This window comes from Manis javanica, chromosome 17, assembly GCF_040802235.1.
Source record: "Manis javanica isolate MJ-LG chromosome 17, MJ_LKY, whole genome shotgun sequence".
Classification (NCBI taxonomy): domain Eukaryota; kingdom Metazoa; phylum Chordata; class Mammalia; order Pholidota; family Manidae; genus Manis; species Manis javanica.
In genome coordinates, this window is record NC_133172.1 from 17,824,705 (window position 1) to 17,926,162 (window position 101,458).

The 101,458-nt window shown below is 53.0% G+C and overlaps 10 protein-coding genes and 1 pseudogene across 27 annotated transcripts; 5 read left to right on the forward strand and 6 right to left on the reverse strand.

The window, feature by feature from the left end:
• Nucleotides 1-242: 242 nt before the first annotated feature.
• Nucleotides 243-11,523, forward strand: PRODH2 (proline dehydrogenase 2). 4 transcript variants are annotated; one of them, XM_073225495.1, is made up of 11 exons: nt 243-504; nt 581-777; nt 868-1,006; nt 1,092-1,178; nt 4,857-4,937; nt 5,018-5,173; nt 5,250-5,416; nt 7,914-8,024; nt 8,437-8,522; nt 8,617-8,720; nt 9,492-11,523. In XM_073225495.1, the coding sequence occupies exons 1-11, from the start codon at nt 331-333 to the stop codon at nt 9,546-9,548; spliced, it is 1,359 nt and encodes a 452-aa protein (XP_073081596.1). In that variant the 5' UTR covers nt 243-330; the 3' UTR covers nt 9,549-11,523. The 4 variants fall into 4 exon arrangements, with proteins under 4 accessions (XP_073081596.1, XP_017522990.3, XP_036877500.2 ...); XM_017667501.3 differs by lacking the exon at nt 8,617-8,720; XM_037021605.2 differs by lacking the exon at nt 8,437-8,522 and having other exon boundaries at nt 8,554-8,720.
• LOC118973000 (inactive serine/threonine-protein kinase TEX14-like) lies at nt 11,516-17,498 on the forward strand (annotated as a pseudogene).
• Nucleotides 17,499-17,507: 9 nt separating this feature from the next.
• Nucleotides 17,508-31,047, reverse strand: ARHGAP33 (Rho GTPase activating protein 33). 2 transcript variants are annotated; one of them, XM_037021604.2, is made up of 22 exons: nt 30,893-31,047; nt 28,811-28,908; nt 28,647-28,731; nt 28,194-28,274; nt 27,953-28,090; nt 27,452-27,544; nt 26,753-26,875; nt 26,588-26,665; nt 26,436-26,502; nt 26,287-26,346; nt 26,044-26,196; nt 25,857-25,959; nt 24,543-24,687; nt 24,381-24,463; nt 24,186-24,293; nt 22,685-22,830; nt 21,894-22,047; nt 21,665-21,810; nt 21,512-21,586; nt 19,799-20,476; nt 19,322-19,710; nt 17,508-18,185 (listed from the first exon to the last, which is right to left on the reverse strand). In XM_037021604.2, the coding sequence occupies exons 1-22, from the start codon at nt 30,896-30,898 to the stop codon at nt 18,012-18,014; spliced, it is 3,183 nt and encodes a 1,060-aa protein (XP_036877499.2). In that variant the 5' UTR covers nt 30,899-31,047; the 3' UTR covers nt 17,508-18,011. The 2 variants fall into 2 exon arrangements, with proteins under 2 accessions (XP_036877499.2, XP_036877498.2); XM_037021603.2 differs by having other exon boundaries at nt 18,054-19,710.
• A 3,338-nt stretch (nt 31,048-34,385) lies between these two features.
• On the reverse strand, nt 34,386-42,494 carry PROSER3 (proline and serine rich 3). The gene is made up of 11 exons (XM_073225935.1): nt 42,296-42,494; nt 41,327-41,507; nt 40,926-41,128; nt 39,992-40,119; nt 39,785-39,894; nt 39,016-39,098; nt 38,775-38,914; nt 35,925-36,118; nt 34,911-35,814; nt 34,740-34,821; nt 34,386-34,582 (listed from the first exon to the last, which is right to left on the reverse strand). The coding sequence occupies exons 2-11, from the start codon at nt 41,330-41,332 to the stop codon at nt 34,504-34,506; spliced, it is 1,929 nt and encodes a 642-aa protein (XP_073082036.1). The 5' UTR covers nt 41,333-41,507; nt 42,296-42,494; the 3' UTR covers nt 34,386-34,503.
• A 1,053-nt stretch (nt 42,495-43,547) lies between these two features.
• HSPB6 (heat shock protein family B (small) member 6) lies at nt 43,548-46,015 on the forward strand. The gene is made up of 3 exons (XM_017667480.3): nt 43,548-43,810; nt 44,703-44,825; nt 44,917-46,015. Exons 1-3 carry the CDS (start codon nt 43,613-43,615, stop codon nt 45,079-45,081), a joined length of 486 nt encoding a protein of 161 aa, XP_017522969.1. The 5' UTR covers nt 43,548-43,612; the 3' UTR covers nt 45,082-46,015.
• A 53-nt stretch (nt 46,016-46,068) lies between these two features.
• LIN37 (lin-37 DREAM MuvB core complex component) lies at nt 46,069-51,175 on the reverse strand. Of its 2 annotated transcripts, none has more exons than XM_017667494.3 (9): nt 50,771-51,175; nt 48,186-48,261; nt 47,943-47,993; nt 47,596-47,625; nt 47,429-47,514; nt 47,178-47,344; nt 46,441-46,581; nt 46,279-46,352; nt 46,069-46,195 (listed from the first exon to the last, which is right to left on the reverse strand). In XM_017667494.3, exons 1-9 carry the CDS (start codon nt 51,021-51,023, stop codon nt 46,114-46,116), a joined length of 960 nt encoding a protein of 319 aa, XP_017522983.2. In that variant the 5' UTR covers nt 51,024-51,175; the 3' UTR covers nt 46,069-46,113. The 2 variants fall into 2 exon arrangements, with proteins under 2 accessions (XP_017522983.2, XP_017522986.1); XM_017667497.3 differs by lacking the exon at nt 50,771-51,175 and adding an exon at nt 50,548-50,695.
• Nucleotides 51,176-52,088: 913 nt separating this feature from the next.
• On the reverse strand, nt 52,089-53,550 carry PSENEN (presenilin enhancer, gamma-secretase subunit). Of its 2 annotated transcripts, none has more exons than XM_017667499.3 (4): nt 53,412-53,550; nt 53,118-53,274; nt 52,563-52,667; nt 52,089-52,373 (listed from the first exon to the last, which is right to left on the reverse strand). In XM_017667499.3, the coding sequence occupies exons 2-4, from the start codon at nt 53,176-53,178 to the stop codon at nt 52,234-52,236; spliced, it is 306 nt and encodes a 101-aa protein (XP_017522988.1). In that variant the 5' UTR covers nt 53,179-53,274; nt 53,412-53,550; the 3' UTR covers nt 52,089-52,233. The 2 variants fall into 2 exon arrangements, with proteins under 2 accessions (XP_017522988.1, XP_017522989.1); XM_017667500.3 differs by having other exon boundaries at nt 53,118-53,236; nt 53,412-53,531.
• On the forward strand, nt 53,372-55,908 carry U2AF1L4 (U2 small nuclear RNA auxiliary factor 1 like 4). Of its 3 annotated transcripts, XM_073225937.1 has the most exons (9): nt 53,518-53,557; nt 53,935-53,997; nt 54,139-54,176; nt 54,381-54,447; nt 54,530-54,579; nt 54,654-54,752; nt 54,932-55,065; nt 55,172-55,267; nt 55,635-55,908. In XM_073225937.1, the coding sequence occupies exons 1-9, from the start codon at nt 53,533-53,535 to the stop codon at nt 55,717-55,719; spliced, it is 657 nt and encodes a 218-aa protein (XP_073082038.1). In that variant the 5' UTR covers nt 53,518-53,532; the 3' UTR covers nt 55,720-55,908. The 3 variants fall into 3 exon arrangements, with proteins under 3 accessions (XP_073082037.1, XP_073082038.1, XP_036877494.1); XM_073225936.1 differs by lacking the exon at nt 54,139-54,176 and having other exon boundaries at nt 53,372-53,557; XM_037021599.2 differs by lacking the exons at nt 53,518-53,557; nt 54,139-54,176 and adding an exon at nt 53,628-53,765 and having other exon boundaries at nt 53,910-53,997.
• Nucleotides 55,909-56,415: 507 nt separating this feature from the next.
• On the forward strand, nt 56,416-59,108 carry IGFLR1 (IGF like family receptor 1). The gene is given in 6 exon segments (XM_037021433.2): nt 56,416-56,431; nt 56,547-56,798; nt 56,801-56,845; nt 58,179-58,245; nt 58,328-58,413; nt 58,416-59,108. Coding segments are annotated over 6 exon segments (750 nt in total). The 3' UTR covers nt 58,700-59,108.
• KMT2B (lysine methyltransferase 2B) lies at nt 59,027-78,426 on the reverse strand. Of its 5 annotated transcripts, none has more exons than XM_037021594.2 (37): nt 78,049-78,426; nt 76,848-76,920; nt 74,618-76,602; nt 74,394-74,507; nt 74,150-74,300; nt 73,610-73,889; nt 73,394-73,449; nt 72,883-73,158; nt 72,495-72,589; nt 72,110-72,208; nt 71,861-71,974; nt 71,589-71,735; nt 71,392-71,487; nt 70,829-70,946; nt 70,196-70,309; nt 69,839-70,023; nt 69,674-69,763; nt 69,481-69,582; nt 69,275-69,348; nt 68,574-68,689; nt 68,384-68,475; nt 68,167-68,304; nt 67,270-67,428; nt 66,921-67,041; nt 66,765-66,843; nt 66,504-66,664; nt 65,242-65,469; nt 63,864-65,160; nt 63,687-63,776; nt 63,500-63,609; nt 60,961-61,098; nt 60,804-60,878; nt 60,525-60,702; nt 60,113-60,220; nt 59,943-60,026; nt 59,692-59,821; nt 59,027-59,599 (listed from the first exon to the last, which is right to left on the reverse strand). In XM_037021594.2, the coding sequence occupies exons 1-37, from the start codon at nt 78,409-78,411 to the stop codon at nt 59,324-59,326; spliced, it is 8,112 nt and encodes a 2,703-aa protein (XP_036877489.1). In that variant the 5' UTR covers nt 78,412-78,426; the 3' UTR covers nt 59,027-59,323. The 5 variants fall into 5 exon arrangements, with proteins under 5 accessions (XP_036877489.1, XP_017522982.2, XP_073082033.1 ...); XM_017667493.3 differs by having other exon boundaries at nt 66,921-67,068; XM_073225932.1 differs by lacking the exon at nt 76,848-76,920 and having other exon boundaries at nt 66,921-67,068; nt 78,049-78,198.
• Nucleotides 78,427-78,914: 488 nt separating this feature from the next.
• On the reverse strand, nt 78,915-88,774 carry ZBTB32 (zinc finger and BTB domain containing 32). Of its 6 annotated transcripts, XM_037021720.2 has the most exons (7): nt 88,505-88,774; nt 86,925-87,030; nt 80,978-81,962; nt 80,645-80,718; nt 80,471-80,539; nt 80,183-80,347; nt 78,919-79,990 (listed from the first exon to the last, which is right to left on the reverse strand). In XM_037021720.2, the coding sequence occupies exons 2-7, from the start codon at nt 86,980-86,982 to the stop codon at nt 79,713-79,715; spliced, it is 1,629 nt and encodes a 542-aa protein (XP_036877615.2). In that variant the 5' UTR covers nt 86,983-87,030; nt 88,505-88,774; the 3' UTR covers nt 78,919-79,712. The 6 variants fall into 6 exon arrangements, with proteins under 6 accessions (XP_017523010.3, XP_036877615.2, XP_036877616.2 ...); XM_037021721.2 differs by lacking the exons at nt 86,925-87,030; nt 88,505-88,774 and adding an exon at nt 82,970-86,909; XM_017667521.3 differs by lacking the exons at nt 86,925-87,030; nt 88,505-88,774 and having other exon boundaries at nt 78,915-79,990; nt 80,471-80,525; nt 80,978-81,033.
• Nucleotides 88,775-101,458: the final 12,684 nt, after the last annotated feature.

Consider the following 101,458-nt stretch of genomic DNA (forward strand, 5'->3'; position numbering starts at 1 on the left):
AAACTACATTGAACCCAGAGCTCCTTGCTCCAGAACTTGAGCTTGCACTTAGCACCCACTGGCACATGGTGAGCATGTAATAATTGAGAGCTCTTTTACTGAGGGCTGTTGGGGGATGTTCTTGGGGGTTTTCTTTCTTGTCTCCGTTATTTTGAACTCTGGTCCCATCCATTAATGATTAACTGCCCCCCAAGGAGCCTGTGATCCTAAAGATCCCTGGTTGCTGTCTGGTTAATCAGTCACTGCCCCTGGCCAGGCAAGGGACACTTGGTAGATCTGCTGCCCCCAAAGCCCCTTTGCTGGGTACAGAAGTGGCAAACGGGGTTCACGATGCTCCAGACTTGTCGTGTGCTCTGTTCCCAAGCCAGATCCTCTGCTGGTGGTTGGAAGCCCCTGAGCTTTGATGGTGGTGCCTTTCATCTCAAGGGCACAGGAGAACTGACACGGGCTTTGCTGGTGCTACGGCTGTGTGCCTGGCCCCCTTTGGTCACACATGGCCTGGCGGTGAGCAGTGACCCCAGGGACTGGCCTAGGGGATTCCCAGGACTGGGCACTGAGCCCTCACTCCCTTTCACCACAGCTCCAGGCCTGGTCTCAGCGACTCCTGGGCTCCCGGCTCTCAGGTGCGCTTCTCCGAGCATCTGTCTATGGGCAGTTTGTGGCTGGTGAGACGGCAGAGGAGGTGAGGGGCTGTGTCCAACAGCTCCAGACCCTAGGCCTCCAGCCCTTGCTGGCAGTGCCTACTGAGGAGGAGCCAGACTCGGCTGTCAGGACTGGGTGAGTAGGGGGTCAGGGCCCAAGGCAGCTGGGAGGATGGCAGGACTGGCGTGAGTGGGCTCCAGGACCTAATACCTGCTGGCTGCGCAGTGAGGCCTGGTATGAGGGGAACCTCAGCGCTATGCTGCAGTGTGTGAACTTGTCACGAAGCCTCACGGAGACCCCCGTCCCGACTGGGAACATTCTCATGCAGCTGAAGGTGACAGCGTTGGTCAGCACCTGGCTCTGTGTAAGGGACTGGTAAGGTGGGGGGTGGGGGAGGGGGTGGCTGCCCACCAGGTGCCCTCACCACTCTACCCATTACTCCACTGCAGAAGGAGCTAACCTCATGGGTCAGAAGGCCAGAGGCTCCCTTGGAGCTGAGCCCTGAGAGACTGGCAGAAGCCATGGACTCAGGGCAGGTAAGGACCTAGGGCTGGGGGAGATGAATGGTGGGTGGGGAATGTGGAGGGAGCAGAGTTCTCTGGACTTGGGTGTAGGAGGCACCTGCAAGCGGGATGTTTAAACGGTTTCCTGCTACTTCCCAGGCTTAGGAAAATCAGAATAAATGAGGCTACATCCCTGGGGCATGGTTGGGATGGACGGAACCTGGGTCATTCTGAGGGTCTAGGGGAGAGGACTCCAGGCTGCAGGCTCTCACAGGACTGAGTGGGATAGTAGTTCTATGCTAACTAGAAGAAAGTACTCAGTATTTTCTCAACCAACTCAGCTGTGCTCGTGTTGCTGGCTGGCTGGAAGTTCCAATTAGACCAATGGGATTTTTACTCTTTCACTCCTTCACTCCTTCATTCTTTCATTCCTTCATTTCTTTTTACTTCCATATACTATTTCTACCCTCCCTGTCACTGGCAACCACTCCATCCTGTAAAACTTGTATCTGTCTTTGTTATTGTGATTTTGTTTTGTGGTGCTACATGGCATGTTTTTCCATTTCATTATGAAAAATTTCAAACATACAGAGAAGTTGGAAGAATTTTACAGTGAACTTCCACATACCTGCCACTGTTAACATTTACTTACTTGCTTTTAAATCACATAATATCCGTTTCTCTATCTGTCCATCAGTCCATTTCTTTTTTATGCATTTTCAAAGTTGCAGACGTCCCCCCAAATGCTTCAGGATGCATATCATTAATTAGAGCTCTTTAGCTATTACAGTATTTTATTTCTTTTGAGGTAAAATTTCCATACGATGAAATGTATAAATTGTAAATGTATCTATTGATATGAATTTTGACAAATACACACACCTGAGCAGTCAAATCAAGATATTGAACATTATTATTGCAGAAAGTACCCTTCTTTATCAATCTGGGGGTGTCTTTTTAAATGTACACAAATAGCATCATTATCTTTCTAATTCTGTGTCTTATTTTTGTGCTGAGTACTGATTTTAGGGTGCATCCAGGTTTCTTTGTGTACCTCTAATCCATTGCTGCTAATTGCTGCCTCTAGCCTGATGATTTACCTCACCTGGGATGGACACCAGAGGCCTCTGAGTCACCCCAAACAATGCTGCAGGAGACATGCTGGTGTTTATTTTTTTAATTTTAATTTTTTTCTGAATTTCTAATTTAAAAACTTACAGAACATACAGAAGCAGGATTTAATGTTTCAGAGGATTGGCCTGGGAGGATAATAAGTTTCACATCTTTATGAGCTTTAGCTTTCTCATGTGGGGAACAGTGATAGCAACATCCTCCCAGGGCAGGTCCCTGCTGGGCTGTCATTTGACATCGAGGCGGACAGAGGGCCCTTCCTCTTTCTTATGGCTCATGCTTCCTTTGGCATCCCCAACACCGCCACATCTGGTTTTGGTTTTCCATCTTCTCACTCTCATCTTTGTTAGGCTCTTCTCTGCTTGTTTCTTAAATATGGAGGTTCTCCCTATTTATGGTCCTGGCTTGCTCCCCCTCACTCCTTACTTCCCCGGAAGAGGCCTACTTGCCTACCCTGTAGACTCTGTTTCCCCACTCAGTACTAGGAAGGCCCAGTTTCTGTCTCTAGCCCCAGCTTTTCCCTGAGCCTCTGGACATCCCCCAGTCCTCTCACACCCACTGGCTCCCACACTGGCCGCAGTGTCTTCTCAAACCTTCCCCTCCTTCCTGTCCCCATCTCAGAGGCAGCACTACCATCTTTGTCTCAGATTTGAGCCCCCACCCATCTTTGATCTCCACAGCACAATTCATAAATGTTCTGTTCATTGCCATATCGCCAGCCCCTAGGACCTACACAAGATATGATCAATCTTATATTAAATGGTGAATGAATGAAGCAAGTGATTTTTAAACAGTAAGTTAATAGTGGAGAACTTACTGATCACTTACAACACGCGTTGTCCTAAGTGGTTCACATATGGTTGCCAGGAACATTTACTTTTTGCCTGTGAGTGGGTGTGTAGAGTGACGGATAAGAACTCAGGGTTTGTAGAAGCTGAGGTTCAAATCCCAGGTCAAGCTGTGTGACTTTGGACAAGTGACTTTACCTCTCTGTACCTCAGTTTCCCTCTCTGTAAAATGGGGATGATAACAGTTCCTGCCTCAGAGGATGGTGAAGATTAAATGGGTTGAATATTTAGTACCTGAAATAGCACCTGGCACTGAGTAGGCCCTCTATGAAGGTGGCCGTCATGTATGGGGGCTCCACCAGCTGCTAACACCCTAGAACTCCCCAGAGACTATGCCCCAAGCTGGGGTAAAGGTAACAGAGCAGGTGCCCCCAGCTCTGCCCCTTCTTGGAGAGAGCTTTTCCACCAAGAGTGGAGGGATGGGGCTTGCCGGTTCAGACCAACCTGCCTCCAGGGGCAGGTCCGTTAGCAGGTCTAGGCCTGCCTTGTCCATATCAACCCTGTTAGATGTCATGGAACTAAGTCCTACTCATTCCTCTTTCTTGAACTCACTGGATTACTTGATCACCAGCAGCTCATATTCACCTTTGAATCCCCATAACAGACTGTGAGTCAGGAGAGTTTATTATTTCCTTATTACAAACATATTAATTCCTTAAATGTCTACTGACCACCTACAGTGCATTAGGGGTGGAGGAGAGACAAGGACCGAGACAGACCAACTCCCTGCCCTCGAAGCACTTCCTTGCTGGTTCCGTAGGAATAAGCCTCATAGGGAAACATAAGGCTGGTGAAAGGGAAGGGAAAGGCCCAGACAGAAAGTTGCAAACTGAAACCAGGGAAAAGCTCATTGAGGTGACATTGGAGGAAAGACCCAGAGGAAAGGCAGGAGTGAGGTAAGTGAACATCTGGGGAAGAGCATTCCAGGCAGAAGGAACAGCCAGAGCAAAGCCCGGGTGGGGAAAGTGGCTGGCATGTTGACAAAATAGAGAGGCCAGTGTGGCTGTAAGGCAGTGAGTGAGGCTGAGAGTGGCCCCGAGGAGGCGAGAGCAGGGAGGCAAGACAGACAGAGCTACGTGGGCTGCAGTAAGGGCCCTGGCATTTCATGAGAAATTGAGGTGCTAAGACACTAAAGTGAGGTGACATCTATAGTGATTAGCATGAGCTAGCTACTGATCTAAGCACTCTTTGCATGTTAATTCCTAGTCCCTTCACTCACTGAGGTTCAGTCTTCTCACTGGAACATGGAGTTTGGAATAACTCCTGCCAACGAGGATCATTGTGAAGATTAAATAAATAAGAGAGTATGTGCAGTCTCCTATTATTATAATAATGACAACATGTATTGAGTGCTTACAATGTGCTGGCACTGTCCTGTCCTTACTATGTCCAGGCATATTTCACATTTGACCCAATTTTATCCACACAGCAACTCCATTAAGTAGATACTATTATCACCTAGTAGTTGAAAAATTAGAGAAACTTGAGACCCAAAGAGATTGGTTATATGACTTGTTTAAGGCCACACAGAAAGTGGTGAAGTCAGGATTTGAAGCCAGATTCTGGGGTCTTAACTACGGCATTATACCTCAATAAAGAGTGTGATATAGCTAATTTTCGTATTTCTAATACTTCCTAAACTTACTTTCCCTGGTGGTCGGGGAGAGGAGACGTAGCCCTGGAATGATCCAGTAGCATTGAGTTATTCTTGCCTCCCCTGCTACACCCCTAGGACCTCCAGATCTCCTGCCTCAGTGCTGAGCAAAACCGGCATCTCCAGGCCTCTCTGAGCCGCTTGCACCAGGTGGTACAGGTAATAAACACCTTCTGCCACGGTCTGGTTCCTCTGCGTGTGCTGGGCACCCTGGAGACTGACCAAGTCTCTCACCTCAGCATGCCCGGGCCCGGTACGTGAGGCTCCTGGTGGATGCTGAGTACACCTCGCTGAATCCTGCTCTCTCTCTGCTGGTGGATGCCCTGGCCATGCGCTGGAACAGCCCTCAGGAAGGCGGGCCCTGGGTGTGGAACACTTACCAAGCCTATCTGAAGGTGTGTGGTGCGCCCTGGGACACTGTGCCCTGGTATCCCAGTGCCCTGACCCAAAGCTGCCTGTGTGCTCTGCCAGGACACGCATGAGCGGCTGAAGCGGGATGCTGAGGCTGCAGACAGGGCTGGCCTGGCCTTTGGAGTGAAGCTGGTACGGGGGGCATATCTGGACAAGGAGAGAGAGGTGGCCCGTGTTCGAGGGACTGAAGATCCCACTCAGCCTGACTATGAGGCTACTAGCTGGAGGTAAGACTGCACCAGGCCAGCCTTTGAGATGAATACAGTAACATCCAACCTTTAATTAGAGTTCACTACCCATGGTTTTGAGCATCCTATGTGTGTCTACATATTACTCTCTCTCCCTGGTCCTGGACACCATCACTTCCCAACTTAACAGCAGCTTCCTCGGACTCTCTGTTCCCGCCTCTGTCCCCACTGCCCAGTCTGTCCCCAGCATGCAGCCAGAGGGAGCCTGCTAATACCTAAGTCAAATGGTGCCCCTACACAGTTCAAAATTGGTCCATCACTCTCATTGCACCTCCACGAAACCCCCATTCCTTACAGCAGCCCAGAGACCCGACATGATCTATTCCTGTAGCCCTTCTATGCTCTCCCCTTCCTGCACTCCAGGCACACTGGCCTCCTTGATAATCCCCAGTGCCTTTGAACTTCCTGTCCCCACTGCCAAGAATGTTCTTCTTCCAGACAGCTGCATGGCTCAATCCCTCACTTCCTTAGGTCTTTATTTACTGGTACCTTCTCAGGGGACCTTCCCTGCCCTCCCTATCAAAAACTAGAACACCCACACCCACTCTTCCTGGGTTTATCTTTCTCTTTAGCTCTTAGGGCATCTGCAGTTCGGTACAGCTTTGTATTCAACTGTGCACTGTGTATCTCCTTAGTTACTAGCGTGTGGGCCCAGGAGGGCCGGGCTTCTGATTTGTTCAGGGCCGAACCCCCAGTGCTTAAAATGGTTTCTGCCACAAGGCAGGTGCTCAGTGAAGATCTGTTGAATGAATGAATAAATATCCAAACTGGCAGATACTATTATTATCATCCCCATTTCACAGAGGAAGAAACCCAGGCACAGAGAAGTGGAATCACTTACCCAAGGTCACATAGCTAGTAAGTAGCAGGGCCAAGATTTGAGCCCCAGCACACAGGCTCTAGAACCCCCATTCTTACCCACCTCAAATTACCCATTCTGGGGGAAAAGTATGGGTGAGCCCCTTGAAGTCCCATTCCATGGCTCTGGAAAGAAGGAATCAATTCCTTCACCAGATCCCTTCTGACCACCTGATTCAGATCAGACCCTGGTCCCAGGAGCAGCCAAGGCAGACCCTAGGCCCTCTCCTCAAGGAGCTTGCAAAGGCCACCTCCATTTCACGGTGGGCCAAGGAGAGGTTTGCAGAGGTGCAAGGACTTACCTAAGCTTGCAGGCAGGGCAAGTGGCCAAGCCATTGTTAGAATCCGGGCTTGCATCCAAGACCCATGCAGGCTCCTAGGCATGTTGGTGTTCTATTGCTTAATCACTGGAACCATTAATTTTTTTTTAATTTTTTTACTGAGATATAATTCACATACCATAAAATTCACATTTTAAATTGTACAACTCATGAGTTTAGTGTGGTCACAAAGTTGTGCAGCCATCACCACTGATTCCAGAACATTTTCATCACCTCAGAAAGAAACCCCACATCCATTAACAGTCCCACCCGCTTCCCCGACTCAGTCCCTGACAGCCACTCACCTACTCTCTTATCTATGTGGCCTGGGAACGAGAGACTGAGCTCTTGCAGCATCGGTCTTTCCCTCTGTAAAATGGGGAGAGCCAGACCATGCAACTCACAGAGCTGATCTGAGAATTAGATGAGTGAATGTATGTGTGTCAGGCAGGGTCCCAGATGAAAGAGAATTCCATGCAAAGGGGTTTGACCAAAGTAAATCTAGTGAAGTGTACTCCATTTATAGAGTGTGGGCAAGGTTAGGGGAAGCCACAAGGGACGTGGAGGCCCCCAGGAACCCACAGCAGCAGGAAGCTGTTATGACCCTGCACTGCAGCTGAGGAGGATGGGGAGGAGGTGTGGCCACACACAGGAGTCAGGGTAGGCCCGGGAGGGGGCTGAGGGGCAAAATACCCTGAGCTGTCTCTTCATCTTTCTGAGGGACCAAGAAGGGCAGAGAACAGATCTAGGGGGCGATGGAGAAGAGCCAGTGTGGCTTGTGAAATCAATAGGGTGACACCCGGCCTATTGCAAGCGGGGAAAGCACTGGCCAGTCCGTCTGCCTGTTGGCGTCAGCACCCAGAGAGCGTCCTCTGTTCATTTCTCAGCGGCACGGCACCCCCCTGCATGCCACCGCCCACTTAGGTAGTCCCCACTGCTGGGCATTTGGGTTGTTGCTGATCGTGCTCTGTAGGCAGAGCTGCATTGAATGATCTTGGGTAGACGTCTGTGCACGTCATGTGGCCCTTGGCTGGAAGACTACCATTATGCCAAAGGTTCCATGTACACTGTCGTCTCTCTCCCTCCCCAAAAGCACTGTTAGGTGAACTTGCATTGTTACAAGAGAGGAAAAAGGCTCCGAGAAGGGCTATCCCTTGAACCTGTGCAGATGGAATGGGGGTACTTTTTGACTCCAGAGTAGTTGCCTTCAGGAGCCCCCTAGGGATAGGAATCCCCTGTCCCCTGGCCTGACCCTCACTCACCAGGTGCCATAAGGAGAACGGAACCTTTCCCTTCAGTTACAGTCGCTGTCTGGAGCTGATGCTGACCCATGTGTCCCACAGTGGCACCAGGTGCCATCTCATGGTGGCTTCTCATAATGAGGAATCTATTCGCCAGGCAACTAAGCGGTATGAGGTGGGGGAATGGGAGGCAGGTGCCCACAGGAAGACCCCCTCTTTTCCTCTCCATTGCTTACATGCCAGAGATGGGCAGAGGGTGGTGGAGGAACAATGTGGGGCCAGTAGTTTCAGAGGGTTCTATGGAAGATATCCAAAATATTTAACCCCTGCTACATCTATAGGTCCTGTAGGCCCCAGCTGAACAAGGCATAGCTGAGGTATGAGGAGGTCCGAGGACTCTAGGGAAAGAGCTGAGACTCACTGGGGAGCTTTTCGGGGGCTGAAAGCACAGGTTATTTATTATTGAGTTTGGAAGTACTTCAATATTTGAGTAACTGGAACAGCTATATGGATGTGTAATGGCTGACCTTCAGCTGTGGATCCAGCCACTTTTAGAGTGATGATGCGGCCTTTTCTGCAGCATGTGGGAGCTGGGCATTCCTCTGGATGGGCCAGTCTGTTTTGGACAGCTTCTGGGGATGTGTGACCACGTCTCCTTGGCACTGGGTATGTGAATGGCCCCTTCTCCCATCTCCAGGCCCCGTGCAGGTCCCACCCAGCCCCAGGACTCCCTCCCTCCTAGCCAGAGCCTTTCTCCTAGTCCCAGCCAATGCCTGGCCAGGCTCCCACCCAGAGCCTGCAGCTGGCGTAGCTGCAGTACCCTTCCGGATGGATCCGCTGTTCCCGGATCTGAAGGCCCTGCAGGTCTGTGTCTCTGGGCCTGTTGCCTGTTGTTTTTTGCTGCTTCTTGATCATGGTGTCTTGTTTTATGTGAGCTTTGTTACCTTATTGCGTTGCTTCTCAGGGTCTGAAACCAGAAGATTTATGTTTTATTCTGCCAGGTGCTAAGGGGTACAGAGCCACTTTACCCTAAATTTACAGCGTGCAGTTTCTTGAGCTATGCCAGTGTGCAGATTTGGGCTACACTATGTGAGGGCGTGAACCCATGGCCTCAAACTCTCAGAGACAGATTTCTGTTTTCTTCCCTGATCTCCTTATCATCAAGGCCATTCCTCGTGCACGGGGGAAGGTGGGAGGGTAGACTTCTTGTTAATTCTTACTCCAAGGATACGGATTTTTGGGTTCCAGCTTAACTTGGCAGAAGTTCTCCTTTACAACTCTCACTCCTCCAGACTTTGGGCCTTGATTTCCATATCCCCTTAACTCTCTGAAGTCATCAAAGAGCAGCTCAATTTTGCCTTCAAGGCAGAAGTGCTTCCTTTGCATCCCTTCCCTCTTTGGGTTCTCACTGTCTCTTAGTTCTTGGATAAGTACATGCCTTATTCTCTATAGCATTTTAATAACTTTAAGATTTTAAAAATGCTTACTGCAGGAGTTTTAGTTTTTTTAAGTGGGAAATTTTGTCCCACTCACCTAGTCTGCCATGTTTTAGAAATGGAAGCCTCTGATCCAGCTGGAGTCCTGGGGGAGTCTGTCCCAAACATGAGCCACACCCTGCCAACACTCTCCCCACAGGGCAGGCCGGCTATGCCGTGTATAAGTCCATCCCCTACGGCTCCCTGGAGGAGGTGATCCCCTACCTGATCCGGAGGGCCCAGGAGAACCGGAGCGTGCTGCAGGGTTCCCGCAGGGAACAAGAGCTGCTCAGGCAAGAACTTCGGAGGAGGCTGCTGGGACGGGGCCTGAGGGCACCCCATTAGCACCCGCAGGGGTCATGTGGTCAATAAAGATCCTGAACCTCTGCTCTGGCTGCTGCCCTGCCCACACTGAAGCCACTCCCTTTGGGAAGGGCTAATCTCAACCTCAGCCCGCCTAAGTTAGGGGCCTCTGCAGCTCAAGAGAGACCTTTAGATGACCGCAGAGCATATAGCAAGGACATTGATCAAAGACTAACGAGGCCTCCCTTCAACTCTGAGGCAGTCTATACCACAATAGCCCTGGGGTCACCTCTACTCAGCCAGTCAGTGGCTGACTCGGGAACTTTACTTCAGTGGATGCCCAGATGAAGAGCAGACACTGAGGCACCGAGGACAAGAGGTGCGCTAAGGCCGCACATGGGGAGAGGGGCAAAAGGGGCACACAGTCTCTCATTTAATAAGAATTGACAGAGGCCACCTTCTGAGATAGGAGCCAAGCTGGGAACCCAGGGAAGCAGGGCAGGAGATCCCGCCAGGCCCCTGGAGCAAGGTGCTGCTACAGTGAAGGGTGTTGGTGGAAAGGACAGTCAGGAGGCTGAGTGGACGGACGATGGGGCTGGTAGGCTGGATGGGAGGGGGACATTTAGGAGAAGCCCAGGGCTCTGGCTGGAAGAGGACAGTGGGGCCAACCCTGAGATGGGGATCTGGGAGGAAATATGGTTTGGGGGAGATACTGAAGTCAGTATGGGAGCCTACGGGTATAAAGGTCCCAGGGGACATCCAGGGGGAGGTGTACAGGACACTGGGGGTGCCCAGGTCTGGGGCAAAGAGGAGACAATGGGGTAGAAACAGTCCTTGGCATTGGAAGAAAAGCATGGGGAGATAGCCAAGGACAGGGATCAGGGTCTTGCCACCTCAAACAAGTCCTGGGATTGGGGGTAAAAAAGGGGTGACAAGTAGGGCACAGTCGACAGCTCTGTGGCGGACTTCTGGGTCTCTCCTCTCCAGTCATGTCAGGGACTGACTGACTCTCAAGAAGAGAGGCTACTGCATAAGTGCAAATCTGGCAGGACACCACTGATGCGCATGTGCCTAGGATTCCTGCCCAGACCTGTGGGGCTAGTCACGCCTCAGCCACACAGTCCTCACTGTGCAAGCCCAGTGGTAGGTGCGAAACTTCCCAGACTGTTGTCTGGGACCGAGAACCTTCCTGGAGCTTACTGGGCCCAAAGCTGGCTCCCAGAACCCACCCTCAGACCTGCCCCTCCCTCATATTCCCTTCGCACCCCTCCTCCCCCTCAGCCCCCACCCTGTTATCAGCCGCTCACTCAGTCCCACAGACCCTTGCCGCAGCCCACAGATCCAGTGCCCGAAGCCTTTCAGTCTCCCTAGCCTAGCTCACATACGCTCCCTGTTCCTTAGTCCGCACCCTGACCCTCAGACACGATTACAGCCTGGAGACCCGAAGTCCTCCCTTTCCCTAGACCGCAGACCCTGCCCCCAGGCTGTCCTCCTCTCTTGGACCCCCTTGCACACCCTGGAACCCCCACCCCCTCTCAGGTCCTAACCCTGCAGCCCCTGTAACTCCAGCCCATAGGTACTCTTCAGCCCCTCCTCCTGCAGACTCCGTTCCCGGGCCCAGATCCTATCCCTGTAGCCACAACACCCACTCCCACAGACAGAATGCCCAGCCCTCAGATCTCCTTAGATTCCTGGTCTTACAGTATGTCAAACTATCAGAGTCCACCCTTTTGCTCATTTACCCACTTTCCGACAAATTAGACCCCTCTTGAATCCGTCCTTTCTCAGACTGCACCTGGAACTTCCAGCCAGCTCTGTTTTTATTGCCTCTAGAGGTCCCATATTTCATTTTCTCCTGCCATCATGAGACCTCCTAGCTGATCCCTGCCCAGAAGCTGCCTAAATCCGGACCCACAGGTGCCCTCACTGTGCTCCCACTTCCTGCTGGAGCTGGATTCTGTGGGGGGTTCAGAAGCCCAGGTGTGCCGTCTGCATTGCCTTGCTGCAGCTGGGGGCCCACACGGAGGCCTCACCTGGCTCCTGCGGAGAGGTGAGAGTCTGGCGGCTGGAACTGCCTATGAGGGCAAGATCAGGGGCTAGTATGGTGTGACTATGAAGGTGTGACTTCACTTGGCCAGTCAACAGTTGTGTGCCAGGCACCTAGTGTGTGCCAGGCTCTGTTGTCTGTGATGGGGATTCAGGGGTGAACATGACTGAGCCATTGTGAATGAAATCTATTATGGGAATTCGAGAGAGTGATGAAGAGGAAGTAGGCCTACTGAAAACGATGGCCTTTTGGATGGGTTGATATTTGAGCCCCACAGGATAAGAGCCAATCATGCAAAAACCTTTGGGAAGAGCACTTCAGAAAGATGGAACAGCCAGTGCAGAGACCCTGAGGTCAAAATAAACTGCGTATGTGTAAGTAGCAAGGAGACTCAGGGAAAGGACCGAAGCTGAAGAGGCAGCAGGTGCAGACAAGAAAGGGACTCAAAAGGAGTGTGAGCTTGTTGGATTTTGTTCTGTGTGTGATGGGGAACTATTGGAGGTGTAAGTAGAGAGTCAACATCCAATTTACAATGTCCATTTTTCATTGATTTTGGTAAGTTGATTGTGTTTTTGGCCACTTTCTGAACTTAATATAATTGTTGATTCTTTACATGTTTTGTTATTTGCATGTGGTGACAATTGGGTCTCAGCCCTTTCATCTTTATACTCTAACTTCTTTTTCTTGTTGTAAGATGTTGGCAGGAACTCTCAGCCTTGTTGATGGACATCTCTTTCCTTGCTGATATTAAGGGGAATGAGTGTGTGTTTCTGCCTTAAGCATCATGTATGCTTTTGTGTTTTGGTCTATAATTTTTATCAAGTAAGGAAGTTCCCACTAATTCTTAGTTTTCTGAGGTTTTCCTTTTTTCCCTAATCATAAGTGTTGAATTTTATCAGATACTTTTTCTGTATCTACTGAGTTAAATGTGATTTTTGTCCTTTGATCCATGAATGCATTTTACTACAGTGATAGATTTTCTTATGTTGAATCATCTTTTCTTTCTGGGAATAAGTCGACTGGGTTATCCCTTTTGCTTCTTTAGAGGTTTTTGCATATATGATCATAAATGCAATTGATAATTTCATTTCTGATTCTGGAAACTCTTGTCTGGTTTTGGAATTAAGGTCATACTAGCCTCATAAAATCAGCCTTACAATTTTTTTCTGTTTTTGGAACAATTTGTGTAAGATTGTCTATACATGAAATGAAATGGTTATGATTATAATGAATACCTATATCATGCAATGATTTAAATTGAAGAAGATCCTCTGCAGGGAAATACAAGTGCAGAAAACCAGGTAGGTTGCCCTTGCAAAAGAGAGTGGGTCACTGAGTAAAAGAGAATGCAATAAATGTATGTTCAGAGGTTCCTAAAGGACCACATTTGGAAGGATTTTGTGGCAGAGACCAAACTGGGTTGGACCAAGTGTGTGATTAGCCCTGTGTGCCAAGGACATAGGAGTGCAAAGACAAGACTCCATGCGTTTGCCCTCCTTAGTGATATGGGCTGGGTTCTGGAGGAGGAGGACACTGGGGATGCTGGGTGCAGAGATGAGGGGTTGGGAAGCAGTATCTGAGTAGGAGGACTGTGGGCAGGAGATTGGGGTGGACATGGAGGTGGAGGTGAAGAGGAAGTTGCTGCTTGGATTCGGCTCCTAGTGCAGTGTTCAAAAATGACTTGAGAAATTTCCTGATAAAATCCCAAATCTGCTTTTCTTGAAGAATTGGATGATGGCCAGGTGGGACCTGTATACATACACTGAATTAGAGCTGGGTGGAGGCTGCCTGCCTTGGACAGTGCATGAGGCACTGTTCTCATGAAATCCACTTTCCCCTGGCCCCTGCGTGCCTTTCTGTGATCCTGACACCTCTGGGATGGGGGATGGATGTTGGCATGGCAGGTAGATGTCACCCCTTGTTCCAGCTATGGATTTACTGGTGAGCACTGCTTTGAGGCAGATTTTGAGGCAGAGTTCCCAGAAGCTTGTTGTCAGGGGTGGTGTTCTAGGACAGAGAGATAGAACCTGGAATCAAGAATCACTCAGTCAAGGAGGGATTATAGGTGCAGGGAATTGGCAACGGTGTTGCCCGGAAGCCCCCAAGAACTCTGGGACAGCCCTAAGCCTTGCTGCCCTTCAGTTATCCAGGTAGATGGTGAGCACTCTGCTGGGCAGACAGGGCTCTTCCTCTTGGTGCTGTTGGGCCACAGCTCTGCTGCGAAGTTCCTGCTGGCCTCTGGTGCCAATCCCAACCAGTGAGTGGACGGGTGGTGAAGCCCCCACATTCCCAGGGCCCCGAGTCTGAGCCCCAGAGAACCTGAGAGCCAGGGCTCTCTTCGAAGGGGCCTTTCCGCTTCCTTCACCAGGGACCCCTCCCCTTGTCCTCTCAGTGAACCTTTTGTCCTCCAGTGACTATTCCTGTTCTGCTGGGGCCTCCCATGCTCACAGTGATCCTCGCACCTCTCAAGGACCCCATTGTGACCCCTCCCATCCTGAGATCCACCTCCCATGTACCCAGTGACCCCTTTCATCCCTTAAGCTCTCATCCTGCCATCTCTTGTCCCTGAAGTGTCCCCTTTGCCATCCATTCCTGTCATTGTCCTGCTGGCGCCCATGGCAGTGCACCTGTGCACGCAGGTACGTTTTTGGGCCATGGCCTGTGGATGTTGCAGCTGCCGCAGGCAGGGGTGACCTGCATCTGCATGACCAGCAGGAGCCCATGCTTCAGGGCTCACGGAGCAGGGTGATGCCAGGCAGAGCTGGGAGGTGAGCGCTGGCCCGAGGTAGGGTGGGGACATCAGAGCCAGCACCCCCTCTGGGCCTCACCCAAACATCCCCCATCCAGGTGCTGGAGCTGTTACAGCACTGTCGTGCCCACGCATCAGCACTAGTGCATGGCAGTGTTAGTGCCCACTGTGTCCCTGGGCCAGTTGCAGGCAAGCTGTGGACACAGCGTGGTTCCCTGTCCATGCTCCAGCTGGCTCAGGTGGACAGGTAACTATCCACACCGTGAAGCCCACCCACCCACCACTCCCAGCTACCCCAGACTTACCTTCAGACTGCCCTTTGCCCCAGGACATGGAAGCCAGAGCATCAGAAGACCCCCACAAATCCCAGCCTTGGGGTTCTGCCAGGTAAGCAGAAGGTGGGGGAGTAGGGACACCCTTGTCCTCTTTGTGCCTCAAAGTCCCACTCCCCACCCCCAGCTAAGCAGCCTGTGGCCACTGGGTCTGGTAACAGGCATACCCCTCATGGACCCCCAGGAGCTGTTGCTGGCCCAGCGCGAGCCTGACCGCACCTGGGAGAGCAGCTCCCACATCCTCTTGGCCAAGTGAGAGAGAGTTCCCGCCCATGCCTCTGGGGAGGATCCAGCTCTCCTGCTGCCCTTACAGGGAAAACCTCCTTGTCTCAGGCCTGCACTGCTTCATAGTCCCTCTTGCTGTTCTCCAGCCTCCTGTGGAGGGGCTACCCCATGACTGTGCGGCAGTGGAAGGCCCCTGGAAAGCGGCCTGATGTGCTGTTGGCTGCCCTTGAGCACTGCAGGTATGCCACCCAGCCACCTCCCCAGGCAGCCCAGTCCCACGGACTGATCTGCCACTCTTCTGCCTTAGGCGCTTCATGAGGGTGCAGCAGTGGCCACGGTTAAAGTCTTCACTTCCAGGCCACACCTGGCATGGAGCCCTCCTACTGGAGTGATGCCCCTCCTTCCCCATCCACCCCCTCCACCCCCAGACTAACTGGTAACTGGGTCCCAGTGCTGTGTCTTATAGGCCCCAGAGAGGAGGGTACAGGATACCATGGATGGGGTGTGAACTGGGCTCTATCACTGCCTGGTTCTGTGACCCGGGTCTCAGTTTCTCCTCTGTCCAGTGACTGGTGCAGCTCACTGGCACATGCTGATCTGTGTCCAGGAACAGACCCCACTGTAGACTTGGAACTCCTTGTGAGTTGCCCATTCTTCTGCCCAGTGCCCTGCACCACCCCAGCCTGTTGCTGCTGATGGCACTGAGCCCCTTGGCCAACCTATTGGGGCTGTGCCTTCTCCTCGAATCCACGTGGCTGGGCTCCCTGTGCGTAGTGCTGCACCCACAGAGACTGAGGGAGGGCCCTGTACCACGCCAGGCCTGCTGCCCAACCATCTGCTGCTGCAGGTGCTGGAGGCCCTGCCATTCCTGCCGGCCCGCTGGCGTGTTTGCATGGCCTCAGCTCTCATGCTGGGCAGATGGTGCGGCCAAGCCTGGCCAAGGGGGGCAGCCTGGAGCATGGGCACTTCCTGCACCACTGCTGGCTGAGGCCCAAGTGAGTCCCTGCTTCACCTACCTGCCCCTGTGTCCTGTCCAGTAGTCACTGGCTCACCAGGCCCCTTGGCCTCCACAGGGCTCCTCCTGGGGAGGCCCAGGCTCAGGGCTGCCCCTGCCACCTCAGACCTCTACAGCTTCTGCATCCTGGTCCAAGTCTTCACTGCTCAGTGCGTGACCCCATACCCTACTCCACTGAGGCACCCCTCTCGTTTGGGTCTCTCAGTCATGCTTCCTCACAGGAGAGCTGCCCTGGGATGAGATGAAAGCTAAACTGGAGGCAGGTGAGAGCCCAGCCCTCAGCCTACAGGTGTCAGCCCCCTACCAGGCCCTGGTTTGAGCTGGGGTAGGCCTAGGGCCCACTGACCATTGGGGCAGCCTGCAAGGTACTTGATATCTGCTGCGGGAGGCCATGGCCCAGGTGCAGGATGGGTTAGCGGGGGTGGGTGGTAGCTGCGGAACCTTAGAAAAGGCCCATGTCCCACACTCAGCCCCCTTTCTGCAGGACTCGGCTCCTGAGGTGAGCTCCCTGACAGATTGGACCACACTGTGCCCTGTACTCCAGGGGTCTTCACCAGGTCAGAGAACAAGGAGGGGTGGTGGCAGGTGCTGGGCACAGCTCATCTGTGCCCCTCCCTTTACTCCAGCCAACTGGTCTGTCTCCCCAGATACTGTACTATGAGGTGATTCCCAGAGCCAAGACTACACCCAGGATGGTGCCCCCTGTGATGTCCCTAGACTCCCCCCAATCCCAGGTAGGAGCCAGGGTAGGGATGTGAAGAACTAATGGAGCTGTGGGGCACCTGGGCAACCCATGCCAGCTCTCTGCCATCACTTTCTGCAGGCCCTGGAGACTCCCAAGGTCACAGGCCCCAGCAGAGTCCAGAGGGGCACAGTCTGGGACTCAGGCAGCAGCCTGAATCTCAGCCCTGCCCTCTGCACAGGCCCCAGCCCCACAGCCAGGGTCAGCCTGCACTACTGCCTGGAGCCCAGGTCAACAGTATGGTTACTCCCAGAGCCCTGTGCAGCCATCCAGTCACTAACCTGTGACCTCTCACCACAGCTGTCACCAATCCGTTTCCCTGGCTGCCTCTCTTCTGACCAGGGACACCCCTCCCCACTTCCCGGGACTCCAGCTGTCTCTTCACTCGTGACCTGTGACCAACCCTACTTTCCCCAGGGCCCTGCCCTGCACTCTAGCCTTCAGGACTCAGCCTCCTTGCTGGGGAGCCAGGGCTCTGTGGAGCAGTTTGAAAGGAAGTTCTCAGCCAAGATCCAAACCCTGCAGGAGAATGTGGTGGCACACACACAGGGCTGCCCTGCTGGACCCCCAGCCCTGTGAGCCCAACCCCTGCCTGCTGACCCACAGGGAGGCTTTCCCCACTCCGGGGGCTCTTGGCAGAGAAGGCCATGTAGGCGGGTGAAGCAGAGGACCCTGAACCCCTCCACTGCCCCATCCCACCCTCCCAGGCCTATCCTGGGCCCCATGGCTACAGAGAGGCAGCTCCAGCCTTTGTCTCCAGCAGGCACCCAGCCCTGAGCTAATCAGAGGCCTCTCCTCTGGCCTGCGGAAGTGAGAAGTGGGCCCTGGCGGGAGTCCTCTGGGCACCTTCCTCCTTGCTGAGGTAAGTCTGTGTCCACTTCTACCCTACTGCTTCCCAGGATGATCTGCTAGAGGAGATCTTAGCAGAGCTGCAGGGTGGATGCCAACGCAGACAGACCCAGCCTCGACCCCACTCCTAACACATCAGATTCTTAGGGTGCCCATGGCCCCTCTCTGCAGATATTACCCCTTAGAGTGACTCTCCACTCAGCACCTGCTGAATGATAAAATGAAATAAGATGATAAAGCAACCCATCTGGATCCACTTCTTCATTCACCGAGCCTGGTCCCAGCATGACACTAGCGGCCACATTTTCACGATTTTTTTTTTTGAGGGCATCTCTCATATTTATTGATCATATGGTTGTTAACAACAATAAAGTTCTGTACAGGGGAGTCAATGCACAATCATTAATCAACCCCAAGCCTAATTCTCAACAGTCTCCAATCTTCTGAAGCATAACGAACAAGTTTTTACATGGACATTTTCACCATTTTTATTCATTAATTTTGCCAGATGGTTTAGTCGGGTGTGTAGGGCAAGATGGGCAGCAGCTGTCCCCCCACCCCCTGTGCACAGGTCAGGACATGCTGGGGGCTCCTGGAAGGAGAGGGAGGACAGGGTGTCAGCCTAGCCCTCACATTTGTGCGAGAGCCCCCAGGATGGAGGATGGTGGGAGGATGGGTGTGCCCTTCACCCCGGGGTAGGGAAGCTATGATAACAGCTTAGGGACCCACATCAGAAGCAAGTTACAAAGTTAGAAACCTGGGGTAGGGGTCAGGAGTTCAAGAAAATACAAAACAAGGGATTGGGTTGGGCCACAATCAGTAAGGGTGAGGAACGGGGTGAAAGTTTCTCGCAGCTCTGGCTCAACAGTAGCTTTGAGTCTGACCCTCAGAGTGGAGGGACCAGCTGGGAGTGGGGTAGGGAGGAGGGGGACCAGCCCCCTCTCTTCCTTGCCCCCCATTCCTGTACAAGGACCCTCGGGGGTGCTCACCCCCCCTCCTGTAAGCTGGCGGGGCTGCCCTGTAGAGCAGGAGAGGCTCAGGAGGGCCCCAGGGCCCAGGCACCCTGTGAGGGGTGTGGGGACCCCAGGGAGCCCGCTGTTTCTGAGGGAGGTGGGGGGCTGGGGGGCCAGGATCTGACCGGCTACGGGGATGGGCAGGAGGAGAGGAGGAGCTGGAAGAAGCAGGTGAGGGACCTCTGGGCCCTAGGGCTAGATTGACATACAGGGGCTCAGGCCGGCTGGGGTGTCGGGCAGGGTGCTGGGGGACAGAATAGCCAAGGTGGTCATGGGGAAAGCACGAGGAAGGTGGTGGGTAGCTGAGCAGGAAATCAGGGGACCTGTGGAGTGGTGGCGATTGGCCAAGCATGCCATATGAGGCATTGAGCCTATCTGGGGGCATGGAGCGAAAGGGACTCCAGGACTGAGTGGGACCTGAGTAGGGGGACCCCTCCCCAGCCTCGATCTCATAGTACAGGTTCTCTCCCCTGTCAAGTGGTGCAGGGGGACCGAGGGGGCTCCTCCAGATTGGGGCTGGGGAGCTGGGCTGGAAGGATGGGGAACCCAGCGGGTATAAGCCTGGTTTGGGGACCCCAAGGAAGGGTGGCAGACATTCCCGGGGGGCTGAGGAGAAGCCAGGGGTATGAGTCTGTGGGGGGACAGAACGCAGTAACTGGGCTCCTGTTTCTGATGCATCCCTGCACCCTACACCTGTCCTGAGCTGGGCACTGACCTGGGCAGGGCCTCTGAGTCCCCTCCTTGAAGTCCCCATGGGCCGCTGGCTTCTCACCAGGCTCCCATCATTTTGTTGCCTTAGTAGAGAGGGTGGGGGTCCTGAAACCCAGGCACTGGGATGGGCTAGGGGGTGGGGAGGTGGCCCACTCCCTGGGGTACCTGGCGGATCACCGCCCACCTCCAGTGACAGGGAGCGGTGGAAAGGGGAGTGGGGAGCAGATGGGGTGGCCCCTTGCCCCTGTTGGCTCTGTCTCTGGGCCACCTGCTGAGCCCGCTCAGCCAGCGCCAGGGCCATGAGGCGTGCTGGGTTCTTGGGGGGTGGGGGTGGGGCTCCCCCAGGGCGCAGGAGGGACAGGGGTGGGGGAAGCGGTGAATCCATACCAGGACCTACATAGAGAAGAATGGGAAGGGGAGTCAGCTGGGTCTTGTGTGCAGCCTCGGGCTGTGAGACTGGGGTAGGCTGAGCGGGACTCACCAGGCTGGCCTTGGGCTCCCTGGGGACCAGGCAGTGCCAGCTTGTTGCAGATCTCCTGTTGGCAGGTGTCACTCAGCTGGGCCTCAGCTCCACACAGCAGCAGGGGGATGAGATGGGGGCGTAGCCCTGGGGTAGGGCTGAGGGCTGGTGTTGGGGTAACTGAGGCAGGTGTTCCCCCAGCCCCCAGCAGCTCCAGAACTGCAGGTGGCACTGATACGGCCAAGGGCTCTGAGATGTCCAGGGCGGAGGGTGAGGCAGGGCTGGTGGGCCCATGGGGTGAGAGGGCCTGGGGGGTCATCCTGGGTGGGAAGGCTGAGGCGGGGGCTGGGGGTGCTGGGCTGGCTGGAGGTGCAGGGTCCCCAGGGGTAGGGCTGCTGCAGCGAAAGGTAAGGGGGTCAAAGTCGAGCCCCCGGAGCCCCTCCAGGCAGCGAGGTGGGCTGAAGTCCAGCTCATCACCATCATCTAGCCAGGCTGAGGTTCGGTGCGAGGGGGAACCGGAGAGTGCTGCCAGCCCAGCTGCAGAGGAGGAGGAGGAGGAGGAGGAGGAAGAGGAGGAGGAGGAGGAGGAGGAGGAGGAGGAGGAGGACAGGCTCTCGCAGGAGCCAGCGGGTGCCGGGCCCACAGGGAAAGCATCACTGCTGGAGTGGGGTCGCCGTAGCCTGTGTAGCCTCTGGAGGCCTAGAAGGGCGGTGGAGGGGTGGGCAGTTAGGGATCAGGGGTCAAAACTTCCCACATGCAAACATCAGTGAACTAGGGCACACAAACCAGAGGGCTGGGGGGACAACATGAAGAGGTGCTTCCCTAGATAAGGTGACAATGGCTGTGAATCCAGGGGGAGCCGTTCAGGCTCATGGGGGTGATGAAGGAAACGAAAGTCCCTGAAGAGGAAGAACTATTCTAGACCCAAAGGCAAGAATGAAGTCTGATACCCCACAGGCTGTGAGCATGAGGCCCCCAGGATCTGAGGCATGGCTGCTGGGAGTGCAGACTGGGGTGGCCACTTTTGGGCCTTGCCCAGATGAACATGAGCATGCCCCATAGTATGCACCTCCACTCCCGGGTACAGGTAGAGCTCACCAAGGAGTTTGGGTACAGCAGGGGCTGCTCATCAGAACCCCCAAAACCCATCGGGAGTAGGATGGACAACAACTTGCAATGGGCTATCCACACACAGATACCAGAGGGCAATGGAGAGGAATGAGCCTGAGCCATGTGCAGCCATGCAGATGGCATTGCACATAGTACAATACACCCTTAGGATCTCCTTTAATTAAAGTTTCAAAACAACTAGAACTGTGCAATCTGTTATTTACACAGATGCCTGTGCATGACCAAAGGATGGTGAAGTGAGGGAATGACCACCGAATCTGGAGGATGCCTCTGGTGGGGAGGCAGCAGCTGGGAGGGGGGTGCGGTCTGCAGGTCAGTTAGTGGACTCTTTCGGCTCTGCCCTGTGGGTTTGTGGGTGTTCATTATATTATTAATTTTTTTTTCAAAAGGAATGAATAAAAGACTGTTTGAAAGGACCCTGCATGGACCAATGCTCACAGTGCGTCATGAACGGAGGATGATGCTTTATGCAACACATTGCACCTAACGTCCAGACGAAAAACAAAAAAATCCATGACCCCCAAATTTGAAGTACAACATTTAGGAGCCAGCTCAGGGCCGCAGCCCTTCCCAGCTTCCCATGGGCACAGGCATGGTGCTCACCAGCCCCGCTGGTCTGCGATGACAGGGACTCTTCGCTCTTGGCAGATCTCAGTGTGACTGTGTCAGGCCGGTTGCCTGCCAGGAGAGGCAGAAGGGTCACGGGGCACTCCGGAGTGCCTCCCCCACCGCCATGCCCACTGCCTGGCCTCTGACCTGAAGGCTGTGTTGGAGAGCGGGTGCCCCCCAGCCAGGGCAGAGGCTTCTTTCGGGGGATGCTGGGGCCTCGACCCAGTGCAAAAAAGGTCTTCCAGCTGCTACCCCCAGGCTTTCGCTGCTTCTCACCTCTCCCCCCTTTCCTCCTGGGGTTTGGGTGAGACACAGGAGGCAGTTTGAGGAAAAGAGCCTTCAGGCGGGTCCTGGGCTACCCTGGCATCCCACTCACCTTCCCACAGGTGAAGCTGGGGCCTTGGGAGCTGTGGGCTCAGTGGGTGTACCCAGCCGGCCCTGGGTGCGAGCCTGGGCTTCCTCCAGCGTCAGCAGGCGAGTGGAGGGGCCGCTGCCCGCAAGGGACTTGGGCCTGGGGAGGAGGCAGCGGCCTGGGAAGTTGGGAAAGGGGGCAGCTGTCAGCTCCGGGGTCATTCAAGGCCAAAGGCAAAGCCAAGCGCTACAGCCCAAGCCGCAGCCCCGCAGCATGCCCACCCGGGCTGGCAAGGGAGGGGGCCAGGGCGGGAGGGTCAGGCAGGATGGGCAGGCGGCAGGCAAGTGAGGAGGAGGAGTGAGGCAGAACGAGCTGATGGGGAGGTAGCTCCCAGCAGCCAGCGAGGCCAGCGGCTCTGGCTTCAGTTACCTCGGGCCGAGGGCCCTCCGACGTGCTGGATCCTGATTGGGCTGGGGTCCGGGGCAGGGCGGGGAGTCTGGGTGGGGTCGGGGTGGGATCAAATCTGGGGACCTCCCACCTCCTCCCAGTTGGACCCATGGCCCCAAGCGCCCCTAGGAGCTACAAGGGGTGAAGGAAGAACGATGTCCGGGCCAAGAAGTGGGGATCCTGAGCGTAGGAGCTGAAATGAGAAGGGGGGGGAGGGGAGGGAGAGGCCGGGGCGGGGTCCTCAAGGAGCCAGGAGGGAGGTCCAGCTTCAGTCCGGCAGGGATAGGGTGTGAGCCCACTGCCCTCCCACAGCAGCCCTGACAATGAGGGGGTGATAGCCAGGACATCAGGCCATGGGATGGGCATACCTGCAGGGTCAAGGCCAGCAGAGGTGAAGGTGTCACTGAACAGGACATCCACGTGGGTGAGCAGGAATTCCACCACCACTGACTGCACCCGAACTTCTCGGAAGGCTGCTGCCCCACCCAGCCCCACTGACTCCAGCTCCATGGACCTGGATGGAGCGGGAGGAGGGAGGCCAGGTGCCATGAGCCCCGCTATTGGAGTCTGTCTAGGCCAGATGGGGAGCCAATGGAAGCAATGACTGTCATTCAACACCTCTAACTTGATCAAACTGATCGCATGTAGAGCTGGGTTCTCAACCTTTTCCCAAACCTGCTTCCTCTCCACCTTCCCCATCTCAGCTAATGCAGTTCTTCTAGTGGCTCAGGCCAAACCACCACCTTCGGGTGGTCCTGACCCCTTTTTCCCCCTCACACTCACGTCTAATCGCTCAGTGATCCCTGTCAGTTCTTCCTAAAAAAAATCTATCCCAAATCCAAACTCTCTACCCCCACCCTGGCCAGGCTCCTCAAGGACATCACAGGTCACTCTGTCTCCCTGTACCGTCCCACCCTCTACAGTCTGCTCCCCAGCCACAGCCAGTGGGAGCCTGCAGACCCCAGGGTCAGGTCAGGGCCCCCCTGGCTCAGAGCCCTCCCCTGGATGCATCTCACTCCTGGTAAAAGCAAAGTCCTCACCATGACCCATGACTCATAAATCACTCCTCTATGTGGTCCCTTTCACCTCTCTGACCTCATCTCCTCTCCATCAAGCCTTCATTCATTTGTTCACTCAGCTCCAGCCACACTGGCCTCCCTGTTTCTTTAATACACTAGGCACTGACTCAGCCCAGGGACCTTGGCACTTGCTGTTCCCTCTGCCTGGTTTGCTCCTCTCCAGATTGCCACATGGGTCCCTCCCTCACCTTCCGCAGGTCTTGACTCAAATGTTACCTTCTCAATGGAGTCTTCCCCCACCTAATTTAAAACTGTAAACCTCCTTCTCCAGGTCTTTGTTTCTTTTCCCTCATAGTTCTTATACTACCATCTGATGTACAACCTACGTTATTTAGAACAGAGACCTTGTTTGTCTTGATCACTATCAGATCCTCTGGGGCTTACTGTGCTGCTGGCCATAGAAGACTTCTTACTGAAGCCTTCCCTGCCACTTTATCTAAAAGTTTCAAAATGCCCCTGATCCTATGCATCTCCCTTCCCTGCCTGCTCATCCTTCTCCTTGGCACTCATCACCATCAGACCGTGCTCTGTGTTTTTCCTGTTAATGGTCATTGTCCATCTCCCCCGTGAGATTGTGAGCCAGGGGCCCAGGATCTTGCTCTTTGCTGTGTCCCCAGTGCTGAGAAAAGGAGCTGGCACACACGGTTACTTGTGTGATGCACTGAATGAAAAGAACAAAAGAGCAAAAGCTGGGTGGGTTACTGCGGGGGTGGGTAGTGGTTGGGGGAGACTTGAGGCCCAGTCCCTGGAGGACAGCTGAGGGAGGCAGCCTGGTGAGCAGCCAGCTTACCGCAGCAGGTTGGGTGCCCAGACGATGGCCAGGTTGCGGGCATGCATGCTGGTGTTGGCACTGTGTCTTGCCATGCGGGCCAAGTGTCTCAACAGGTACTCCAGGGTCCTGGGAGTGCAGTGGAGGGGGACATACTGCTCACTTACTGAAGCATTGGGACCCCACCACAGGCCTTCCCATCCCCGACTGGTTTACCTGTAGTGTGGTGGAGGCAGTTGCTGGATGACATCATGGACACGCACCAGGCGTTCCTCCTCCCCAGGCACGGACATGGCTTCCTGAGATTGTGCACAAGCATGAGGGGGCTAGGCCCGATGCTTCCCAGGAGCCTCCAACCTCGCCAGCTCCCTTACTCACGCTGAACTTCCCGTACAGCTGGTATGTGAGCAAGGGGTTCGGCAGCTCTCGGAAGTAGAGCTTGCAGAGGGAGGACACACTGTGGATGTCCTGCAGGAAGGCCGGGCCAGATAGTTCAGGAATCCTCTCACTGTCAAACTCATGCCTGAGGCCACAAGTGGAGGAGGAGGAAGAGACCCTCAGAGCTGGCTCACCCAGCCTCGTCCTGCCCCACCTCCCAAGGTGTCCACAGACGGGTGCCTCTTCAGAAGCAGAGCCTTACTGAACCCCCAACAGCCATGTGAGCCAAATACGAGCATGCCCAATTGTTCAGAGGAAGACGCTGGGTTTGGGGAAAGATGACCTTGCATGTAGCTACCCAAGGTTCAAGGCTGTCTGACTCCAGAGCATGACCATGCTCCTTCCAGGAAGCTGTGCCAGTCTCCTGGCTTCAAGAGGCCACTGGAAAATGCAGCTGAAATCCCAGAAGCCCCTGCTCACAACTCTCTGGGGCAGTCCCACGGCTCTTGTGTAAAAGCTCTCCATGTGACCTCATGCTGTGTCTCTCACTGCCTCCAGGCTCAGCGCTCTCACCTCATGGCCTCCTGGTAGCCTTGCTCTGCCTCACTGCTGTCCCCCTCTTAGACTGTTATGCATGCTGTCCCTCCGTGGCTCAGAACCCTCCTGTGGTGGACCCCTCACTCTGAGTAAAAGCCAAAATTCAAACAGTCGTCAAAGAGGCCTTGCATGCTCTGCCCCGATGACTTCTGCCACAGCACCTCTGCCGCTTTGCCCTGCACTGGCTGCCCCTCTACCTGAATGCTCTTCCCAGGATATTCACAGCTCACCCCCTTACCTCCTCCAGAGCGTGCCCTCCCCAGAAGGCTTCTCTGCCCACCCTATTTAAAGCTGCAGTACCACTCCCTGACTTGTTATTAGGGTCCTTCTCACCCCAATCTACTGTTCTCCACAGCACTTGTCACCTACCAGTAAGTGCTCTCATTTCCTTGTTTGTCACCCTCTAGCATGTGAGCCCCATAAGGGTAGGAGGCTCTGGTTGTTGTACATACTGTGTGTCCCCTGTGCCTAGTGCTTGGCATGTGGCAGGTGCATAGTGAAGGGGAGTCTCTCCACTTGCCATGCTCATTCTGCTCTGCCTTTCAGGCCTCAGCTGGAGTGTCACTTCCTCAAAGAAGCCCTCCTTGCGCCCAGTCCTGCTCTAAGACCTCCTAACTCCCAATAACTCTGTGTCCCCAACACATGGCACAGAGCCTGGAATAGAGACAATGCTCAGTAAGTGTTTAAAGAAGGAAGGGATTGGTGGAGGGCCCTCACCGTAGCCTCTGGATATTGGATGATACGCCTGAGAGCCGGTAGATTCCATCCACCACCCCGTAGGCCTCAATAAACTCAGAGCAGCAGCGAAGCACCTGGGGCACTAGGAGAAGGCAGTGGAGTCAGGGTTGGGTAGACTGCATCCTGGGTGGGAGGAGTGGGCTGGGCAGGTAGGTTGACGCCTCACCATCCTGGCCAGAGTTGCTCAGGTGTTCTCCAAGGTCACAGCCAAACACCCTCTGCCGCAGGATGCCCCGCTGCCGCAGCCGCTGCCGAGAAGGGCGGGAACGCATGAAGGTGCGGAGGAGGCCAGCCAGCTTCCCACGTGGCCGAGGCACAGCTGTGGGGGTAAAGGCAGGCCAGACAGGGTCAGTGCAGCCACTGGTCTGGTGGGGCAGGAGGCAGGGGCCTGGGCCCTTGTTTCCATTACCTGAGGTCAGAGAGGAGATACCCTGGGGAGTTGGGACACCACATGGGGGACTGTCGGCATCTGTGGGATGAACAATGGGTGGAAAGGATGGATGGCAGGCAAAGGATCCAGAAAGCTCCCCCACCCCCCACTTTGCCCCTGGCACTTACCCCCCTTTAGTCCTGGACCAGGCCGCTCTGTGAACAGTTCCACACACTCACTGGGGAAGAAACCGACCTAGGGAGGGGTCAAGGTCAGTGCCTGGGCCACCCTAGCTGGCACAGTGCTCTGGCACCACCTGTCCACCCCAAGCCAGGCTCACCTGGAAACCTCGCTTGCCCCGCCACCAGCTCCGATCCTCTGTGGGTGGCATGTCAATTACTGAGACAATGTCTCCCACCTGGAAGCAGCAGGTAAGAACAGGGAGGCTCAGAAGGAGCAGGGAAAGTGGGGAGCCCAGTTGGAATCTGTGTCCCCACAGCCTCACCTCAAAGGACAGCTCATCTGGTGCCTGGGCCGTGTACCGTTTTATCACGTGGGCAGCGGCCACAGCAGGGATATTGAGTGAGGCCTCCTCACTGAGAAGCAGTCGCCGGCCATGGTTGTCCAGCTGAGATGGAGGGAGGATGTGGCAGGGAGAGGCCAGAAGAAGGCAGAAATAAAGGCAGAGGTTCCTCTTTTCCCAGTGGCCACCACCTGCTCCCCATCTAAGAGCCCCTGTCACTCAGAGCTCGTGGTCAAACAGCTAAATTCTTGCCCTTCCAAAACAAAGCCCCTTCCTTCTCCTCACATGTTCCAGGACTCCCCTGCGCCAAAGTCCTCCTGATACTCAGCTCCTGCACCTTCATCCCCCACAGCAGATGCTGCACATTTTCTACCTAAAAATCCACTGGTTTAAGCCACTGTTAGCCCGGCGTTCTGTGAGATACAGCCAGACCTCTTTCTAATATGCCCTGAAATCCTCACATCCCTACAGCCCAATGCCTGCTCACTCTCTTGCTTGCTCTCTCTCTCTCTTTCTAATACACATGGTCTCTTTCTCAGGCATGTGCCCACACATACACTGAAACACCAGCATCCCCTCCACCCTGGCTCGTTTCCTTCCCATGCCCACACACAGGCTGGTTCTCGCTCCTCAGACGCCCTTCGCTCACTCCCGACTCCAAGACCCCCTGCCAGGGCCCACCTCCATCCAGGTGAGCACAGGCCCACAGTTGAGGTTACTGTCCACCAGTCCTGACAGAGTCTCCAGGTACTGCAGCAGCAGGGGTACCAGCATCTGGGGGCAGAGTGTCAGGGTGGCTTTTGTGAGGAGACCCTGAGAGAGCCCACTGCCCTCTGCACAGGGCTGAAATTCAGCCTGAATGCACAGGCCACTCTTTGTTAAGTACTGAAATATTGTCATATCAGTTGGTAAACAGGTTATACTGAGGTCCTGTGTGTCCCATTGGTTTGGCCATGTTGACTTCCATGGAACCCATGGAACCCCTGGAACTCCCACGAGCCTAAAACTAAAGCAAGCCTGCAGAACCCTGCTGCATTTCAGAGCCTCTCCGTTCTGACTGGTTGGGACTCTGGCCATACCAGTGTTCAAATATTTATCTATCCACCTGCCTTGAAGGTTTCACACATCACTGACGAGGACATACCATGGCTGAGGCAGGGCCTGGGACAACAAGCAGTTTACCTGGGCAGCCCTGGCACCCTCTGGGGGTGGGGGAAGCTCTGGGAGGCAGGAAAACCTCCGGTCAAATATGCAGCGGTGGAGGTGGGCATCCAGGGAACGGAAGTCATCGTAACTGCGGAGAACTGGCCAGGTACGGCCCTAGGGGAGCAAGAGACAGAAGGGAGCAGTAGTCCCATTACACTGAGCTGAGGGCCATTGTGACCAGTTCATAAGGCTAGATGAGAGGCAGGGGTGGCCTCACCTGACAGGTCACCTGTACCCCAAACACCAGCTCATTCTCTCCAGAGAAACTGGGGCCTTCACGGTCTGGAGACAGCAGGAGCTGTAGAGGGAAACAAAGGCCCAGGTGAGGGCCTCACTTTTGTCCCAGTCCTGATCTCTCCAGGCTGGCACTGTCTAGGGATGGGTCTGTGTCTCCTTCTTGGACCTCCCCAAGGGCAGAGCCTGGTGATGTCTCAGGGTACAGGGTCCTGGCACAAAGTATACACCTAACAAAAAGTTGTTGCTGAATGATAAAAGAACAAATGAATGAATAAATGAACAGCTGTCCCCTTCTACGCTGTAACTCCTTCTATAACTGCTCAGGTAGGTGGAACAGCCAGTCCCAGGGAGAGGTCTCAGGGGCAAGGTGGTTGAGAATGCTTCAGGGATGGGTGGGATCTCACCCTCCCACGTGGTTGCAAAGCTCCCCTACCTGAATGTGGCCAAAGTCAACATTCTCGTAGTGGAAATGGGCACAGTCGGCCAGCCGAGGGAAGGGACCTCGAGGAGCTGAGAGCCTAGGGGACAGGTCATACATCACTAGAAGCTCCTGTGCTTGGTCTCCCTCCTAAACTTGGTCTCTTCCTCACCCCTCACCTCTTTCCTGGCTTCCCCTTCACATTGGGCCCCCCAGTAGAGGGCAGGGGCTGCACTGAGCCCTCCCCTGGGCCATCCAGGCTGTCAGTGCTGCGAGCCTGTAGAGCAGAAAGAAGAATCAGAGGCTCCCAGGGATGGGAGCGGAGAGACAACGGGAGCATTGTTATCTGCCAGCCTGGGCCTTGAGGCCCAAATTGCTCCACACACTGCCCTGAGCATGGAGTAGAAGGGTAGGTCAGGGGGAAGTGAAGGCTGGGCTAGGCCTGCTTCTTTGTGTGGGGTCTGGGGTGGGGGCTGGAAGAGCAGGGGCCAAGGGTGAGGCAGGGAGTGTACATGCTGGTACCACCTCTCCCTGTTTGAAACTCTCCTGCAGTCCCTGCAGAGTAAAGCCATCTTCCCTATGTGCCTCTTCACACCTTTCATTAATGTCTGGACAATCACAGCTCCCATTTTATCAGTCCTCCTGCTTCTAACCTCTCCCTTTCTGCCAGCTTCTTCACAGTAAGCACCAGTATAATTTTCACACCACACAGATCTGCCTCTGTCTCTCCATAGATCACGAACCTTCAATAGCTAGCTCCCTGTTATCTTCAAGATAAAATCTGCATTCTTGGGTCTCTGCTAACCTTCCCAGTCCCATCTTTTCCCATTAACTCCACCCTCAGAGTCTTGAACTTCAAGGAGTCCAGCAAAAGCACCATCTTCTCATTTCCTTCTAGGCCTCTGCAATCGCTGTTCCCTCTGCATGAAACACTCCTCCCAGGCCTTTCACTAGGGCTACTCCTCACCCCTCAGGTCTCAACTCTCATGTTTCCTCCTCTCAGAAGTTCTTCCTGACCCTTCAGACTGTTTTAGGCACCTCTTCTGGACTCTTCCATTCCTGAGATTCCCCCATCCAGGCTTGACAACTCTGCCTGAGCTTCCTCATGGCCCTGAGTACTCAGATGTCACTGTCTGATGACAAGTCCATCTCCTCCACTGGACTGTGATCTCCCCAGGATCAGGGCCTGCGGCTGAGTTCCCGGCCCCTCAGCATTGCCCAGCACAAAGCTGGTGCAGAATTGGTGCTCCTCACATGTAGGTTGTACCTGATTCCCCCCTGGGTCCCCATACCCAGTGCCAGCCCAGTCAGAGAGCCAGGTAAAATCTGATGAGTAAATTTACCAGCTGCCAGATGGGGATTCCTAGACTGGGTTCTACTCTCTTCCTCCTTTATATCCCTGCAAACTGGAGTTCATACTTGGGTCTCACCCCCCAGGTCTGGCCCCACCCAGCCCATGAAGCTCCCCAAGGTAGGATGGGATCCGACTCTCTCTATACCTGGAACATGGGGTCTGCACAGAGGCCTCAGTGCATGTCTGTTAAGTGAGCAGATGAAAGAATGAGTGGATGAATGAGCAGGAGCAGCATGGTGGGAGAGGAGACGGTGGGGGAAGGAGGGTGAGGACAAGAAGATGGAGAGGACCCAAGAGCTAGGTACCATGCTGGCTTGGGGCTGGGGAGGAGCGAGTAGGAGGGGAGCAGCTGGAAAGGCTGAAGTAAAGGTTCAGGCTGATGTGCCTTAGGGGAGGGTTGGCTGAAAGGGTCGGGATGAGAACGATGAGAAGAAAAGGGTCAGGCCGAGGATGGAGCCGGGTGGGGGTGGGGCTCAAGAACGGGAAAGGGGCCGGTGGTCGGAGGAGGAGGATGCCAGGCCAGGGAGGGGTGGAGGCTGGGAATGGGGACGTGAAGACGGCGCTGGGACGGGGACTGGGTAAGGATCCAGGGAGCTTCCGCAGGCTCCTGCAGGGACCACTTGGGGGATGCGGGTCTTCCCTAGGCAGGCCCCTCCTTCTCCCAAGCCTGGGTCCTCGGCCACGATGACCCCAACCCAGGGTGTGGAAGGGGATGCGCGCTGAGGGGGCGGGGCCGGGGTCCGGGCTCGGCCGGAGACCTGAAGGGGGAACCAGCGGGACCTCAACAAGGGGTGAGGGGCGGCGCAGGCCGCGGGCTCGGGCGGGGCCGGGGGCGGAGCGCGCGGGGCGGGGCCGCGCGCGGACAGACTGACGCCCGGACCGATTGACGGCCGCGTGGACCCCTCACCACCATGGTCGCGTAGCCTCCTCAGGCGCCGGCCGCGCTCGACACCCTGTTCGTCGTCCTCGTCGCCGCTGCCGCCGCCATGGCGACACAAAGGGGTGGGCGCGGGCCGCGCGCGAGCGGCTGCAGGCCCCGCCCCTAACGGCTGCCCCTGGTTCTGGCGCGCGCCCCGCAAGGGCGGGGCAGTGGGGACCCGGCGCCGCTTCTCATTGGCTCCGCCTTTGGCCTGGGACAGCACCCCACCCACCTAGCAGCTTTTCATTGGCTTCGGCTTGGGTCCCATCCTCGGTCTCTTCGGTCCCGCCCCACCAAGTTTGACAGCACCACGCCCACGACTGCTTTTCATTGGCTGTTATTGCCCTCCTGAGACACACCCCCAGGTTCTTTTTGCTTTGCTTCCAACACTTCTAAAGCTAAGCAATGGGTCCTCCCCTTGGTCCACTCTCAGTCACCGCTCCTCTGACACTCTTACTTGGATTCTTCCGTGGCCTCAGGGCTTTTCTGTGTCCCCAAAAAGCTTTCCAAAGTCTCAAACGTCTAGTCCCACCTTGTCAGTCCTGACCCTGACCTCACCCACAGAATACTGAGAGAACATTCGCCCATGGTTTTCAGTAGCTCAGATGCCCTGCCTGGGACATAACCCTAAGCACTCTGCGACGTGGCCTTACCCTACCCACTGGATATTTTCCTTGCCTCCTCCTCCTTACTACAGGTCGGCCTCCAGCCTTAACTTCCTTTTCCTAGGGTGGGCTGAGTCCAAAATGCCCGAACAAGACCACACCTCCCACAAAGCCAATCCCAATCATTCCCACCACTGATTGAGCAAGGCCCAGAAAACGCTCTGTAACAATCCCCTTCCCAAGAAGACTCTCTCATTGGTTATGCTTTCAACAGGGGCCTCCCCTCCGAAGGTACAGCCTTGATCCATTCACTTATTCACTCAGAAACTCTGATCACTTAATTTGTAGATACATCACTAGCCAAAACGGAAATATATACCCTATCCAGATGGAGCTCAAAAGTTGTTGGAAGAAGACAATGAAGAAAATATTTAAAAATACAGAAAATTAGAAAGTGTTAAATTCTATAAATAAAAAAAGGTAAGCAGAGATTGGGGAAAGGGAGTACTGAGACAGGGGTCAATTTATAATTACTTATTTCAACTTACTGAACTTGCTGACCTCACTCACATTGCCCAGATTCTCCCCACTCTCATCAGCCTCAGTGGAAGGTATGACACCTGACTGCAAATTCTTTGAAACTCCTCTCATGAAAAGGTGGAGTCTACGTCCCCACCCTGTCAGATCTGGGCAGGACTGTGACAACTTCAACCAACAGAAAATAGTGGAATTGACACTCTGTCATATCCAAGGCTAGGTGGTAAAAAGCAATGCAGCTTCTTCACAGCCTTGAGGTGTCATGTGAAAAGCGTGAGTAGGCTGAGGAGCCATGCTTTGAGGAAGCCCAAGCCACATGGAGAGACCATGTGTAGGCACTAGAGTCCACAGTTCCAGGGGAGCCGTCCCGGAGTCAAATGAGCCCTGGTGCCGGACTTGTGAGTGAAGAAAGCTCCAGAGATTCTACCCCTGGCTATCAAGACACCTTTGAGTCTTCCCAGTTTAAACTCTACAGACATCATGGAGCAGAGACAAACTGTCCCAACTGTGCCCTGTCCAAATTTCTGACTCAGAATCCAATAGCATCATAGAATGATTGTTTTATGACACTGTTTTGTGGGTTGTTTGTAACCCAGTAATTGAATTAGGATGGCCCTTTGCCAACTAGTTAATTGCTACCTGTCTCAGCTTAAATGTAATTTCCTTAGGAATCCTTCTAGGCCCCAGTAAGCCCCCACCCTACCCCCAACTGGATCAGGTGCTGCTACTATAAACATCTTCTATTCCTCTTTATATCTTAACAGCTATTTCCTTCTTGTTGACTTCATTTAAATGTATGGTTTGTTCAAAAAGGTTGAAAACAAATGTTCACCATGTCTGTAACCTACAGAAGCTACCTTTAACAGAAATTCTCCTCCTCTTAAAATAAAGGTATCAAAATAATCCCGATCATATATTCTCCAACATATTATCAGTTTCTAACACACAACAAAGTGAACAATTTTACAGTAGACACCCATATGCCCACCACTTAGATCGTATCACTAACATTTTGCTACATTTGCTTTACCTCACATCTATCTGTTACTGTATTCATCTGTTAATTTTTGGATGCACTTCAAAATAAATTAAACATTGGTATACTGTCCCCTAAATATTTGAGCATGTGTATCTTTCACTAGAGTTCAGTGTTTATTTTTCTTTTGAGGTAAAGCTATATACAATGAAATAAAGAAATTTCACTGAATTTTGACAAATGCATAAACCTGTGTAACCCAAATTCCTACCCAGCTTAGCAACTGGATTCCAAAGTAAGAAAGAGAGGAAAACAAGTGGAAATTGTATAATCTTTCCTAACCTAGTTTAGAAAGTTAAAGTAGTTATCACTTCCTCTGCATTCTATTTGTTGAGGCAGTCACAAAGTTCTACCCAGTTCAAGAAGGGGCATAGACTACTTTTTGATGGTAAGTGTGTCAAAGAATTTGCCGACAAAACAATAAGTTTTCCAATAGACCAGACAGGTGATGATGGCCTAGACTGGAGTGAGGGCAATGGAAGGGGGAGAAGGGATTAAATTCTGGAGGGATTTTAAAGGACTTGCTAGTCAACTGTGGGGGTGAGGAAAAGAGAGGAGTTAAGAACAACTCCGAGGCTTGGCCTGAGCAACTAGAAAGATGGAGCTGAGGGAAGCTGGAGAAGAACAGGTTTAGGAGGAAAATGGGGAGTTCAGTTTAGGACCTGTGAGGTTTGAGACACCTCTTAGACCTTTGAGTGGAAATGGCGAGTGGGTAGCAAGATATGGAAGCCTGAGGCTCAGTGGCCGGGTAGATAGCAAGTTGGGGACTATCAGAATAGAGATGGGCTTTGGAGCCATGAAGCTGGATGAGAGCACCTGGGGATGAGTATAGAGAAGTCAAGGCCAATACCTTAGGACACACCAGGATGACAGGTTGGGTCAGTAAAGGCACAGCCAGAGAGGTGAAGAGAGGTGTGGGGTTTTGGAAACCAGGCAAGGAAGCACTTCAAGGAGGGAGGGAGCACATCAAATGCTGCTGCTGGCTTGAGCAGGATGTGGACCCAAGACTAACCACTGTCCAACACTCTGATGACACCATTAGCTTCATGCCCAGAAGTCAGTTACTTCAATCTCATCTGAGATAGGGAGAGACCCACTCCTGAGCTCAGAATCAGGTAAGGTGAATCCTAGTCTTAGCTGAAATCTTGCCTGGAATCCCTTTCCTGTCCTGATGTTGGAGAGGATGAAACCAGAAGATATTTTCCACCAATGGTCAGGAACTAGAGTAGGGGTATGGCAGGGCACAACCACAGTGGGGAGGGGAGCCACTTCCCTTAAACATGATCTTTGGTCTTTCCAGAATAACCCTTTTCTCAGTGACAGCCAGTAACCTGGAAAAAAATATTTTATTGGGAAAAATGGGATTTATACAATTCACAGTTGTCTAGCCTTAAGATAGGCTCCTTCCCTCCGCAGCTGCCTCACTGGGGACCTGGAGGAAACCAAGACCCTGGGTCTTCAGTGTGGTCCAGCAGATGGGATAATTGGGCATCCACTTGCCTGGAAAAAAGCCAGGGGAGCAGAGGCTGTGGTATGTGCTCAGATTGGAGTCTGGGGCTCTGGATGGTTCCAGGAAAAGAGTTCAGGAGGGGTGAGCACCCAGTGGGGATCTCAGGGGATTCAGGGGCCCAGCGTTGTAGATCCTGGTGATGGTCACCTTTTCTGCTGCCGCAGCTCTGCCCGTTGAACCCTTAGCACCTGCAGTACAGGGTCATCCTGGAACTCGCTGCCATCAGAGTCTGATGGAAAAAGAGCAAGCTACAGGGAACAGGAGTCATAGGGTGCTGTACCACCACGCAGCTCCGGGCAGCCCCACGCATCACCTCACCTTCGGCAGTCTGCAGAAGCCAAATGGCCTGGGACAGCAGGTCCCCTGAGGGGGCAGGATCAGTGGAGGATGAAGGCTTGGCCAAGGCCTCAAGAGACCCTGCCTTGAGTGAAGATGGCGGGGCCTTGACCCAAGTGGCCACCTCCTCAGCTGGAGGGGGCGGGACCCTGGGCTGCAGATACCCAGCTTCAGCTGAGGGAGGGTCTTTTTTTTTGTCCTTCCTAGGCACTGAGGGCACTAGGGGAGGTGCGGCCTTGACATTTCGAGGCTGTGTAGTAGACAGACCTGGAGGGGTCTCTGCCCATGGAAACCGTGATTCAGACGGAGGGGGCATTACTTCTGAGGGGCAGGACATAACCTTGGCATGGTGGTGTGTGGCCTTGACTTTCAGAGATTCAGTCTCCAGTGGAGGTGGACCCTCAAGGCGAGGGGGCGTGTCCTCCAAGCGGTCTGGGAACAGCCGAGCCTTTACTACCTGGCCCAGCGCACCTCTGAGCTGCGGGCCAGGCCCCTGCTCAGCGGCCGTGACTCTCCCAGCAGACTCCTGGCGGGGACCTCTGCTCTTGCGGGGCTTCGGGCCCTTCCTCTCGGACTGGGCGGGGCTGCTTGGCACAGGGGTGGGCGGGCCCTGGGGGGCAAGAGTGGAGGCCGGAGGCACCTGGGCAGATGCTGAGGGCGTGGGAGGAATGGCCCCAAGAGATACCCAGGGACCGGACTGTGGGGCCCAGAAGAACCCATGGGGATTGGGACCCCAAAAGATGTGTGGAGAGAATCCTGTGAGAATAGGAGCCCTTTCCACATGGAAGGTCCCCTGGGGAGCAGGCCAGGGCACATTGCCCCAAAGAGGAAGACAGGTAGGCTGAGTTCCCAGGGAACCAACTGTCTCTGCAGGAGCCGGAGAGCTCTGTAGACAGATAGGGACAGGAAACTGAGAGGGAGAGAAAGGGCAGAGGTTCTTCAGTCCCCCTTAGCCCTTCCCCTTCCAACTTCCCTTAGGATCCCTCCTCATCTCACTGCAGTGGTGAGGGCAGGGGTCTGGGGCAACATCCAGGTTCCATCGCCCTGGCCTCCTGGAGCCTGTTCAAGCTTCCGAGCCTGTTCAAGCTTCCGACGCTGCCGCCAGTGGTACAGAATGTCATCCTCTGGCCGCAGGGGTGCCCGGGAGGAGACAGGGGCTGAAGCAGGGATAGGGGTGGGTGCTGGGGTTCCTGTGGGAGTAAATCAGGGTAAGGCAGGGCTGGGGTGATGAGCAAACCAGTGACAGCCTGTGCACACACTCTTCAACCACACCAGCAGCTCATTCATACAGGCTCTCAGATGATATCCCAACTTCTCTCCAGAATGGAAAGTGGGAAAGGGGCAGTCAGAGTCATGGACTTCTTTCTTGACCTCTTATCATTCAATTCTTCATTCATCAATGAATACTTATTGAGCTCTTACTGTGTACCAGGCACTGTTCTGGACATTGGGATTAAAGCAGTGAACAAGAGATCCCCCAGAATCTTCTCACTTCTACCCCCTCTACTGCACTCACCTGGGGCCAACCCCTTAACAGCCTCCTCCATGGTTTCCCAATTCACCTGTCCTCCCAGCCTGTTCCAAATGCAGACAGAAGGAGCCTGTGAACACCTAAGCTAGCTCAGGACCCACCTGTCACAGAACCCTCCCCAGGCTGCCCCTCTCTACTGGCAAAAAGCAAAGCCTTTGCATTTGTGTGTCCTTCTGTCTGGAATGCTTTTCCCTCTTGTATCCACAGGGTTCACTCCCTCAAATCCCTCAGACATTTGCCAAATACCATCTGCTTTGTGAGGCCTTCCCTGGCTACCCTATTCAAAACTGCAATAATCCCTAACTTTTCCACTTCTATTCCCTGTTCCATTTTTCTTCTTAGCACTTATCACCTTCTAACATACTAAATGTAGTACTTCTTTGCTCATTTATTGTTCATCTCTCACTCCACAATGTCAGCTACACAAGAGCAGGGATTTTTGTCTGTCTGCCCATTACTATATCCCCAGTGTTGAAAACAGGGCCTGGTGCAATCAGGATTTGTGGCATAAATGCAAAATGTACTGTTTACTGTACTCCATTCAGTGCCCAGCCCTGTGCTGGGGATACAGCAGTAATGAAGGGCAGGGCCACTGGCTGTCTCAGTCCAGGGGGGCAAACAGACATCATTAACATTACACAGAGCAGCATTTCATCAGTCATGATCAGTACGGCTACCATTCTCTCTCAGAAGCCCTACCATATGATGCTGCAAAGTGGGAGTGGGAGGAAGATCACCTCTGACCTCTCTCCTCTCCCCTCTACGTCCTGTGATTCTATTTCCAAACCTGGCCATTTCCCTCTTCTTTGTTCCTCAGACTGAGACAAGTCAAGCTACCAGCATCTCTCACTGGGGGTTGATGGCAGCCAGAAGGAATCTGTTAACACCCAAGAAAGTTCACATTCCCTCCTTGCTAAGAACAAACTCCCCCAGGGCTCCCCAGTCCTAAGATAATGACCAAGTGCTTCACATACCTACATGGCTCAATGTAATTTGAGTCCTGACAATCTCCCCCACCTGGTACCACATTATTCTCACCCCTGGCTCTTGCCTTTTCTAGTCTACTGTCTGCACCAAGCTCTCCCCACCTCAGGTCCCTTATAGATGCCAGAGGGCTACTGTCCCTACCTTCATCATTCAGGTCTCCACTTTGAAAGCATCTCTCCCAGGAAGGCCTTCTCTGAATTCCCAGTTTCACAATCCTCTCCTGCATGGCCCTCATTTCTGTTTACAATTCACATTTACACGTGGGGTTATGTAGTTATTCTCTGCCCCACTTTGACTATGCTGTGAGGACCATGAAGGTGGGATCATGGATGGGTTGATTCACTGTGGAATCCGTAGTCCCACTTATGGGGCCTCATACACAAAAGGTATTCAATGTTTGTTAAATGAAGGAATGAATAAATTTAATTTGCAAAACAATTCATAAAGTAGGTATTAGTTTTATCCCCACTTTATGGATGAGAAAACTGAAGCTCAGGAAGGCAAGGTGAAAAAAACATGAAGCCTAGGAGAGAAGAATCAGGCAAGTGCTTGGGTAGGATCACACAACATGTGAGAACTCCCCTCTGTTTATTGTTCTTGCCTATCCTCACTCATGGGAGCCCTGTGAGACATGGAGAGCATCTATTTGTGTGCCATTGCATCCCACACCTGGGAACAGAGTAATAGTAGCAATAATGATAACAGTAATAGTAACCCAGGTCCTTTGTCCCAGCTCTGAAATCTTGGGGGAAGAAACTTGAGAATTCAAAAGTTTGCATATTTTAGCAAAGTCACATATGTACGACAGGGGTCTAGGTCAGTACATCAGACTCAAATAATTGGTATTTGGTTGAACATTATGAAATTGCCAATATTCAAACATTTTTGACTTACAAAGACAAAAGCTCCATATGGTTCAATGTAATATATCCATAGCAAAAAGTAGGGCTATTCACCCTAAGTGAGATATATAGAGATTATAAGTAGACTTCATATTTTTTAGGTCTGATTTTGCCATCATATCAGGAGTGGTGCCAAATTTGCAATAAGCCTTCTGATTTTGGAGCTTTGCAGACTGCAGACAGGATGCAGAGAGGATGCAGACAGGATGTCATACTAATGTTACTGCTAACAGAGCTCTGCTAAGTGCTCCATGTATTCACCAGCTCATCAAATCTTCACAATACCCACAGGAGAGGAGAACAATTATTATCCTTGTTTTAAAATTTGGGAAAAGGCCCAGAGAGGCCCCAGGTCACACAGCTGGTAAATGGCGGAGTTGGGATTCACATGAAGACTGTCCTGAGTCCTTGCCTCCCAGAACTTACTGTGCTCCTTGTGGTCAGAGCCCTGGCCGGAGTCAGGGGTGAAGGTCATGGAGAAGGGAGACAGGTCATCAGAGCTGATAGGGAATGAGGAGCTGCTGGTACCGCTGAGGCTGAGGGAGGAGGATGAGACAGAAGCCCTGCTGTAGGGAAAAGGCAGAAGTGAGGCAACAGGGGTCTCAGAGGCAGTGAGCTGGTCCTGGAGCTGTAGGAGTGGGTTGGATGATGGGGGCAGGAGAGGCACCTGCGTTTCAGCAGCATGGCGGCTCTGCTTTGCAGACTCAGTGTCTCCAGGTCCAGCAGGGATGAGTTCCATGTGTTGAGGCTCTGTGAGGTGAGAGGGGTCATAGGCCAATGCCTATGCCACAGGCTGCTGGGAAAGAGGCTCTGGACAGAGAGCTGAAGTACAAGGCTGTACTCTACCTGGTACCCTCATGTGCTGGCTTAGAATCTGCTCTTACTCCTCACGGCTTGGAGGCTAAGCCTGGCAGAACCGGTTTATATACCCAATTTTCCTTCATGGATCCACACCCCTCAGTTCAGTCATCATTGTGGGAGAAGGGCTGACACTACATTCCTGACCAGGTCTGGCTAATCACAACACTCTGTCCTCTGATTCACAGTGACTGGCTTAAAGATAAGCGAATGAAAGTAAGTGTTGGGGCCTTGGATGAAGCTATTAGAAAAACCTCCTTTTTCCACTGGAATAACTATGGTAAGTTTGAAGTCTAGAGCTATTGGGGCTTTCTTAGCTACTTCAAGGGGAAAGCTTGCCTGAGACTGAGCCCAACAAAGGAACAGAGAGACAAGTGAGTTGAGTTCCTTCCAATACTGTTCAAACACCTAAATCCAGCCATGCTTGAAAATATCACCTTATGGATTTCTTGATTGCATTAGTAAACAAGCCTCCTAGTTTTGCTTTAAACTTCCTTGAAATGGGATTGATTCTAATTCTACCAGGACTGGTGCTGTCAGTTCAGGCACATAGGGAAGGGAATAGATGAGGATGTCACCTGCTTTATTTCCTGAAGGGGAGCCATAGCCTTAACTTGTGATGCACTGACAACCTTGGCAAGAGTTGGCACTTCATTGTTGGGTCTTCCTTCTGGTTTACTGGTTTCTGCTGAGAAACCAGAATTAGGGGACCAGAAGAAGTGGCTTTTGGGGGCATCGATCAGGAAACGTTTTAGGCTGGGAGTGGATGGGACTGAGGCAAGTACCTGCTGCAAATGGACTGTTGGGGTCTGGAGAGTCAGGCCGAAGCCACCAAAAGTCAGCTGGGGTTGGGCCTGCAGGCTGGCGTTCTTCACGGCTTGTGGGCTGAGCCTGACGGAATCGGTTTATATACCTGTGAGCATCAGAGAATTGGAGGTGGGTGGGATGAGAGCCAAATAATATTAGTAATAATAATCAAAATAGCCCATGTTTATTAAGCACCATGGCAGCACCTGGTAGTTGTCCCTCAAAATCTGTTCTCCTTTCTTATATAGTAATGCCATATTATAAGACTTACAATACTGGGCATACAGCCACTCCTCTATAGATACATTTATCAGGTGCTCTTGTAGATTTATGGTCATGTAACTAGGTTCCTGACCAACAAAGTGGATGTAGTTGGGAGCCATTTTGGTCCATGAAGGACATGGCAACAGCCTAGGGATAGGAGAGCAAGAAGATAGAAGGAAACTATATCTCTGACACCTCACCTAGGGGCTGCTGTATAAGCTCTGGTTGCTTCCACCGGGACTGTTAGAGTTGAGGGAGGAATAAAGGCTATCTTGTTTAAGTCACAATTAATTTGGGATTCTTTGTTACAGCAGCTGAACTTGTATCCTACAAACCCAAGTTCTCACTATTGACAGGCATTGTTACAGATGCTTTACCACAGTAACTCATTGAAAGTATAAAACAATCCTAAGGGTTATGTGCTATTACTACCACCAATTTACAGTTGAAGAAACTGAGGCCAAGATCATAGAGAGAGTGACAGAGCTGGGATCTGAACCCAAGCAGCCTAGCCCTAGAGCTCTTAATAACACACATGTGATCCTAAAAGTGCTGCACGAACAGCTCTTGCTGTGATGATTTTTATGAGATGCCTGCTCCCTTTCCCTGACCTGAACACATCTTTCCCCCAGGGTTGCTGTTACTTACTTGGCCACTACAGAGTCCCCACTGTCAATCAGGGTGGGTGGTGGGGAGGCTCCCATCTGTCCCTCAGTGGTGCTGGGTGGAGAAGAGGTCCCTGAGCTGGATGGCCAGGACTCCTCAGACACTTCAGAGGAGTTGGGGTCTTTATCCAAAGCCTTGGGAGCTTCTGGGAGCCTGGATCTCTGGGACCTGGATGAGCTCAGGGTCTAAGATGGGGGGATGGGAGAAGAAAATGTGAGGCCTTGAGGAGTAATCCCCTAGAGGAATCAAACCACATGAAGTCTCAGTCCAGAGAGGAGGAAACATCCCACAATGGTAATAACTCAGAGTGATAGGGGATCCAGGTGGTAGAGGACTGGATAAGAGCAGGGCCATGGGGAGGGGAATGTCACCTAATAGCTCACCCTCATCTCTCATCACACAGCTTCCTTCCCTCTTGTCGTCACTCCCTGGTCACTGGGCTGGCACAAAGCACTCTCTGTGTCTTCACCTTGGGATGCCAGGTCTGACTGGGGGATGGCCAGTAGTAACTTCAACCCAGGGGAGCATCCATAGGGGCTATCTTGGATGGAGAAAACTGGCAAGCTGTAAGAGGAGAGTGGAGTTGCCAGGCAGAGCATGGTCACTGCACCCCTGGCAGGGTGGGAAGTAGAGTCAGGGGTGGGAGGTGGGGAGGATGGGAAGAGGAGGGCAGAACGAGATGATTCTTAAGGATTCCTGGAAAAGACAGACCATAATTCCCATGAAGCACCACTGCACATTCAAGATAATGATACTGGAGGCACAGTTCCCACCAGCTCTTGGAGCAGTCTCAAGAGACGAACTCAGGAACTGCAGTTGGTGCTTCTTAACCCTGGATCCCGTCTAGGAGTCTTTTAAAAAATACAGATGCACCGTCCTCACCCCCAGACCAAAAGAACTGGAATGGAGGTAGGGGGTGGGGGGAGAGGATGAGCATCTGTATCTTTTTCGCAGCGTCCCAGGAGATTTTTAAGTGGAGCACGGGTCAAGATCCTCAACTAAACCCTATCACCGTACACTTCCCATAAGTCCTTGGTACACTTAGGAGAAAAGGGTAGATGGACTACAATTCCCATCAGTCACTGGGCTTCGCCTAAGCAAGAGAGGTAAAAAAGAAAACGCATAGGAGTCTGAGGCAATCTCGAAATTAAGAAACTTGATTCCCAAGATGCCCCTGGACACCTAGAGGAAAAAAAGCCCTTGGGGCCACTTAGAGAAACGTAAGACGCTATGGGACGCCCGGAATGGTGAAGTCCAACGTTGAAGCAGCCGAAGGCTGTGTGTGGAGCATCTTGGGAACTGTAGTTCCAGTTGGGCTGAGACTGAGAGACTCGGATTCTAGCAAACCTTACCCTGGGCTGTGTTGCTTTCACCCTTGGTCCTCTCCAGGCTTCCTGTGCTCCCCGGGAAGAGAAACCGCCTCACCTGTGGCCCGTGCCGCAGGTACCTCGATGCGTCCGTCTGCTCCGCTCCTTCACCGGACTGGCTCCGAGCGCATCTTTGTCGCTTAGCAATGACGTATCAGCCCCGTCCCCCTTGGGCAGTACCCGCGCGGGAAGAGAGCTGCGTCCAAGGCGACCAATGATAAAGTGGAAAATAAAAGTAATTGGAAAGTGGCCAAAGGGAGATGTGTCACAACTGGCTGTAACGCTGACCTGAATAAGAGCATTTTTGATTGGAGAACCTTAGAGTGCAGCAGTAATTGGCAAGCCTGTAGACCAATGGAAACGATCTGAGGCTGGGCTCCTGGTCCGGAGGAGTTCTAAACTACACTCGATTTCCTGAGGTAGCGTCTTCTAGCCACGCCCCCTCTTGCTGCAGAAATCACGTCCAGACTCCAGTCTATCGTTTTTTCTGTTGCTGGGGCAGTCAGGGGGTCTGTCCCCTCTCTAACTGCAGTCCCTCCTTCAGTGGGAACAGCCAACCTGGCCCTCCGGGTATTCTACCCACTTCGTCTTGCTGCAAGAGCAGCTGGTTGCGCCAGGTGCCAGGCCCGGGCTCCTGGCCGAGGTAGCGGGATCAAAATGAGCTATTTCGGGCCCCGGCACGCGGCCCTCGGGGAGCCAGCCTGGACTATCCGTGTCCGCGCCCTCTGGCCATTGCTCACCTGGCAGACCCCGCTACCCTGCGCACCCGAGGCTGAGTCAGATGCACAAAATTAGGCCCGTCCTGTCGGGGGGTTGGGCTGAGAAGGGAGTAGGGTCTGTTTTCTGTCCTGACAGCCTGGCCCGGCTACCGCATTCCCTATACCCGGGAATCTGCTCCTAAGGCCGCCATCTGCGTCATCCCCAGAACTGCCTGCGGGGCGGGGGAGGATTTAAGTGACTGGGAACTCTGCAGTGGGCTGGCTAATCAGGCCCTGGATCCGAAACGATGGGCTGTGCTTCCCACACCAGCAGGCTTCGCCTCTTCAGCCTTAGTTTCCCCTTCGGGAGATTGAAGGACCTTAATGACATCTCTCTGACATCCAGCAGGCGCTTAATAAATGGCCAAGTCATTGTTGGGTTTTCTAAATAAGGCTCTATTAATGGCCGGGTCTGGCCGCGGTCCCAGTGTCCCCGGGCGGCCCGCCGAGGGGCGGACACAGGGCATTCTATAAAGCGGCGGCGGCTCACGCAGGGTCACTGCGGTGCCTAGGGCGGCGGTGGCGGCAGCTGCGGCGGAGCAGAATGGAGATCCCGGTGCCTGTGCAGCCCTCTTGGCTGCGCCGCGCCTCTGCCCCGCTGCCTGGCCTTTCGGCGCCTGGGCGCCTCTTCGACCAACGCTTCGGCGAGGGGCTGCTGGAAGCGGAGCTGGCTGCGCTCTGCCCCGCGACCCTAGCCCCCTACTACCTGCGCGCACCCAGCGTGGCGCTGCCTGCCGCCCAGGTGCCAGGCTTGCGGGAGGGGCGGTAACCCGGCCTCCCTGGATTTTGAGCGGGGTGGAGTTTCACTGCTCCGTGGGCCTTCCAAAGTTCGGAATCTCAGGCCGGGTTACCGAAAGGGGTGGAAGGTCCCAGTGGATCTGAGGAGGGTCTCAGTTCTGAGGGGAGTGTAAGAGCTGGGACACTTACAGGGTTGGGGCGGTCACTCTGAGGGGTCTTGGTGACTGAAGGAGGTTGGTGGCCTAGGGAATCTGGGACAAAGGGGGAGCCCAGTCTTTCTAAAGGGCGTGGAGACTCCCAGTGACTGGGGCAGGTGGTGAGGTGGGGTTGGGAATGTTTTGTTATTCTTGGGGAAGAGTTTGGCGACTCCATGTGGTGACCCTTTGTCTCCCGGAGAGGTAGAGGGGAGGAAGGGTCCTGTGACTTGAGAAAGGGGGTCCGGCCACTCTGAGAAGTGGGGGAGGAGTACTAGTAACTGCTGAGGGTGCAATCGGTCCCATAATACGAGTGGGAGGGTAGAAAGAAGACTCTGGAGACTTGGGGGAAAAGGCATCACGCAATTTCTGGCAGGGGAGGTCCTGAGAGGAAGGGGGCTAGGGAGTCAGTGTCCAGGAAGACACGCTAAGAGTCGTTGACACGGGGTGGGGGTAAGAGGGGAGCCTTAGCTTGTGGGACCGTAGGTCCCTGATCTTGCAGGGGAAGGGGGCTTCACTACTCTGGGTGAGAAGGGAATCCTCGTGATTACAGGGGGACGGGTGATCGCAGTTATTCTGGGTGAAGCGGTCCTCACCCGCTACGAGTAGGAAAGGAGACTTTCCAGTTCTGAAGGCCAGGGTCAAGCTGCAGCACAGGAACAGGCAGGGGAGGGGCCTTGATGACCACCTGGGTGTGTGCAGGTGCCAACAGACCCAGGGCAATTCTCCGTGTTGCTGGATGTGAAGCACTTCTCACCAGAGGAAATCACCGTCAAGGTGGTTGGCGAACACGTTGAGGTGCATGCGCGCCATGAGGAGCGCCCGGTGAGCCGGCTTGCAGGGGCGGGGCCAGAACGCGTAGGCGGGACCCGCAGGTCGGAGGGGAGGGGCTGCTCAAGCTTTTCTCTCCCTCCAGGATGAGCACGGATACATCGCGCGCGAGTTTCACCGCCGCTACCGCTTGCCCCCTGGCGTGGACCCTGCTGCTGTGACGTCTGCGCTGTCCCCTGAGGGCGTCCTGTCCATCCAGGCCGCATCTGCGCCGGCCCAGGCCCCACTGCCGCCCGCTGCTGCCAAGTAGAGGTCTGGACACTCCTGACCTGCGGTATGCCGCAGGCCCCCTTTTAAAGCCGACCTGACTCCGCCCAGCCAGATGTCATGAGCGCGCCAAGACCACCCGCTCATCCAATTTGGGATACTGTCCCGACTCTTCCAATCTAGATTCAGCCTGGATAACCTACCGCTTTCCACCGACACTCCCTCTCACCCTCTTCAGCTTGCAAATCCTCCTCCACCTCCTCTTTAGCTTCCAGACCCTACAAGCACATTCCCTCAGCCTAGTCTCCCACAGCTGGTGACCCCATTTTATTGGCGTATAACCCCACTGAAAACACTTATTTCTTCTTACTCATCTATAAAACCATCTCCAAATCCTATTTGATCCCCTCCCCACTCTGACATCAGACTGCGGTATGGACAGCCCTGCTGCCACCTTAGACCAGTCAAGCATAATCCCCCCACCCCTCAAATATCCCAGACAGCACAGACCTCCCATGCCAGACCATTCAGATCTGGTCCCAAGACTGTATCTTTCTCATTCCAACTAAACACTCTATTCCCTGCCACCCCCACCCATTTTCTGACTTGAAATCCCAGCCAGTCACCCCAAGACTCTTCTGAATCCTACTCTTGAACACCTATTCCAGGCCAACCAGGACGCTCAACCTCAAACTGTACAGACACCCACCCCATCTGCCCAGACTCTGCACAGATATCCTAGGCTCCCATCCCCAACTGGAACTGGAGTCCCCAGTCACTTTGTCTTGAGCCACAAGTCTCTAACCACATATCCCAGGCAATCTACCTTCCACAGCCCTGTCCTTATTCTCCAAGCCCCAACTAGGCAGCCACTTTCTTTGACTCCCCACAATCTTTCTCACTCCTTAAACTACCTGTTGTCCCATCCCCTCATTCCTACCTAGGCCCACTCCCCCAATAAATGTGCTAGAGCTGTGCCAACTACTTTATGTCTAGGGCTGGGAAGGATGGGCTTGGAGCAACGAGAGGCCAGTGTGGAGGGGAATGTTTATTAGGATAGAGGGACTATGGAATATCACTGTCGCTCATACATCTCCCGTAGGATCTTCATGCTTTCTGAGTAACGAAGCTGGTTCCGATGAGATGCCTCCTTCCACCTGCAGTGAGGGTGGGAAAGCAGAGGAGGACTCAGGGTTGTGGCAGTGGCCGGAAGGGGGCAAGCAGGTTGGGAGACGCTCACCTCTGGCGGATGCGTTTCCAGCGCTGCATGTTGCGGTAGATGAGTGTGGAGGGTGAGGGCTCAGGCTCAGAGGGCTGCACGGTCAGAGAGGCGAGGCTGGGTGGCCCTGCCCAAGCCCCACAACCTATGCCCCAGAGTCCCAGGCCAGTGTTCCATACCCACCTCGTCATCAGAGGTACCCTGGGTCTCAGGCTGCAATGGGGATGGAATTCGGGATCTGCAGGCATCTCCAGTTGGCCCAGGGGCTGTGGGCGGAGGCAACTTGTATACATCACGACACTTGCTGTTGGTCACCTCTGAACCCTGGACACAAGGGCCCATATGAGGCCCAAGAGAGTCAAAGAGGGCAAGGGGCACACATTCCACCCCATCTGCCTTTCCCAGTGACAATGGACATGAGGGTCTCGCCAAGGACTGTCCTTAGGAGTCATATCTGAAGGGTGAGGACCTTACCCAGCTTGGGGGTCAGGTCTGACTATGGCAGGGATCCCTGTCTTCTGTCTAACCCAGGAACCCCCAATCACTCCTGCCCAGCCCAGAGATCCTCACCTACCCCTGCCCAGCTCAAGGGGTTCTCACCAGCTCCCCTAGGCCAGGTGGCTACACCTGTTTGCCTCTCTAGCTCTTGAGGACCTCTGATCTTGGAGGTCACATCTGCCCAGGGAAACCCTGTCCTTTCTCCCTCCCAGACGAGGTAGCCACGTCTCCTTGCTCTAGGGAGTTCCATCCATACCCTCTGCCTAAGTGTTCATATCTATGTGCTTCACCAGATCCAGGAGTTATTTGAGAACCCAGAGAACTGTGCCTGTTTATCCCACTAGCCTGGGGATGAGGTACCTTATGACAATTTATCCACTGCCCTCCCTGGCTGCTGGGTGAGGGCCCACCATCCATCTCACCTCCTCATCCTCAAGCAGTGGGGGTAGCGGTGAGCTGGGTGAGCGTTCATGTTCACGGACCAAGGGGCTGTTGCGCATCCAGGCTCGGCAGATTGGGTACAGCGGTGTGTTTTCACTGAACTGAGCCAAATCCACACTCCGGTCAAACAGCTTGATCACGTATGCGTCTAGGAGGGTGGGAATGGGAGGCATGTGACGATCCTCACACAGCCCCCATCACTGCCCGCCCTTGAGGGCCATGGCCTACTTACTGGATCGCTGTGGCCCTCCCTCAGCGAGTCCGTCATCCATCTCCCTCCTCTTCTTCCTCCGCTGGTGAGGGAAGCGGGCAGATGGCCTGTGTAGGGAGGGAGAATGTCGGGACTGGGGTGAGGACTGGGGACCTCTCGACAGCTGGCTGGGGCCCCTGCCACCTTACCGTTTGCCAGTGGCCGTGATGGAGCAATCCCTGTGGGGAGAGACAGGGTGTCAGCAGGCTGACCCTTGAACAATGCCTGCTCAAACCACCCAGAGAGCACCCTGGGGATACTGAGATCAAGACTGAGACGCTCACGTGGACCCCACTAACCTAAGGTCTTGTGTTCCACCCACTCCCTGGGGGCTCCAGGTGCAACCATGAGGGGACCTAAGCTTCTACTGCCCCAGGGTCTTTGTACATGTAGACTCTGGTGGAGGAAGCACAGGGCAGAGTGGTTGGGGGCTTGAAGGAAGAAAGAAGTTACCCACCACAAACCCTCAGATACAAATCCCATCAACAAAACTTACTTGTTGTGGGTGTCTGAGGGGGTCTTCCCGGTTTCTTCATCTAGACGCTCCCTGGTAGAAGAAGAGAACTGAGGGCTCAGGGTTCCCAGGGGCCAGAGTGGGAAGGCATTGAGTGGCCTCTCCATTGGGGCCCTTCTTCCTTAAGCCAGCCTCTGAGGTCTACCCACATCCACCCAGGACCAGAAGGTCCAACCTGCCAGGGCTCCCAACTCCCTATGACCCCATGATGGGCCAGGTCCCAACCTGTCCATGTGACTCTTCTCCAGCAAACACTGCAGGACGGCGTCCAGTTGGTTCCGGGCCTTGGCCATCTCCAACTCTGCGGAAGAGAGTACCGAGCAGGAGTCAGTTCCCAGACTAATGGGCAGCCAGCTAGGTCAGGGAAGGGCATGGTGTTCAATTGTAATGTCAGGCCCACGTATGCTGAGAGGGTACAGTGGACAGAGACGACTGAAGTGATGAGCATGAGCTCTGGGTTTCAGGACTGTCCCACCTGCTCATGTGTGACCTAAGGCAAGTCCCCTCATTATATTGAGCATGATGTTCATCTTGAAAATGGGGTGCTAGGACTGTTTTGAGATTTAAATAGACCTATGTTGCACATCAATCTCTTAGCAGGATTCAATGATAGTAAGTGACACACACAGAGTGCTATTATGTGCCAAGCATTGTTCCAAGCACATCACATATATTAAATCATTGAATTCTTGTAATACTGCTGGTAGGTAAATATGATTCTTATCCCCATGTTATAGATGATGAAACAGGCACAGAAATGTTAGCTACTTGCCCAAGTAATACAGTTAGAAATTGCAAGGCTGAGGGTTTGCACCCAGGCCATCTGGCTCTGCAGCTGAAATTGTAAGACAGAATCTCAAACTGGGTTCAGAATCTAGTCCCCAGATCTTTGTGTGGTGGAGACAGTGGTGTTATTTTAAGTCTGAATTAAATCTAAATGGGCTGACTTTTAATAGTTGGGAGATTTCATCTGAAATACAAATTTGTGGCTTCTTTCTTCTAGGAAATGACATCTAGACCCACCTTTCTGCCCTATCAGCCTGTGTGTTTGCCCCCCTTCATCACAGAACTTAAGGGGGTGATGATGTTATAAAAATATTCTCCTCCCACTCTTGTTGGTTGTTTACATTCCTCTTAAAACTTATAAGGGCTCTAGAGGCGCAGTGCTCAGAGCCTGGAAAGACACATGGGGACATGCTTTGCCAGCCCCGGGACTTGCTGAGGAGCCCAGGAGACACAGGGATTCCTGACATCACTCAGAGGAGAGAGATAGGTGTGTGTGGGGTAGGTGGGAGAGGAGTTAGGACAGCTCAGATTCTAGCGAAGAGCCTTGGTAGGAGCCAAGGTATGCATTATGGCCACATCTCTTTCTCTAGCTCCTGCTTCTCCCGAACCTCAGACCTTGGGATCCCATGGGCTCCTGGACGCCTCCTTCTGAACATCTCCAAGGCTCCTTCGATCCCCTGGGTCCCACAGTGGCCTGTGTGTATCTAAACTTACCCTTTTTTCTGGGCCCCCATCTCATGGGTAGCCCCACCATCTCCCAGTCCTTCTCTGAATCTGAACATGGACACCTCTCTCCCTCTACCACCCCAGCCCACCAACCCCATGGCCTGTCCACTTGACCTCAAAAGTCTCTCTCCCACCTACCTCTTCTTCATCCCTAACTCTGGTCCTTTCTCTTCCTCCCCCTGGGCTCCCAGCCTCAGTCTCTCCTTCTGATCCACCCTCTACAAAGTGGCTTGAGGAATCTTCCTCAAACCAAACCTGACCCTGATCCTCCCGTTAAGAAGCCCCCATGATTCTACAGTGCCAGGACAGAGTCTGAGCTTTTCCACCTGGTGTTCACAGGCCTCCAAGACCCTGCCTACCCCTTCCTCCCACCATCATTTGTGCTCAGGCACCCCTCACTTTTCTACCCAAGATCTTTCTGGGGGCACTTTTATCAACTCACTCCTAGGTTCAAAACCTTCCCTTGGCTCCCCATTTCCCTCAGAACAAAAGCCAAAGTCCTAATAAGAAAGCCTGGGCTCACAAGATCTGTTTCCATTCTCCTCCTCTTGGCCTTCATCTCCTTACATCCTCTACCTCACTCACTCTGCATGCTGGCCTCCAAACCAGACAAGGCTTCCATCTCGGGGCCTTTTCAAGGTGATTTCCTTTGTCTGATTTGCTGTTCCCTCACATATCCTCACAGCTTTCTCCTTCCCCTGATCTTCTTTCCTTCTCCTGTTTCGTTTCCTTACCACTTATACCATCTAACATCCTACAACATTTTACTATTACTTTTTTGGTCTGGATTCTGTGCCTCTCCCACCACCCTTAACATGCCAGTCCTGGGTTCCCATCAGCTCAGTCCCAATCCCACATGATTTCCCCTCTCTCAGCTTCCGTTTCCCCATCTATCATCGTATCTCCTACTTTCTAGGATTACTGGGAGACAGTGACAGCAGGATTAAAAGCTTCCCTGTACTTCAGGCGCTCGGCACAAAGCTTGACTCATGACCATTGGTGGAAAAGGGGAAACTAAGGCAGAGCCAAAGAAAGAGTCCTCAGAGTCATACGGCTCGGGATCCCAACGCCTTACCGCACCACACTGCCTGAGCCACCCATTCGCTCTCAGAGGTATCTTGAGCACAAACCGGGAGGGTATTACGGTGGCAGGAATCGCTCGATGCCTGACAGCCACAGTAAGGCGGGCTGCAGGGAGAAGTTGCGTACTCCGTGTTATCGCGATAATCCTGTCTACCCGGACTCCCATACCCTGATGCATCGGTACTCCCGTAGGCCCCCGACCTCGGGGTCCTCACCTGATTTCTCCACTTTCACCTTCACCGGGAACATGCTTTGGGTCTGGGCTCTGGCTAGCTGGGTCAGAGGAGCCCCAAAAGGTCTAGGGTCACAAGTCAAGGCCGGAGGCAGACGGGGAGAGGTCAAAGGTAAGCTTCGTGTGTTGCCAATCCTACGCTCTGAGCTGTGTCCGGCCGCGACAGCCGAGACTGCCGCCACCTTCTCTAGTTTCCTTTTTGTGGGCGGGCTCCTTTCACAGTTGCTTGTCCCCATTAGTCAGTGCAACCGTCGACCTCAAACTCTGACCAATTGACAGCCGTCGCGGTCGGCTCCCAACTGTAAGTCCCACCTTTCTGGGGGAGCAGGGGCCCGTTTCCTGAAACAAACCAACAACATCCCCGGGCGCTTCCTGGGAGGAGTAGTTCCAGCTCCCCAGACTTAGCCAGAATAACGGCGCCTGCGCCGCGCGAGGTATGGTGGGAGGTGTAGGATCTAAACTTCGCCAGGCTTCTTGGATCTTGTAGTGTTAGATTTAAGGAGCAGCAATTTAGCTATTGACCGTATTTATTTAACCGTGGGAGTCCCTCTTGTCCCCAGGAGGAAGGCAAATCTGGAGTCAGGCTGGGTTCCCTCTTACTGAGCACTCGTTACGTGTCAGCTACCTGTTACTGTCTTTTCAGGTACAACCTCATTCATTTAGCAAATACTAGTGTGCCAGGCACTCTTCTGGCATTCAGGGACACTGCAGATAACAAAAGAGACAACCCTTGCCCTAACAGAACTAACATTTTACAGTCTGTAAGATGAACAATAAGCAAAACTATTTTAAATGAAATGTAATAGATGAGAGAATATAGGCTGAAAGAGACATAGGGAGTACCAAAGGGAGGATTGAAACGCTAAATAGGATGGTCAAGGAAGTCTTCTTTGGTAAAGCTCTTGAATATGTTTACTGTTGCAGACATCTCCTTCAAAGAATGGGAAACTTCCATTTATCACATGTGTGTTGGCTCAGATAAATTTTAGGAGGTAACATTATGATCCATACTTCTGATGAGAATATGGAAGCTGAGTGGGAAGGTACTCTTTTCAAATCCACACACTATCAGTACAGAACAGCAGCCCCTCCTAATGGAAGCATTAGTCCTTTCTTGGTTCCATATCTGTAAAAAATATGGTTCCTAAGCAGGAAAGTCCCTATATCAGAGGATTATGAGTAGTATTTTGTGGGGAAAAAAAAAAAAAAAAGCACATGATGTGTGCAGCACTCAATAAATGTTCCTGAATAGTAAATATCATTTTATGCTGCAACCTCCAAAAGATTCCAGGACATCAATATAGGGAATTAGGGTCCTTTATTGGGAGATGTCAGCAGAGAACATAGGAGATCAAAACAAGTTTTAGGGGTTTGAAGAGTGGGCTTGGTGTAGATGAGCCCATTCTCGAAGAATGAGCAGGTCCCAAGCCTGCGCAGAGGGAGCTGTCAGGGGGTACCCAGGGGTATGGTGAAGGAGAGGTAGTCCCCAAGGGCGCCCCAACGGGGCCGGTAGATCTGGAAGATGGTGATCCAGGTGGTGAGTATAATCACCCAGAAGAGGAAGCCCACAGCTGAACGCCAGACATCTGTTGGAAGGAACAGGAGTGGGGACAGTTGGCCTTACCTGCTCTTCGGCATCCCCTAGACTAGCCCTATCTTCTCTTCCACAAAGCCCCAGAATTCTGGAACCTCCATCATCCCCTCCCACCAAGGGTCCCTGATTCACCTCCCCCACACACCCGATGGCCTCCCCTTCATGTGTACCCTGGACTCACAGCCTTTGATTTGGCTCTGCTCTGTGTATGCTGGGACAAGGAAGGCCTCTCGGAAGAACCAGAAGATGTTGACCAACCAGAGAAAAGGCAGGAAAGCAAACCCACCTGGAGAGAGAGAGAAACACACACACACACACACACACACACACACACGCACGCACGCACACGAATACAAGGCAATGAAGATTTTCTCAACCCTCACCTAGAGGATTTATTTTTATTTGGAAGGCCCTCTTCCATACCCAAGTTCAAATGGAGATCTCTGCTCTTAGGGTCTCAGAAATCCTCCCTGGAATCCGAGAATCTGATCCTTCGACCATCTCTTCCTCAGGCCCCAGGAGGCCAGCCCCGCAACTCCCCTCCTCTCTTGAGACCAAGAAGTTGAGGCCCCAGACGACTCCTTCTTCAGGACCCTCGCCCTCCCCTCAGACCCAGGAGTCCGAGTCCCCAGTCGCTTTATCCCATAGACCCGAGAATCCAGGCCCCCTGACCCTCTTCTCTCAGGCATTCTAGTCGTCCCCTCTTCTCCTGGGACGCCAGGAGACCGGCCCTTACCCAGATAGTACTTTCGGCACAGGTTCAACTTTTCCTCGTTGGATATCCTCTCCAAGTTCATAGCTGCGCTGGGGCAGGGTCGTTCCGAGGGTCTGCACGGCAAGACCCAAGCCTTGACCCTTAGGGACAGATGCAAGAATCGCGATCAACCACGCCCCTATTACGACAAAACGGAGATAAACTGAAAGGTGGGTTTGCTGAAGAAAGGGCACTCCTGTTCCCACCAGCAAGCTGACTGATGAGTTGGGACGCTCCTTATATTTATTGGGATGCACGAAACGACCTCCAACTTACCAGCGGAGTCTACTTCCTCCGGCTTGGACGCCTTTGCCACTTTCAACTATGGCCGTTCGCGCAAGATGCCGCAAGTATCTCTGGAATTCGTAGTCTTTTTTGGTGAGGCACTGCTGCACGCATGCGCGTTCAGGGAACTCCAGCCGGTGAGTCCTTGGGGGTAGGGCGCTGGCCTCCAATACGCAAGCGCATTCGCGAGTTTCTGAGCGCGCAGTAAGCGTGCGGGGGTAGGCGACAAACTACACTTCCCAGGGTCTTATGCAACGGAAGTGACGCAAAGAGCAGACAGAGTTGGAGGGTTCGGGTAAAAATGGCTGAATATTTAGCCTCGATATTCGGGACTGAGAAGGACAAGTGAGAACGGGCGCAGGGAGTGGCCATTGGGGGACCGGGGCCAGGGCATTTGGTTTCCCGGTGGCTGGGCGGCATGGGGCGGTGTTTCTGGGGTGTCCGGCCTCCCCGGCCCTCGGTTCACCTCTGTCTTTGCACCTCTTCCAGGGTTAACTGCTCTTTTTACTTTAAGATCGGGGCCTGCCGGCACGGGGACCGGTGCTCCCGGCTTCACAACAAGCCGACTTTCAGCCAGGTGAGATCCAGCACGGAGCCTAGCAGGGTTAACGCCTCCCGGCCATTCTCCTTCTGTTGTCCATCATAGAGAGGTCCCGCCTTTTCCGGATTTCTAAGGCCCACCCTACCGCCCAGCATTTTTCTTGTTGGACCTCTGCAGGTTCCTCCCCCAACCTCCAGGAGTTTGGCCACGCTCCCGTACGTACAGACAACACCCTTGGGCTGCCCCTCAGTGCTAAGTTGTCCCCTTTTCAGGTTTCATTAGGGGCAAACATCCCTGACACGCTCCGTGTGCTTAGGCTTCTTTGGTGCAAGGTCCCACCCACAACATTCGTACCCAACTTTTTTGCATGTAGCCCCGCCCTCTGAGCTCAGGCCCCGCCCCTCTTAAATTCTGTTCAGACCATAGTGCTGCTCAACCTGTACCGGAATCCACAGAACACCGCCCAAACCGCAGACGGATCTCACTGTGAGTTTGGGATGGGTCTTGGGGGCAGGGCGGACAGTCCCCAGCAGACTACCTTCTGATTCCACCCTGCTCCCTCCTCTAGGTCACGTGAGCGACGTGGAGGTGCAAGAACACTATGACAACTTCTTCGAGGTGAGTGTTGGCAGGGGTGGGTTGGGTTTCCTGTGGGTCAGGAACTCAGCTGAATTCCTCCTGGTTTTCTGCAGGAAGTGTTTACGGAACTGCAGGAGAAGTACGGGGAGATTGAAGAGATGAATGTGTGCGACAACCTGGGGGACCACCTCGTGGGCAATGTCTATGTCAAGGTGCTTGCTATTCGCCCATTAGAGCCCACAGGTGGAGGCATTTTAATGTCTAATGTCCACCACTGAAGCCTCACAGCTGGAGGTCCATCACTAAATCAGATACAGTCCAGCCCCAGAACTGCTTGACAAATCTGAAGATTTTTGAGTTTGCTTGCTGACCCTGACTGACTTTCCCCTAGTTTCGGAGAGAGGAGGATGCAGAGCGGGCAGTGGCTGAACTCAACAACCGCTGGTTCAACGGGCAGGCTGTGCATGCAGAGCTGTCTCCTGTCACTGACTTCCGGGAGTCATGCTGTCGGCAGTATGAGATGGGGTATGATAGTACAAGGGTGGGATGGGCACCTGGAGTCCCAGACTCCTATGTGCTGGGGAGGCTGTCACTGGCGATGGTCTCTTCCATCTGTGCATCCTCTACCCAGGGAATGTACCCGTGGTGGCTTCTGCAACTTCATGCATCTGCGACCCATCTCCCGGAACCTCCGGCGGCAGCTCTATGGTCGGGGACCCAGGCGCAGGTACTGCAGGACCAGACTACCAAGACTTTTCATGCCCTGCGGCTGCTATACCAAATGAACCTGAGCTTATTGCCTGATAACAGGGTCTCAAGCGTTTTGTACCCTAAAACCAGCTCAGGGCCCCATCCTAACACCAGCACCTAAGTCCCAACCCCAAAATCAGCTGGAACCCCAAACTCAAATCCAAGACTAGCCTGGATCTCTAATCCTGATATCAGCCCCTGAGCACCTATCTGGAGACCATCCTCAGGAATTCCAGTTACTTCATAACCTACCCTGCCCCATCCCAGAGCACAGAGACAGACCCGGGGGATCTTCACACCACTTCCCATGGCTCTAAACCTTCTCTTGCCACTCCTGTTGCCAGGTCACCCCCGAGACCCCATATTGGCCACCGTCCCCGAGAAAGAAACCGACGACGTTCCCCAGACCACCGGCATGGCCGCTTCTGAGACCCTGGCTCCCTTGCCCTTCATCTCTGACAGGGATGGATGTTCCTGGCCAGAATCCCTCCTCAACGCTTCCTTAACTCCCCAGCACCATCTTCCCCAGGTTGTGGGGCTCCATAATGTAATCCGGTCAACACAGGGACCTTCTTCTACTGCCCCTCCCCTAATAAAGTTCTGTATTGAGGGTTTAGAGCTTCATTGTTAGCTTGAGCCCAGCTATCGGCTGGAGTTTCCTTCCATCCCCGCATCTCCTGATGAAAAGGGGAAGTGGGGCTAGGCTTTGGTTATAACCTCAGCTGAGGAACTTCGAATAACAGGTGGGAAAGCAGTGGGCTCAGGGCCCAAGGCCCTAGAAAACCCTAAGTGGGACTAGTTGGGGTGGGGTCGCCTTTATGCTGGGAACTTCAGTATATCCATCTGAGGCTTCTCAAGGGAGAGACGCCTGGCTGTAGCAGGTTGGAGCATTCCCAGCCCGGAGAAGATTGGGGTTAGGAGTTAAGGTAAGTTTGTTGGGAGTTGAGTGGGAGTCTCCAGTGGGTGAGGGCTGGGTCGTTCATGCCCGCTGTTTTGAAATGGGAATCGGTAATACCTAATAAGCTTACCTAAGCCAGGTGCCGTTCTAAGTAAGCACTTCTAGTAACAGTTTTAACTCTTGACAGTAAACTTTGAAACAGGTGCTACTACAATCCAGTTTTAGGGATGGGGAAAAAAGACAGTAGGAAGATGGAAGGGGTGGGATATGAATCCACGCATTCTGGCCCCTGAGTCCTCATTCTAGCCATCTTGAGGTCTTGTGGCCTCTCTGGTAATGGGCCAGAAGCTGGACTAAGGGCTGGAGGTAGATTCCCGCCTTCTGAAGGAGCGTGGGGGATCTCATGCCTGTACACCCACTGCTTTCTTCTTCTGCCCCGGTTTCCTGGAAAGTGCGGCAGAGGCGCTGTGGCCGGAAGTCCTGCGGTTACGGCCCCCCAGGCCGCAAGCCCCGCCTGGATGGGCCCCTCAGCCTCTTCCCGACTGCGGCACTGCTCCGGCTCAGCTGGAGGCCTCCCTGCCCTGCGGCCACCTCGAGTACAGGAACCCTGACACCAGTGCTGTGGCAGCTGCCTGCAGCGTTTCGGGCCGCCCCCTGCCCGGGTGAGGAGCAAGGACAGGGAGTATGCTTACGTTCGAGCAGAGCTAGGGGGGTGATAGGGAACCGGGGGAAGGGGCGAGGTCTGTAGGGTATGGCCCGTGAGGCTTGCTTCGCGGGTAGGAGCGGTGAGCCTTACGCAGGTAAGACGGATTGGGGGTCTGAGCCAGTGAAGAAGGGAATAGTGTGGGTTGGACACTAGGGCCACGGCGAAGGGGTGTGGACGGTTGGGCGAGATCGGGGCGGTGAGGAAGGGATGGGCTGTGGTTAAGGCCGTGTGTGGGCGGAGCTCCGTGCCGAGGCGGGAGGGCAATGAGGAGCGGGGCCTGTGCAGAGAGAGGGTTCGGAGCCCGGCGGAGCTAGTGCGGGGTAGAGGGGCGGGCACGTCCGCTGATAGGCTGGGTGAGTAGAGTGCAAGGGGAGGAGCCTACCGGGATAGGGCAAAGGAGAAAGGGGGCGTCTCCAGCGCAGATGAGGTGGGGCCTGGCGGTTATACCTGAAACCCTGTTTCCAATTAGATTTGAGTTTTCAGAAAATTGTGGGCTCAATGACTTTGGCGATCACATAACATACCTCCTTCAGTGAATGACTTCCTGGGCAGTGCAACCCCAATAATGCGGAATTATGTAGCCCCTGTGGCGGTGGAGCCACGACTCCCACTCCCGCGGGGAGCTGCGACGGAACCCGGTGGCTCTGCAGAGGTGCTGGTCGGGCTCTGGAGGGCCTGGGCAAGGGTGCCGCTTGCAGGAGGTGGGGCGGAGGTTGGAGTGCGTGGTTTGGGATAGGATTGGCGAGGTCTGGATCAAGGGAAAGAGTGTGGCCCCACTGAAGAGGATAGGGGTGGGGGCAAAGTAGTATCAGGAGGTGACCTGCCTAAGTTAAAAGTAGTCGCACTTCGGTCTGGGGGCTAGATCAGGTGGCACTGTGGCCCCATTGAGGGGTATAGGATGGGAGGTTTGGGCTGAGGTGCTTTACTCCAACCTCTTATTTCCAGAAGTCGGTCTCAGAAGACCAAGGAGACCTGCCTCCTGACATCTGGAAAACCGAGCATCCTTACTTAGCCCCCAGAAGCCCATTTCACTGACGGTTTCCCGTTTCTCCAGTTTCCCGTGGACATACGTGCTTGACATCCGTCAGCAGGCTTCACGGAGTTCTGTCATGCTGAGTTTTGCCCTGCTAGTGGTGTGCTGGTTCTGCTCCTGACCTTAGGAGCGATCCTCCTGCTCGCCCCACAGGGGCACCACAACCAGCAGGAGAAAGCCGTCCCTTCACCCCTATCCTGGCTTGGTTTGCAGTGACCCCAAAACACATGACTTCTTGTCCCACTTACCCTCTCCAGGCTCCCTCGAGGCAAGGGACTCACAGGAAGTCTCTCTCCTTTCTCTCCTGGGCAAGGATTGGTAGGGGACACACCAAGCAAGGGGAAGGTGGACTGTAAGCACACTATTCCTCCTTCCCACCCCTCCATCTTGTCTTCCAGAGCTGCCGAGTCTGGCCCTGCAGCCCACCTTTTCTCCTGGATGAGCTGGAGGTGCTGATTGTACTTCTGGACCCTGAGCCTGGGCCAGCTGTGGCACCACTTGACACCTGGCTCCTTCGTCCACCTTCGCCTACTCACTACAACTCATTCACTCACCTCTGCAGGCCCTGATCAAGATGGTAGTGGCAAGGGAGTCCTCTGCCTTTCTGGGCCAGCTTCGCACACAGCTGGCCCTGCGAGGGTGGGCTGATACACTGCAGGTGCTACTCAAGCTTGGCTGGTCTGCGGCTTGCTTGCCTGGTACTAAGAAAGCTTCCCTTGAAGTAAATTCCTGCCCTCTCTGGGCCTCATTTATGGGACCTCTTGAAATATAGTCTGAATTGGGCCAAGACCCAACATTCCCTTCATTCTCCTCCCACAAGAGAAGGGCCTCTTGTACCACACACAGAAGACCAGATGTGGGAGAGCTGACCTTAGGTGCCTCTGGGCAAACAGGGACCCTCTGAGAAACGGCCTTGCTACCCTCGGGACAGCTCACCCACAGGGACCCAGCTGCATTCTAATCTAGAATATGTAGAACATGTGTCACTCTGAAGTCCAACAATGGCTGTACCTACCTACAGATGCTGACAGGCTTCCTTGGCATGGAAAAACGGGAGCTCTTACCTGCCCCAGCACGACACAAACGGCAAGACCACCTCTCCAAACATTGACAGACTTTATTGTGGGGAGGTTCCCACCTGGGATCCCACCCTCTTAAATAAAAAAGTGCATAGAAAAGAAGGGATTTAGAAACTTTTGTACAATATCTACATCCAGGGCCCCCAGGACAGGAAGGGGCGATTGCTGGGTGGGCTGGAGGGATGGATGCAGGGCCCTTGTCACCTGCATGCCCACATCCACCCTGAACATGAGGGTGGGGGTGAGATACTCTAGGAAGGACTAGGGAGCAAGGGGCAAGATGGCAGCGGGGACGGGTATGGTGGGCAGCCACAGCTTCAGTTAAGAAACCGCCGGCAGCGCTTGGCGCCACAGTTGCAGGGCAGCTTGTTGCTGGCATCCTCAATTGGGAACTTGTAGTCATAAGTGAGCTCCTCACCACGCAGGATGCGGCGCAGGGCAAAGATAACTATGTGCTTCTGGCCCTCCACGTGAATGACTCGAGAGAAGCAGTTGGGCTCACATGAGTGGTTGATGAAGCGGGCAGCATTGCCATGCATGGTGGCATCCACTACGTCGAAGTCATCCATGCGGAACATGTAGCACCCAATGCCCTATAGGGACATGGTGGGGGCCGTCAGGTGCTCTGTTCCCAAAGATCAGCCCCTCTTCACCCACCTCATTCCCATGGCCTGGTGGAGCCCACCTTCCCATCGTAGAACTTCTCCCGCTTGTCAGTCAGCACAGAGCGAATGACAATACCAGAGTATTCAATGACCATCTCGCCCGCATCGATGTTGCGCTTACAGAACAGGCCCCGCCCATGGATGGCAGATCTGCAAGGTAGGATGGGCAAGGGGGAGCTGAGGGGGCCGGGGAACAGAACCGAAAGAGCTGTCCCACACCAGTGTGTCTGTCCATCCACCCAAGGGGCATCCTCCCCCCGACCCCACTAACCTGTAGACACCCACAGCCTCTTTGGACGTCTTCTTGAGGTGGCGAAAACGCATGGCCATGGGCAGCTCTAGGCTGGTGGCACGTCTGGGGAGGGACAGCAGTGTCACAAGAGTTGGTCACCTTTAGGACCCTTCCAGACCAGCCCCAGCACCCTGGCCTGCCCTCCACACCTGGTTGACCTGAGCTGCACCTCGTCCTCTTCCTCATCACAGGTGGCTCCCTCAGGGAGCACCCGGTGCTGGGAGGCCAGGAAGTTGAACATGTCAAAGGTGCACTTCCTGCAGACAGCAGGGAGGAGAGGAGGGAGGCTCAGCCATTCCTTCAAGGAGATATTACCTACCTACCTATTCTTTGGCCTGGGCTGCTGCTGGCAGGGTAGAAGGAATACTGCGTCTCCTGAAGACACAGCAAAAGGGGAAAGGATGGGATTCATTCTTCCGATGTGAACTCTATAAGAATTCCTGGAGTGGCCTAGTGTCTTTTCCCCAGCCTCAGTTTCTAATCTGTGCAGATTAATTAATTCCCACCCTTGGGAACTCCAACATGCTGCCCTGACCCAGGCACAACACCCAGACCTCTCACCGGAGATAGACTTCAGCACGGGCCGCCCCATGAGGATTCAGAGGCGGTTCCTCCTGGCCCTCTCCCTGCTGGTGATAGCGGAACTTATAGTGCTGGCAGCGCTGGGCCCCAGGCAGCTGCTCTGCCAGGAAGATGACAGCGTCGTGGTGAATGCCCAGGAGCCTTGCCCCACTCATTCCTGGGCAGTCAGAGGGGAAGACACCCAAATGATGTTGGAGGTCCATCTTGTCCTCGGGGAATCATCCTAGTTCCCAGCACCCCTGTGGACCCCCCACTTACCACTAAAGGAGAGATGTCTGAGCCGGGCATGCCCTCGGGCCTCTTGCACCTTCTCAATCAGAGTTCTCCATGCTCCTAAGAAGAGGTTGGGCCAGAGCACTCAGGAAGGTGTTCTCTTGGACACCTTCTCTTCCTCTGATTGCTACTCCTGACTCACCTTCCAAGCTCTCTGCCTCCACGCTGAACCCATCTTCACTGCTGATCTCGAAGCGCAGATGTGGGCCAGCCCGTTTTGGGGCCTGGTTCTCTTTCTCCTCTGGGGATGGAGGTTCTTCCTCAGAGCTTGAAGCCTCACCTGGTCCCAAGGAGCCAGTCAGAGTAGGTGAGAATCACTCCTCTTGGACTCAAAGCCCCCTGTTCCCCATCACCCTCTCTTCCTCCCTGGACACAAGCAGATAACCGGATCTGATGGCCCTCTTCCTGATCTAACTGCCCAGTGAATCCTACAGGATGGACATTGTATTTTTTAAAGGGCCTGTGGTCCCTTTTCTGTAGCACAATTTTGCTGGATGAAGTTCCACAGGACCTTTAAGTATTGTGGCTCTGCAGGATACACATATGGTTCATTCAAACCAACTCTGCCATAGATGCCCATCTACCCCTCATTCCTCTGTCTCGCATGGAGAAGTGAAAATACTGGAGTTATATTTTGCACGTGTATTTTTTTAATAGGTAGCACATTTCTGTAAATATTACAAATACATTATTACACAGGCCCATAGACACAGAATCAAGTACATGCACATTATGAGCTATTTAAGGGATTTTCAGGGGTTAAAGATTTTAAAGAAAAAGGAGATACAACTTGTTGATGTAGATGTGGATGTGAGACAATGAGAGGGCTCAAAGACACTTCTGAGGTTTAGGGCCTGAACAACTAGAAGGTTAAAACTGCCATTGACTGAGATGGTGAGGATTGGGGAGGAACACGTTAGGAGTGAAGGTGGAGAGCTCAGTTTGGGACATGTTGAATCTGAGATTCCTCTCAGAAAAGCCCCCCTTGCAACTTGCTGGTGGAGATGGTGAGCAGGCAGCAGGATACAGGAGCCTGGCTATCAACTGAATATTGGAATAGAGAGATGGGTTAGAGCCATGAAGCTAGATGAGAGCACCTGGTAAGTAGATAGAGAAGTCAAGGACACGGCCCTGGAACATTTGTAAGTTGACAGATCAGGACAATGAGGCAGCATGACTCAGAGGTGAAGAGAGGGGAGAGGCTGTGTTTGGGTGGAGTTGGGGCGAACAGAGAAGTTTGAGTGGAGCATGCTTCAGGAGAGGGGCAGGATTTACATGGCCACGCTTTCTCCCCATGGCACTTGTCTGGGCCAACCCGCCCATATGCCCTCCCATCCCGAAGCAAGCCTCCAAACCTGACTCTTGCTCTGTGCCCACATAATCTCGAGGCTTCAGTGCCCCCAGGTCCACCTCTGACAACTTCTACCACTTCCTCTTAGCCCTCTCCCCGTCCTCACCTCCATTCTGCTCCCTGAAGCTAACAGGCTGGTTCCAGGGGCCTCGCCCAGGCGCTCGTGCTGCCTTCCTTCTCTTGGGGCTCGTGCTCAGCTGCAGTGCACTTGCTAACGTGTGTCTGTTTCCTCGACTACATTGTGGAATGGTCCCTGAGGGCAGGGACCTGTCTGTCATGGTCATTGCCTTTTCCTCATGCCGTCTCTGAGCCCCATCAGTAGACTTTTCGGTTAAACAGTCTTTCTACCTCATTCCACTTCCATGCTCAGCAGCTGAGGACCACGTAATGAGAAAAATCCACACATCTGATAGGACTGGGGCCATGAAATTATGAGTCTCAGGCTGCTCGATTACCTGTGTGCTGGCTGCAGCCCACTCCCTCTCCCACTGTCCCGTGACCGACACAGCACTTCCCTTCAGCTTCAGTGAGCCCACCACCCAAAGCCATTCCACGTGCACTGATGTCTGTAAGTCCAGTGATACCTTTCCTGTCTCAGAGGTCTCCTATTCAGACCTGACTGCCATGCCTCCCTCCCACCTCCTTGTCCAACCATGAGTCCTCTTCATCCTCCTCGGCCTTATGGTCTCAGCCCTCACACCAAACTCCTCTGAGATGCTATCTCACCTGCTCCTCCCAGATCCTTAGCTGAGCTTTTTGGCAAGGTGCCTGGCTGTTGTTCTGGCTCCCTCATCAACCACTGTCTTCAGTTCTGTACTCTGACATATCCTATCCCCACCTTGTGCCACCTGCCCACATGCCATACCAACCCCAGACCCAACATGCCTGGGGTCCTCTCTGGCAGTCGGAACTGCTGACTACTCCCTTCCTGGGGCCTCTAGAACACCACTCTCTGATCTCCTTCCTACTGTTCCTGCCCCCGCTCTGGGCCAGAACGTTATCTTTGGCTTCACGAGGTTCCTAAACCTCTGACCCTAGCAGACTAGGATCTGAAGCCGTCCCTGGGCTCTTAGGAACACCACACAAGCACTCTCAGAGAACCTCTTGCATTGAGCTCTAACTTCATCTCTGTGTCTATTTCTCCCACAGGCCATAAGCTCCCCAAGGGCATCTCTAATGCCAGCACCTAGCCTCAGGCTCATATCTAGGTGGGTGTGCAATGTACAACGTGCAGTGGGTGTTTTTTAAAGTGGACCAATTCTGTATCTGTCAGTCTCCCAGCAGAGGCAAGCGCAGGGCAGGCGGCAGTGAGGGAAAGGTTGGTCCCTACCTGAGTAATGGTGCCACTGGGACTCAAGCAGCAGGTCAGGGGGACCATCGGGGGCCCGGGGAGGACCACCTTCTGGAAATGACAGCAGAGGGGACCGGTCCTGGAGGGGCCTGTGAGGAGAGACCTGTCAGAAAGGGGAAAAGGACAGAGGTCCCAGAACCTCCAGAGAAAGGAACTGGCCACTCACCTTGGGCTTTCCTCCCCAGTGGGCTCCCCAGGATCATCTAGGTCGAGAACTCCACGCACCGTGGGGGTTTTCATCCTCACTCGGCTACACCTGGAGTGGGGGGAAAGCACACGGCTGAGTTGCCTTTTCCTGCTCATCCCTCTTGCCCACCTCTGCAGCCTCACCACATTCACTCACCCGCTGCCACTAAGCCCCAGCCCCTGAGAAGCATCCTCCAAGGACTCTCTGTCTGCCTCCAGCCGGGGGGTCTTGCTTGGGGGAGGTGCTGGTGGGGAACGGCCAGAGAAGGTGGACACCCTCTTGACGCGGATGGCTTGATGGGGTGGGCTGGGGGGCCCACTGCTCAATACCAGTGTCAGTGGAGGGGGAACAGGTGGGGGGGCAGGGCGGACCACCCCTACCACTGGCAGTACACCCAGCAGCGGTCCTGGGGGCAGAGTCCAGGAAGCAGGGGCTGCTGGGGGGATGGGAGGGGGCAGAGGTGGCTGCTTCACTGGGGGGGAGACAGGTTCACCCTCTCCAGCCATCTTCACAAACACTTGCCCCAATTTGTTGACAAGGATGATTTTGGATGTGGCAGGTTTGGGGGGCTCAGGGGCAGGACCCAGGCTCAACACCCGGACTCCTGGGGCCCCAGGGAGCCAGGCAAACGTCCGGGTAGGGTCAGCTGGGTTAGGGGGCAAGCCCTGGTGGGGCTGGTTGCCATTGGCCAGGGGAGGTGCTGGAGGGAGTGGCTCCTCTCTGGGCCCAGCACCCCCATCCCCAGACCCCCCTAGGTTCTTCAACACAAAATCCACAATTTCTGATGGCAAGTCCTCAGGAGGTCGGGCCCTGTCCGCTACAGACCCAATGACCCCAGCCCGGCCCACTCCTGGTCCTGACGGAGGAGTCCCCTGGCCCCGAGGCTGCTGGACTGCCTCAGCCTCGCTGTCTGTGCCATCATCCACTCCGTCCAGCTGTTCAATGCGGGGGGCTCCAGGAAGGGCGCTGGGGGCCAGGGCAGGGCCAGACACCACAGTCACAGGGAAGTGCATGTAGCGGGGGCTGGGGCTGGCCTCCTCCTCAGAGCTGTCCCCTGGGCCCCCACGGCTGCTCCCCACTGCCCCTGCAGCCACAATCTCTTCCTGGAAGGGCTCAGTCCCCAGCAGGCTGGCCGCAAAGTCCAGGTCAGCAGCACTCAGTCCTGACACCACCTCCATGTCCTCAAAGTCTGGGCCCAAGTCTTCAGGGGGTGGTGGAGGAGACGGGGCCAGGCCAGGGGGAGCCAGCTCCCCTGAGGTAGGTGTGAGGGCTCTAACGACTGAGGTAGGAGGGGGCACCCTGAGCTGAGGGGAGGATCTGAGAGGGGAAGAGGCCCGCCGTGATGGTGGCAGCCTGGGGGCCAGAGGGCTGGGACGACGCGAGCGTCTTGGGGGAGCTGGGAAGTCCAGGTCTCCCACTGTAGGGATGTGGTGGGTCAGAGAAGATGGACTTCCTGTGGGGGGAAGGGTCATTGTCAGCCAGGAGCTCCTGCCTCACCCGATCCCACCGCTCCCGGACACTCCCAGGTACTCACCAGGGGAGGGGAGAGGTCCGAAGGAGACACCCCCTAAGGGCCTCCGGGATGGTGAGTAGTTGGGCACTTTGATACGAGCCCCCAAGAAGGAGCGGGGGACTGGAGGAGGGGCACTGCTTGGATCCATTCGAAGTGGGGTGTCCAGGTTCTGAATGGGTGAGTGGTGCTCAGGAGCTCCAGGGATAAGGGCATCAGTATCTGGTAGGGGGTCCACATGATCTGGGGGCACTAAAGAAACAGAAGTATGTATCAGGGGCTCTTTGTTAAAACCTCTCCTCATGTAACATCCCTTCTTTTGAGCCAACTGTGCCTTTTCTGCTCCACCCACCCCCAACCCCGTCCAACCCAGTTCTCAGTCATCACCCAGGCCCCAAACCCATCTGTGGCTTCTGCAAAACCTCCACATGCACCTGGCTCAGGGTCCCTTTGTGACACCTCCTCACCCATCTGTTGCCATCTCCTCACTTCCTGGCTGTCTACTGCTCTCTCTGATTCAGGCCCCACAGGCCACAAGGAGTAATGCCTGCGTGGCCAGCCCTACCATTTTCTGCAGGTCCCTGCCACATCAAATCCAGCAGCCCCATCTTGGCTCTTAAGGCTCCCATTACCTGGCTCCACCCAACCTGTGCAAGCCGATCTCTGCCTCCTCCTCCCAATAGTCCCTTGTCTCCAGCCAGGACAGCTGTACCCTCCTCCCACCTACCTCATGTCATGCTCAGAGCTGGAACAAACCCTTTGCCCACAAACACAATCCAAATCTCTTCCTTGTCCCATTCAGCCTACCTCTCCCTTTATCAAGCTCCAAGTCCATTCTTTGCTCTGTGCCATCCAACTCTCAGGTACATCCCTCAATGCCAGCAGGGCCATAAGGAGCCAGTGTGGGAACTAAGCACATCTAGGCTAGCATCTGGGCGCCACCACATTGCTGTGGTGGGCGGCTGCCCCTTCTGAACTGCAGGACAGTGGAGCTTGTACTTCCTCAGAGGGCTTTACCCCAAGTCAAGTGGCCGTAACACTTTCTATGTCTATCCAGAAAAGTTGCCACCCCCAACAAGCAGAGAGCATGGTGCTCTCCCCTTACTTCCTGTGAAACGCCGAGCACCGCCCTGGCACCTAACGCATAGACCTTACTGCCATTACAACAAATGCAATAATGGCCAGCATCTGGGGTTTCTTTGGGGAAGAGGGGAATAAGGGTGGTGGGTAACCGCTTGGGGAGGGTGGCATTCAGAGAAGAAAATGAGGGTGTTCCAAGGCCATACCTGAGGAAGGGGTGGGGCTGTGCACAATGGTCTGGTTCTCTTCTGCTGCCTCCAGGTGAACCGGCTCTTCCCTTGGCCCCCATGGCCGATACTCCAGAATTCGGCACCGATACCAGCAGCGTCGCCGAGCATCCACCGTGCTCCAGTAGAGACGGGAGCATCTGTCAGGAGGGTGTGTGGGACAAGAGGGTCAGGGCAACTAGGGAAATGGGACCTAGTCCCATATTCCCCCTACCCCACAATGCCCTCTGAGCTGCTCACTGGTAGCCAATGGGGAAGAGCCGTCCCTCACAGTCTGAGAGATCAGACAGGGTACCCAAGGAGTCGATTCGGATGGAGCCTATGGTGCAAAGGAGAGTTCAGGAGGTTGGGATCAGGTAGGTTCAGGAAGACCAGGACAGAAAGTAAGTGGCTTACCGATAAGCACATTGATGGCATCAGGTTCGAGCCCTGTCAAGAACTTGCGCTTGAAGTTGATGCCTTCAAAGTCCACATAGACTCGTCGGAGAACATCAAACCCATCCGGGGTCACGATCTCCTGGGGGATGGGTGGCAAATGGCGCTGCTATATTGGTGGAGGATAAGAGGGGTGCAAGGGAAGGCTCTGGAAGCAGGGACTAGACAGTTGGGGGCTTGGGTAAAGGACGTGGGGAGAACAAGGAGAAAACCCCAAAAATCATCTGGGGCCAAGCCTGAGGGACGATTGGGGTCCATGAGTGAAGGAGTTAGAGAAGGGGGACCTGCCTTCCCCCAAGACCTGGCCTACCTTGCCATCCAGCAGGTCTGTGTGTTTCTGGCAGAAAACTTTCTTGTCATCCTGGAAGATGCAGTAGCTGGCCCGGGCACACATGAAGTGGAAGTTGCTGAGGCAGGAGGAAAGGCAGCAGCCCACCGTGGCTCCAGGCTTCAGGCAGAGCTCACAGCGCTGCGGGTGGAAGAGGCTGCTAAGGGGAGAAGTCAGTAACCGGGGCCAGGCTCTGACACTCAGCATTGCTGTTCTTGAGACTCTGCTCGGGCCCATCTCAGCCCAGCACCTCACACAGCAAAGGCACTCACCAAACAAAACCTCTTCCCTAGCTGCATCCAAGGCCAGGTGCACATCAAAACTATTTCAGATATTCTGAAGCAGAGTATAGGTGGTGGGGAGAAAAATAACAGCTGACACTTACTGAGCAGCACTGACCGTTTTCTCACACCATGCTACCCCAAAACCTGTATCATTTCATTTAATCCTCATAGCTGTCCCCCTGAGCTATCACTTACATCCCACTTCCTGCCAGAGAGCCTGAGGCAGTCCACAGCAGCTGACCCAGGCCCCACACTGGTGAGAGGGGAGTCTGACCCAGGCAACACCTCACCTCACAAGGACGGAGTAAGAGCTAGATGCCATGTTATATGGAAAGCATCCAGCACAGGCTCAAACAACGGAGTTCTTCAAACTTTTAGTCTCCCAGGATTCAGGCCTACATTATGGCCACAGGACACAAACAGGAGAAAACCTGGTATCACTGCAGCACCAGGGTCCTGGGACAACCAAAAAACGTACCCAGGACCAGCAGTGAAAGAACACACTGGGTAGAGACTGTGAAATGAGCTGTCTCCCCTGGAGAGGGCCCTACCCGAGACCCCGGGGCTGCCCACCTCTCCTGGCCCGGGCCCTCACCATCTGTCTCCCTCGAGCCACAGCAGCATGCACATTCTTGAGGGAGCCATCATTTTCTTCAAACACTTCAGCTGACCAAATGGCACAGTTGACGTGTGTCCATTCATTCTGCCCGATGTACAGGAGCCGCCCTGCCTCCTGGGGGCAGAGCAGCGTCATGAGGGGAGGCTGTAGGGACCAGGCCACACAACCTGGACCTTCACACAGTGGCCCTCACCTTAGAGTCTGCATCCCCATATTTGAGGCAAAGTGCACACTGACGGGGGTCCTCCAGGTGTGAGAAAGCAGCTGGATCCTTGCCCTGGAAAGCTGGAAGGGGTGTGGGAAGGGAGGCCCAAGAATCAGGACCTAGAGCCTGGCCCACCAACTCAAGGGGGCTCTGGCTTCCAGCCCCCACTTCCCAGTACCTGCTGAAGGGTCCCCTGGAGGCTGCCCTGATTCTGGGGTCTCTGGTTCCTGCTGCCTCCACTGAGCGTAGACATGGTCCAAGGATGGGGGCAACACGGCATTGGGAAGGACTCCGCTGTGGACAGGCAGGGCCAGCATCTGACATGTCTAACAAGGGTGGCTGGGCTAGCGCCCACCTACAGCCTAAACACACTATGACACCCTCTGTCCTCTCTCCAATAGTATTTCTCTCAGTCTCCTTAACAAGCCAGACCCTCTCATGCCACCTTGGACAAATGAAGTGCTGTTCCTCATGCCTGGAATACTCTTCCTTGGTATCTCAGCTCAGACATTCTCTTTTCTGGAAAGCCTATGCCCTGGACTCCAGCAGGCACCTCCTCTGGTCTCCCACAGCCCCGAGCTTCCCCATCACCGCCCTTACAGGCGGGGCATCAGTGGCTGCCCAAACTCCTAAACACAGCTCATTCCTTGTTGTTCCCAATACTGCCTTGCACAAAATAGAAACAAAGCGAGAGCTAACTATACAACCTGAGTCTTTGCTACTCTAGAACCACTGGGGACTCTCCTCCTGGTTCCACCATCCTCTAGACCCTAACTCCACTCCTGGTCTATTCTCAGCCTGGCTTAACCTTGGATTCCCAGGAGCCCTTGCCTTAGCCCTCGCTCCCTGGTTCCCCTCCTGCTACCCAGACTTGCTCACTTTGGCAGCCGGGTACTCCGTCGCCAGTACTTGGGGTCGTGGGCGTCGAACCAGCCGAACGCAGACTCTAGCAGCTGGGGAGTGGGTTAACAGCATGAGAAGAACTGGCTTCCCCAGGAGAGCTGGTGGGAGCAGGGTCTGAAGGACCCACTCTCTCCTCCCTGCTACCACTCAGGCCATCTACAGGCAAATCTCAGAGAGCTCACCTTCAGTAAGAGCCCCTTCATCTGGCCTCCAGCCCGGCGCTCTGGGGTCTCTCCTTCCGAGTGCCTCATCAGGATGCCCACCACGTCCTCCGTGAAGCTGTGCTGTAAGGGGGCTTGTCAGGATCTGAGCTCCCACTCCAACCCCAGCCCTCTCCTCCTGGCACCCACCTAATCCTCTTAGTGTCCCACTCACCACTGACTTGTAGTGGCCTTCCTCGAAGCGCTGACTCACAACTTGCAGATCACAGGGCCCTGGGTGCAGCTGCTTTCCATCCTGCCCACACTGCAAAGAAGGGAAGTCAGCAGGGCTGGTGATGGACCTGGCCCCATCCCGTCCTGCCTCCCGAGCCCCCCAGACCTGGGTGCACAGCAGCAGTGGGCCTGCCACCTTGGAGCTCAGCAGGCCCTGGAGCACCTGGCGCAGCCCCTCCTGCAGGGCCCCACTCAGGGCCTCTCGCCAGCGGGGGTGTGTGGCCCCAGCACACGGTCCACAGGTGTACAGCACCGAGTCTGGTAGCCCTGAAAGGATCTCATAATCTTCATCTAAAACAGCCAGGGCAGGAAAGAAGAAAACGGTTCAGGAAGATGTGAGGGCTCTCGGCCCCAGGGCTGCCAAGGCTATTTAATCCACCTGTCCTCTGAGGGCTGGTGGCAGCGGGTAGGAAAGGGACCCCCACAGGACTGAGGCTGTAGCCCGAGTCCTCCACCCACTCACCTGAGAGTCCCTCGCACTTAGCATGCACCCAGTGGTCACACTGTGCGCACTGCATCATCTTGCTCTCATAGTCGTTATCTTCGTAGCAGCGTGTGCAGATTGGGCAGTAGTTTCCTAGAGGAAGAGAGAAGGAGATGGCAAGTCAGAGGGGCCACTACCTGTCCTTCAGAGTCCCTGTGTGGGGACCCACCCTCTCCTGACTGCTGCACGGGCTGCCTCCAGTATACTCCATCTTTAGTCCCTACCACCCCCAAAAAGCTGGCTGAGAATAAGGCCTCTTTTCTAACTCTGGTGCCCCAATGCCTCACAAAGACTGGGGCCTTGATGAACATGCTGCCTGAATAAAAGAGGAAAGCCCAGGTTTGGGCTTGAGGTTCCAAGAGGCATCTCCAGGGCGACCATCAGGGTGGGGTACAAGCCCTCCACTCCCACTGCCCTCAGAGGGGCTGCATTCCTCTATTTTATGTACTAGGTGGTCTTCCGCAGAAGACTACCCTGAGCCAAAGAAGAAGTTACACAACTAGGAGTTGAGTGGAAAGCCATTAAAAAGAGCATGTTCTGACTGCCTGTCTAGGAGCCTGGCACAACTGCCCGGTGGCCCCCCAGGGCCCCAGTCCCCTGCCAGGTCCCCACCTTTCTCATAGAGCTGGGTGCACCTGGGGCAGAGGCTGTAATCTCCAGACCACTCGACGTCCCAGTTCTTGCCTGGAGTCGCGCCACAGCTTTTACAGCGCACGCAGGCTGAGCAGATCTGGGGGGCAGGGCAATGTTAGGGAACAACCAGACACCAACTGGAGCAGTGCAGGATGGGGACAGGCAAAGAGGAGTGGACAGTAGGCAGGAGACAAATGAGGAAGGATAGCTAAGAGAAAAGGTATGCAGGAGAGGAAAGGAAGAGGAGAAAGGGGGAGGAAGAGAAGCGGGGCAGGAGAGAAATGAAGCGGGGAGACTGGCAGAGGGGAATGGGATGAGTGGAGGGGAGGCTAGAACAGGACATTCTGAGCCCCCAGCTATGGAATCCATGAGCCCTTACAACCGTTAAGTACAAATTCTGCACATGAATCCTGTTCGTGAAACTGTTTTGAAGAGAAAAGTATACCAAACTTTGAAAAGAAACCTCCAACCTTCCCCTCCTCTTGACCTAGAGCAGCATTAATCAGAACTCCAAAGCAAGGGGTGTGGCCCTCATCTCTCACCCAGTGGCGCCGTTTGCGTGTGGCCCGGGTTGGGTAGCTGGGCCCCAGGCAGGCTGGGTGGTAAGCATGGCGGCAGCGCTCACACTCCAGGAGGTGCTGTTGGAGGGTGGAGAACGACAGCAATGGCAGAACCTACCGGCACAGGGTCATCCCTTCTCCTCTGTGCCTCCACTCACCCCCGTGGCCCATGCTCAAACCTTAGATCCCCGGCCCTTGCGCCCACAGACATGGCAGAACTTGCAACGGCGGCAGCACCAGGTGTCATGATGTTGGGGCAGGGGCCGCTCGGCCTCTTCCAGGCAGAATGGGTGGAAAGGGTCACAGCAGACTTGGCAGAACACCAGCTGGGGGCAGGGACAGTGAACGATGGACACAGTGAGAGCCCAGAGGATGAGATCCTGAGGGCCCAAGAATCAGGCAGTAAGGGCCACTGGGGACTTGGGGCTATGGAAAAAGGTGGGGATCCAACCTCATGCAGGCCTTTGCTGGCACACAGTAAGCACACCATCGGCGGCCCGCCTGGCACAGAGGTGAGCACGCTCAGGCCACCCATCAGCCACACGTTCTCCAGATCACAATCCTCCTGAGGGAAGAGAAGACATGGGATGAAAGAGCAGCCAGGAACAGAAGCCAGATCCACCATTTAAGCCCTGTGTCTCAGACCCAATCAGTAAGTTTCTTCCAACCAGTCTTGAGACCCTCACCCTTAATGTCATACCTTAAAATCCACACGGACCCGGTGCACACCATCGGGGGACTTCTGTTTTCCAGTCCAGCCATTGGGAAAAGAAGCATAGGGACCAGGGGCCAAAGCATCCTAGGGAGGATGGTGGTGGTCAGAAGGCTGCCAGCCCCCCACTTTGCAGACTTCTTTCCTCTCTGCCCTGTCCCCTAGCCCTCCCAGCCCTGGCTTTTGCCCAGATCCTACTTTACTTTCCAGGACAGGCTGCCCCACCCCTCAGGGCCTGTCCTCTGGTGTGGACACAACACGGCACTCAGGGCACAACACGGAAGCAGTTACCCTGACTTCCCAGACAACTCCTGGAGGGCGGGGAACATGCCTTCTATGGGGCTCGGGGTTCTTGGTGTGGGGCCGTGCTGACCTTGTCTGGGCGCCTTCGGGCCTTGAGCTGCAACACAGGCTGCAGGGTGGGTTTGCGGGGCCGGCTCTGCTCCTCAGGTTCTAGCATTGGCAGCTCTAGGCAGGATACACAAGCAGTGAGGTTCCCCCGCTTCCCTTTCTCTATAACCTCCAAAGGTTTCCTAGATACCCAGGGCCTTTAACTAATCAAGGTCCACCAAGATGACCGGCGGGCTTTGCTCTAAGAGCTACTGAACACATCATGCAGCAATTCTGTCTGTCCTCCTAAACTCCCTCCTTCCCTGCACTCAGCTACTTTATCATACAACAGCTCTGGGTCCAGGAACCCCACACCTTCCACACATAAGACACAAGTCTGACTGACAGAGGAAGCAACAAGCAATGCGCACCATTCTCTCGGGGGTTCCGACGCCGAGGAGCAGGAGGACCCCCAGGCTCTGAGTCATCCGAGTCCTCGAAGATATCATAGGAGGGTCGCTGTTTGACGCAGCGCCGGGCTGACTTGCGCTGCAGGAGGGAGTCCTGCTCCTCGGTCCCTGGGGGGGCCACCACCTCCTCCCGGGGCCCCCCAGCTCCCGCCCCCCGGCGTGGGCCTGGAGGACCAGGGGAGGCCTCAGGAGATTCATCGGAATCCCAGGGCAACAGCGTCTTCACTATCGTCCGGCCTGTGGGAACAGGGGACTTAGTAGGATCTGAACTGAGCCAGCAACACGAGACACTGGGATGGAGAAAAGACAGAGGATGTGGGGCAGAAGAGAATACAGGAGACAAAGGCACACGATGGAAAAGACGACAAAGATGTGGACCACAAAGTAGGGGGAGAGCGAAGAAAACATGGTCCCTTCCGTACCATGAACCTAAATAGGACTGTGCAAAGAAATGCTCCTCAAACCCCATTACCTTTTTTAGCCAGCCGTTCCATCTTCCGAGCCTCTATCTTGTCGCACTTCCGGTATCTGGGGAGGGGAGCAGCACGTCACCAGGGTAGGGGACTGGTGGTCTGGGGGAAGAGAGGAAGCTCTCCACAAGGATGCCAATCCACTGCTCTGATGGGGCAGGAGGCCTGGGAGACTGACAACCATGGCTGGGAATGGAGGCTCTGCCCCAGCTACTCACACACAGCACTGCTTCTTGGTGTTGGGGCCCCCAAACTTGGGCTTGTCCAGACAGTTGACACAGGACCCACAGTCCTGCACACGCAAGCAGCCCCGACAGTGTCCACACCGTGCCATCCGCATCTTCTTGCCATGATGGGAAGGCATGGAGCGCCGGGGTGTATGTGCCAGGGACCCTCCAGACCCAGCAGGCTCTGAGTCTCCCCCAGGCCCTGACGACTCCACCTTTCCCTGCTGGGACTGTGACGGGACACTCTCAGTCTCAGATGCTGATGACGTATCTAGTGCAGTGAAGAGGAGAGAGAGCCACAAAGCCACCAGGTCTTCTACTTCATTTGTTTCCTGCTAGATCCTATTCAATTGGCCCCTTGGCCCCCAAATCAACTAAGGTTCCAGATGCTCCTAAGACATAGCGCTCCAACCCACTTGCTGTCTAGCACCAAGCACCCAACCAGTTCCTAGTCTCCTAGGCTCTTGGTGCATCTGCTTACCCTAAACTTGACACAGCTGTCCAATTCCCCCACAACAGACCCGTCCCTACCCTCCGTGGCGAGATCCTGACGATCCCGAAGCGGGAGAGCGCTGAGGCGGGGGACGTCTTCAGGCACCATGGCCCGGGCCTGACCCAGGGCCACAGCAGCATGGCGGCAGACGTGTTTGATGCGGGGGCCTTGCACAGGGGACTCGGGGCCCTGGTGGAGGAGAAACCAGGAATATGTGTGGGGAGTTGCCCCTTGTGCTCCGGCAACCAGCCTTCTTCAGAGGGCCCTCCTCCCAGTCCATACCGACGGTCTCTCTCTCTTCGTTTCCATCGATTCATCTTCAGACCTGACAGAACCTCTATCTGGGATCTGCTTGGCAGCCCCCACGACCTCCTCCATTTGCCCCCCAGGGCTGGGCTGGTGGGGGAATAAACAGGATCAGAGGCTGGGAAGTGAGGACAGACGGGGCCGGGGAGGGAGGCGCCGAGGAGTCCTGGGAGGCCGGGGCAGGGCTGCGGGACGCTCACCGGCATGGTGGACGCCACCTTCTGCTGCTGCTGCTGGTCAATCTTGAACAGCTGCACCTTGGCTCTCTTGAGAAGGCTGAACATCTTCTCTTCCACACCAGACAGTGGCAAGGAGCCCAGGCTTGTGATCCGGGCCCTTTCCTGGGGTGGCGACTGTGGCTGCTGTGGCGGCAGTGCCTGGGGTAGCAGCTGGGTGTGTAAGGCTTGCAGGGGCTGCTGAAGCTGAGCCTGAGGCTGCTGCTGCCCACTGTTTGGGGCTGGGGCCCCAGGAGGGGGCACCTCAGCCTTAACAGGAGTGACGACCACAGGGGCAAATCGAGGCAGGCTGAGGTGGTTGGTGCGGCCTGCTGCCCGTGGCTCAGGCTCAGCTGGAGAGTCATCGGTGGGAGGAGGCTCTGGCTCAGGGGTTTCAGGAGCCCCGAGAGGAGGAGTAGTAAGCACCGATTCGTAGATCTTCAGGTGGGCCTCACTTGGGGTGAACTGTGGGGCCCGAAGGAGCAGAGGCCTCCGGGATGGAGTGACAGGGATAGGGGGTGGGGCAGGCGGAGGGGCAGGTGGAGGTGGGGGCAGTTCCCGGGTCAGTGAGGTCCAGCGAAACGTGGGTTCCCTTAGGATAGATCGTCTCTTCTCAGGGAGTGGAATTGGGGTAGGAGGGGTTGGGGCACGTGGCGGAGAAGGGGCTGGTGCTGGTTCCTGAGGAGCAAGTGGGGAGGTGGCAACAGGAGGCCGCAGAGGTGAGACCTCTACCTTTGGGGGCTTGGGGGGGTCTTCATCCATAAATCGCCGGGGGGTCTTGATGACACGGGAGGAGCGGGCACTCACCACAGGCATAATAAACTGCCGGATATTCTTCAGAAAGGTGGTGCTTTTGGGGACCATGGTGGGGCTGTCTTCCAGAGGACCACCCATGGTGGTGCTGGGGGTTGGAGTGGGGGGAGAGGTGCCCTCTGGCACTGCCCGAGCAGCTTCCCGCTCTGCCCGCTGGCTGGGAGTCAGGGGAGGCCGGCCCCTCTTCCTGGAGCATGTAGTTGGGACCACGGGAGGAAGGGATTCTTCCTGCTCCTCTGGAGCAGGAGGGGGCGGAGGAGATGGTAGGGGCAGAGGGGACACTGGAGGTGGTGGAGGGCAGAGTGGGGGTGGAGGAGATGTTGAGGGGGGTGGGGGAGGTGAAGGGGTCAGAGGGGGTAGAGGGCCTGGAGGAGTCAGGGGTGGGGATGGCAGCTTTGTCTCTTCCTTTTCCTCAGCTAGCATCGTCTCTTCCTCGGCTACAGCTTTCTCCTGCTTCTCTTCATCCTCCTCCTCCTTGTCTTTCTCTTCTTCCTCTTCCTCCTCTCCCTCTTCCTCCAGCTTCTGTTCCTTCCTCCAGCAGGGGCCCTCTCCCTGTCCAGATCCAACTCTTCCTTGGGAAGCATCCTGCCAGCTTTCCTCATGTTGCTCTTGACCCTGACCTGATTCAAATCCCAAGGACAACTGTCCCATCTTCACTCTTTTGGCCTTTGAAACAAACTTGATCATGATAGGAAGACCGCCGCGGCCTCGGCCTCTGCCTCCACGGCCTCCTCGCCCAGACTGTCCTCCACGCTTGGGAGTCCCAGGTCCTGGGCCAGGCCCCTCCTTGCACTTCCAGCTGCCAGTTCGATGTTTTACTGGAACCACAGGAGGTGGGGGCTCGGATTTGGGGATTGTCACAGCTGCTTCTGCCACCACTATTGCTTGTTGCTTCTTCCTGCAGGGGCCTGCTGGCCTTCCCGGGGGCCGTCCCCGAGACCGACGGGGGGTAGAGGGTTCACATGCTCGGCTCCGGGGGGCTGGGGGTGCCTGGGCCCGCCGGAGAAGTTCTGTTAGTGCCTGCACCATCCGTTCTGTGCCCTCCTCACCCCGTTTCCGGGCAGGAGTCTTTGAGGGGGTAGGAGCCACATCTGCTAGGCGAGGAGGTGGAATGGGGGTCGTCTTATGCTTGCGGCCCCGACCTCGGGGGGCTCGACCTAAAAGGAGAATAGGCGTGGGGAGATGGGTCAAGCTAACCCTGAAAACTGAGAAAGGCACTCCGGGAGGGCAGGGACTAAGTCTTACTTGTCTGTTTCCCCCATAGCCCAGCCTAGCTCGGGCTTTGAACACAGAACACACTTGGTAACTGATGGAGACTCTAGTTGAACAGGGAAGAGCTGACACAAAAAGCAAGAATAACATTCCTGTAAAGCTATAGAGGTAGAGTTTCCCCATCACTCACCTCGCTGGGATCGGAGCGCAGAGCGCAGGGAACTGGGGGCCACATCTTCATCTGAATGAAAACCCTGAAACTCCTGATTTAGGGGACCAGGGGTGGAGGGGAGAAACAGCAGTCAGTGCCAAAGCCCTCGTTTCACCTGAGACTCAGGTATCGAGGGAATATCCCCAGTTTCCCCTCAATGTACCCCTGCCTATTCAAAAAAAACCCAAAAAGACTGTAAGGTGAGGGAAGTAGGAAACAGTCTCTTCCTTGGAATGGAAGCATGGGGTATTCTGAACCCCCATTCCCTATGCCAGACCACGTCAGCACAGCCATTGGTGGTTTGCTGGCGCACAAGAGAACAGAACAGGGTCTTCTCAGACCAGGAAGTAGGCACTAGTCTCAGATTCCCTCATACTCCCAACTAAGAAGAAATGGAACCTCTGTTTACATGCTCTGAGGCCATAGTTTCCTTCCTGAATTGAAGATGGGAATAGGGCACCCAAGTGGGGAGTGTGGGTGTCTATCAAAGAGTTTATCATATTAAGGTCCACCATGAGCCCTCAAGTGGCTACAAACTGTCCAAAGTAACAGCCCACACCTTCCTGCCTTTTCCGATAGACTAGGGATGATAAATCCTGAGCTGAATTCAGACCTGCTAGAGTGCCGGGTCTCAGCCTTCTTTTTATTTCTCTTTCACCTGTGCCCCCAAGAGGACGCCTTCCACCATTCTACCCTCCACTTTAGGTCAGAAGAGGAACTGGAGCACTGGGGAAACCAGGGATGTATCAGGATTATGAGGCCGGGCGGGGCAGCCTACAGGTAAGATCCCAGAAAGCCATACCCTGGGTCCACTAACGCCACCCTGCTGCTGTCAACCCCCACGGGTTGGGCACGCAGTCCCCACAGCCTCCTCCGCCAAACCTCGACTGCCCTAGCTTTGCCAACCATCAAGAGGGATCAGCCCGGGACCTTTCAGCAGGACCCGCCTCAGGCCCCAGTGCCCGGCTGCAGCCCGGGCTTCCCTATCCACTTCAGAGGCTTCTTCCACCGACAGCTCTATGCAGCCCACCTCCCTCCATGCCCATGTCTAGGCTCCCTTCCCTCCCCAGGGGCCCTGAGGACTCCCGCTTCCCCACGCCACCCCTCCGGGCCACCTAGACCCCGGGAAGCACCCGGCCTCCGCCCCGCCCGGCGATGGGGACGCTTCCGACTGCCTCACCTCATCGTCGGATTCCCCGTCACTGCTCTCTTCCTGTGGCACGGAGCCCCGGCAGGGGCCCCAGCCCCGGCCCCGGCCCCGGCCCCGGCCCCGCTGAACGCGCGGGCCGGCCCACAGGCGGCGGAGACGGCGCAGGCCCCGGCGGAGCCCCAGCAAACGGAGCAGGGCCGTGTCCTCCCCGGGCTCGGCTCCACCCGGCCCCGCCGCGCTGCTGCCGCGCCGCAGAGCTACCCGCACTCTCTCGGCCCCGCTGCCCCGTCCGCCGCGGCCCCCGCCCCCGCCGGAGCCTCGCGGCCGGCCTGGGAAGCGGCCTCGCGCGGAGCCAGGCCCGGGGCAACTACCGCCGCCCGCCGCCGCCGCCATCTTGGCACCGTGAGAGGGGCCGGGGAGGCGGGGGGAGGGGCGGCCCGTGCGCAGGCCGGGGGGAGGGGAAGGAGAGGAGGGGCGGGGCGGCTGCGGCTCACGACAACAACCAGCGCCGCCGTGCGGCCGCGGGGAGTCTAGGGCTGGGCTGGCTGCGCGCGGGGCACCACGGGAGCGGGAGTCCGAAGACGGTCGGCGGTCACCCTCAGATCGCGCCTCTAGAGCACAAACCCCTACGAGCGGCCCGAGAAGGGTGAGGCGCAGGGGTATCAGGGAAATGTAGTCCATAGCCTGCTCCTTCCGCCGAGAGCTAAGGCCGCGAGAGCTGGGGCTATAGGGTCCCGACCGGACCCGAAGGCCACCTCTGGGGCCGCCGGGAGGTGTGGTTCTCGTCCCGGACTCCTCCTATTGTTCCTGTCTAGGCTAGTGGCTCATATGAACTACCACTCCCAGGGAGCAGTGACCTTTGGACCCTGGGAACCCCCTGAGATCCTGGGAAATGAAGTTGGCCACTTCAGGAGGCGTGGGCTGGGGAAGGGGCAGCGGCAGAGGGTTAGACTTAGTTCGAGGCACGACCTGGCAGCTCTTCCGCACAGCGTGGAGGGAAGGTGCCCAGGAGGCTGCAGCCTTTCGGCTCTTGTGCTCAAGGAGAAGAGACGGGTGGCCGAAAGAGGGGCAGGGCTCGCGTTCCTCTTGAGCCCTGGGCCACGGGGCCGGGACTCAGACCCCGTGCCCCTTTACTTGCTGTGATGAGGGGCGAGTGGCTTGGGTTCTCACAGCCTCCCACCACAACCAAGGCTGGACACCACTAAGTCAGCGTGGATACCGAGCCCTCACACCCTCCGGGGGAGGCCGGAGAGCCACGGGAGACGCATGTGGCTGCCGCGCTGAACAGCAGAAGAATGGCCACTAGGGGCCGCTACAGGACAAGGGGCAAGGCTGTCCGCACCCCTGCTACCCCCAGCCCGCGCAGACTGAAATCTGGACTAGGCTTTCTTTCCTTAGAGGAGGGCACAGGAAACTTTATTTTGGTGATGAAATCGCCAGTCCCCGCGTAGTTAACTTTCTGTCGTGGAAAAGTCACTGCCCTCCCCACACGGGAACTGGCCCAGGCTTCTGCTGACCGTGGTCATCTGGGAGAGCGTTCTCGGCACCCTACCTGCGGCGCTTCTTGGAGCTTGAATTTGCTAGGCTGCTGTAGCCGTGCTGCGGGATCAGAAGCCTAGCCAACTCGTCGGCCCGTCTTCTTTCATTCTTTAATTTTACTCCTGGCTGAAGCCAAAGAAGCTACCGACACCCCATCAGGTGGTGGAGGAAGGGGGCCTACAGGGAGAGGTCGAGGCCCGAGAAGGCTCAGGGGAGGAGGAGTAGAGGAAGGTGGAACGAATGGTCCATCCTGGCGGGAGCTGGCTGGGCGAGTGGCCTCGCATGTGTGCCTGCATGGAGGCCAGGCTGGGGCAGCCGGCCTGGCACAGAGAGCAGCGGTAGGGTGCGGCCCCGTGCGTCCGCAGATGCTTGGCCATGGCAGAGAAGTCCCGGGAGCGCTGGGGACAGAGGCTACAGGAGAAGGGCTTCTCTCCTAGGGCGGGTGGAGGGGGAGGCCAGTGAAGTAAGGAAGGTGCAAGGGCTGGCCCAGGGGTAGATCGGGATGACTGGGCAATGGAATTGTGGTGGGAGCAAGGCACACAAAGAGCCAGGTATGCACTCAGGAGCAGGCCGACTAGAGTTTGGAAGGAAGCAGGACGATTCACTTTGTTCAGTGTGCCCATACCTGTGTGGACTCGGTAGTGCGTCTCCATCTGATGCTTGAGTGAAAACCTCTTTCCACAGACAGAGCAAGAGTAAGGCCGAGACCGAGCAGGAGCGGGTGGGGGAGGATGTTGGCAGGTTGAGCGGTCTGCTGTGCCCACATAACCCACACAGGTTGCAAGTGCACCTGTGGGGACAGAAGGCAAAGGAGGGCAGGGCTGGGAATCCCAGAGCTGGATCACTGGAACACCCAAGCAGAACATCAGGGACTGCAGTGGGGCTGAGGCAAAAACACCCTCACCTCACTCACCTGTGTGCCTCTGACAAGACTCTTCCATCTCCCCAGGGCTGAGCTGAGAAGGGCCCTGGGGGAGAGAACCTGGAGGGAGCAGAGTGAAGTAGGTTGCCTTGCTTGGCGGGGGGAACTCCTGGAGCCCCAGCCCCAGCAGAGAGACCATGCTGTGCAGCGCAGTGAGGGGCTTACCTGGGGTGGGGCTGGGGGAGGCTAACTGGTTTTGGCTCCAGAGACCTTCATGGGGGTTCAGGGACAGTGGGATCCTGAAGGTGGGGTGGGAAAGAGTTAGCCTTGACAAAACCTAGGATCCTGGCCTTCCCCTTCCTGGGGAGGAGAGGTGTCATGAGTCTTCCTCAGGGGCTGGGCTTCGGCTTCCCCTGTGGTGGAAGCTTCTTGTTCTATCCCATGCTCAGGAAATGTAGAGATACGAGATGTGGTGCACCTCCCCCATCACCGGCGCTGTTGCCTCTCTTGCCCACTCCCTCCCAGCCAGGGAGGTTTTCCAATGGGCTCTTCACTCACCTCTGGTCCTGAGGCCAGACCTCCTGCCAGGCTCCCGGGGTGGGAGTGCTATGGGAGAAGGGAGTGCCGTATCTGGGCGGCAACAGCAGGATGCTCCACAGAGCAGGCTGGTCCTCCCCCAGCCAAGGGGCCTCAGCCCACCAGGGCCTGGGGATGATGCTGGTTTGGAGGGAACCTGGTGGGGGCAGGGGACCAGGGAACTCCCGCAGACTTTCTTCAGATCCCCCTGAACTCCCCCTCAACCACATAATTGCTTCTTGCTTCCCATCTGTTCCTCCATGGCCAACGGCAAATTGGTTGAGTTTCTCCCTTGATCTCGTCTGCTCCCCCTGATCCTCCCGCATTGCCTCTGCCATCTCAGGGTTCTCTCGTGGTGGCTTGTGCCCATGCACTGCCTCCCGTTCTCTCCTACCAGCTCTAACAGACTTCTCTGGCCTCTGGTTCTCTCCAAGGTCCCCGAGGCCTCTCTCAGAATCCCTTATGGGTTTCCCTGGCTCCTCCTGATGTTCTTTCAGTCCTGGACCCAGTTCTTCTCTAGCCCTGTGCCTTCGAGCCCTCCTGCATGCCTCTTCCAGGGACTGCACCCCCAGGGCCCTGGCTGCCTCCTCAAGGGGCCCCAGCTCCCCAGGCTGCAGCTCTATGCTTTCCCCATAAACAAAGTACAGAAGCTGGGCAAAGGTGGAAGGGCTGATGCCTTTCCCCAGAGTCCAGCGGCCTCTGCGGCCCATCTGCTGGCTCACACCTGCCAGCACCAGGCTGTGGGCAGGGAACTCCTGACTCCCCACAGTGATCAGGGTATCACAGAGTGCTGGCCGGAGCCTGGCTGCTAGCCGTACCAGCCGGTCAGAGCCGTAGGGGCTAGGCAGTCTTGTCGGGGACAGTGGCATTGTGCCTTGCCTGGTACCAGTCTCAGAGGTTCTGAGAAAGGGGCCACAGTGTGGGGTCCATGGTAGAAAGGGGAGGGAGGAACAGCATATTCTCAAGCCTGTGGAGGTGAGGGAAGAAAGAGTGAGTTGCTGGGTTTGGGTCATAGCTCTTTGTCCTGAATGGAACAAATAAACTAACCCAAGAGAGGACCTGAACTTAACCAGAATCATAATGGGGCTGGGGGTGGGGTGGCAGGAGAATGGAAATTAGAGCAAATTCAGAACAAGGACCAGGCAGGTAACAACTATATCAAGTAGTGGACTTAAGACTAGTATAGATGGGTCCTGCCAGTTGGCAGTCTGACTTAAAAGATAGCAAACATTGATATTTCTGCTTTTCCAAGCCTCTCTGCAGGGAAAGACCTCTGGACAGGCCAGGCTTTCCTCAATAGAGCAAGATACGGCTTTGTGGGAGAGTTTAGAAAGCTAGTATCCTCTGCCCACAAGCCCCTCACATTGAGCTGAGGGTCCTGGGATGCAGAAAGGGCAGCAAGATGGGTCCTAGCTGCAGGAGGGCAGCCTCTAAAGCAGCAATCGATTCTTTCCCTGGGGCTGAAATTTCTAGAACGCATCCTTTGAGAAGGAACTGGAAGAGACCAGAGACTCCCATTCAGTGATTTAAGAGAGCAAGTGAGAAGCCACAGGAGAGAAGGTTCCCAACCCACGGATAGAGAGGGCTTTTGGAGAAGACTTTGACCCCTGAGGAGGCAGGAGAAAACGGGAACTGTAGAGGGGGAAGCTATTTCCTCTCAATATTAGAATAAAGAGGTGGTTTAATTTTGTTTTTCGTAGGCCAAAAGCAAAGAACAGAAAGATAGAGCCCAACAAGGCAGAATTTTATCGCCCATCCAAACCACCACATGGGCTTTTAGGAAGAGAACTGGGAACCTAGAAACTAAGAGGCAGACCTAAATGTCTCAGCTCCCAGCAGGCATATATTCCTTGGTGTAAGGAGCCCTGTGGGAGGGAGGGTGCTGCCTGGCCATCTCAGGGAGAGGGCCACAGGTTGGCAGGAAGTGGACAGAAAGGGGAGGAAAGTCTCTATTGGGGAGAAGCAACCACTCACCAGTTGTAGCTTCCTCCTGGACACCACATGCTCTGAACTGCTGTTGGGGCTCCTGGGCCCCCCCTGGAGCTAGCCCCGCCCCTGACCTCACAGTCTTCCACTGGGTGTCCCAGTCTGCCAGAGTTCCCCAAGGGGGTGTGGTTTTATACCCCTGGCTGTGCTTCACAGGAGAGATCACCCCTTCTACTTCCAGAACTAAGACATTCTGCCTCCCAACCTGTCTCCTTATTAAATTTGCGAATTTCTAGAGTCAAAGAGTGTGTCTGAGGCGACAAGAACTTTGGAATAATCAGACCTGCATTTGAGTCATATCTCTGCCATTTACTAGTTGAGTCACCCCTGGGCAAGTTGCCTCTCTGAGCCTCAGTTACCTCATCTATGAAATAGGGCTAACCTTCGCTTACTTCATTTGGAAGCGAAGGTGTAGATAAGAGGACATGATGAATGGAAAAATGGTCTGGCAGGACAGAGCATCATTCAGATAGGATTAATTATGTTTCTGAGCGGTGTCAGTAGAGCTCCAGCATCTGGAAGCCATTTCTACTACCTCAGAAGCAAAACGGACTGAAACATCTGGATTCCAAGGAGAGTGGGGGAGGACTAAAAGCATGCCACCGCCTCCTCCCTTTTCCGGACTTGGTATGAGGAAGTCTTAATTGCTGTGTAGGAATGACCCCTGTCATCTGGGCCACCACTGGGGACTGGGTGTGTGGGTGACTCAGATCCTCCCCTCAAGCTCTGAAGGGGGCCACCCCAGGAAGGGCCTGTGGTGGTCTTCGAAGAGAAAAACTCCTTTTCTTGGGTTGATGACAAATGACATTTCTCTGAAATCAGGACTCTGGGGTTTCTTTCACTTCCTGCCCAAGGGGTCAAGGTCCTCAAGAGATTTCCCCTCTTTTCACACTGTAGCACTCTTTAACCTGAGGAAAGGATGAGGTCTGAGAGGCTCAAATTTCTTCTTCTGTTTCTTATTATTCCAAATCTCTCAATCCTGTGCAAATTGTTCATTCAACCGGCATACTTACGATATGTGCCTGGCAGAACATATCTGTCCAAATAAATCACTGGAAGATAAACAAGTCAAGTCCTGGTCACTGCTCTGGTGACAGGACACAGTCTAGTTCCCCCTCGGTTTCTCCTGTAGATCTCCTGTAGATCTGGTCCCCTCAAATATGTCTCAAAATTCTTGTTTCTTTATTTGGTTCCAGGACCCCAAAATTTGGTTCAGACCAGCCTTCTACTGTCTGCCTCCAGACCCAACATGATTTTCCTAACTTGGGTACAGGCAGATGTTAACCCTTCCTAGGTTAGACAGGGTGTGTCAGTGGGTGGGGCTGGTCGAGGGGCAATAATAGGGTGGGGAGAGGGGAAGATGAGTCAGAATGAAAGGGAAAATGCAAATGGGCAAGCTGTATTCATTTGCTACTCTGAACCGTTAAATTTATTTTCCATTTCTGAGCTTTCTAACTCTTCATACCACCACACCCAGGGACTCATTAGATACCCATATAAAAGATACTTGGCTTGGACACACAAAATCACCAATCCCTGATAGGTAGGTTTACAAACATCCTTCTTCTGACACAGAAATACACAATCCCTGAAGATATGCAGTAAGTGGGGGAAAGCAATGAGGGTAAAACCGCAAGTGTAGAAGGAAAGATACAGGGGGTCTGGAAGAATATATCATCCTCCAGTGGAGCTTGGTCCCCATCACCTCCTAACCCTGTATCATGTGCCTGTGACTCAGCTCCCCCACTGGCATTTGCCCACTGACAGAGTTGGAGATTGTACTCAAAGGGCAGTATTCTCTGGAAGCTAAATGTAGTTGTCGGAGAGTGTCAATGGGCTTTCAGGAAACCTAAAAGGGAGGAGGAAGGGCAAGGGGACTCCCCATTCAGTGAACAAAAGCCCCCAAGAATGGGGAACCCCATCTTGCCTCCCACTTGGTGTCTACCCACCTAAGGATATCCCTTTCAAGACTGCCTCCTTAGAGGTATCTCTAGGGTCCTCTACACCTCAGCCCTTGGGCTGGTGACACTCTAGGTCCTCTCTCCCTACATCCTTGACTGCACAGCCCAGGCCATTGGGCACTGAGCAGTGACAGCAGAAGCAGAAGCAAATAGCCCTCTGATTTGGAGGGCTGGAGACACTGCTCTTTTCTCTCCTCCCCAGTCTCAGAAACCTTGTCCACCTTGCACCTCCCAGGCTGACTTGGTAGGAACCACCTGCAGCTATCTCCCTGTAGTGGAGCCAGGAAACCACCGGTTCTGCGGACACAAGCCTGCGTCCTGGGAGAGGGTGGAATGGGTAGGACAGATTGGGTAGGGCGTAACTGGAAGAGAAGTATGCAGGAAAAGGAGATATGATTTTGGCCTCTCTGTCTTTTCTAACACTCATATTACTAAGTAAGTTTGAAGTCTGATGTTTTTTATTCTTACTAATATGCTGGACCATAAGCCCTTCATAGCCCCTTCAGACACAACCCAGCTTGATGTACAAATGTTAACACAGCAATACAAGCATAGATTCTCTTTAAATATTACAATTAAAATCAAATCATCAGAATAGGCTAATTAGAAGGATGATTTGTTTATGAAGAATGTTCTCCCTTTATCTCACTTATTTTCAATATTGAGCACCCCCAAAGTCCAGTTAAACAAGATTATATTTAGAAAAATTCTATGAACTTTCCACTCTTCCCAGGAGCACATCTCTTTCTGTAAATTAATGTGTTTAAACTTCCCACAGCATTTTACATAGATTAAGACCCATTATCCAAATCTTACATAAACTTTCAAATGTTCACTCTTCTAGTTAAGCACATCAACACATAGTAGAGACACAACAGTGAATTAGTTTCTTTCTTTCCTTAAATCTATGTTCTACTTTACCCAAGAACCAGATATAGTCATAGTCAGATGAACTGAAGAGAGGTCATAGAGACCCTACCACAGTATATGTTTTGTGGATTGAGTGGAAAAAGAACTAGATTAGAAGTGAAAAAATGTAGGTTACACTGCATCTTCACAGTAGATGGCCTCTTTCTTCAGCCCTAACTCTTCTGAGGCCTTCAACTTCCTAACAGAGGCTGTTTTCAAGGCCAGTACTGAATACCGATATTGCCTTGAACCCAGTCAGAGGGTCCCACTCTGACCCCCTCTGTTTGTATCCCTCCCTGTGGGATGAGCACTTGGATGCCCTCCAGGGGCATCTAAGAAGTGCCCACCTGGAACCTGGGCCCCCAATTCTAGACCGTGCTCTGGGAACTTGGAACCCTGGATCTTCTGGCCCAAATGGTCTACCTCTAGGGTCTACATGGGCCTCAATCCATGAGAAAGGACTGTATGACGGATGTGCACATCCTAGGCCCTGATTGTGTGTGAGGGCATATTGACTGAGCTTGGACATGGAGGCTAGTACGCAAGACACCTTGACGTGTGTGCCGACACCAGGTATAGGAAGAAAAGGGGGAATTCCATTTCTAGTCTTGCCTAGGCCCCATAAATAATATGGGTGCCTGCTTTACTTCAGTGCTTCTTAACTTCTCAGGGGGACACCATCCCTTTTAAAATTATAAGGTGTGGAATGAGATCTTTACATCAGGAAATTGTAAATGTGCATACCATTTTGCACATGAGTGACAAGGGATTCACAGACTGCTCAGAAGCCCATCCTTGAGCAGGTTAAATACTCCTTGCTTATCCTTGTGGTTGCTTTCCCCCTCCAAAATATACAACATGCACACAATTTTTCTTATGATTTCCAGATGCTCACAGACCCTTGAAATCCACTCATAGACCACCCCCTGTGTCCCCCACTCCTGGTTTAAGAACTCTGGGTATACATGAAAGTACTGAAAGCTTTCATACCATGTAGAGCTTGAATTGCTGAATGAAATTAGATATCAACATCCTGCCCCATAAAATATAAGAATATCTTTGGTAAAGACAACCTGGGTGATTTTCCAAACAACGCAGACACCTCTTCCTGTGCTCCAGAGCAACATCCATCTTCCCCAGGCACCTGCTCCATGCTTACAGCCTGACATCTGGGAATGACTAGAAAGGGTTTGGGGAGAAGATGAGGACAGGGACTGAAAAGCCCTAGACACAATCCAATTCTGGTTCTGTCTAAAATCACCACAAGTCTATAATACTTCATAGAGGGCAAACAACCTGGCTGGGATTTGGAGACTCCCTCCCCAGAACCTCCAGAAGCCCACAGGCCTAACCTCCTGGCCATGTTATCCAACCTGGACCCCAAAATGGCAAATCTACCAAAAGCACTTCAACCTGGAGTCCAGAGACCCCCAAAAGCCTTGTAGCCACATGTTCCCAGCACCTAGACGCAAAGACGCTTGACAACTTCCCATTGGGCTTTCAACCTCATCACCACTCACTCTCAGTCCAGACTGGATCCAAAGACTCCAGGAAACTTTCATCTAGTTTCACTAGCATACTAGTTCCATCTCTTGGTTGTTGACTCCCAATAACCTCTGGAGAAGTCACAGGCCTTTTTTTCCAGTCACCAGATCCAGACTCAATCCAGAGACCCCAGGCAACCACTCAAAGTTCAGAGGCCATATCTCATGGCCAATGACCTGCCCCCAGAGCTCCAAGGATATCTAATCGCCACTCCACACATTTCCAATTCAGGCTGGCCTCAGGGACCATGGACCAACCCTTATGATATGCTGGCCTGGCCTTTGCCCAGCCTGGGCCCAAAGGTGCCCAGGAGGCCTCATTTTCAGCTTCTCCTGTTCAAGGAGAGGCCCCAGGGCAGAAAGCCCTCAGCCTTCATTTCCTGACCCTCATGGTGACCACTCCATACCCCAACTTGGCCAGGGTCAGGCTCAAGCCAGAAGACTAAGAAAAACCTTGGCACTCACCGATTCAGCCCCTGTTCCTTACTCTCCCCACTCAGCCTCACATACACTCAAGGCAGCACAAGACTGAGAGGGGAGTAGCCGTAGGCCACATGCTCAGCTCGCTTTTGGCGCCCCAAACCTGAAGTGGACGCTGATTGGCAGCAGCGCTGGCCGCACCCCCTTTGGTTCCCTCCGGCTGACCACGCTCAACCACCTGGGTGGCACCTGGGACAGCTCCACTTCTCCCTAACACTCCTGCTGTGAAGGAGCCAGGCCTTGAGTCAGATTGGTCCGCGGACTTAGGCCTTTAGGGCTGAGATCTCATCCTCCAGTCCGCCGCCAAGGATTGGCTGGTGAGTTTGCCCTTTCCCACCCTCCCCAACAGCCTGGTCCCTGCACCCCTTTGGCCTAAATAGCCTTGGAGGCACCCCTGTCAAGTGCTCAGGGATACCATCATTTTCTTGCTTCTATCTTGCCACCCTGCGTAGCTCACGTTGCAAATCTTTTCATGTTTCTCTCAACCCCTTATAATCATGGGAGAATTGAGTGTGATTGCCTAGGAGGCCCTCAAGAGCCAGCCAGGTTTCAGGTGCCTGTGAACAGCTCCCGTCCCGCCTCTTGCCCTGCCCCTCCACTGTTTGGCTGCAGAACGACCCCTGACTCACCCGGAAGTATAGGAGGACAGAGAAGACACAAAAGGCGGCAGTGTCTTGACCTGTGATTGGCTTAGATATTCGCCCTTCAAATGCTTATTGACACCTCGACTGTCAGCTGAAGCAGGATTAACTGCGTATTTCAAGTACCAGCCTCCCACCACACCGTAGAGAGAACGGCCTATAGCCCTACCCCGCCATTAATTGGCCCAGGTTTAGAGTCCAGCCAGCGGGTTTTTTGCCTAGGCAGGGCTTTGGTGCTGACAGGCTGGGAGCTAGCACTGCTCGCGTCTGAAAACAAGCCCTGCCTCCCTTCCCACGGCCCGGGTGGTTGCACCGCTGATTGGCTGTCCCCACTCCCTTCTAAATGGCTTAGCCTTAGACCCACGCTCAGACACACCCAATGAGGTGTGAAGGCGCTTTAAGGAAGGCGGGCATTGCTTCACCGCTTCCACTTGTGATTGGTCCTAAGGCTTACTTCTTCGCTTTTGATTGACCAGAGGGGCCGGGGAACTCAGTACCCCCGTTTCAAGGGGAGGTTAGGGCTCAGTCCCCGTACTTTGGCTCAACTCCCTGGGTCGACGGAGGGTGGTCTGACGCCTCCTTCCCTGCGGCTGGCTGAGACCTGGAGTCGGGTGGGGGCAAGAGGTCCCTCCCGAGAAATACGTGATGTGGAGGAGCCTGGGAGCCGAAAGTCAGGACGGAGTTCGCCTAAGGCGAGTGCCGGCCAGTGGGAGTAAAACCCTAGAAAGCCTTTGTGCGTCAGCTCACTGATTTCTTCTAAGTAACCGTATGAGGGAGCCGACTACTATGCAGGGTTAACCTCTGAGGGTCAGAGGTGAAGTCACTTGTCTCAGGTCCCACAGTGAGTAGGGGCATTGCTAGGACCCCAACCTTGTTCTTGTGAGAGAGCAGCATTCGAGCTACACTACAATTAAGTAGGGTTTATCTTGTAGATGTGGGATGGTCACATTGACCCTGGTTTACCTCATCTATAAATGAGGGTTTTTTATTTTGGATTTGAATCTGATCCTGAATCCTTCAGCACTCAGCACATATTTCCAAGTCCTCAAAGTTCCGGGCAACTGCGTTTGCATCTTAGTAAAGAATATTTAAAAATCAGCCTCATAATTATTCAGCCATTAGAAGAAAACAAATCCTACCATTTGCAACAACATGGATGGAGCTAGAGGGTATTATGCTCAGTGAAATAAGCCAGGCGGAGAAAGACAAGTGTCAAATGATTTCACTCATCTGTGGAGTATATGAACAAAGAAAAAACTGAAGGAACAAAACAGCAACTGACTCACAGAACCCAAGAATGGACTAACAGTTACCAAAGGGAAAGGAACTGGGGAAGTTGGGTGGCAAGGGATGGATAAGAGGGAAAAAGGGGTATTACAATTAGCATACGTAATGTAGCAGGGGGTGGGATAGGGGAAGGCAGTATAACACAGAGAAGACAAGTAGTGATTCTAAAACATCTTACTACACTGATGGACAGTGACTGTAATGGGGTATGTGGTGGGGACTTGATAATAGGGGAGTCTAGTAACCATAATATTGCTCATGTAATTGTACATTAATAATAGTAAAAAAAAAAGTCAGCCTCATGGTACCTTTGCCACTTACACTGAACCAGGCCAGTTTTAAGTACATGTATTGTCTGAATGGATTCTCATAACAATCTTTATCATGTGCAAATTGAGGCTGAGAGAAGAGATCGATTTCTTTAAGATCTCAGCAGGAATAATTGTCAGAGCCGGAATTTGAACTAGGCCTGTTGCAGTCAGACTCCAGAGCCTAAGTTCCTAACTATTTGTGTATACCTCCTCCCATCCTATCAGCTACAGGGGCCAGATTTTGGGCACCCATGGTCCTGGGGAATTCTTACAGCCACCCCAGGGATCAGAAATGATGACAACTACCAGTGAAGCAGACAAACAAGGGCACAGAGGTGAAGACACTCACTTCAGCTCTCATAGCTGCTCTGTGGCTGAGCAGGAGTAGAATGAATGACATAATCTTCTGATTCCAAACTCACATAATTAATCACTCCTCACAGTGCTCCCATCCTATTTGACAGATGAAGAAACTGAGGCCCTGAGGAAAAATCAGAGCTGGAATTCAGACCTGAGTCTATCAGATCCAAGAGATCACACCCTGAACCACATTACTTCTAGAGAGCATTTGTCTTACCAGATCCTGGGTTGGATCCGGTGAGGAGTCCTCTCACCCAGCAAGCCTTGTCTGCAAACAGAGTTCATCTGGTCTCAGCTTTGGCCCTCATGGTGGTTTGCAGGGTATTTGGCCTCAGAGCCTTTGGAGCTTCTCATGGAGAAGCTGTAATTGTAATTTCTGCAATTTATTGAGCCCTTTTATGAGCCAGACAAGACAGAAAAATTCTGAACGCGTCATCTCACTGAATCCCTATAGTAATTCTAGGATATAGGGATTGTTCTTGACTCCATTTTACAGGGAAGGAAACTGAGACCCAGGGAGGAATGTAACATTCTTGTATTTGCAGAGCTAGTAAATAGTGGAGTCTGGATGGGAACATAGAAAATCTCATTCCAGAGCCCTCGAATTTAGCTACCCAGCATGTGCAAACTTGAGAAGATAGAGGGAGGGATCCTGAGCTCTAGCAAGATGGAGTAGGGAGGTCTGAGAGGAACAGAGAAACAGTTATTGCTTATTGAGCAAGTACCCCATGACTGACCCCTGTGTTAACTAAGTTTTAACATATGTTGTGGAACAGCTTTGTGGTTAAGTAGCTAGACACTGGAAACTTCCTGGGTTCATATTCTGGTCCTACTACTTACTAGTTGTAAGACCTTTGGCAAGATTCTTAATATCTTCTGGGTCTCAATTTCCTCATCTGTAAAGTGGGGATAATGACAGCAAATACCTGTCAGGACTGTGAGGAAGATTAAATGAATTAATAGAACAGTGGCATCTCTTCTCCTCCTCAGTGTCCTGAAACTGAGTTGCTTCCTTGCAATCACCATCACCTTCCTTGACTCTGGTGTAGACCCTGAAAATTAAGGCAGGATGTTTGCCTTTGGAAAGTTTGGACTAAGTGTGTTTCCAGAAGAGGCAGCAAGAGCAAAGGCCCTGAGACAGTAGTGAACCTGGTATGTTCGAGGTATAGCAAGAAGTCCGGCTAGAGCCAGGCGAATGACTAAGATGCAGGAGCTCAGCTCAACTACAGAGATGTTCATAACAGATGTAAAAATGACCCTGTACCTTCCAGAACATAAGGGACTTTCCCCAAGCTTTGATTTATGGAGAAACCTAAGGTCATAAGTTTGAGGTTCAGTGTCCAAGGTTGCATAGGGGTTTAGAGGTGAAGCTCAGAACTCAAGTCATTTTGCTCCCCATTTAGGGCTCATGTGTAGGGGTCAGGAGACTTGCAGTCACTCAAAACAGTAAACTGACAGCATCTGTCATCTGTACTGAGCTCTGGAGAAGACTCAGCCCCTTTGAAATTTATTCAAAGATTTAACCTTCTAGAAAAGAATTAGATCTCAAAATACATCCTTCCAGAACCAAGTAGAAAGTGTAGCAACTGAAGCCCTGAAGGGACACTTAATCCAGGGGCTGAGGAGGGAGCAAGGTGAATTAAGACTTTCCAGAGAAGATGTTGATGCCTGAATTTATATTTCTGAAGTATCTGCTATGTGCTAGGCATAGTGCTTGGTACAAAGTATATAATAGCAAGCAAGAAGAGACCAAATGTATTGGTGGGCTAGAGCTATTACGACAAAATACCACAGACTGGTTGGCTTAAACAATTAACACTTATTTCTCACAGTTCTGGAGGTTGCAAGTCTAAGCTCCAGGTGCCAGCAGGCTCCGTTTCTACTGAAGCCTCTCTCCTTGGCTTGCAGATGGCTGCCTTCTTGCTGTGCCCTTCCATGGCCTTTCTTCTGTGCACACACACTCCTTGTGTCTCATCCTCTTCTTATAAGGTGCCAAGGACTGACACCTTCCTCAAAATTCACGTTGAAACTTAATGCCCAATGTGAGATTTGGAGATGGGGCATTTGGGAGGTGGTTAGGTCATAGGGGAGGGGTCCTCATGAATGGGATTCGTGCTCCCTTTTATAAGTGCTCCCTTGGCTCTCTGACCATGTGATTTTACAGAGAGAAGACAGCCATCTATGAGCCAGAAAGTGGGTTCTTAGCATATACCAGATCTGCCAGAGCCTTGATCTTGGACTTCCCAGCCTCCAGAACTGTGAGCAATAAATTTCTCTTCTTTATATGCTATCCAGTCTATGTTCTATTATAGCATCCTGGAGACTAACACATAGGACACCAGTTTTACTGGATTTGGGCCCTACCTTAATGATCTCCTTTAATCTTAAAGTGCCTCCTTAAAAACCCTATCTACAAATACAGTTACATTGAGGGTTAGGGTTTCAATGTATGAATCTGGAGGGACACAGTTCAGCCCCTGACACCAAATATTTACCATTGAAGGGCTCCCAGTTGGGTAAGGGGGATGCATATTATTTACTTCAGAAGGAAGGAGCAGAGCAGAATGGTTAAGATGTCAGCCTGGAACCAGACAGACAGGGTTTATGTCCTGGCTGTACCCCTTACAACTGTGTGACCTTGAACAAGTTTCTTCCAGTTTCTGCGCTTTGAGAGCATCAAATGAGCAGATGCCCATGAAGTTCTTAGAACAGCCGCTGGCACAGAATAAGTGCTTTTGTTATTAATTGCAAGTGAAATTAAAACTGTGCTAAGTGCTCTGAAGAAAAACCACAAGACAGATACTTTAAGAAAGTAAAACAGGACTCTGACCTGGTCAGGGTTCTCAAGAAAGGTTTCCTAGAGGAAGTGATGCTTGCACTAAGATCTGAGGGATAACTGCTCACTAACCTAACTAGGAGAGGGATGAGTCTTCCAGGAAGTAGGAAAGTAGGTTCCAAAAGTTCTGGGGTGGAAGGAAGTATAGTCCAGAAGTCCAACATCACTGGAGTGGAAAGAACAAAGCAAAAGGGAGTAGGGGAAGCAGGAGGCTGGTTATGGCTGGCAGGACCTGGCCTGGTAGGCCATGCTCAGGAGTGCTGGCATTCTCCTAAGAGTTAAGCAAAGTCACAGAAGGAGTTGTTCATTTTAAACCGAGAGTAGATTAATGAACACATATGTACCTATCACCCCAGGAGCAAGAGTTATCAACATTCTGCCTTTCTTATTTTATCAACACTCAATAAAAAAAAGTTTTTCTTCTTGAACACATTTTTCTTAACAATGAAAGCTATTAGGAATCTCTTGAGAAAGGGAAACATACCATCATACCTGATTTTGTTAGGGAGAAAAGATTCACACATAGTTGGTTTTATCCAGTGATAATGTATACTTTTCAATTATGCATTTTGTGAAATACTTTGAAAACGCCTGAACATTTTTTTAGGAACAATGTATTTCCAGTGTTTTAAAGGAATGTTTTCAGAATATAAATTTGTTTGGGTTTTTATCACTCACTCTGCTTGAGGATTATTATGGTAAGCATCCTAAATGTAAGTATCTACAATTGAAATAGGACTGCCTGCCCACAAAATATCTTGATATTTAAGTAAAAAGTATATGATTTGGGTCATGGTGGCTGTTAACCTCATTTGTTCCTGATCAGAAAATTTGCCTTTATTGAAGAAAAGGTTCAGTGCCATGGCAAGGAAATATACCATAAACTCCTCTGTTTTCAACTTTATTGATGTCACTTTCTTGAGAAAGGTCAGGAAAATCTAATAGGAAACAGCATTTGTATCTCATGATTGCAAATCTCCAAAAGGCAATCTTCAAAACTGCACCTGTTATTTCTATACCAATATTTCTGCAACTCCTGGACTTAAAATTTGGTATTTTACATATTAACCTTGTATCCTGCAACCTTGCTATAGTTGCTTATAAATTCCAGGAGGTTTTTTTTGTCAATTCTTTTGGAGTTTCTACATAGACAATTATGTCATTGTGAAATAGACAGTTTTATTTCTTCCTTCTTGATCTGTAACTCTTTTATTTCCTTTTCTTGTCTTATTGCATTAGCTAGGACTTCCAGCTATGTTGAAAAGGAGTGGTGAGATGAAACAGCCCTGACAATACGATTGTAGGTATTCTTTTTGTACAGCAAGTGGAATTTGAATATTAGGGAATGTCCTTTAATTATGTGTCCAACAGTACTGAAGTAGAACTCCAAAGAGACCATTTTCTTAACTTTACACCTTTTCCATTTTCTTTCTTTCTGTTCCAGTGCCTGTGGCATCTGAGAAGGCATCTAAATGAAACTGTGTCTTTAATAGTTCTCCTACTTGGGTTTTGAAACATGAATTTAGTCAAGCATTGTCTCCTTAATCTTCTGTGACATCTGAAATTCAGAAAAAGGCACTTGTTCATAGGATATTTCTTTGGTTACTAGAGTAATGGCCCAAGGTCAAGGCTGATTTGGCACTGTTTCCCATACAGCTTTGTCCTGGGAATTGCAGGCCATTTGAGGAGATCACAGCTCTGGAACATTTTCAAACAGAGGAATTTGACTACTGCTGGGGACTGCTGGTATCTTTTAATCATCCTGGGTTTCCTGTGGGGTAGATTGTTGAAATGGCCTCCATAATTCTCCTCCCTTTTGCATACCTCCCACACTAACTATGGCCTTAGCCATTGATTTGCTTTGGCCAAAGGGACAATAACATGTGACAGAAGGAGAGACTTGAAAATTGCTGTGCACTTTGGGACTTGTCCTTTCTTGCTGCTCTTGGGAATGTGTGAGCACTGTGATGTGAATAATCTTGGGCTGGCCTGCTTAGACACATGGCCCACTCAGATCCATCACCCCAGCCACCTACACCAACTGCCAGCCAGCCATACATGTGAAGGAGGCCGCCCTAAGCCAACCAGCCCCTGGCACCTCACTAGCTGACTGCAGCTGCATGACTGAGCTCAGGTGAGACTAACAGAAGAGTTGCCCAGCTGAGCTCAGCTCAAATGGTCCCACAGAATCGGGAGCTTAAAATATATATATTTTAAGCCACCGTATTTTGAAGTGGTTAACAAAAGCTAACTGATATACCATGGACCAGAGTAATTTCTAGGCCACAAATATCACTTGCTTTGACTCTGGGTATAACAGGAAATGGGCTTTCCAGAGGAGTGGGAACCTGGAAGTGGTAACAGTCTTCAGGAAAATCTAGCCACTGACTTTGCTGGCTCCCCAAGGTGGCCTTGCTGATCCTGAGTTAGGGGTGAGCACCAGGAGTCCAAGGTGGGTTCCCCTCCCTTATGTGGGAAAGCTCACATTGTTATGTAAGTTCTTCCAGAATGGGAGTCCTGGTTATTCAAGGGCTCTAGTATTATACGAACAGAACATTCAGAAAGCTGAAAAATTCCAAACTTGTTTCCTTAATTTTCTGAATGAATTTTCATAAGATAAACTTTAATGCTTGGAATCTTTCAGTCATTTATTTTTCCAGCAGTACTGAAGTTGCTCTTCAAAAAGACAATTTTCTCTGCTTTGCATCTTTCTATTTCCATTAGCAGAGCACCTGAAAAGACAGTCAATTCAATGAGAAATTATGATTCTATGTCATGATTTCAATAGATCTCTTACTTCGGTTACATGAGTCCAACCTAGCTGGCCTTAAGAAGGTGCTGAAGTGGCTGGCTACACTGTGGAGAAGAGTAAGAGCCACCTGCTGGTCACAGCCCAGTAGGAACAAAAGAAAGCACTGGAATCAGGAGAGAAGTCCCTAACTCACGCAGTCTCCCTCTGGCGTCCTCTACTTACAACGCCTAACCTTGTGCCAACTAATGATAAATGTTAGAATTAGGAGGCAATAAACTGATAACTGGCACAGGTGAGTGATGAGAGGCTCCTGATATTAACAAAAATGGCAGTGATGATAATGGTTAACATTGAATTCCCAGTGTTTTCTGTGTCATTTATCTCCACATTGTCAGGGGGAAGGTATGTGGGGAGAGGGAACAGTGGTCCTTGCTGCCCCTGGAGTCTGTTCGCCTTCCCTAGGCTCAGGGCCTGAGCCTGCTCTGGGTAGCCAACTTCTGCCTGCTCCCACGCCAGGTCCATTAGGGGGAGCTGACTCCATCCCTGCTCCAAGGCAGGCACGTGTCCCAGGAATGGTCTGTCAGAGTTCTCCCCAACCCCCTATACACTGGCAATGGGACAATGGGAACCAGTCCAGAGAGTGTGCCACGCCACTCCTAAAACCTCAAATATCCAGGAGATTGCGCATGTGGTGCTGAAACTCCTTGCCTTCCTTCACCGCCAGGTTTTTTATTCTTTCCTCTTTTTACATTTTATTCTTCTTCTTCACACTTACTATCTTCTCAATGTCTATTTACCTTATTGGTTTTCTCTCTCTCTCTCAAAGAGATAAGCTTTATAAAAGGCAGAGACTGAGGTCTGATTTGTTGCCTGCTGGGTCATGAGAACCTAAAACAGTGCCTGGAGCTCAGGATAGGCAAGCAATAAATATTTTAATGTATGAATGCGTCAATTTTAACAATTTTAACTGGATGGTAATCACAATTTTACCATCTGGGATGGAGGTACATGCAACCTGTCTCAACACAGCTTCCTGAGCTCCCAGTCTCTGGGGCATAAGACATCAGTGACATTGTCTGCGTAAGACAGGTTGTCACTGGATCTGGAAAGTTCTGTTTGTGTAATATACTAGAGCCCTTGAATAACCAGGACTCCCATTCTGGAAGAACTTACATAACAATGTGAGCTTTCCCACATAAGGGAGGGGAACTCACCTTGGACTCCTGGTGCTCACCCCTAACTCAGGATCAGCAAGGCCACCTTGGGGAGCCAGCAAAGTCAGTGGCTAGATTTTCCTGAAGACCATTATCGCTTCCAGGTTCCCACTCCTCTGGAAAGCCCATTTCCTGTTGTCTGCTCAGCGTCTGACTCAGTACCACCTGAGCTGAGTTCTGAGGGGACCACAGTAAAAAACTCCATTTCCCTACAACCTGTTTAACCATTTGGTTAAAACTGATAAAGGCATTTTGGATCAATGAGATGGCCATTTGGTAACTTGAACATTTTGTGAGCTGGTTTCTGATTCCTTACTTTAACTCCATCCTCAGCCCTATAAAAATTCTTTCAGCGATCCACAATGAAGACATTCTGCAGAAATGCCATCAGATACAAAATTTCAATAATGACTTGGGGTACCTGAAAAAGTCATGAAGCAAGTGTGGGTGTAAACTATTTCTAAAATATCCACCAATTTTCAAACTGGATAAGCATTCCTGAATTAAGGAAAATTAATTATAGAAAACCCAATTTATGAGAAAGAACATATCCTGTGCATATATAAATTTTTCTATTTTTTTCTTTAATATTCTGCAAATATAGAAACACACATTCAGCTTTTTTAAAATAAACTTTTTATTTTGGAAGAATTTCAGATTTATGAAAAGTTGAAAAGATAGTACAGAGTTCCTATATACCCTCCCAGATGTTAACATATTACATGGGCACGTATGTTGATCAAAATCAGAAAATAAACATTGGTACAATACCATTAACTGAACTCCAGACTTTATTTGGGTTGCAGTAGTTTTTCCACTAATGTGTTTTTTTCTCTTTCAGGGTCTAATCATTTAGGATACATTCAGTTTTGTGCTTTGCATTTTTCCCAGTGAACAATGTATCTTGGTGATGGTTTCATATCAGCAAATACAATGTGACTCCCTTTTAACTTAGCTGCATAGTATTCCATGGTGCGAAAAAGTTATTCAATAACTAGTTCCCTTCTGACATGATTTAGGCTGTTTCTTGGTTATTGCTTTTTAGTTACCCTGTACACAGGCTTTTGTACACACTTGTGAGTGCACGTGCAGGATAGATTCTCAGAGGTGGAATCAGGTTACAATGTAATTCACTAAAATGTAGAAGTTAGTGAATGTAAAATTTAGTAAATGTAAAAATTTAAGTGAATTTAGTTTTACATTTTGTGAAATCAGGAATAGGGGTTTTACCTTTTAGTGACCACAACCACTTGCCCTCAGGGAAGGAGTGTAAACAACAGTGGGTGTAGTCAGAGCTGTGTGTCTGCTTGATTACTATTATAGTTTAGTCTTTCCATTCTGTGATCTCAGATGGTGAGAGATTGTCTCAATGGGGCAGGAGAGGGAGATAAACCTGGGGAGATGGCAAGGAGACAGGCCACAGGGCCCCTCAGTGCCAGGCTGAGGAGCTGGACTTTGTGCTGAGGGCACAGGGGAGCCATGGAGGGGTAGAGGCTGTACTGAGCCATGGACAGATGTGATTATGTAGAAGTGTGGTAGGAACAGCCATCAGTTGGCTGTCTCTCTTGCATGGTCCTGGGAACCTCACCTGGCTGTCATCTCTTTCCTCCCCTCTCACCCACAGGAGTGGGCCTCTGAGTGGAGGGGACAAACCTGTCCTTCCGGTTGAGGCCTGCCTTGTCCAGACCACACTGGTGCCAGTCCGGCTGAGCTGCACTCTGCAAATATGTGACCAGCTGGCGCCAGAGAAGGTAGTAGCAGAGTGGGAGGGGGTGCAACCTTGCCTACCTGCTCTCCCAGGGACCAGGTCAACCCCGAGGCCCCAGCATCTGTCAAGGCCTGACCTGTCTCAAAACAGCTCAGGTAAAATTTGACAATGTTTAGCAGACTAAAAATTCTTTCCTCAATGCACATCTTAGGTCCTGCAGTGACACTTTTATTAACATTTATTTCTTAATTTTTGTTGGAGGACCAAAGCAATAATCATCACAGGCTATTTGGAAAATACCAAAATGCTCAAGGAATGAAATAAAAAAAACCCTGCAAGTGTCTCCTCTTCCAGTGCTAACCTTTGGGAGACTTTGTTTTCCAATTTGAATGCAAATGTGCACATATTTCTATTTTTATTAGAAAAGCAATCACACTTAGCATGCTCTTTTGTAATCTTTTCTCACTTAACCATTTCCCAAGTATTTTCCCATGACCTTAAATATTCTTTGGCAATGTGATTTTTAAGGGAGAAACTGACTTTATGCATATCAATCTCCATTAGCTTCACAGACATTCCTCAAAGACCCTCAGACAAAAAACATTGTATTAACTTTAACATATGCTGAGCCCATAGGTTAAACATCTCTCAGTGAAAGCACCACCCATTTTCAGGTCTGACTTCACTTTCTTAAGCACAAATATGTGAGTCACTTCAGCAAATCAGCTTCTGTGTATTGAGGTTGGTGGAGCTCCAAACATGTGAATTTGGAGTTCACCAGAGAAAGTAGCCAGCCTCAGCAGGCAGTGTATTTTTGCATTTGATTCTGATTACACAGGATCAAGAAAATTCCTGATTCGTAATAAAAAAGTCTACTTGTTCCTGAGCTCTTAGGATGTATTGGGCCCTATGCCATGAAGTAGGGGCAGGTAGAACTCCCATCTCATAGAGGGGCACACTGAGGCTCAGAGAGTGTGTTGGGGCTGGTAAGAATCCGGTTCTGCTGCCCTGCCTCTCTCAGAGAATCTGAGTCATAGACCTCATCTCTGTGAACTTGCTCATGAGGACATACCTGAATTTAAAAGTAGAGTAGGCAGGAATCCCCCCTTTCCTTGACAAGTTTACAAGGCAGTTAAAATATGTACCCACGTTGGGGGCAGAATTCTCATTCTGGGGCCAGCAGAAAAGCCAGTTAGACTGGTTTACCTGGAGGGGCTCTTGTGTGTTACAATTTGGTACATATCACATTTACATGGTGTTTTAAAAATTCTGGCTTGAGACGTGAAGCTATAACTGTTTAGCATTTTACAAACCACTCCCCTTGTTTTGTTTTTGAAAAAATAATAGATGATCTTTATAAAATAAAGATATATATGGTGTGAAAATTCCTCCTCCTCTCAGCCCTTCATCCCACTCTCCTTCGTGGGAAATATGTATATGTTTACACATATATTATAAAAAAATTAAATCACACAATACTGTCCTGCTCCTTGCCTTGTTTACTTAACAACAGATTATGATGATCTCTGACACATCTATACTTTGGAATATTGCAACAGTTAAAAAAAAAGGTGAATTCATAGATACTCTTATGGGAAGATGACAATACCTCATTAAGTGAAGGAAGCAAGCTTCAAAGCAATATTTAAAGCATGATTCTAGCAAATGTGTGTTTGCTCTTGCAAGTATATAGAGATGTGACAATATAAACTTTTGAAAAGCTGAAAAGGAGATTTATTGTGTGTTAATAGTACTTATCTATGGGGTTGGACCAGATTATGGGCAGGGGGCGGTTACTGGAGAGTGAAACATGGGTTTCTTCTGTTTCTATGTTTGTAAGTGGAAGGGTTACAAATTACTTTTGCTTTTTTAAGATAAATTTTCCCATTTTAAAAACATTTTTTAAAAAACATTGACCCATTTCTTTAAAAAGAAAAGACCAGGGAGAATATATTTATAAACAACATATCCGACCAGGGGTTAACGTCCAAAATAAATAAAGAACTCACACACCTCAACAACCAAAAAGCAAATAACTTGATTAAAAAATGGGTGGAGGATATGAACAGACAATTCTTCAAAGAAGAAATTCAGATGGCCAACAGGCACATGAAAATATGCTCCACATCACTAATTATCAGGGAAATGCAAATAAAATCCACAATGAGATATCACCTCACAACAGTTAGTATGGCCAGTATCAAAAAGACTAAGAAAAATGAATGCTGGCGAGGATGCAGAGAAAGGGGAACCCTCCTACACTGCTGGTGGGAATGTAAGCTAGTTCAACCATTGTGGAAAGCAATATGGGAAATTTTCCTCAAAAAACTAAAAATAGAAATACCATTTGACCTGGGAATTCCACTCCTAGGAACTTACCCAAAGAATATAATTTCTCAGATTCAAAAAGATATATGCACCCCTATGTTTATTGCAGCCCTATTTACAATAGCCTAAATATGTTAACAACCTAA

What these genes read in the sequence shown, in the direction of transcription:
- KMT2B (XM_017667493.3), bottom strand. Translation starts at nt 78,411, where the DNA reads ATGGCGGCGGCGGCGGGCGGCGGTAGTTGCCCCGGGCCTGGCTCCGCG. An exon ending in AGGTGGCGTCCACCATGCCG is followed by an intron (nt 74,508 to 74,617) that starts GTGAGCGTCCCG and finishes TTCCCCCACCAG; the next exon opens with CCCAGCCCTGGGGGGCAAAT. An exon ending in TCGGAACCCCCGAGAGAATG is followed by an intron (nt 72,590 to 72,882) that starts GTGCGCATTGCT and finishes TATCCTGCCTAG; the next exon opens with AGCTGCCAATGCTAGAACCT.
- PRODH2 (XM_037021605.2), top strand. Translation starts at nt 331, where the DNA reads ATGCTCCAGACTTGTCGTGTGCTCTGTTCCCAAGCCAGATCCTCTGCT. An exon ending in TGGTCACACATGGCCTGGCG is followed by an intron (nt 505 to 580) that starts GTGAGCAGTGAC and finishes CTTTCACCACAG; the next exon opens with CTCCAGGCCTGGTCTCAGCG. An exon ending in AAGCCATGGACTCAGGGCAG is followed by an intron (nt 1,179 to 4,856) that starts GTAAGGACCTAG and finishes CTACACCCCTAG; the next exon opens with GACCTCCAGATCTCCTGCCT.
- ARHGAP33 (XM_037021603.2), bottom strand. An exon ending in GAGCAACTCTGGCCAGGATG is followed by an intron (nt 25,960 to 26,043) that starts GTGAGGCGTCAA and finishes GCCTTCTCCTAG; the next exon opens with TGCCCCAGGTGCTTCGCTGC. An exon ending in ATCGCAGACCAGCGGGGCTG is followed by an intron (nt 20,477 to 21,511) that starts GTGAGCACCATG and finishes CCGCCCTTCTAG; the next exon opens with GCCTCCAGAGGCTACACAGG.
- U2AF1L4 (XM_073225936.1), top strand. Translation starts at nt 53,387, where the DNA reads ATGCACGAAACGACCTCCAACTTACCAGCGGAGTCTACTTCCTCCGGC. An exon ending in ACAAGCCGACTTTCAGCCAG is followed by an intron (nt 53,998 to 54,380) that starts GTGAGATCCAGC and finishes AATTCTGTTCAG; the next exon opens with ACCATAGTGCTGCTCAACCT. An exon ending in TGTCGGCAGTATGAGATGGG is followed by an intron (nt 55,066 to 55,171) that starts GTATGATAGTAC and finishes TCCTCTACCCAG; the next exon opens with GGAATGTACCCGTGGTGGCT.
- PROSER3 (XM_073225935.1), bottom strand. An exon ending in CAACAGTCCATTTGCAGCAG is followed by an intron (nt 39,895 to 39,991) that starts GTACTTGCCTCA and finishes CTGGTTTCTCAG; the next exon opens with CAGAAACCAGTAAACCAGAA. An exon ending in GAGCTGCGGCAGCAGAAAAG is followed by an intron (nt 34,583 to 34,739) that starts GTGACCATCACC and finishes GCTTTTTTCCAG; the next exon opens with GCAAGTGGATGCCCAATTAT.
- LIN37 (XM_017667494.3), bottom strand. Translation starts at nt 51,023, where the DNA reads ATGGGGACAAGCAACTGTGAAAGGAGCCCGCCCACAAAAAGGAAACTA. An exon ending in ATCACGGCCACTGGCAAACG is followed by an intron (nt 47,515 to 47,595) that starts GTAAGGTGGCAG and finishes CTCCCTACACAG; the next exon opens with GCCATCTGCCCGCTTCCCTC. An exon ending in AGGGTACCTCTGATGACGAG is followed by an intron (nt 46,353 to 46,440) that starts GTGGGTATGGAA and finishes CTGACCGTGCAG; the next exon opens with CCCTCTGAGCCTGAGCCCTC.
- HSPB6 (XM_017667480.3), top strand. Translation starts at nt 43,613, where the DNA reads ATGGAGATCCCGGTGCCTGTGCAGCCCTCTTGGCTGCGCCGCGCCTCT. An exon ending in TGGCGCTGCCTGCCGCCCAG is followed by an intron (nt 43,811 to 44,702) that starts GTGCCAGGCTTG and finishes GGGTGTGTGCAG; the next exon opens with GTGCCAACAGACCCAGGGCA. An exon ending in CGCGCCATGAGGAGCGCCCG is followed by an intron (nt 44,826 to 44,916) that starts GTGAGCCGGCTT and finishes CTCTCCCTCCAG; the next exon opens with GATGAGCACGGATACATCGC.
- PSENEN (XM_017667499.3), bottom strand. Translation starts at nt 53,178, where the DNA reads ATGAACTTGGAGAGGATATCCAACGAGGAAAAGTTGAACCTGTGCCGA. An exon ending in GTGCCGAAAGTACTATCTGG is followed by an intron (nt 52,668 to 53,117) that starts GTAAGGGCCGGT and finishes CTCTCTCTCCAG; the next exon opens with GTGGGTTTGCTTTCCTGCCT. An exon ending in GCAGAGCCAAATCAAAGGCT is followed by an intron (nt 52,374 to 52,562) that starts GTGAGTCCAGGG and finishes TCCTTCCAACAG; the next exon opens with ATGTCTGGCGTTCAGCTGTG.
- ZBTB32 (XM_017667518.3), bottom strand. Translation starts at nt 82,074, where the DNA reads ATGATTCTGGTTAAGTTCAGGTCCTCTCTTGGGTTAGTTTATTTGTTC. An exon ending in GTCTGGCCTCAGGACCAGAG is followed by an intron (nt 80,719 to 80,977) that starts GTGAGTGAAGAG and finishes CCCCACCTTCAG; the next exon opens with GATCCCACTGTCCCTGAACC. An exon ending in GTCTTGTCAGAGGCACACAG is followed by an intron (nt 80,348 to 80,470) that starts GTGAGTGAGGTG and finishes CTGTCCCCACAG; the next exon opens with GTGCACTTGCAACCTGTGTG.